This window comes from Carassius gibelio, chromosome A18 (assembly GCF_023724105.1).
Source record: "Carassius gibelio isolate Cgi1373 ecotype wild population from Czech Republic chromosome A18, carGib1.2-hapl.c, whole genome shotgun sequence".
NCBI classification, from domain to species: domain Eukaryota; kingdom Metazoa; phylum Chordata; class Actinopteri; order Cypriniformes; family Cyprinidae; genus Carassius; species Carassius gibelio.
In genome coordinates this window covers 19,241,567-19,385,745 of record NC_068388.1, presented here as the reverse complement: position 1 = coordinate 19,385,745, position 144,179 = coordinate 19,241,567, and the positions used below count along the sequence as shown (strand labels likewise).

Sequence of the window (144,179 nt, the reverse complement as noted above, 5' to 3'; positions counted from 1 at the left end):
ATGGCACACCCTACGGTCTCGTGGACTAAAGCCTGTGTTGTACTTTCCGCATGAGCAATCCGGACGTATTTATGCTACTGAAAGCATCCGCTAATTGTCCGCTCCTCAACAAACATTTGAACAAACAATTGCCTAGAATTATTGCACATCTGGCAGTCTTTATATTGTTTTATTGACGGATTGTACTGGTTCAAGTAACTGGCTTCTTCAAACAGGCTGTGCATGTGCAATGGGGCTTTTGAAGCCTACTTTTACTTTCAATAGTTTAGTACGTTTAAGATTTTAAAAATGCGATCTGTACTATACTTTTTGACTTTTACTCAAGTAATATTTCAAAATGGTGACTTCAACTTCTACCAAAGTCATTTTCTGGTAAGATATCTGTTATTTTACTTGAGTATGGCTTTCATGTACTTTATATACCACTGCCTATTAGACTTTCTTTCATTATTGAAAATCAATAGGATGTTTTGAAGAATTTTGAGTTTTAGTAAAGACAATTTTTCTTGTTTTGTTCAGTTTATCCACGGAAGAAAACATTTAGATTTCAGTCCTACAAAACACTGAGGTCTATTTATCCTCTTGTTTGTTAATGTGCCTTATTTTCCAATTTAAAGTGAGTACAAGTCATTAGCACCTGAGTTAGCATTGGCGCTAGTCCTGAATTATTGACAAGCCTTCTGTTTACACTCTGATATGAATGAGAGGGGATAAAATAAATTAAGTTAGTTTTCCTGACGCTCTTCTCTATGTGTGTGTGCTGTTTTTAATTAGCATGTATGGCAATCTAAGTCTTATCTGGCCGGCAGATACATTAGCACTGACGTCAGTCAAGTGTAGTCATTAAGTTCACTCACAGCTGTCAGCAGCAGCAGTAAAAGAAATAAACTTGGTTTATCAAAATTACTGACTAACTGCAGTGGCATTGTGACTCCCTCCACAGGTCTGCTCATCCACACATATCCTACATGAAATATACGCGTGTGGATGAGTGAGTTTTTTTTTTTTTTAACTCATTAGTTTAGTATTGTTTTGCAACAGACTGTTAAACATCAGCTGGTTCTAGTCAATACAATTATGATTTGAAATGCTTTTAATCTACTTATAATGAAAGAGTAAAGTACTCCTTATTAATGATCCATACTATATACCAGGAAGCAGATGAACATTGAACAGAAACACAACCTGCCAACCTATGCTATTTCTGGAAATATAAACTGGCGGGCAGTGGATGAAAGGTTTGTTTTGCCCACCAGATGGGCGTTTTTTTATAATGTGCATGGCATTGCGTAAAAATTATGAATATATATATATATATATATATATATAAATATATATTTCTGGCTGATGACCCTGCAGCTGACCCATGGGCACTGGAGGAGGTGAGACAGGCAGCAATGCCCAGCAGGTGGTAACATTTTATATATATATATATATATATATATATATATATATATATATATATATATATATATATATATATATATATATATATATATATATATATATATATATATATATATATATATATATATTATGAATATTTGTCCAAAATAATCATTAAATTATGAGTAAGGTGTTTTATAAAATATTTTGTTCATGCATCTACATTAAATCATCCATTGAGTGTATGTCCGAGAAATCAGTGTCAGCTGTGTTACTCCATAGAAAACCCTTTATAAATCACCAATGATTTGTTCCAAAGTCACATGTCCAACATCACCTGATGTATTTTCCTTTCTGGAGGAAAATTTGAAGAAAGAATGGAAAGTTATAACTTCTCCTCTTGAGTATTTTATCTATATTATTGTCTACACATAGAGCAGATAAATTGACCGTCAACTGCGTTATGGACATGTTCTGGTGAACTTGGGTCACATGTTATGTTTATAAATATACAGAGAAAGAATATAAAAACAGTGTCAATTTATGAGTGTTGTTGATAAAAATAAATACATTAATTACATAGGAATTGCCTAAAAACACGGAAAACAATGTATAAACTTAACTGATCTAATCACTGCCACACTTTCCATGAATTCTGTATCCATAATATTATATACACTTTACATTCACATTTGTCAAGTGTAAAAAAGCATTCAGAATTCCTCATGATTTACATAAACCTATATAATATTATAGATTTGGCATATATCTATTTCTGCTAAGTCATGGCTGATAGATTGTTATGATGTTATTGTATAAGTCCTTTAGTAGAAAAAAAGATCTGCACATTGTTATGCTCCTTTTATTCAAAAAGATAAAAATAGCAACATTTCGGTCAAAGACAGTGTATTTTCTGACTTTTTGGCTGACGTGAAATGTGACCCTAAATATAGAATGACTCATATATCAGCCACAGTTGCCTTATATGAGTTGTGTGTGTGTTCCTAAGAGAGCAAGATGTCAAAACTAGAAGGAGCAGGGGGTATCATTGCCCCTCCTCTTGGTTCTCCCACCTTCATTAGAGGGTAATTAGATCAATGATTGGTTTTTGTTCTTCTCTGCAGCGTCTGCATGTCACCTGCCAGTCTGTCTGTCTGCTCATCTCTGGGAACTGCTCTTTACCTGCCTCTGGACCGCCTTCAGATAGACACACACACACACATACATAAACTTTAGGAAGGGATTGATTGCTGGTGGTAGAGAGCTGATGAAAGATGCACATCAGGGAGACAAAAAGATTGATCGATCTATTGTGTCCTCTCTGTCCTGGTGAATTCAGTCACCTGGCGTCTCCAGATCTGATGTGGAGGAGACAAATGTCAAGACACAAAGCAAAACATCCCTTGGGAGCTTTGAAACACAAATACATCTACCCTGTTCTCCACCCTTTCTGCCATGATTCCAGTTCGAAGGGAACATATGTTCCATTCAAAGTTTATTGAAGTTTGTGATACGTGAATTTAAGTTGTATTTATTTACAGAGGTATATGATGTCACACCTGTGGGTGAAGATATTGCGCAGCACAAATCCGTGCATGAATGTTCCAAAGTGAGGTAAACTTCAACAGATTTCCCCTGCTCAGTGAGTCGAGAGCAATGAACACTGTGTAGGGACCATGTTATTGGGAACACAGTTCATCCACGGAGCTCAATTCTAACTAGCTGATTATCTTAATCATGTGTGTTAACAAAGAGAGACATACAAAATATGCAGAGCAGGGGGGCGCGAGGACTGGAATTGAGAACAGCTGCTATAAATGGATGAATGTTTAGCCAATCATTATTACACATTCGGGTCTTTAGCAACCTGGACCTATATATCCAGCGAGGCTGCTGCAATAGCAAAAAACTCTCTTGACATTTAAAGCACAATTACAGAAGAACAAAATGAAGCATATTTTGTTACCTTTTGGAACTGTCATCGTCAGGATCTCAGCCATATTCACAAAACAATCATTTTCAATGACTATATTCAATATTTTGACACTGGCAGCTTATTAACCACATCCAGCATCAAATGACAGTGACATTTATTTCTCATTGCATATAGCAATTGCTCTGCAGTAAAGTCATTCAAATCAGTTACATTTTTGCTGATGATATTTGTTTTATATGATAATTATCAGTGAAACGTCACATCATCATTGTGTATCAAACAGTGTCACTTTGAGGAAAAAAAATGCATTACACATATCGAGTCATCAGATATGTAAATATAGTTGTGCAAGAAAAAATACTTACACGTTTACATACCTCCGGTCTCTAGTGACCCTATACACTTATTTTTTTTTATTATTTTTTTTATTAATATTAATAATAATAATAATAAACCTGGCATTGTTTTAAAGTTAACTATTTTTTTCTTGTTATATTGTTTATCATTAATAGATTTAGGAATACTAAGAAAGTTGATGTCTAACTTTTAAAAAATGAAGGAGGGAGAGGGTAGAGATTGATGTCCCGGTCACTAAAGACCCGAGCTATGCATTTAAAGGCTAAAGTAGAATTGCATATTGATCTGAGAGTCATGAGGAACTACAGCTGAGATGAAGAGCTCATACTCTTCCTCATCCACAGTGACAAATGTAAAATGTACTCAAATTCCTCTGTTTCCTCTATCCAAAATTCCTCCCACCTTGATATCTCATGTGCTAACTTCTTGTTTCAACATTTTTGCATTCGCCCAAGAGGAAGCTTTGATTTGTAAAAGAAAGAGATGTTTTATTTCAGAAACAGCGAGACAAATCCTGCTTACCTCTTTAAAGAAGCAGAGGAGAGATGCTGATCTTATGTAATAGAGAGTATTTGTTCACCAAGAGGAAAAATATTTGCATAAAATAATTTCCATATTTTCTTTTGTTTACAGAGAATTAGCAGACTGGGATCGGCGTGTTGTTTTCGCGCCTCTAATCTCCCAAACTCTGCTGTGTTTGCACATTCTTTAGTGGCGGAAATAGAAATCAGGGACTTGCGTCTAAACTGAAAAAGAAAATGAAATTTGGCAGTAGTAAGCCGAACAGAGTCATATGTTCAAAAATGGACATGGTGTTTCAGAGTTTTGTGCTTGCAATACATTACTCTTGATTTTATTCTTCCTCATATTTTTTTCTAATACATAGTAATGTTATAAAATAATAGGGCATACATTTTCATCTAAATTCTTAGATATTATGTCAATAGGATAAATTCTAAATTTTAAGACTATTAAGACTGGTAGTTGAAATGTAGTTTCAAAGTTACTTAGAGTTAGAAAAATGTCTAAAGTGGACATTAATATAAAGTATTAACATATACATTAACTTATTTGACCCTGTTCTCATTATGGTGTAATACAAATGCATGACATTATTTTTCACAAATGTACCACACACTAACTTGAAACCATCTGTCACGCATTTCACGAATGAATGTAATATACTGTATAGTTCATGGTGACAGTGACAGGTGCAAAGAAACATAATGGCTTAAATTATTGCAAACACAGTGAAACACATCCAAATCATACACTATTGTTTATGTATCCAGATGCACTCACAAGTTTCTTGAATGTTTCCCTTTAAGGGCAAATAAAGGTCATTTTCTTTAATCTACAATGACATGCAGTTTATTGGCCAAAAATATCGGCCCCCTTGGTAAATATGATCAAAGAAGGCTGTGAAAATTAATCTGCATTGTTAATCCTTTTGATTTTTTATTAAAAATATATTTTAAAAAAATGTGTCCTTGCATTGGATAATAAGTATTTAAAATGGGGGGAAATAGCATTATGAAATAAATGTTTTTTCTCTAATACACATTGGTCACAATTAATGCCCCCCTTTTATTCAATACTTTTTGAAACCTCCATTTGCCAGTTTAACAGGTCAAAATGTTCTCCTATAATGCTTGATGAGGTTAGAGAACACCTCACAAGAAATCAGAGACCATTCCTTCATCCAGAATCACTCCATACCCTTTAGATTCCCATCTCCATGTTGGTGCTTCTCCTATTCAGTTCACTCCTCTCTTTTTATATAAGGTTCAGGTCAGAGGACTGGAATGGCCATAGCAGAAGCTTGGTTTTGAGCTCAATGACCCATTTGTGTATTGTGTTTGGGGTTTGTGTTTGGGTTATTGTACAGTTGGAAGATCCAAACATGGCCCATTATAAGTTTTTAACATAGTCAATCTGATTACTTATTGATTTTTTATCTGTTGGTATTTGATAGAATCCATGGTGTCATGTGTCTAAACAAGATGCCCAGGACCTCCAGCAGAAATATAGGCCCACAACATAAAAAAAAAAAAAACAGCTGTATATTTCATTGTAAACATGGGGTACTTTTTATCTCTGTGTTCACCAAACCCATCTTGAGTGTTTGTGTGTGAGTGTTGTGAGTGTTCATGTCTAACTGAATATGCTTTAGTTTGTTTTTGGATGAGTTAGGTGGGGTGGTGTTAGCGCAGTGGATAAGAAACATGCCTTTGGAGAGACCTGGGTTCGAATCCACTGTGAGAAACCAATGTGTCACTGAGCAACACACTTAACCCCTAGTTTCTCCAGAGGTGTGCGACCTCAGACATATATAGCAATTGTAAGTCGCTTTGGATAAAAGTGACAGATAAATGTAAAGTTAGGAGGAATTGTCACTGCTCTAGCTCTTTTCTTAAAGCCACTTCACCAATTTGGGAAGCTCAGTTATCTTTTGCTGCACATCAGAAATATATAATTTGGTTTTTCTCATTGTGATGGATAATTAAGGGAATTTGGGCTTTGTTTCCCTCATTTTTATATTTCTGTGAAACAGGAAGCCATGGCTGGATAATTTCATGATTAAAATCATGCTGGAGTGCTCAAAATTGTAAATATGAATGGGAATATACTTCAGAGATATTTTACTCATAAGAATTTCTGGGGGGGGGGTAATTATGTCCAACAAGTATTTGAGAAAAACCTTTATTTCATAATGGTATTCCCCCTGTTTTAAATTCTTATTATCCAGTGCAAGGATACATTTTTGTGAAATTAAAAAAAAATAAAAAGGATTAACAATGCAGATGCATTTTCACAGACTTGATCATATTTACCAACGGGGGCAATGTTTTTGGCCACGACTGTAGATACACACACACCCACACACACACACACACACACCCTTGAGGACTCAGGACCCATCTTGCACCGATCAAACACTAATAAGATGGTATCCCAATGGGCCTGTTTAATTTCATACATGTGTGCTCCTGTTGAAAATGATTGGACGTGATAATCTATGGATTCTGCACCAGTGCTCGGAATCACTATGAAAGGAAATCTAGAATATTTTCCTACATCTCACAGAGAGCAGCTGTGGTCCTGCATAGACACTGAGCAGTTCAATAAACTCAAGCAATAGTGTAATGATTATAGTGACACTTAAAGGGGTCATGAACTGAGAAATCAAAATTCCATTGATCTTTTTACATGTAAGAGGTTATTGTACTATAAAAATATCCTGTATGTTTCAGAACTCAAGACTAAGGGGCGTTTCATAGTCAACGCTAGAAACGCGAGCAAGCAACGCGAGCAACGCGACGCGCTCCCTTTCATAGTCTAAACAGTAAACGCAAGCGTAACAGGTGATGCGTGTATGCTATACACCGCTCACGCAACAGGGGGTAGTAGAGTCGGGTGATATTAGTAGAGTCGGGTCGCGTGATATTCAGATCACAATGGCAACTGAAGAGGAGTGTATTCTGTTGCTGATGAACTATCATACAAATGTGGATGAATACGTATAAGTTTGCGTAATTTTTCCTCTTCGCCCGCCATTGTATTCAAACCTTCTTCTTCTGTAAACACAATATACTTGAATGAATGTACAATACTTGCAATGTCGCCCCCACCGACAACGCATAGTATTGCGTGAATCGGCGCGTCGCATATCAAAAACTTGGACGACACATTTGGCTACGCACCGATGGATAATGGCGGCCGAAGCATAACGATGCGTAGCCTCGGGGACACGTATGCGTACAGATGCGTTGACTATGAAACGGCCCTAACTTGTTAATCTAAAAACAGCTTATATTGAAGTAATTCTGCCAAAAAGACAGGTTGTTGAATGTACCACCTCATGACATAATAGTGGCTAAACACCTCCGCAGAAGAAGATCAATGCCTTCTTTGACATCACTTTAACCCAGCCCATGGAATCACGCATTTGGTAGGTAAATGACGGGAGAGGCAAACAATAAAGATTTATCTAACTGGGTTTAAAAACCACGTGAAGCAACGCGGCTTTAAGAAATTTTTGGACACAAAAAACTTCAGAATAGAACATCACACAAACAGCTTGCAGCACTTATTCCTACCCAGCGTCCATTTTCAAATAAACAACTGCTGTTTCATGCATTTTCACATCAATTCCTGTTCCACTTCTTGTGTATTTTTGGGACAAAACGTGATTTGGGGACTGGATGGAGTCATTAGGTGACAGAGTTGTTGTCAGCCCATGTAGTGTGTGAGCCCCTGTTTCGGATCTTTTGCGTAGTCTCATGAAGTGTGAACACCACAATGACATCAAGACAAACAGCAAGTCATGTAGTCTGAACAGCACATCGATCTGCCAAAGTTTCAAGTCATGTAGTGTGAACTAATCCCAGCAGTGCCCATCTATGAAGGGTGTAGGCTGTTAAACATACACAGCTTTTAGCTAATCATCGCAGTGGGTGTTTACTTCAGAGTCTATGCAGTTCATGACCACATTAGCATGAACACAATAAATTAAAGTATAAATATTTGTGAAAGTTTGCTTTAAGTCAGCCAATATATTGACAGCTTTTTGAAATGTATTATTATTATTGTTGAATGTGGATTAGACGGAAAAAAATAATGCAATAAAACGAGATGTTGTAATTGAAATATGGTTAAAGTGTGCTTCTGAATAAACTGGCACACTGTAAAAAGTGATCAGTTGACTCAACGTAAAAAAAGTGAGGAAATCCATTGCTTTAAAATTAACTAAATAAACTTCATGCATTAAGTGAACTTGGAAATTCTGAGTTACATTGACAAAGAAAAGTTATTGAAACTAAAGAAAATGTTTTGCGGTCACTTTTTATTTTAAAGGATCAGTGTGTTGGGTAATATTCCCATATAAAACCTTAATGGCCAATTAAAAAAATATTGGTATAGTAAAATTCGCTTATTCACCAGATCAATACATCCTTTTATTAAAACGCTTTGTCGAATTTAACAAATCCTTATGGAAGTGTTGATTAATTTAATTTACTTCTAAGAGCAATTAATGGGAGCAGTGATCCAAATATAATTAAATTTATTTGGGTGGGGTGTCACCAAATTGGATTTTGCCTAGATTGTCAAAATGGATAGAATGGATGGAATCTAATGGCCCTGCAATCAAGTCCATATTATACCCAAAAATTAAGAGTCCCCAACTAAGCAAGCCAAAGGTAAAAGTAGCAAGAAACCAAAACTCCATCAGTGACAGAAATGGAAGAAGAAAAAAAAAAAACCTTGGGGGAAACCAGGCTCAGTCAGGAGACCAGTTCTCCTATAGCCAGACAAACCATCGTGGTGTGTTTCTTTTTTTTTTGTGGTCTTTGCTGAGGCTTTGTGCCAGTGGTTGTCTAGTTGACAGGGTCTTCACAGGGGATCTATGGCACATCTAGTTGTCATGGTCTCCACTGTTATTCATGGCTGTAGAGGTAGTCTCTAGATGCTGATCCACCATCTGGTCTGGATACAGACTGGATCCAGGTGACTGTAGTGACCATCTGATCTGGATACACACTGGGACCAGCTGGCTTATTGACATTACAATTATACCACCTTTTCTTTACATATTACAAGACTAAGTAAATAACTAAACACAATTCTACCACACGAAAGAAGAATGAAAAATGTCCATTAAATGCTTCTGCTTGAGCTTGCTCTTAGCATATACCTGAAATGATGAGAGAGCCATTAACACAAATTGGCAAACTAGCATGTCCCAATCCCATCATAATCACGTATATTTCATAAATATTTAGTCAGTGTGCGACATATGTAATTTACAGTTGGTCTTTATCACTAAATAACCAATGAGCAAAAGTATGTCCAAAATATGTCTTTTCAGAGTCTTTGTCAGACGTTGAAAAATGGTTTTGAAGTCTTCTAAACGTCCAATATTGATGTCCACATGACCTCTCTAGAAAGTTCAAATTTAATTCAGATGTAGACATTTTGGACGTATTTTCTATGTCTTATAGGGTCAACTAAAGTCTCATTTAGACATAATTTATGCTTCTGGACAAAATAAACAGTCTTAAGCTGGATTCAATTAAAACTCATGCAAATAAACTCACAGACACTGTGTTTGGATAAAACTCAAGAAAACAAAATAAATTTCACTCATCATACAGTGGATAACAATTAACAAATAACAAACAATTTAGTTCAGTTGGGTCCATACGGGATATTCATCTGTTGGAGCTGAATTGGGAGTTGGGATTCTAATTAATTGTAATTTATTTCACTACACTACAAGTGCACATCTAATAAAATTTAGAGTACGTCTTTTCCACAAGGGTAGCTTTTATAAACAAGATTCAGCCTCATATCAGTGAACAGGAGCTCATACGATAGTTATCAACTGCATACAAAAGCATTACAAACCAGCAAATTATCAAATAACCTATATAACTATATAATCCAGTATGTTGCTTACAGCTGTATGTGTTTGGGTTTATCTAGTTCCGTTTTGCTAGCTCCATTTGGCTTTGAAAGGTACAATCTATGGCATCAAGCATTTCCTTCCCTTTTGCTGAGGACATCAAACTTTGATGGATTCTTCTGAGATGCATTTTGTTAGGAAAAGCTGTTTATGAATTTTTAATCTTACTGCATGTGTGTGGAACTTGCAGAGTCGGACGGCAAACACAAGATTCATCTAGTAATAAAACAGCAGAGTTTGAATGCCTTTCCACACACTGCTACCATGTTATTATAAGGAAGGATGAATTTAAAGCTCGCTATGTTGGTCGCACTTTCCTGGATATTCAGCAGAATCTTACATTATTAAACACGTGGTTCCTCAGGACATCTCTTATTCATGAAATTAAATTATGTGCGCGTTCTGCAGTTACATGCATGTACATGCATAGCGTTGCCCAGTATGGATCCTGGTCCACTGGTTTATTGGGCCCTGACACGGAGGTAGAAAGCAGACACAGAGATGAAATGACTTATGCACCTATGCATAGGGTGACTGTTTACCCCTGAACTCCCATGAGACTATTTGGATGAATATTGCAGATGGACTATTTTTCCATTTTCCACCTGGCTGCCTGACCCTCAGGAATAAGTACCAAAAAGTGCATGGTTGAGATGTGTTTTTTTATTTATTTTTATCTCAAACCTTTCTTCCTCGGTCCTTGCTGTGTAGTTGTGCTGAATAGTTTGGAGTGGTTGTTGCTGTGTCCTTTTTCCATCAGTGGCTTCCCAGAATTGCTTTAAATTCTCATGAAATCATAAACAGGAAAGCATAAGTATGAAAAACACCTTGGTTCCAACCAGTGGTGGGCTGTCAGGGTCAGCAGGGTCTTCTCTGCTGGCCTTATTAAAAATAAAATGTGATAAATGTTTATTATTATCATTATTATTATTAATATTTAGGCACACATTTTCATGTGTAATGTTCACAAAATGGCCTATGATCATGCTGCGTTCAAGTCCTCCTAGGAAGTTTGTACTTACGAGTTGACAAGTCGTAATTACGACGATAGGTGGGTTCAAGTCAGTTCAGCCGGCACAAGATGACGGTGTACCTTCTTTTAATAAATTACAAGAAAATACAACAGGGTTTGTTAACTCTGCTTATTGAAAATGAAGAGCAACGAATTTGCATCAGGTGTGTTTTGTGTTTTTATTTATTTATTTATTTTAATTTATGAAGCCACTTTAATCTGTATCACATAAACATTTATTAATTGTTATATTGCAATCCTGTATATCTGTTGCGTCTGTCATCATGAAATGACGCATAACGTCATTACCAATCAAAAAGAACGTTTATTTAAATGCAGTATGTGAACTTTTTACACCAATCTCACAGTAATTTGTAGTGGTAATCTTCAGGCACTTCATGGTCCGATCAAATTCCGATTCTGGGAGTCATGATCCAATTTCAAAATGATTCTTGATCTAATTTTTTCCCCAATTAATTATTCTGCTGTGCAAATACATATTTGCAATTTTATATCTTAAACAAAAATGCAGTTATATGCTTTTTGTTTATAGTTGGAATGTCTGTATGTCAGTACTGCCATCTTAAAAACAGGAGTGTGAATCTTCACTGGTTTCACAATACAATTCAATTACGATTATCATTATCAACACAATATCACAATGTGTCACATTCTCAGTCTTCAATATTACTGCACATGGCTACATTTTCAAGGCTAAATTTTAAATCATATTTATTTTTTTAAATTAACTTTATTTTTTTATTTTTTTTTAAACAATTACTTATTTAAAACACGCTACACTTTATATTTATATACACATACACTTATTTATCTAACACACATACTTAGTGTACACTTAAATTTTGCACTTAATATACCTGTACATACATAACTGCTTTTTGTAATATACCTGCCTACAATTGTCAGTTTGTATATTGTCATTCCTTACCTACTTTTTGTATTTTTTTGTATTTTGTATTCTTTTATTCTGTGTTTTATGTTCTGTCGCTGTCATTCTGTTGTCCTGCAGAGCTTCTATCACGAAAACAAATTCCTCATATGTGTAAACATACCTGGCAATAAAACTCATTCTGATTCTGATTCTGATAAATGCACTAAACAGCATAAATGAAAGCATATCTAAAGTAAAACATAGTGGGTGGAAGCACAGACTGTCAAGCAATGTACACGTCTCACAGCGCAAATTCTGAAGCCCGACACATCTCTAGTGCGCAAACGTGCCATATGCGGGAAAAATAAACAAGATCAGAATCGAATCTGAAATGTTCAGAATTGATTCAGAATCATTTGAAGAAAGAATCGCGATGCATCGGAGAATCAATTTTTTCTCCCACCCTTAGTAGTAGATCTTTTTAATGATAATTAATATTCACAGACATACTGTGTTTGCAGCACATGCGGTTTACCCTGATCAGTGATGAATGATCAGACAGTTTTGAGCTATTCTCTTTCTCCTCTCTCTCTCTCTCGTTCTCTCTTTCTCGGTCTCTCTCTCTCTCAGGAATGTGTCCTCCATAACTGTTTCCAGCTGTTTCTGTATCCTTAAATTTCACAGTATTTATTTACTGCCACTAATTTAAATGTGTTTTAGAATTCCTCTGGGTCATATGGTTTTATTACCAGGTTTAGAAAGGATTAATGAAGTAATGTTGTGATTGAGCATATGGATACCTTTTAGTCTATGTGACTTAATGTCTTTGCACAACCTGTGTGTGTGTGTGTGTGTGTGTGTGTGTGTGTGTGTGTGTGTGTGTGTGTGTGTGTGTGTGTGAATGTGTGTGCATGTGTTTGTGACAGGCCTGGGCAAAATTCTGAATTTAAACTAAAAGTTGGTTTGTGCTTCACAGAGTGACAACATTATTTAAAAGGTGTGCAAATTGAATATAAACCAGTAATTTTCAAAATGTTTTAATGATCCACATATTTAGAGAGTGAAAACACACACACACACACACACACGTTTGTTTTTGTGAAAAGTGGGGATATCCAATAGGCGTAATTGTTTTTATACTGTACAAAATGCCTATTCTATGGCCCTTTTCCAACCCTACACCTAACCCTAACCCTCACAGGAAACTTCACCCTCTCCTTGTAAAAAATCACCCTCTCCTTGTAATACCTGTGTCATACCCATGTCATTATACAGAGTTGTGTCCTGATATGTCACAAAAACAAGAGCACACACACACACAAACACACACACACAAACATAGGTTTTAGGAGGTTTAGTCAGATTCTTTCGATTATTTTTTTTTTCTTTTCTCTAAAAAACAAAAACTTTAAGCTATATATTAGAAAAAGTGACAACCATATTTTTTTAGCTATATTGTTTTCATGGTCATTTGTTTATTACTATTATTGTTATCTGGATGGGGGAAAAAAAACTATTTATGGGCCAGTTTAAAAGCGACGGTTGGGCTAGTTTGTTTGGTGTGTTCCACTTGCCGGGCTCACATCAGCGGCAGTTTGCCCGATTCGACATGCTGAATCGGCGTCAGGGCCGTCAGGCCATCAGTGAGAGTGAGAGCTCTGGGCAGAGAATTAAAGCAAAAGTGTTGAAAACAAGCATGTTAATGAAGGTGGTACAGACAGGCTGTTTAAATGTTACGTGATCTATCCCAATCATTCTAATACATGAATGTTTTCATAACAACATGAGCCGCTTAAAATGATTAAAAGTTATTAATGTTTTATTATTTATTAATGTATCTTTGTTTTGGTTTCTCCTTTTGAATGACAAATATTTACTATTAATAACTGCTGATATGAACAGCTCCTTCCTCTCAGGCATGCACAGAACGCAAGTGTTCGTTTGCCGTTGGCTGTAGTCTGTGCGGTGAGTTCCAACGCATGTTTTTGGTCTGACTTTGTTGACACGAGGCGACAACACCGTCAGCTTTCAGCGCTGCTAGTTCTTTGACGCCGGCTTGGTGTGTCCCGGCCTATAGTCTGCAGGGGCGGAATTAATAGACCTGCAACAAATCTTTTTTCCAAAGACAGTGTTTTATTTGTAAATAGTTATAAATAAATTAATAATAGAATGTGCTTGGCCAAAGGCAGCAAGTTAATGTAAAGCAGAGAATGACCCTGACTTACCCAGCAATATGTTTTAACCCCTACCCCCAACCAACCTCCCACCTCTAAACCCCTCTAAAAATAGTCATTAGTCAAATTAGCATGAAACAAGGGTCATGAGAGAGGGCAAGGCTTGGTGGCCCAGGCATTACGCCATATGCTGAGATTCGTGGTGCTTACTAAGGTGGTAAGGATGATTCCAAGGGTCCGACAAGGGTAAGGGGGTCCAGAACAAGATTTTTACCAAAGGGAACCCCCAAACATCAATTACACAATTTTCATGTTTATATAATAAAAAAAATATTTTAATATGCAATTAAAACAGTGGTATTTTTAGTTAAGAAGTGCCGGTAGGGGTTCAGTGCCTTTCTCAAGGGTCTCACTTCAGTTGTGGTATTTAGGAGAGAATTGATGGTCATTCACTCCCCCTACCTACAATACCTACTGGTACTGAGACTCAAACCCACAACCTTGGGTTACAAGTCCAACTCTCTAACCATTATGCTACGTCTGCCCATGACTTAAATATATGTATTTTATGATTATCAATTTAAATGAATTTTAATTTCTAAATGTAAAATTATTTTAGTATACATTACTTGATGGTTACACCAAATTAGGGGGCGCCATTCTCATACCTGATCAAATGTCAGACCTCTTTCTGCTTGATGAACACAATTAACACTTGTCACGTTTAATGCTTGAGCTCTCCTGAAGAATATGAGTGATATTTTGGAGCGCTTGATTCCTGTGTGTTAATGGCTTTAGAAAAGGGATTTACCTCAAACCAAAACAGAGGCGTTGGATCGGATCTGTGTTTGAGAGAAATGTTTGATGTTCATTCTACAGTGACACCAGGGATGAGGCTGTTCTCTCATCCATATCACTGCAGTGAGGTTTAAGACTGTGTCACACGCTATCAGAAGCTCTATAATTATCTGAAGAGTTCTCTGATCCAGATGATGCCTCTCAGGGATCAATCATTTCAAATGACAAGAAACACAAGCCCCTCTTTTATTCACTCTTGCTATTTCTACATGATTTCCTCACTTTCTTTGTCTTAATATGTGGAAGTGTTTTGGCTGGTAGTTTAAGATTTTTTTTACCTCTTGATACACCATTTCACAATGAGGAAGGCGAGAAACGTAATGCAACAGACAATTTTTATTTCTTAAAATTGTGAACTAACTGAGCTGGCTTGTTTTCTGTATACAGGTGCTTCTTCAGCTTGACACTTTTTGTCCCTTGACTTTTCAGTCATGAAATTGATTCAAAATATTCAAGAAACCTTACATAAAAAAGTAATCATTCTATAATATAACACTTCAAATAATAGAAAATAGTTTCACTCTTTAATGTTTTGGGCATTTTTTAAACTTTTTGTCCTTTTCATCTGGATATAATTGTCAGAAGGTAGTGGTTTTAGGAAAGTGCATGAAGAATGAGTGGAGATACAGGAATATTTTTACAAACTCAAACACATGTAGACCATTTAAATATAACATCAATCCAAGAAAAATATGATAAAGAAACTGAGGGCTTATAAAGGGCAGGCAACTAAGAGGCAAATGAGATGATTAACAAATGCAGGTGGAAACTAAAGAATGATAATTAACTAATGAAGAGATCAGGAAATGAACCAAACAGGGGCAAAATGGAACTAAACAGAAACCAACGCATGACAGCAATATGACAATTCTCGCTATTAATTAGTTTCTTATTATCATGCATATTACTCGCATATTGGCCGTTTATTAGTATACAAAGCACATATTAATGCCATATTCTGCATGACCATATTTTAGATCCCTTAATCCACCCCATACCTAAACTTAAAAACTGAGTAGAATTGCGCTAAAACACAGTCATAACACTATGCCTTCTGGAGGTGAGTTTTTGTTCAGAAAATGTAAGTTTATAGTGTCACAGAAATTACACTCTGCACCTTTATCTTTCTTAACTCCTTTTCTTTCCTTCATTTAAGTCCACTTTATGTTATTTCATTGTGCCTTTGTTCAGTTGATCTGTCTCAGTATTGATTCTGAAGCTTATCTTTGTGAGGTTCAGTCTGTTCAGTCTTTGATATAAACTGTCTGACAGGTCCGATTCAGTGTGTCGCTGTTGAATTATACAACTCTGGAAAGAATATAAATACACTACATCAGTGGGTTATTGACGGACAGTTGCCCCACCGTGGCATGATAGGATATTTAGGTTGAAAGGAATATCACTATCAACTATTCCTCATCATGTCTATTCCATTTAACAATACTGTGATAGTCTAACTCAGGATGAGACCGACAGGTGTGAACTATGGACAGCATCATTGATTCTTGAGCTGTTTAGCCCGTGTTAAATATTTGATTTGACTCAAAGCTTGAGATCCCATGGCCCTAACTGGCTCTTAATGAGAGAGAGTTATTCAGAAGCAGCTGAGGAAAGAGCAGGTAGACAGTGAGATAGAGTGAGGGGCAGTGCTGCAAGTATTGCCAGATGTGCACGGGTCCTTGCATCATATTTTGTGTTTGTTTTGGACGGGTGTAAAATAGGTTTGATTCACTTTTCATTAGGCCTTAGCTAATTTCAAGTCAGAATTGATTTTTGAACAGTAAAAACAAAACACTGCTCAGTTCGTGTGATGCAGCTTCTGAAATGAAATGTTCCTTTTTAAGCGATATTAAACTTTGCCATGACAGACATAAACATTTTTTTAAATGAATAAATTATGGATCAGAATAAATAAATAAAAAGATTAACTATATGGCTAAAATACAGTACAGATATGATACAGATGTGGCTTCTTTCCGCAGAGATCTTCACTTATTTTAGATCTGGATTCTAGACCACTTTATTAGGTCCACCTGTTTAACTGCTCATTAATACAAAGATCTAATCAGCCAAAGACATGGCAGCAACTGAGCATTGAGGCGTGGCCATCTGCTGAAGTTCAAACTGAGCATCAGAATGGGGCAGAAAGTTATTTAATTGAACTATTTTCAGTTTTCCAGTGTCAGACATTTTGCACATTTGCCATTTTGAATTTGGTCATAAAACACCAATACTTGTGTAAAATACATTTAGCATCTTTCCCATATCTCTCACACACTTATGACTGAATTTTGTTAATAAACCGTCATATGCATACAAAAACACAAACACACAACACATGTAAGTAATATAACACATAAACCGGTTCAAAGGTACTACAGCCCAAAAGGTGTAGTTCAAAGACCAAATAGTCTAATTTCGAAAAGGGAAGTAAAAAAAAAAAAAAAAATGTAGCAGAAAGGTCTACTCTGCTGCTACTTTTTGATAAACTATTAAAGCATGAATAATTTAATAATTTATCAATATCTTTTCATCATAAAAGTGAAAGTCTATCCAAGTGAAATGAATATATTTTGTTTGAAAACATGCTCTGCCATAGTTATGTTGTTTTGATGTTAAGTTGACAGAAAATGAATATGTATCTTTAATAAATAGTTTTTGGTCTTAAGTTCTTATATATGTTCTTATGAATGTCACATATTGCTATATACAACAAAAAATATTAATAAAAAAATCTTGTATCACATGGTTTTGCTAAAGCTATATCGGTCATTTGAAATTAAGAACTCCTTAATTTCTTTATGAAAAGTGGTAAATATAGTAATAACCATTGTTATAAAAGGTAATAACATGGTGACGTGATAAATGTTACAATGCCATTAATGAGAAGCTATTCATTGGATACAATATGCCTTTATCAAAAAAACGCCATGTCATGACTGTTTAATAAACTGTTACATTAATCAGGGTCAAAACTACCCAGGGTTAGGAAAAATAATCTCATTGGCATAAATAAATTATATATATATATATATATATATATATATATATATATATATATATATATACATATATATATATATATACACACACACACACACACACACACACACACACATACTAATATAAGTATTACAAAAATATATATATTTATTAGGGGTGTAACGGTTCACAAAATTCACGGTTCGGTTCGATACGATACACTGATGTCACGGTTCGGTTCGGTTCGGTACGTTTTAGATACAGCAAAATGTAAAAACATCTCAACTTTTCAGAATGCCGCAAGCGCACCGCGGGTCATGTGACAAGAACTAACCAATCAGCTTCATCCTTTCCCGTAACAACGTTGAGAGCTCAGCCAAGATGAAGGATCAGCTGATCATAGTTGTATATGGATTGCAATTTTGAAATAAATTTAGTAGCAGAGCTACTGCAAGCGATTTTTAGAGCTGCAAATCCATTTATCCTTCGCTGAAATTTCCGCGTCTCATGGAGAGAGCACGTCATTGTTGCTTAGCAAAGACAGACGCCTCATGAGCGCTTCTGCCCAAGCGCTTTGGAAAGGAGGAGAAAGACGCGCTTAGCGTTTTCCATGCATTTTTAGGCACGATATGTGAACGGCCCCTAAGGCGCTCGCTCACTCAGCACGCGCTGAAGGCTCGTTGCAAAATGTCGAATGCCTTTAACAGACCAGAAATATAAGATCCTAAAATAACCAACAGGTCTGGTGTTTGGGTTGGATTCCCTGTAAGCTATAGTTTCTAAATGCTGCAGGGATAGTTTGCTGCGTGCATGTTTCTCCTTTTTTTCGTCTTTTCCCAGATAGTACTGACGCATATATCCCAGATATTCCCGCTGGTGTTTTTTTTTTTTTTTTTTTTTTTATTCCCGCTGGTGTACCCTGTCATGTTGCAGATGCGACATACCGTTGTTTTTTTATCCACCACTCTCTTGCCATCACCATTATAGCTTAAAGGGAATCCAAAGTGCACCCAAACACCAGACCTGTTGGTTATTGGAGGATCTTCTCATTTCTAGTCTGTTAAACGCATTGGCTATTTTGCAACGAGCCTTCAGCGCGTACTGAGTGAGCGAGCGCCTGCTGAGTAGCCTAACATAAACATATAAGATGGTGTTTTTTTCTTCTTCGGGAGTGTCAGGGGCGTTGCCTGTTACGTTGTTTGGGTTATTGGGCTACCTTGTTGAACGCATATCATTATATTTCTCTCTCTCTCTTTTTTTTTTTTTTCAAATATAATTAATTACTCCAACGAACCGTTCGGTATACATAATGCGTACCGCGTACCGAACCGAAAGCGTCGTACCGAACGGTTCAATACGAATACGCGTATCGTTACACCCCTAATATTTATATATTTTACTGATACATTAATAAAATGCTGATGTAATCCTTCCACAGAGTTAGGTTTAGCTCTCTGGTCGTCATGACATTTTCATGATGTTTGACTATGAAATGTGTTTCATCATACACAATACATCTATTACAAACCACAGCAAAGTAACACCATCTCAATTTATACTGCATTAATACAGACATATTGCATAATCTATTCAGACATTAAACATTTATTATGTATATCACATGAGCATAACAATAAAGGAAATAGTCATGATAAATTGCTGAGGCCACCTTTTGAATTCAGATTAATTAAAATCAAACAATATTTTATTTGTATTTTTTTCTGAGAGCTCTTAAAGCACTTTTGCTGACAGAAGGATTTGTCAGCATGGTTTTGTCACAGCTAATATGTCCTCTCTGACCTCGGAGCTGACTCTCATTAAAGCAGGTACAGAGGAAGTGACCCCAGGCGTTTGTGTTAATATGGAAATGAGCTCAGAGGCAGCTATCTGATGTCCTTCTCAGTGTACGGCAGCGTTTATGGACATCTATCTAATCACATCCTCAGCAAAGCAGATCAATGTGGCGGTCCAACAGAGACTAACTGCTCCATATGATACAAACCCCTATCTGCAGCCACGTGTTCATGAAAGCCGAGGTGTAAGAGAGCTGTATGAATGAGAGAGGAGGATGATATTTAAGCAGGTGTTATTGTGCTGTGAATGTGATCAGGGGAATGGTACTGATACATAACCTATGTTTGGCGTCTCCTGCTTACCAGATGTTTCCCATGAGAAAAAGACCAATGTAATATCAGACTTGTTGTCGAGAGTCAGAATAGATCTCAACAATGATACACTTGCTGACTGCTTTATGAATTAAACATCTAAAAATTAGCTGTAAAAAAAAAATTAAAATAAAAAGGATAGAAAAATGAGATTGGCACCACCCTCCACCTCCTGGATTGGTCACTTCTTGTTTATGTTCTGCAATATTGGTAAGGTTGTAAATTGATGAGCTATTCAGACCAACAAGGCAAATGTCAACAACATACTGAGAAAAACAGAAGGTTTAATTGTAGGTGAAGTGTGTAATTTCTGTGCAACGCCAAACAAAATGGCTGCCAGGGTATTGTTATGCAGTGTTCTGTTCAGTTGTTAACACATTTCTCTTTTGCTTTAATGGGCAAAGTCAAAAGAGGCCAAACCAAAGTTGTTGATATTCTGGTCTATAGATATGGCTCAAACACTTGTAAAAATGAATGACTACTTTAGCATACTTTTAAAAAGAGTACTTATTATGGAAATAAGAATAATACTTTGAAAGAATATACTCATGTGTGAACTGATATTCTTTTTTCAGACACAGACACATGTTAATTGCAATTAAATGAAAATATAATAAAGTTTACATTTGTATTAAATGTAGTTACCTGAACTTGAGTGCTTTTTTAATTTTTTTAATTTTTTTTTTTTTTTGCATATTTGTAATTTCAGATGTTCATATTTATTTATTTGAATTTGAAGTTGAGCTTTATTGTCATTCCGCTACATGTGTGGACACAATGTGAACTAAATGTCATGTCTCACAGGACCACTGTGCTACATAATTACACACATACAACAATGAAGTAAAACTGTCACGGTTCATGAATGCACCGTCTCCAGCTGTACCCTTCGAGACCCTGGTCCCACATCGCTCTAGATTTTATTACCGCCCTCCCGCCCTCCCAGGGCAACACGGTAGTTTTAACCGTGGTGGACCGGTTCTCGAAGGCAGCCCACTTTATTCCCTTGCCCAAATTACCCTCAGCCAAGGAGACAGTGTTGACCGTCGTAGACCACGTCTTTTGTTTACATGGCCTCCCGATAGACGTGGTTTCAGACAGGGGACCCCAATTTGTGTCAAAATTTTGGCGAGAATTCTGTAGACTACTGGGAGCGACTGTAAGTCTGTCCTCAGGGTTTCACCCCCAGAGCAATGGTCAAACCGAGAGAGCCAACCAAGATTTGGAAAGGGTGTTGCGATGTTTGGTCTCCAAGAATCCTTCCTCCTGGAGCCAACAATTGTCTATGGTGTAGTACGCCCACAATACCTTACCAGTATCAGCTATGGGCCTATCTCCTTTTGAGTGTAGTGTAGGTTACCAGCCACCTATTTTTCCCAGTATGGAATCTGAAGTCGCGGTCCCCTCCGTTCACGCCTTCGTCCAGAGGTGTCACTGCACTTGGACTAGAGCCCGCGAGACTCTACTCCAAGTGGGGGCGCGCACCAAGGCCAAAGCCGATCTCCACCGGTCAAGGCCTCCCGTATACGTCGTGGATCAAAAAGTGTGGCTTTCTACCAAGAATATTCCTCTCCGCTCCGTATCTAATAAATTAGCTCCCAAATTTATCGGCCCGTTTACTGTCACCAAGATCATTAGTCCGGTGGCAGTCCGCCTTAAACTCCCTCCTGCATACAGGAGAATTCATCCCGCCTTTCACGTATCTAAAATAAAGCCCGTATTTCATTCTCCCATTAATCCGCCTACCCCGGTCAGCCCCCCCCGCCGCGATTCTGGACTCTAGATGGAGGGGACGTGGATTTCAGTACTTGGTGGACTGGGAGGGTTACAGTCCGGAGGAGAGAAGTTGGGTACCTGCTAGGGACATCCTTGATCACTCCCTTATCGATGATTACAATCGACAGGTAAGAGATTCTGGGGACGCCAGGAGGCGTCCTCAGGAGGAGGGGTACTGTCACGGTTCATGAATGCACCGTCTCCAGCTGTATTCATGTTACGTCATGTTGATTGTTTCATGTGGGTGTTGGCAGGTGCATCTCATTCCAACTGCCTATTTAACACCCTGTCTTTCGTCTCTTGTTTGTCAGATCATTGTTTGAGGTCCTTTGGTTAAATGTCTGTCCTGATTCTCATGTTCCTGCCCTTGCTTGTCTCTTGTTCGGTCGTCTCTGGATTGTTCCTCTCTCACATGGATTATCTTCACCTCACACGGATCTACCACCACCGTCATCTCTACCTGCGCACTCAACCCACCTACTCACCATTCTGTGCTGCCATCGAGGTCCCTGGGTCACTCTCCAACCTTCATCCATCTCACCTCCTTACAATAAACTCTGTCAACTTGCATTTGCCTCCTGTCTTCCATACTAAACCATTACAAAAACAGTCTAAACCTATACACAACTAACCTACTGACAGATTTTGACTTTAAATACTATATATAAATGTTAACCTATGCAAAAACTAAATATAAACTATACAAATGCTACACATAAACACTGTACCTACAGTTCAGGTCTCTCACAGCCTGGGGGAAAAAGCTCTTGAGCAGTCTGGTGGAGCAGGCTGTGATGCTCCGGTTCCATCTTCCTGATGGTAGGAGCTGGAAGAGACTGTGGGAGAGATGGGTGGGGTCCTTCGTGATACTGTTGGTTTTGCTGGAGCGACAATGACCAGGATGGAGGGTAGGGGGCAACAATGATATTTGCAGCTGTATTCACTGTCCACTGGAGGGACTTGCGGTCTGCTGCACTACAGTTCCCAGACCAGACAGGGATGCAGCTGGTCAGCACACTCCCTATGGTTCCTCTGTAGAAAGTGTTGAGGATGGGTGGAGGGAGACTTACTCTATTCAGCCAGCAGAGAAAGTGTAGCCGCTGTTGTGCCTTCTTGTAGAGTGACATGGTGTTGGTGGTCCAGGGTATATCCTCAGTGATGTGCACCCCCAGGAATTTAGTGCTGCTGACTCTCTCCACAGTCGAGCTGTCGATGGTAAGTAGGGGTGATCAACAGAGTTTCTCCTGAAGTCCATCGCTACCTCCTTTGTCTTCTCCACATTCAGGGCGGGTTGTTAGTGCCACACCATTCAGCCAGCTGTGCCACTTACTCTCTGTAGTGCATTTAATCGCTGTTACCGATGAGACCCACCAAACTTGAAGATGTGGTTGGGTTGTGCAGTCGTGGGTCAGCAGCTTTGTTACGTGGCCTTGAGGTTTCCCCTGGGATTGTCTGATGCTGTGTTTTTCCCCTGCCATTTCACCGTCTATAATTGTGTGCAGGTGTCCCTGATTGTGTGCTGACAAAGCGGATTGGACCTGCTATTAAAAGACTCCCATTACGTCAGGACAACAGCTCATTATCTCTGGGACCTTGGCGCATGACATTGCTGTTTCGTTGGGCATAGATGTTTACTGTCTAAATACGGGCAACTACTTACACAGCTTTGCTGTTCTGTTTTCCTCTTTTTCCTGTTTTTTTTTTTTTTTTTTTTTTTTTTTGGCACATTTTTGAGAGCCTTGGGAAAAGAGACACTGGTCTTTGATTTCATTTGTTTTTACACCTTAGAGCAGGATATACCAGTGCAGCAGGAAGCTTGCGGAAGACTCACATATATGTTCCATTTCTTTGAGGATGTAGGGAAGTTTTGTATGTATTTATAAGTGCTAGGGCTATATTTTTTTGGGTTTTGTCATCACTGACTGAAGTCAAGCTGATCGTTGTATAAACCTGTTGTTCGAATCACAAAATAAATCTGTTTACGTTTTGTTTTTAACTCTGACTCCTGGGCTTTCTTATGTTGCGTACCCATCTTTATATTTAGTTAAATGGGTTCATAACAAGCTTGAAGAGCAGTGGGCTGAGCACACAGCCTTGTGGGGCACCTGTGCTCAGTGTGGTAGTGCTTGAGGTGCTGTGGCCAACATGGACTGACTGAGGTTTCAGTTAGAATGTCCAGGATCCAATTACAGACGGAACTGTTAAGGCCCAGCAGGTTTAGTTTCTTAATGAGCTGTTGTGGTGTAATTGTGTTGAATGCTGAGCTGAAGCTGAGCTTTATTTTGTCTTATGATCATGAGTTTATTAGAGACAAGAGATTGAGAAGCAGTGTGAGATTAAGAGAGATGAACATTGAGTTCTTTATCTCTTTGACAGAACTGTTATTGTGGCGGATCAGTGTGTGTGTGTTACTTCTGAATGCGCTTCTGAATGCGCTTTTTTTTCATTCTCCCCTCCAATAGATTGAGGTAAAGAGGATGACAGGCAGAAATGAATAATGATACTGCCAAATAAGAAAATCCACATTCAGCATCGCCAATTCAGGGACTGAATTCAGTGTTTACAAACACACAATATTCACAATCAACTGATATGAGAATAGGAGCAGAGCGATTGATTATTCAGACGTTATAGGATTTGAGAGGTTATTTTACAGAGTGTGAAGTGTTATGTGTTGTGCTGGATATAACCGAGCAGAAGGACTTTCATACGATAAAGGACTGCTTCATTCTCTTATCAAGGAAACAAATTATTTGTGCAGATAGAACAAGCTAATGTAAACAAGAGCTGTGTGTTTGTGTGTGTCTGTTTTATTACCCTCTGACAAATAGGTGTTAGATTGGTCTATAAACTTCTGATTGATTAATTAATTATCAAATAAACACATTGAATGAATAAACAAAGGAACTAACCAAGCATCTAATGAACAACAATACAAGATTATATATTGATTATAGGTAGTTCAATGTGTGTATGTTTGTGTGCAAATACAGGGCTGGTAAGTGATTACATTTCTTTCTTTCTTTTATCTAATTAATTACATGATGTGGAGATTAATTAATCGCACATCAGATTTGGAGAAATTCCTCTGAAAAGATCAATTAAAGTCATTGTTGTGCAAAGCATCAAACAGAGAATACAAAAAGTAGGTTCAGCAATAAATAATTTGTTGGATAAAATTTATTACATGTACTCTTTTGGACCATGTAAGTAAATGATGAAATAATTGTAATTTTGTTGTTGGGTGGATTACAACTTTAATAATTTATTTTCTTAACTTTATCATTATTACTATGAAAATGAAAATAATCTCTTTCATGAAATGATACTCTAAATAATAAACTAAAACTGCCAGTAGGTGGTGGTAATGTCTTAATGATTAAGTCATCGAGTCATTTATTCATTCATTTGATTCGTTCAAATGGCTGATTCATCTAGGAGTGAAGTAAAGGGTTTCTTTATGAATGATTCATTGAATCGCTAAGCTTGTTTGACTTGAAGTGGATCATCACCATCAGACTGACCGGTGAGTGACATCAAAGAACCGTCACAGGTTTAGAGAGCATATGGCTACTTGTGCTTTTGAATTGCTCTCGCTATACTTTGATGCCATACAATGATTAGCCTGTGCAGCGCCACTTCAAAGCCAACGGGACTATGGCCAATGGTTAACACACCAAATAGTTCACTCAATTAATTCAAAACGTGGATTAAGAAATGAAATGCGGCTGTTGGTTGCTCGGAGATGAACAGTGCTGATTTGTCTTTATATTTTGGTTGGCAAAATTTTGCATATCAGATAAAATTGTGTCTAAATTAACACAATATTAACTTAATGAGATTTGCACTCGTGTGATATTGCACTTAGCCTACGGCTTGTATGATATTTCTTAACTATTCTAAACCTGTTGACTTTTGTCCATTAGACTATTAAAGGAACGATCCACTTTTTTTTGGAAAATAGGCTAATTTTGGTCATTTTTGAGCGAGATGCTAATGGTTTAATCAGATTCAATGATCTATGCTAAGGTAAGCTTAAAGTGCTACCACCAGACCCCGAGATCAGCTGAATGGATTCGAAAATGGTAAAACTCAACTGTTTAAATCTAGGGGAGTTGGAAAATGAGTCTGTTTTAATAAAGATTTGGAAAGACATGAGGAAACAATTACAGAATGTATTTTTATTATTATTGTTGTTTGTTTGTTTATTTATTTATATGGTGAATTATTCCTTCATACTTAACCTTTTGTGTTGGGTTTTGCTGCCCCCTATCGGTCACCCATCCATTTTAATCTCCATATAAAACACCAGCTAAAATACATAAAAGTTGCACAGTGCTTAATGGTTGGCATGGCACTTTTTAAACTAAGGATCATTAAGATACCACCGGCTGCTTAAATGTAACTTTGGAAGGGAACCACTTACTAAATAAACCAACTCTCTCTTCTCTCTCTCTATCTCTCTCTCTGTATCTCTCTTAAATCCCTCCATCTCCACCTGAATGGCAGTGACAAGGCCTTTATTTCTTTTCAAGTCAAAACAAATTCCAGTGTCACAGCGGTGACTGTTATCACTGTAATATATTGCTGTTTAATGTTAATGTATGCGTTCCACCCCATGACTCTTATGGGGCCGTGGGGCCCCATTTATCTCTGCTGTCTCTCTATTGCTATTGTGTGAATTCTGTGGGGCAGAGATAAGCCATCTTGTGGATCTGTTGGTAAGATTTAGGGGTGCACAATGCAGCTGGAATGAGAGATCAGGAATTTAAAGACTAAAATGGCGCTGCTCACTAAAATGCCTTCATATGCATGTCTCTATAAACAACCTAATCTAACCATAAAAAACATTTCCGTGAACAAAACAATAATTGCAATAAATAAATAATTTACCAAAAATAACCTCTTGAAACATTGTTATAAAATATAATTTTAATAAACAAAATATCAGTGTCACAAATACACACTTAATTATATAGAATGTGCACTTGTAATGTGCTTCAAAGGTCTAGATCAGACTGAAAGGACACGTTAGCATAGGAGATTAAAGTGGCAGGGGCTCGACCACCCCGAATACCGCCTTACCCCATGTACGCCACTGATTTAGCTCATGAAATTATGAAATTACATTTAAAAAGATGTTCTACAGCAAAACAGCATTCTTAGGTTCAACTAACTGCACTTCATATACATTTAAACACTTTAGTTTAGGGACTAATTCTTACTATCAACTAGTTGCTTATTAATATGCATATTAATGACATATTAGCTGTTTATACTGTAAGTACTTATAAATCACATATTAAGGAATTATTCTACATTACCATATTTTAGATCCCTTAATCCTAAAACATACTAAAACTTAACAATTACCTAAAGAACTATTAATAAGCAGCAAATTAAGAGTTTATTGAGTTAAAAGTAATAGTAAATAGTGAGAACTGAGCCCCAAACTAAAGTGGGACCAAATTAAATTATAATCAATTCTAAGTTTCATGTACATAACATATTATTAAATGTCTGAAAATATATAATTAATTTCACAATTAGGTATATTGCTTAAAAGGATATCATTGGATATTATATAACATGTAGTTCCTTTTAACTTTTCCGTTCTCATCTTCCAACAGCAACAAGATGAGGATCACAAGTGTGTATGTGTGTGTGTGTGTGTGTGTGTGTGTGTGTGTGTGTGTGTGTGTGTGTGCAGAGATGGGCATAGATACATGAAAATGTATTTAAAATACAAATACAAAATACTGTGTGGAAAAAATTATTTCTATACAAATACAAAATAATGTCTGTAAATGCAAATGACATTAGATTTCATTTTTTCAATGGCTTTAAAATACATGAGAACCATAAAGGAAAGAAATGCACAGTCGCATATGGCAGGTTCATCTCCTCGTGTGTGTGTGTGTTCCTGTGGTTGTGTGTTCTGGCCAACAGATTCGATTTAAAAGCATGTATTAACCTTTGTTAATCTTAGGAAAACAACAGTTGTTCATTGTTTGTCCGTGTTAATTCATAGTGCATTAACTTGTTATCAGACACATCTTTTGATTTAAAAAATAATGTTTTAGTATATGTAGAAATTAACAATAACTAAGTTCAGTAAATTCTATAGAAAAAAATGTTAATTGTTAGTTCATTCGAACTTTTCTTGAACTACATGATATTCTCTCTCTCTCTCTCTCTCTCTCTCGCTGAGGTAGTTTATGATAAACAGTGTTATGGCGCCCTCTGGTGCCATATAGAGAATAAAGTAATCTATGAGAAAGAGGATGATCAGTTCATTGCTTTGAGATATGATAATCTGGATAATAACAGTATATATGAAGAGATTTGTTTTCATTGTTTGTATTAACAGTGTGAACTTATGAAATGTAGGCTTTGAAAGTATTTAAGACTAACCTAGTACATGCTGGTTCCTTACTCTGGTGTGTTTTTGAGGCTTCTTCAGCCACTGATTTGGATGAGCTCACTGACACTGTGACATCCTACATCAGTTTCTGTGAGAACATGTGTGTTCCAACCAGTGTTTATTTGTCATTTAACATTGACTAACCTTGGTTCAGTGCAAAACTCAAATGGCTTCACCATACCAAAGAGGATGCCTGTAAGAGTATAAACAAGCCAAATACACAGATATATGAGTAGTTGTAGCGGCTATTCTGAAAAGCTGAAAAAAAACTGTTTTTTATCAAGAAGCAACCCCAAATTAGTGTGGAAGGGCCTGAACAAGACCCCATCTCAGCCGCCCATGTGAATGAGTTGTACAGCAGGTTTGAAAAGCATTCTCTCACACCCAGCACCCTATCTGAAGGTCTCAGAACACAGCCATTGACACCCTTCCCCTCCCTCCACCTACAGCTTTTCAGTGTGCTCTTAAGATCTGTGAAGATGAGTTGTGCAAAGTCTTCAAGAAACAGAAGATAAGGAAAGCCAAAGGTGCAGACGGTGTTTCTCCAGGCCTGCCTCAAAGCTTGTGCTTTCCAGCTTTCATCCATCTTCACACTTATTTTTTTAGCAGATCAGTGCAGCTGTGTGAAGTCTTTAGACTTTAGGAGGAACCCCCTGCTCTCCCCCTCTCATCACCATTAACAGCACTGTGGCTGCAGTAGAGTCATTCAGGTTTTTGGGCACCACCATCTCACAGGACCTGAAGTGGGACAATCACATTGACATTGGCCCAGGAGAGGTTGTGCTTCATTTTTCAACTGAAAAATGTCAACCTTTCACAGGCGGTTCTGTGCACTTCTGATTTGCTGGCTGACCCAGACCAGACAAAGGAGACCGCAACTGACTGTTAGGACAGCTGGAAGGATAACTGGTGTGCACCTGCCAAACCTTCAGGACTTGTACAACCCCAGAGTGAAGAAACGGGCAGGTAACATCATCACAGACCCCTCACCCTGTGTCACCCTGGACACAACCTGTTTGCACTCCTCCCCTCAGGGAGATGCTACAGATCTCTAGATTACTAGATTATAACATAGGCAAGTAAAACAGCTAACACAGAAATTACCACCTGTCTTCTGTAATTCGTTTCTTGTTCAATGTAAATACATATACTTTCATTTATACATTAAATAAAATACAAATATTTACATAAATCGTCTGTTCCAGTTGAATACTACATATTATTATTTGTTTCCCCTTAGTCTTAAGTCTTATTTAAATGTTCTTTCTGTTCTCAGTGTCATATATGTATGAATGTGTTTGTACCAAGAGCTCCTAAAACCTTTACAATAATGTTGTGTTAACAATAGTTAATGCATTAATTAAAATGAACTAACAATGTATAAAACACATCTGTTCCGCATTAATTGGTCTTTGTTCATGTTAACTTCTTCATATACTAATGTGTTAGGTAATGCATTAGTTAACATGAACTAACAATGAACAACTCCACTGTTCAGGATTACTTAATGTTTTGTTAATGTTAACTTACACATTTACTCATGCATCTCTTCACATTAACAGATGCACTAGTTAACGTTGTGGTTAATGCATAAGTTAAAATTAACTATAAATGAACAACACATCTGTTCAGCATTACTTAATCTTTGCGCATGTTAACATTCATACATAACATAACATACTAATGCTTCTCTTTACATTAACAACTTAATTAGTTCATGTTGGTTAATATATTAGTAACCATGAACTAACAATGAACTATGCCCGTAGATATCTTTATTTGATACGTTTTATTTAATTGTACTACTTACCGTATATATGCATAAGTTTATTTAGCAGCTAATACAGTAACTCCCCATTTGGGAATGGATCTGGACTATTACTTGGAAACCATCTAAACATCAACTGATGTAATGTTTCTCATGTTTTTAGAATGTTTATTAACATGACTCACCATTCACAAAGCATTATTTAAGGGAATTTGTGAACCTTATTGTAAAGTGTGTTCAACAATAACCTTTGACTAACAAGCAGTCATTATTGATTTTACTGGACCTTAAATAATTGAAAGCCATTTATGCATCACTAACATTTTCAGAATCTTTATTACATATTATGATATTACATAACAGTGGTATACATTATATACATTTACATTATATAATCAATGCATTAAATAAATAAACAATAGTGCTGCGTTCGACACCATAGATCATGACATACTCATAGATCGGTTACAAAACTATACAGGTATTCAAGGGGAGGCTCTAACATGGTTTAGATCCTACCTATCTGATCGCTACCATTTTGTTTATTTAAATGGGGAGTCATCTCATCACCAGAAAAATATGGAGTGCCACAAGGATGCGTCCTAGGTCCCCTTTATTTTCAATATACATGTTGCCCCTTGGTAAAATTATTAGAAAATACGGGATTCGTTTCCACTGTTATGCTGATGATACTCAGCTATATATCTCCACAAGACCAGATGAAACTTCTAAATTATCTAAGCTAACAGAGTGTGTTAAAATTTTAAAAGATTGGATGACCAATAATTTTCTCTTATTAAATTCGGATAAGACAGAGATATTAATTATTGGACCAAAAAAACAGTACACAGAATCTTGTAGGTTACAATTTGCAACTAGACAGATGTACAGTTACTTCCTCTACAGTCAAATATCTGGGTGTTATATTATTACCCAAATCCCTCTGTGTTTGCACACACTTGGTGATTAACCCTTTCAGGCTCAAATTAAGTTTTAGTAACTTAGTAACTTTAGTAAAGTTTTTAGTACTCCAGATACATTACAGGTAGGCGGCCGCGTAGGCCTGGTGGGGCCACAAGAGGATGTCAATTAACCGCTGGAAGGTGGCGGGAGCCCCATGCAGGCCGAAGGGTAGGACCTGGTATTGCCAGTGGCCACTGGGGGTCGAGAACGCCATCTTCGGCTTGGCCAGCTCGGTTAAGGGGAACCTGCCAGTAGCCCTTGGTGAGGTCGAGGGTCGAAATGTAACGGGCCCTTCCCAGGTGGTCCAAGAGTTCATCGACCCGCGGCATTGGGTAGCCGTTAAACTCCGAGACCTCGTTTAGGCGGCGGAAGTCGTTGCAAAAGTGGAAGATGCCATTGGGCTTTGGAACCATGATGATGGAGATGGACCAGGGGCTGCGTGATGGTTCGATGGTCCCTAACCTCAACATCTCCTGTACCTCCTCCTCAATGGCATGTCGCCGAGCCTCCGGAACATGATAGGGCTGCTGCCAGATGATCACCCCGGGTGCTGTGTGGATATCGTGCTTGAGTACATGGGTCCGCCCTGGCTGGGGAGAGAACACATGAACTGACTGACCAGGTGTTGCAGCTCTAATTTTTGGGAGGCCGAGAGGTGGGGGTCCATGTCCACAGCCACGGGAGGTCGTTGAGCGAGGGCTGCAAGCTGGGCCCCGGTTCTGACCCAGTGCTTTAGAAGATTCATGTGGTACAGTTGGTCCTCTCTGCGGAAGACCAACTGTACCACGTAGGTGACAGGGCCAATCCTTTCCATGGCGGTATAGGGACACCTCAATGATGGGCAGCGGAATCAGTGGGCTGGGGGGAGGGGTACGTGGAGACGTCCGTTGACAGGTGGGACAGGCCTGACAGAAGCGCTTCACCTCAGCCTCCAGGCCTGGCCAGTGGAAATGGTCGCATATGCATTGGACAGCGTATGCATCCGCGCCCCCTCATCCCTTGGCCACACCTCCCAGGCGGTGATCGCCTCGAACATCTGAAGGAACGTCTCGACGTCATCATGCGCCGTCATCTTCGGGATGAGCTGGGTAGCCTGGGCTCGGGGGTCAGGTAGCGGAGTTCGCGGGGCGACCGTCATGCGGAGGGCGGCAAGCTCTCGTTCCGTTTCACCTTGTCGGGAGGCCATGTGCTCCATAATCTGTTGCTGGCAGATGCTCACCTAGGTAAGGTGCTTCAACAGATCCTCCGTCATTGGGGGAGGAGCGCCACCTGGGCAAACAGGAAGGGGATGTGAGAAAAACAACCCAGAAAAAAATGTCCGTAAACAAACCAAGTAATGGTGATAGTGATGTGGTGGTATCCTGGTTGGTGACTTCTTCACCAGTGTGACAGGGTGAAGAAGTACACGACAAGAGGATCAAGGTAAGTTCCCCAAAGGGTGGATTTTATTGTAATGGTGAAGAGGGAAATAGCCAACGTGAGGGGTTTCCGGCGCTCCACAGACATGTCCATGTCTACACTGGACATGAGCGGCATGACAAAATACTATAGAACCCATTGTAATCAGTGATGCTGTCTACACTGGATGCAGCGTAGCACAACAAGACAAGTCATACACTGGATGTGGCTAAAGTCTATCTACAATGATTGGACACATCACGGGGAAAAGTGACCATTGCTAATTATTTGAATATTGAGTCAGTAGGGTGACCCTATTTTAGTTATCCAATAAGAGAACAGTGGGTGCGGGAGGGGCAAGGTAGGGGGCTGGTGTGTGGTTGGTTGGTTAGTGCCCAAAGTAGCCCAATGAACATATCCCAAATATCAAAACTCAAAAATATGTAATTTCCATACTTAAAATACATATTTTACAGAGGCTGTTATGCATGTTGATCAACACAGCTAAAAAGCTTCCTACCAGTGGCCCTCCTTCTCAAAACTTAACAGCACAGTTTTATCATATGTAGAATGTAAAATTCATATATGCAAAATTCCCAACCTTTAAAACCATCCCAAACCAGTACTGATCAACATTCCACCCTTCCTAAGACCCATGGTTTGTCTCAGAGCCAGTTAGCAAGTGACTTTCAAATTAATAATAAAAATAATAAACTGTGTTAATATATACTCTCTAGTAGCGTGGATGACTCTTATGTGGTGTTTACTAAAGATGAAAGAATTAACCCTGCTTTGAGTACATATTAAGTCATTAAAGTTTTTATTTGGTATAAGAGTGCAGACTTCTCTGGCAGCCCATCTGTTTTCCCCCAAGCACATTTATATTGAGAAAGAGAGAGAGAGAGAGTGTGCTCATATTATTGCTCTTCTTTATCAGGCTGATGTGACCTGTAATTTGATGAGAGTTATGAGAGCAGGGTTATCCTCGTCTTTGTCCCTGGGTAACAGCCCTGATCTAATTTCACCACAGGAAGGAGGGATGATTTTGTTGTGTTCTGTTTATGACAGATGAGCTGGTGAGAGGGCAGGAAATAAAACGTCTAAATTAGAAATAGGCACAGCAAAAACAAACAGAGGGATGTGATATAGAACAGGTTTGGAATCAGGGCTCTATGGTACTGTAGGTAACGTATCATAAAAAAAAAAAACCATCCCTGAGAAAATGTTTATTGCTTGGAATTTTATTGCTTTTTTGTAGCTCAAGAGATTCAGTTCTCAGTTGTGTTTTAATTTAAGTATCAGGATGCTCTCAGAGTTTTATGCTAAAATTCATCATAAGCCCTGTTCACACAGGATTATTATTTTATTACTATGAAAATATGAAATGATTTCTCTAAATTATATGAAACTATACTCTAAATAATAAACTAAAACTGTCAGTAGGTGGTGGTAAATGTCTTAATGATTAACTCATCAAATAATGTATTCATTGGCTTGATTCATTCAAATGGCTGATTCATCTAGGAGTGAAGTAAATGGTTCTTTATGAATGATTCATTGACTCATTAGGCTTGTTCAACTTAAAGCGGATCATCACCATCAGACCGATCGGTGAGTGATATCTTAGAACTGCAAGAGGTTTAGAGCAGACGGCTCCTTGTGCTTTTGAATCGCTCTCGCGGCACTTTGATGTCACACACCGATCGGTCTGTGCAGCACCACTTCAAAGCAGGGTCATGTGTAGGGGGAGGCTGGGGATAAGCCCTGCCTCCCCTGAGAAATAATCTGTCCCTCTGATGATAAATAACAATTTTAAAGAAAAATTTTTGTGCATATTTTTCCATAGCTTGCATATGGGTCTGACCCAACAAAAATCCAGTTTGGCGCTTTTTGACAGTGCGCACACGCTTCGGGGGTAAAAGTGCATCATGTGAGAACAGAACCCCAATGAAATGTTTACCTGGGAGAGCTTTAAAGCAGTGGCGTCCACAAGGGTGGCACGCCATCTTAAAAATGAGCTTTGCTACCCCAAAGCAGTGTATGGGATCGAAGTGCATTGAGAGCTGAACAGCCTGATTTTGACTGAAACAGGTTTTTTTGAAAGTCAGAGAGCTCTTTTACTGCTCAATCAATAGCACAATTAATGCCATAACTATAACCGTTCTAAACATGTTCTGCTTACAAGGAGTGTACTGCACGCACACACGTAAAGACACATAACGGATCATTCACACATGCTGCCCTGATTTGTCAATAAAATGCTTGGAAACAGAAAAGTTATTTGCATTGTTGCATTGTGTGCTGCACACATTCTATCAGCTACAATCACCAGCGGTGCCGGGGGGGTCTTGGGGCATCAAAAAACACCTTGACCCCCCGATTTGAGAACCGAGGAGCTGATGATACTGCGCATGCGTGATTCAGTGTGAAGCAGACACAGAAACACATCATGTCTGAACCGAACTGGTTCTTTTGGTGATTGATTCTGAACTGATTCTGTGCTATTGTTATGAGCATGGGTAAACCGAAGGCTTGAATCATTACGACATTACATCGAGTGCAAAATAACTGGTGAACTGTTTTTTTTCAACTGGAAAGAACCGGTTCGCCGAAAAGAACCAACCTTCCCATCACTACTGGTGATCTGAAAACCGATGCAACCGGTTCATGACTCGAGAATGAGTCAATCTTTCATTGGTTATCTGTCTCGGCTCTGTGTTCATCTTCAGTTCTCTCAGTTCAGTCAGTGTACTGTTTGAGTAAATGAATTACTCCAGGATATTGCTTTATTTTAAATCAGAGGGAGTGTCAGCCATGTTAAAAAAGTTAACAGCCTAAGTAATCTTGATTCTCAAATATGTGCAAGTGAACACGTTTTGCCCCTTTATAGATTGTTATGTGATCAATAAATGGTGATTGGCAAAGCACTGTAATCTATTAACTACACATAAAAACATTTAATTAAAATTTGAATAACTATATTGTAAGTTACTTAATTTAACACTTTAATTTTACAGAGAGTAAAGAACATTTACATTATTTACAACATTTTTATTCAGTCTAGCCAGAGTTCAGGCAAAAACTCCCATTAAAATCACTGAAGCACTTTACATTATGAAATGAATATCTTATTTACATTCGTACGCACATCTGAATTTTTTGTTGTTTCTGATGAGAGAATTTGTTTAATAATTCAGTCAGCGAGCAAGTGAACAAAACACAGCATTTCAGTGATGACTCACTGCACTGAGGGGGCACGTGCCCCCTCACCTTGAATGGGCCATGACGCCTCTGCCATACATACATTTTCAATGGAGGGACAGAAAGCTCTCGGACTGAATCTAAAACATCTTAAACTGTGTTCCGAAGATGAACAGAGGTCTTACGCGTTTGAAATGACATGAGGGTGCGTCATTTATGACATTTTTGGGTGAACTAACCCTTTTAAGTTTGAGCATATTGTTTGCAAACTGCAATTTATTAATTAATAAAAAACAAAGTAGTTGATATGCTGTGTTGTTTTTGTTGTTTAGTAGCAGTAATATGCAGTTATTAGCCGTGCCCTATGGGATTATAATCCAGCCAAATGTATTGCAGTCACAGAGCGAAAAATAACAAGGAAAGATCAAATATTTAAAAACACGTGTAAAATAATAAAGCACCAAACCGAAAAACAAATGCAGTATTTTTTTTTATAACAAATAGCGCAGTCATGGATCGAAAAATAATAAGCGTATATCAAAAATTTTAACGCATTTAAAATTCTATTGCACAAAACTGAATCATGAATTCTACATTTTCCAAATCTCAAACAAAATCAGGTTTCCTGCTCATATGTTATTTTTTTATGTGCTTGTGGTTTTTTCCCCTTTGCTTTTGTTTCCAAGTTCTGCGCTTGCGTTTCTAAAAGTTGCAGTTTGAGTTTCATGTAAATCAGGGGAGGCTTCAGCGTCACCATTGACCCGCAATTTCTAGATTGACAGCTGCGCCTCTAGCCAATCAGTCCAAAGAGGAGTTGACGTCACTCCAATGCGACTAGTGGCAGGTGTGTGTGTGTGTGTGTGAAGTAGAGGGTGATGGTGACACGGGAGTGGATTTTCAAATCCACAGCATAAAGACACAGGACGAGTACAATTGAGTTCAAAATTAAAATATAAACCTACAGTTTATACCAGGGATCCTCAAATCTGGACCTCGAGATCCACTTTCCTGCAGAGTTTAGCTCTAACCCTAATCAAACACACCTGAGCATGCTAATCAATGCCAATTAATGTCTTTGGGATCATTAGAGAATCCCAGACAGGTGAGGTTGATCAGGGTTGGAGCTAAACACAGCAGTGCATTGGACCTCCAGGGCAAGATTTGAGGAATAGGGGTTTATACTTTATTTTTTTTAAAAGGTTGGCTATATTTGTGTAGAAAGTTGGGGATCAAATTGTTATTACGATTCCAGGGGCCTGTTCTTCGTACGTCGCTAACTCAGTTAGCTGGATTTGAATGTTGACAATTTGGCGTGATCTTGGATCGTTTGGTTCTTCAAAGCTCATCCCGGAGCTGCTGTCATAACAACAGGTCCGTAAGCTTAAACCTGCTCGGGAGCAGGCTTATTTCATGTAAACAGGATTAGATCGCTTCTTTTCAACCAGAACTGATACTCAAAATATGTCTGCTACCACCGCTACTTTATTGCAAGAGTATCGTACTGATCCAGGGACAATAATTTAAAATAATAATCATTTAAAAAATTATTTAAAATTAATATAAAAATGCTGTGTAGTCTAAAACAGCCTACTATAGACACAGCCAGTTTTACTCACTGAAATATTTATTTGTCATAAAATTATTACTTCATAATTGTATTAGAGTCTTACACACATGCTATACAGATAATAGAGTCGTGCATTATTTTGATGATGACTGCTATTATAAGAGTGGCTTGATGGAGTGCAGGAGATGCAGATAACATGATATTGACCCTTAAGAAACTTTCATTAATGTTGTCACGTAACAAATCTGCCCAAATATAAAATGAAATTAATAGATAATTTCTACATTGAAATAAAAATGTAAAGACTGCACAACGATTATAAATTGTGAATCTAAATAATTGTGAATCATGAAAAAAGTTCTAATAAAATAAAAACATGTATCTATTATCTGTTTCATGTATCTATTATAACATTTATGTAGTTTTGTTTGCTTGGCTGTTTCCTTATAAAAGTCCAGAAATTTGTCAAGTTTTTCGTCGGGTGTCATTTTAAATTATATGACATCATTACATTGCCGTCTTGCCAATCGCTGCACTGCTGATCATGGTTTCAAGTATCGATACATGTCCCCTTTTAAACCAACACATGAACGCGCAATTATCTCAGATAACTCAATCCAGCGATACTAATCATACACAACAGGTGTGTTCGAAGAACCCAATTAGCCAGATCATGATTAGCATGATGATATCATCTTGGATGTGTCATTTTTTCCCGTCCCAAACCCACCCCAATCCCGTGATAGTGATTTTGTTTACAATCAATGTCGGCCTCTAGTGTTGAGATGGATAACCAGTGTCAGCAGGGATGTCAGCAGGAAAATCCCGGACGATCTCAGGTAATTGGTCTAAAATATTTTGTTAGTGAGTGACAGAAACATTCCCTTTGTGTGATATTAAATGCGCATCTTTTCAGTAAAGCTGGTTGTGTAATCAGCGGTAAATCTCAATCACCTGCGCGCTTTCAAAAGGAGCAGCATTAGTGTTCGACTTGAATCAGCTGCACAGGATGATCACAGGCGGCAAGGAAGTCGACCGGAAGTTGAAGTCGGCTGCGTGCTGCCATCTTGTAGCAGAACTTCACTTGCGTTAGCATTCCCATTGACTCACATTAATTTTGGCGTCACTTTGAAAGCGAATAACTTTACATCTGAGGCGTTTAAAGACTCTGTTTGTCCATTATTTATTTCTAAAGATACATGACAATGTATAAAGGGCTCCATTACCTTCTATGTTACATTATGGCCCCGTAGAAACCGTTTTTGTAAAAAATAGGCTAACGATTGCGTCATAACCACTCGACTCTCTGTCGCATTACCGTACAGACAGGAGGAGAAGCTCGCAGGCAATTAACTTAATATGGCGTACGCGTACTGGCGTTACATTTTAAAATACTATACAAAATAATTAATCAGAATACTTACTCCTGCTCACTCACGCCAAAGAACTCCCCGCTCAAGCTCGCCGTCTCTGTAAGATTAACGATGGCAGTTTTCACGCACAGCTACTAGAACATTTACATCTGTCAGACAGATTGCTGACGTCGTCAAGCTTCGTTTGAGTCTGCGCGTCAGAAACGGAAGTGCTAAAAAACGCTAAAAATGGGCTTCAATTGTCTTAGTTGAGTTCCAATGGGGTCGCTGTGTCCATTTCTTTTACTGTCTATGGATGATCACTGTATCACATCAAAGTACTGCACGAGCGATTCGTATGCTCTCTTATTGCTCTCTCTCGCGGTACTTTGATATCCTACAGTGATCATTCTGAGCAGATGCTTCAAGTCGAACACTAATGCTGCTCCTTGTGAAAGCGAGCAGGTGATGGAGATTTACCACTGATTACACAACTGGCTTTACTGACAAGATAAATTAAATATCACGTGTGATTCATTGTGCAGCCCAACTGCCTAAAATATAAAGTATTGGTAAATAAACCAAACTAACAAGACACGTGTTAACAGGCTACATATCAGCCTACTCGGACTACATAGTTCTTGCAGAAAATAACATAATACACAAAGGGAATGTTTCTGTCACCTACTAACAAAATATTTATGGCTTATTACCTGAGATCATCCGGGATTTGTCTGCTGACGCTGGTTATCCTTCTTCACACACCTGCCACAGCAGCCACGAGTCACATTGGAGTGACGTCAACTCCCCTTGGACTGATTGGCTAGAGGCGCAGCTGTCAATCTAGAACTTGCGGCCAATGGTGACGCTGAAGCCTGCCCTGATTTACATGAAACTCAAACTGCAACTTTTAGAAACGCAAGCGCAGAACGTGGAAACAACATAGACAGTAAAAGAAATGGACACTTCCGTTTCTGACGCGCAGACTCAAACGAAGCTTGACGACGTCAGCAACCTGTCTGACAAATGTAAATGTTCTAGTAGCTGTGCGTGCAAACTTCCATCGTTAATCTTGCAGAGATGGCGAGCTTGAGCGGGGAGTTCTTTGGCTTGAGTGAGCAGGAGTAAGTATTCTGATTAATTATTTTGTATAGTATTTTAAAATGTAACGCCAGTACGCGTACGCCATATTAAGTTAATTGCCTGCGAGCTTCTCTTCCTGTCTGTACGGCAATGCGACAGAGAGTCGAGTGGTGATGACGCAATCGTTAGCCTATTTTTTACAAAAACTTTTTCTACGGGGCCATAATGTAACATAGAAGGTAATGGAGCCCTTTATACAGTGTCGTGTATCTTTAGAAAAAAATAATGGACAAACGGAGTCTTTAAACGCCTCAGATGTAAAGTTATTCGCTTTCAAAGTGACGTCAAAATGAATGGGAGTCAATGGGAATGCTAACGCAAGTGAAGTTCTGCTACAAGATGGTGGCACCCGACCGACTTCAACTTCCGGTCGACTTCCTTGCCGCCTGGGAAAGAAGAGAAAAGGGGAAAAGACCACAATCACACAAAAAAATAACATATGAGCAGGAAACCTGATTTTGTTTGCGATTTGGAAAATGTTGAATTCATGTTTCAGAGTTGTGTAATCCATGACTGCCCTGTTTATTATTTTAAAAAATTGCATTTGTTTTTCGGTTTTGTGCATTATTATTTTACACATGTTTTTAATATATTTTATTTATGCGCATTATTTTTCGATCTGTGACTGCAATACATTTGGAGGGAAAATAATCCCATAGTGTCCACTGTTTTTTTTTTGTTGGTTTTCATGAGACCCCCTTTGAAATGACCAGGACCCCCCCATCAAAATTGCCTGAAGCCGCCACTGCATACAGATGCATCTCATTAAATTAAAATGTCATGGAAAAGTTTATTTATTTCAGTAATTCAACTCAAAATGTGAAATTTGTTTATTAATTCAATTCAATGCACACAGACTGAAGTAGTTTAACTCGTTGGTTCTTTTAATTGTGATGATTTTGGCTCATATTTAACAAAACCCCACCAATGGCCTTCTGGAAGCTATGTTAATTTACTGTACTCAATAATTGGTAGGGGCTCCTTTTGCTTTAGCCTCAATTTGGATCATGAAATATGACTTATTCTGAAACAATATTCTTATCAGATTTTTATGAGCTGTGACATATAAATCTGCATGTATTTTATATATATATATTTAATCCAAGGGCATATTTTACCTTTATGGAGGGCATTTTCCCCCAACCTCATTAATATGTCATCTTTCATTTAAAATTCTTACATTTAATCAATAAATTCAATTATACTAATATGATTATTGTAATATCTATATTATCAAATTAAATAAGTTACACTGAAAAAAATACAAGTGCTTTGAATAATGTTATGAAATTTTTTCAAATATATATATATTTTTTTGAATGTACAAACAAGAAGTTATGTTGGAAATTATACTTTTTAACTAAATTAAACCGCCAGTAGGTGTCAGCAGTGAGCGTTTAATGAGTGAGTCACTGAGTTGTTCATTTAAGTGATTCGTTCAAACGGCTGATTCATCAGATGTTTATGTATGAGCTACTGAATCATTGACTCAACCGATTCATTCAGAACATGGAATTACTCTGGAATGAATCGGCTGTTTTCCGTGAGGTGCGCTGTGGTTCTGCCTAAAATGTAAGTGACCTAATATTATTGTAATTGCTTATTGAACTGTTTATTTTCATTTAGATTTTTTTTTTTTTTACCTCAGCATGCTTAACGTTACTTGTCTGGCCTTAATAAAGCGTTAATGTCGACCCTCAGAGTCTCTGTGCGGGTATCAAAACCTGGACGGCCCCGGCCCAATTTAAACCCAGGTTACCACTGTTTACGATAATACAAGAGGCCTTATGTTTTCTTCTGATTCTTTATGGCTTTAAGGTGTAACCAGTGCCAATCCTGACCTCCCTGGGGCCCTAAGCAAAATTCTGCCAAGGGGCCCTCTAACTGACCCGTGACGCCGTGAGCTATGTAAACCATTTGCCATTGCCACACAGTCACACCTGACACTTCAGTGATCCCAATACAATCCTCCTTCCTTTAAACAAAACAGTCGACAATATAGAACAACAATATAGAACAGAATGAGGTTCAAACAAACAATATTTATTGAATAGAGTATTTCCTATAGAATATTAAGATAACAAGTGAATATTATTAAGTAAGTGAATATTAATGTAAACATAAATAAGAAGATTAATAAATTATAACTCTGAGCTTTGGCTTTTTTGATTAATTTAGGTTCTCTCTACAGCCTGGGCATTTTTGGCATCAGTATGGGCAACACCAGTCTATTTGGACTGTCTAGAAGAAACTGAGAAGAATATCACATAGTTAGTTAAACAGTCATTTACACAAACTTACATGTTACTCGTTACATGTTACAAATGCGTAAACATTTGAATGTTTGAATTAAAATCCTACCATCAAAATATTCCTTTTTTGCATTTTCTTGAGGCAAAATCATCAATGATGTCATCATAGGACAGGTGTTTCCCCACATCTTGATTTATGCTCATGATGGCCAATCCACTCAAACGTTCCTGTGACATTGAAGACCTCAGGTAGCTTTTGATGAGCTTTAATTTTGAAAAGCTCCTCTCTGACGATGCTACTGTTACAGGCAGGGTGACTGCAATTCTTAGGGCTATCCAAAGATTAGGATAGAGTTCCTCCAGGTTTTTCTCACAGAGAAATGAAAGCAACTCAAATGCAGTCATCTTATCTGATGGCAGATCAGGTAAATTCTGAATCTCGTGTGCCAGATCCATTCCACTGATGTCATAGTCATCTCTGAAGGTTAGAGTATTTTGAACTTCCATGCAGTGAGCCTTTAAAGATTCACTAGACATCTGTGAGGCAGTGCTAAAGTTTAGCAACACTCCATATTTGGAGCATCTCCTCTACTGACAAACTTAAGCATAGCACCTGCAAATTATAGATAACTTGTTTTATAAGCTGCATCAGACCAATTCAAACTGGCTCCCAATTTTCTTTCATACATTTTCAAATATAAAATACTATTTATACTATGGCTTGGCTCTTGTAATATTTAACTAGTGAACTAGTTATGCAGATATCAATAATCCCTGTGAGTGATGACATCATTGATATCAAGAATGAACTTTTGTACAAGTTAACATGTAATTCCTGATATCAAAAATAGACATTGGTAGATAAAAATGTAACTAAGTATTACTATTAGCTATTAGTATTACTATTATTAGTATTAGCTATTATTGACTAACTATTAGTAAAAATAATCAAGAATTCACATTGCAAATAGTAAAAAAAATGTAATGCTTGATATCAAAAATGCATAAACTGTGAATGAATGAAAGCTAAAATGGCTTGCCATAGCATGTTAAAGGTTTTTTTTTTTTTTTTTTTTTAATATATATGGTGAAGCAATTCTTGATTTATGGTTATTATTAACTGAGGGATGTGCATCCACACACATTGACCAGTATGTCCAGCTAATCAACATTTTAAATTCAATATAGCCTATAAATCAAGTCAATCACTGTCAAATTATCAATACATTGCTTTCCATTTTGCATAATTAGTGCAGTGCAGTTGTAGGCCTATAGAGTTTTTAACTACACATTGACTGAGACTAGATAATCAGTGTCTTGTTTTAAAAGTATGTAGGCTATGTATAATGTGCACTTTTGATGAGGAGTGTCATCATTCACGCCCATATATTGTACAGTCTGTCTGGTCTCCACATATATTTCTGATCGAAAAATGCGCATTTCTATTCGTGCATGCGCATATGAACGCATGATAACACACGCGACGCGGTTATCTTTTCCGAGCTGCAGTAAACAAACACCGTTGCACTTTGTCGTTTATCAAAAACAAACGTAATAAATCATTGTATTTTACTCTCACTTTTGTCAGGCACAAAGTGATGCAAGAGATGCACTGCCTGCCTGCCCAGCTAGGTTAGCAAGACCGAAAAAACACAACAGAAATGCACATAAACTTTACTTTGCTGACCTCAAACTTAGAGAGGAGAGAAGACAAGTTTACCTGATTGTTGTTCCCGCAGTTCCCTTTCATGGTTTTTTTTTTTTTCCTCTTTTCGTGACCAGAAGGATAGTTTCGCTTCATTTTGTCATGGATGTTGTAAACATTAATTGACGGTGACGTGACGCGCTATGACACGAGGAGGAGGCGGGGCCTTGAGTAATTTGCGGGGCCCTACGCAGCTTGCGTAGTGAGCATATAGGGCTGATCGGCTCTGGGTGTAACGTTAATAAAATTGATAAAACTGCTTCTATTTACAACAAATTGTCGTTAGCACTGAACATTGGATATGAATGTTATCGTTTGAAAGAACTAGATGACGTATTTTTCTTTTTTCTTTTTTGTATTCCATTCCGCGTGGGAATTTATGACGTCACAATTCGCCCATGAAGGTATATAAAGGCGCAAAAATCACTTGCTCATTTTGTGCTTTGAAGTCTTGGAAGTAACATATTTGGTAGCGACTGTTAGCGACTGACAAACGGTGTTATCATGGGACTGCTTTTAAAACTAAAAGAAGCGACTGGTTCGGAGTGTGTACAAGAACCCTGTGTACACCCCAGAGACTCCCCCATCATGACGGAGAACCATCAACCGGCGCCGGTTGGTTCTCTTGAGAGCGATGGAGGGAGATCGATGAAGAGCTTCTGGAAGTGGGCCGTTCTTCACTTTCCTTCCAGCCGAAGGGGAACATATGACCTGGCCAAAGCCGAGGAGAAATACGGGACAGAGGCGGAAATTCAGTGGAGAGATAGCGATGGTACACTCACATCGAAAAACTCATCAATCACTAAATATTCAGTCACAGGAACTTCTGTTATTCCCCCTTATCATTATTATAAAATAAAATAATTATAAACAGAATAATTTAAGTATGCAATATTTCACTCTTTTTTTTTATTTTTTTTTATGATATTGTAGATCCAGCTCCTGAAGACCTCCTTGCTGCTGAGGAACAGCAGAAACACAGCGTCCTGGACAAGAGTAAAATTAATAAATATATGAAAATTAGCAAATGTTACTATAAATACTGTTGTACAGAATCAAATTTACGTGTAAAATTGAATTTCATATTTACCTCAGTTGTTTGTCTGTTAATAGACCAGAGTGAACTCTGTGTACATCCCAAAGACGGCCCCATCACATCAGAGAGCCGTCATCCTCATCTGTCTGAGATTGATGGAGGACGAGAGAAGGAAGGGAGTGAGGAGAAGAAGAAGAAGAAGAAGAAGAGCTTCTGGAAGTGGCCTGCTCTTCACTTTCCTTGCATTGGAGCTGGAACATATGATCTGGCCGAAGTGGAAGAGAAACACTGGATAGAGGCGGGAACGCACTGGAGAGATATCGATGGTACACTCACATCAAATATTGATAAACTACAAAATATTCAGTTACAGGAATTTCTGTTATTCCTCCTTTTCATTATTATAAAATAATTATAACAATGATCAGTCTCCCAAAAACACTGCTGTAATTACCACACCAAACATTTTCAAGTAACATTATTCTTTTCTTTTTTTTAAGAGTTAAAATTTTAGGATATACATTCAATTGAGAAATACTCCTAAATCAAGAACCACATTAATTTTGAGTATTTTATCCTTTTAATGAATTAAATTTTTTTATTTCATATTTAGATCCAGCTCCTGAAGACCTCCTTGCTGCTGAGGAACAGCAGAAACACAGCGTCCTGGACAAGAGTAAGATTCATAAATATATGAGAATTAGGAAATATTATTATATATACTTGTACAGAATCAAATTTACATGTAAAATTGCATTTCATATTTACCTCAGTTGTTTGTCTGTTATTAGTCCAGAGTGAACTCTGTGTACATCCCAAAGACGGCCCCATCACATCAGAGAGCCGTCATCCTCATGTGTCTGAGATTAATGGAGGAAGAGAGAAGGAAGGGAGTGAGGAGAAGAAGAAGAAGAGCTTCTGGAAGTGGCCTGCTCTTCACTTTCCTTGCATTGGAGCTGGAACATATGATCTGGCCGAAGTGGAAGAGACACAATGGACAGAGGCGGGAACGCACTGGAGAGATATCGATGGTACACTCACAAAAACATGTCATGATGCAAATATTGATAAATGACCGATACTTTAATTACAGAAACTTCTATTATTCTTCCTTTTCATTAAGGAAAAGGAACACACTGCTAACATTATCACACCAAACATTTTCGAGTGACAGTAAATTTTTTTAGGATGTTAATTCAAAACTTGTGCTAAATCTGTTATTAGACCAGAGTGTACACGAACACTGCGTACAACCCAAAGACTCCCCCACCAGGTCTGAAGAGACGCCTGTTACTACTGTTGAGAACGATGGAGGGAGAACGGAGGCAGGGACAGAGGAAGTCCTCCTCACTACTGAGCAACAGCTCGTGCAGGACATCCTGGACAAGGGTAAGAAGAAGAAATCTGTTAGAATTAGAAAATGATGTTAGAAACCATTATATAGACAGTATAATATAAAATTGCATTTCATACTCATCACAATTGTTTGTGTGATAACAGGCCACATTCACAAGCAATATAAAATCGGCCGCATGCTTGGTGAAGGAGGATGTGGCAGTGTTTATGAAGGGACTCGCTGCGAGGATGGACTTAAGGTACACAATTTGATCTGTTTAGGATTTATGACTAGAGTGATCTCAACTATCTGCTCGTGCTAATTATTAGTTCTTTGTTTTGTTGATTAGGTGGCTGTGAAATGTTCAGAGAAGACGCCAGACATGTCATATATCAGTGTGGTGAGTAGACTGCACTCTCATTGTCTCTTATTCACCGTTTTCAGTTGATCACACCCTATATTAATTTTAACCACAGTCTACAATTGAGCTTTACTAGGCATTATTTGTGAATAATTTGGGAACCACCTTCATCTAAGCATCATGTTTTCTTTCTATCAGCCTGGTCATCCCAATCGTCTGCCAATGGAGATTGGCCTGATGCTCATGGCCAACAATGGCCCCAGCGTTTCCCAGATCATTAAGCTGCTCGACTGGGAGGATGACACAGATCACTACGTGATAGTCATGGAGCGACCAGTGCCTTGCGTGGATTTGTTTACTTTCGTGGATGATGAAGAAAAGCTTGACGAGGGGATTGCAAGAAATATTATGCGGCAGATCATTGATGCTGCTCAAACTTGCTGTGATCGTGGCGTCTTCCATCGTGATATAAAACTGGAGAACATCTTGGTGAACCAGGACACCATGGAGGTCAAATTAATTGACTTTGGGTGCGGGACAGTCATGAAGAAATCTACCTTCGAATCCTTTAGTGGTATGTGTTATGAAGTGCTTTATTAATTATCTCACAGATACACATCTTATATGCACTCAACATGCTGTGATAATTGATTAAACATCAGACATCTTTCCTGCAGGCACGAAAGAGTACTGTCCACCTGAGTTCAACTTGAAGGGCAGGTACCAAGCAAAGCCAACCACAGTGTGGACACTAGGGTTCATCTTGTTTGAAATGGTGTGCGGGGAATGCCCTACATCCTACGACCATCACAAGATCAGTGTGAACCTCTGGACCAGACCTGGCTTGTCAAAAGGTGAGATCTTCATCAAACAATAAACTCCAGGTCATACAAAAAGGACCAATAGCTTCAAAGAGAGCAGGTGTAAAGTATACGTTTATAATCAAACATCTCTCTTTTTTTTCTCTTCACAGAATGCCGCCAGATGATTTGTGATTGTCTGCAGCCTGATCCAGAGAAGAGACTCAGTCTGGACGAGATGCATCTCCACGACTGGTTTAAGGTACTAAGACTAGTTAAGCTTTTTGTTGGTTTAGTTAGATCAGCAGTCATTATGAACTTAAGATATTTTTTCTGCAAAAGTGAAGTATTTAGACAAATAATGCCGATTTATCTTTTGTTTCAGGTCACAGAGTAAAACATAACCTCAGAAAACAACTCCTGTCAAGGCCACCCTGTTGTTTTCTGTCTTCAGTCAGCTTTGCGTCTGGTGGACTGACACGAGTGACCTTTCCATCAGTCCACTCTGGCCTTAGCGTATTGCAGGCCCTTACCTTGAATTAAAGCAGTCTGACTGTATTGCTTGCTTGGGGATCTGCAAATAATAATTAATTGTTTATTTGGATTTGTTTATTTATTTTAAGGAAGTTGGTAAAAACATTTCTAAGGAATTTTGTAAGAAAATGTGTAAATAATTTATTTTGTAAGAAAATTTGTCAGGAAAATTTAATAAAATTATATATTTATATCGTTTGTGAATGCTTAAATTTAATGATTTAAATGTAATGATGCTTAATGTGACCAGTGGGGTGGGGCCAAGAGCCGTGGGAACGGGTTGAGGCCGGTGGAGTGCTCTGGAAAAATGAGGAACACCTGCTCCACTCACCGACCTGGAGACCCATGGAGGCTGTATTTAAAATCCACTTGGCTCAGAAACCTGAGGGTGCACGTGCCCCCTCACCTTGAATGGGCCATGACGCCTCTGCCATACATACATTTTCAATGGAGGGACAGAAAGCTCTCGGACTGAATCTAAAACATCTTAAACTGTGTTCCGAAGATGAACGGAGGTCTTACGTGTTTGAAATGACATGAGGGAGCGTCATTAATGACATTTTTGGGTGAACTAACCCTTTAATGTTTGAGCATATTGTTTGCAAACTAATTATTAAATTAATAAATTTTTTAAGTTAAAACAAATTAATTAATAAAAAACAAATTAGTTGATATGCTGTGTTGTTTTTGTTGTTTAGCAGCAGTAATATGCAGTTATTAGCCGTGTCCACTGTATTTTTTTGTTGGTTTTCATGAAACCCCCTTTGAAATGACCAGGAACCCCCAATTGCCCCCCCCCCCCCCAATCAGAATTGTCTGGAGCCGCCACTGGCTAAAGTTCTGGCGCAGCTTAATTAATCTACTGTGACATACATTAACATCAGAGTTAACTCAGCGGGACACTACACTTATTCACAATTCTTTTTTTTTCCATCTGTTTTAAAGCTGCGGTAGGTAACTTTTGACGCTCTAGCGGTTAATAAACAGAACTGCTTGCGTTTTGCTAAGAACATTGTAGCCGGAACTACTTCTCTCTGTTTATGTCTATGAAGAATCACAAAGGTACTGGGTTACTCCGCCGCGGTACCCCCGAAGCAATCTAAAATAGTCTGAATATAAACACTTATTATAGGTGCACCCTAGTGATTCAGGACAAGCTAAAAACACAGTTTGGAAAATGGATTCATTGTGTACTCGCTTATTATATACATTTTTCTACATTTTGAACACACAAAGTTACGGACCGCAGCTCTGATTGGTTGTTTCTTACCGGGAGCGGATGCATTCCTGCAAATGGCAATAGGACCACTGGGAGGAGCCAAAGGAGCTTGATTTTTTCACAGATTATCTGTCTCATATTCTACTGTCAGGACATAATGACAGGTTTAACAAATATGTAAAAAATATATTTTTACAAAAGTTACCTACTGCAGCTTTAAATCTTTACTGGTTATTTAAAAATGTGTGTGCTTTTCTAACGTGCATTTTTTCTGAGCACAATCAAAGCGCAGCACAAAAACGAAAAAAAAAAACCTTCAAACTGTGCCTGATTACTAAGTTATGTTTTGTGATAATACTGTCAAAACACACAAGGTTTATGTATGGATATGTCTAAAATGAAAGTAAACAACTGAAATAAACAAATGCATGTCTGTATATCAGATGTGTGTAGGTCTTAGGGACTACATGCTGCCATGTGAATTAAAGGGATAGGTCACCCTAAAATTTTATTTCTGTCATTGTTTATACACTCACATGTTGTCCAAAACCTATATTAACTTTTTTCTTGTGCTGAACACAAAAGAAGATATTTTGAAGAAGCTGATAACCAAACAGGTGCTGGTCCACATTAACTTTGATAGTAGGGGGGGAAATACTCTGGAAGTTAATGTGAACCAGAAACTCTTTGGTTTTCCTCCTTGTTCAAAACAGAGTTTATGTTTAGCAGAAGGAGGAAACTCATTCAGTTTTTTTTTTCTTCACTATTTAAATTTTTGGGTGAATTATTCCTTTAATATTAATAAAACACCAAACACAGAGAAAAATCACTTAGTACTCTTGACTGAAAAACTTTATTTCGATTGCTTTAACCCTTTAACTGTCACCCCATCCCATATACGGGACGCCTACATTTACTTCACCACACTCAAAAAAAATGTACTTTCACTTTTAATTACTTAAAAAATGTAATTTAACGATGTGAACTTAATTTAGTCTAGTTAATTCAACAAAAGTGTGTATTGTCAGCTTTACTTAAAAATTATTTGTTCAGCGAACATAACATTGTTGCATAAAATTAACAGATTAATAAAACCAATACAGACTTGAATTTCATTGGCTGAGGATTTTGCAGTGCATTATTGGTAATTGTTGTTCTGTCACCCTCTTGCAGAAGTGTAGCACCATAAGATAGGTATGTGAGTAATTAATTATCAAGTTTGAATCAAGGAAGTTGTTCTATTATATTTTAGAATAAAACATTAAAACAAATAAATAAATGGTTGGAAATGCAACATTGTGTTTCAAACATGTTTGTGATCTGTTTGATGAACTGTAATTAAGAGCAGATATATATTATGTTGTTGTATTTAGCAGCTGCACTCTGATTGATTCAGTGTTATGGATTTATTAAATCCTAATTAAAGGGTGTGGTGTTTCTGAAGTGGCATTCAGTTTTCTTGTCATCATTACTTAAAATTTTCACGTACAATAAACTCAATTGTTGTTTGTTGACTCTACTAAGGTTTGTTAAGTACTTAAACTTCTTTTGTAAAATGAACTAAATTATTGTTTGTTGAGATTACTTAAATTGCGTGGAACCTGTTGACATAATATTTTTAAATAAATCATTTTTTTTTGAGTGTATATTATAATTAAATCTAATCTAATCTTGACAAGATTTTTTTTTGATGTTTTTTTTTTTTTTTGTTAAAAATTATGTAGGAAAAGTAATAGATTAATTTATGAAAAGAATGCACCCTCAAAAATCTAAGTTTTGACCTTTGTTAAAAAATTTTAAAAAAAGACTTCTTCATTGCCTTTTTCTCTATTAAATTTTAGAAATCATCAGAAATTATATACAGTGAAAACTTAAAATCTCAAAATTGATCCTTTAAGACCCATTTTAAAATCAGACATTGCATTACCATGTAAACTGTACATCAATATCATGTTATAAAATGATTTAATTCATGAATTATGCAAATTTAAGTTCGGATCTTGCACTATAAAGTCTATGTTAAAAAATGTGAGTGACAGTTGAGGGGTTAATAGGAATCAGTGTATATAGTGTTTTATTTTAGTGTTGTATCTTTGTTCTAATTTTTTAATAACAAAGATAAAATAATGACAAAGATTTGTATCTTTACCCATGCACTTTGGCCTAAATATATGCCACAATTTTTCATATTTTGTTTAAGGCTTTATAATAGGGAAATTAGTTTGGCTGTGATGCTCAAATAGCTTGTAAAACAGAAAAACCAATATGACAAATAATCAGGATAAAATCACAATATATATATATAAAGATTTATTAGATTTTTATTATATCACCCACCCCTAAAGGAGAACAAACCCATACAGACTCCAAATCCTGTAAAATAATAATAATATTTGCCTATGGCAAGCACCACTGATAATAAAAAAGTTATGTTGCCTCTGCTAATCATATCATAATTTCAATTCTTATAGTTTCACAAAAATAGCTTTTATTTCAACTCTCCAAGTCTCCTGACCCCCTGTAGCCTGATATGTTTCCTTTTATTTAGGCCTACATGTTTACAATTACATTTATTCATTTAGCAGAAACTTTTATTCAAAGCCACTTACAACCAGAAAATAACATTCAAATACTGTTCTCATACTGTTCAAATTCGCATATCAATTTTTTTTTTACCTGTGGCAGCATTCACAAAGAATCTTATACAAGGCTACAAGTAGATCCTAACTGGCGAATTTAAGAGAGACTCCTAAAAATAATGTCCGTGTCACTCATAACTTTAGACTCCTAATGTGTTTTACTAAGAGTAACTCATTTTAGCCCTAAAAGTAGCAGCTACGTCTGGAACAGCTTAGAAGAAGAAACAAATTGACCTTTTGTCTATACAAATGTGACTTCAGATTCATTTAAAAAAGCCTACTCGTGTAGCACGTCTTCTCACAAGCAAACACCTGTCACTCATCATAAAGCAATCACTGTGATCTGTTATATATATGAATCTGTCAATAATAATAATAATATCACCACCATATCATTAATGTTGACCTGGTTTAACTAACTTTTATGTGATAGCCCTAGAGTCTAATAGGGGCCCTGTCCCTATCTCTGGGTTCCTGGCTTAGAAAAGTATATGCAGTAAAACTAATTGTGTATAGCTTAATTTTGCGCTGATTTTTTTAATTGTTTAAAAAAACATGACATGACATCCTGGTAACCCTCTGAAAAATAATAAATGAATTAAAAAAAATTATAATAATTCTAAACACTGTTTTTTTTTTCAACATAACACATGTCCTTCTTGCACAGATAACACATAACTATGAAAGTTCCATAGTAATCCGATTTTCTGCATCTCAGCAGCTCTCTGAAGACTCTTCAAAAGAAGAAAACCGTGCTATGCACACAAACACAGCCTGAAGTGCAACACAGCATTAACCAGCAATGGATACTCGATAAAGAATATGATTCAAAATAACAGGAGAGAGGGAGAGGCAACTTGAATACTGATGTACCTGGGGCCAAGTGTGTGTGTGTGTGTGTGTGTGTGTGTGTGTAGAGAGAGGAATCCCCTGTGTCAAAAGACCAAGGGTGATCTGTGCTGCAGGCTGTGTCACACGACTGTCACTTCCTCTCAGTCATATTCTGATGATCATATACTGTATAGCAGTAGAGCAGCAGAGCTATTTTGACACATTTATAAATACTCTGCTGCAAAAAAATAAAAATAAAAAAATACTCGGCTGCGGTGGTATTTATAATGATGCCTGTGTTATGCACAATTCAGAAAAGATAGCTGCATACGATATCTTTTAATTAAGCCACATTCCTGAAACTACAAAAAAATATTTTTTTTAAACTTCCACATCCCAAGTCAATGTTTAACCTGGATAAAGGTTTTAAAAATAGCTGTTTGTAAAGTGAAATTCACGAGAGAGGATGTTTTATCCATGAGTGACCTCTGCACACACAATCTGGGACACATAGATCACATGATCATGAGTCCTGGTCACTGAATCAGTACAGACTGATCAAATGTGTGTGTGTGTGTGTGTGTGTGTGTGTGTGTGTGCTCTTGTTTTTGTGACATATCAGGACACAACTCTTTATAATGACATGGGTATGACACAGGTATTACAAGGAGAGGGTGACTTATGAGGACATAACCCATGTCCCCATTTTTCAAAACACTTATAAATCATATAGATCATATAGAATGAATTTTTTTTTTTTTTGAGAAAGTAAAAGTGCACAAAGTTCCCTGTTAGGGTTAGGGTTAGGTGTATGGTTGGTGTAGGGCCATAGCATAAACAGTTTCTAAACAGTTATAGGATGTCCCCACTTTTCACAAAAACAAACATACTGGATAAAGAATATACGATTCAAAATAAGAGGACAGAGGGAGAGGCAACTTGAATACTGATGTACCTGGGGCCAAGTGTGTGTGTGTGTGTGTGTGTGTGTGTGTGTGTGTGCGTGTGTGAAAATCTAAAAACACAGAAAGGGTAGAGGATAGAACATACATATTGCACATTAAAAAATAAATAAATAAGAAAAAGAAAAAACCAGTGGAAAACAGTGTGTGTGATTTGGTACCCACAATGAAAACATCTAATAAATTATACATAATGATGTTTTTGAAAATCTAAAAATAAAGAAAGTTTGAGACGTAGGGGTAGACAATACATGGAGACCAGTGTGTGTGTGTGTGTGTGTGTGTGTGTGTGTGTGTGTGTGTGTGTGTGTGTGTGTGTGACGAGCTCTACCCTTTACTGTCGGTGCATATGGACATTTACACAAGCCACAGAGGGCTGCTGTTAAAACTTGCTTCGTCACTATGTTGCATTAAAGTGTAACAAAGCATACATTTTTACTTCTTTAACATTTAAAATGACACAATAATTGCTGTATTTTCCAAGCACGTATTCTACAATCTTAGAGAAATTATTCTAACATTTTAATTATTAATTCAATTAATTTAATTTAATTATTAGGATAAAGGATGCAGTATTATGCAGAGTATTATTTTGAATGTCGTGAATATTATGTTGAGTGTCATAAGATATTAGGAATGTTGTATACTGAGTCATGTAATGGTTTATGTTTCATGTGTTATGAATATCATGTATTATTGTAAATGTCATGTAATGTTATGACATGATTTACTGAATGGGTAATTTAATGTTACAATGTCATGTGATATTATGTTTGCTACATTAATCTTTGAGTCACGTGGTGTTATGAGTGCTATGATGTAATATATTATGATGAATTTAATGTTAAAATATTATACCACGAATTTCAATGTGATGAATGTTATATAATGTATGTATGCCAAATAACTTTATTTACGCTACATGATAGTTTCAGTCCGATGACACTGACTGTTATGCTATGTTGTAAATTTCACAAATGTTTGTGAATGTTACTTAATATTATTGATTTAGCATATTTGAATGTCATGTGTGAAAGGCATGTATTATTATGAATGTCATTTATAATTAACATTATTTTATTTAATATTATGAGCATTAAAACAGTTAAAGTTCTGAATTTGGTTGCATTTTACAAATGTCATGCACTGTTATGAATGTAATGTTATATTTAATATAATTTGAGTCATTGGATGTTATGATTGTTATGCAGTAGGCTATTATCAATGTCAAATAGTAGCCTGTCATGCTTTGAATGTTATGCAATATTACAAATTGTAGGCTATAATATTTTGAATGGTATGCATTTTGTCATTTCATGTCAAGAATGTCATGTCATAAATTATGAAATTGCATATCATGTTATAAATACCAAGCAATGTTATTATGAATGCTATGTCGTGTAATTATGAATGCTATGAAAGTGAATATGTAATATTACATTCGCTATTTAATTTGTGCATGGCATTTATTGTTACACTTTTTAATGTTATTGTTGTACCATGTTATGAAAGTCGTACCATGACTGTCAATGATGTAAATGTCATGTAACATTATGAACGTCGTGTTAGTGTTTTCAGAACACACCAAACTGACGCGTGCAGGGGTGCTGGGATTCCCTGATAGGGATCAGCTGTAGCGTTTAGTGTGAATATGGCGTTAATTCTTTCAGGACTGTGTGAAATCATACCCGATAAACCAATGTCTTTATTATTCACCTAAGCTCTGCGTGATCTACATTAAACTTGACACACATAACACCCCCGCACTGCTCTTCCCTCACCCTCGATCACCGATCAATGACCGCGTGCAGCAGACGCGTCACCGTCACGCTCGTGCGCGCGCTACGAAAACATGGAAGCGCTTTAAAGGCCCTAGATGTAGACGGACCAGAATGCGCTGACCTAACCAAGTTTGTAATAATGAACATCTCATAAAATCAGAGCGTTTGTGTTTCGTCTGCAGTTATTTTAATAAAATGAGTCTAAACTTTAAATTTTACACGGAAATGATTCATAGACACTAAATGAGAGCGTCATACAAGCGAATAGTCTTCCTCAGTGGTATCATGGAAAATATAATAACGCCCATAAACGTAACATTTCTTTTTCTGTCTACTGCCTTTCCATACTCTGTAGCCTAATTTAGGAAAGATTATAATACGATCCATTAAATAAAATGTAATTACCCATTTTAATATAATCTATAATCTTCCCACAACAGTGAATGTTCTGTGAAGAAAAAAAAGGGAGTCTGGAAAAAATCAAAAAATAAATTATATAATATATACTTTATTTATTTTTTACAGACTCCCTTATATATAAATATATATATATATATATATATATATATATATATATATATATATATATATATATATATATATATAGCCTAATTAATTCATTACATTTTAGTTTAAATGTAGTTTAAATTATTTCTTGCTAACATTTATTTATTTATTTTTTTTACTTAATCACTATATTTTATACTGGAGGTCCTTTGCTTGGCTAAGAGTGTGCATCAGGGAAACTTTGTAGTATCTAGTTCATGTACATCTGCACTGTCGCTGTCATTAGGTCGCGCGCACGAAGAGCACGAGCGCCTCTGCGGTGATCGTGCCGCGCGCTCCAGTCTCAGCAGCAGCAGGAGCAGGATGAGTAACGTATAATCCGCTCGTTGATGTTGACAGCGTCGCGACAACATTAACCATTCTGTGCAGGAAATCGGACACTGGGACGCATATTTCAGCAGAGCCCCTGTGTGTTTCAACGCACGGGGTTTCTAGAGACGGATGAGCGGCTGCCAGGCCGGACACCGTCGGATGGGATTCCCGGTCTAACGGTAGATGGAGAGTAACAGAGCGGGTGGAGAAGCGTCGCTGCTGTAAATAATTCAACATCGGCGTGATCAACAAAAATGCATCTGCACCAGGTGCTGACGGGGGCCGTTAACCCGGGGGACTGCTGCTACTCCGTGGGAAGCGTCCACGACATCCCGTTCACGGTGGGTGAGAAATAAACCTGCGAGGCGCGTTATTTTTTTCGCCTGTGCTTGATCAATGATCAAGCGTGACGCGTGTGCAAATAGCCTGTGTGCATCATCATCATCATCACCACCTCCACAATCATCATCCTCTTGATGTGTGTATGGGTTCAGTGTGCCATCTGTCATCCTCAAGGTTATCTGCGGTGTTTGTGTCCCTACAGATCAGTAGCAGGCGCGCACACACACCCCTGCTGTGTCTCTAATGCAAACTCTAACATGCATGATTGTATGACATGCTATGCATGCCTCCAGCCGATTGCATCGCTCACTCACGACAATAATGATGATATGGAGCTTAAAGGTTGGTGTTGATTGTATCTCACAACCTAGTTAGTACCTAGACCGCACCAGACGTGCAATGTGATGCCCAAAAAATGCAGTCTAAGGAGGTTGTCTTAGTAGTTTGTGAGACATTGCCAATTTTACTTGGATGTTGAGCCCATCAGCTGTGCACACAATGACGTCACAGAGTACAGTTGACAAGCCACAGTCTGTAATGTAAAGATCTAATCACTGCATGTTGTGCACTAACAGTGAATTGAAAATGTTTGTTTAATTTAGAGCTTCTATTTGCACAGCCACATCAGAAAGTGTTGCTTAAAGGTCTAGTGAACTCAAAACAACAAATATGTAACTAATATGCACCAGGGAATGATTGTATTATGCATTATGTTTATATCTACAGTTTGATGCTAAAAATCCCAATAAGGCAACCAGTACCAAATGCATTACAGGTTTTTTTCTTTTCTTTTGCCGTTGTAACCATAAAACATACAGAATGTCTAGCAGTAATGTGATTCAGCAAGCTGTTTGGCTGCATTTCTCCTTGGCCATTTCAGTCTTATTGAGCCCATCATGGGGCTCAGTGCTGGAATATTACTGGCTGCTCATAAATTTCTGCTGTTAAAATGATGTAGGGAAGACAAGTTTTTGAAACATTCAATGTCTTCTTAAGAAAAGGTGCTCTTGCTGTGCGCTTTGATTAGTCTGACAGTCATAACAGCGGCTTTCACACAGCAGAAACAAGAACTGAAACCTGTAATAAAATCTGTTTATTTCTCTGGCTTAACGCAGGTTCTCCATCAGAAAGTCCACACACAAGCTTTCATGTGATTAGTTCAGTGGCTGATCTTTCAGGAGATCAGCTTCTCTTTGGACATGACTGTTGCTGGCTTGCAAAAGAGCTGTGTTTGGGCATGTGTGAGCAGGTGCTCGTGAATTTGTTGTTTTCATGATTGTTGTTTTTTGATTTTAAATGCCGCTTGTTTTCTAACACAATATTCAGAGCCCCACGCCATATTACATATACGATATTTTGTTCCCACTTTATAGTAGCTGTCTTTTAATACTATTTATTTTAAGCACCCATGAAATCAAAAAAAGAAAAGTTTTCTTGGGTGTTAGTATCAATATGTTAGTCTTAAGGTTATCTATAAGGCATTGTTAAAACAGTGATACAGTTCACATTTAGAAAATATAAGCATTCAAAGCTTGCAGACTTTTCATCATTTCGCCAAAGCGAATGTCAAAAACAGATATTTTTAATTGTAATAGTACTTTAAAATATTATTGTTTTTACTGTATTGCTTATCAAATACATGCAGTCGTGTGAGAAAAAGAAACTTCTTTCAGAAACATTAATCTTAAATATTTCAAACTTTTGATCGGTGATGTATATGCATTCAATTGGGATTCATTAATAAGGATGTCAGTTTTGTTAAAAAAAGTTCACAAATTAAAATATTTGAAAGACATTATCATAGTGGATAAGTAAGGCATTGGAGAGATAAATAGCTTCAGAAGAGTTTGGGTTTGTGAGAGCGGTCAGTCTCAATTTCTGGGTGTCAAGCTTACCGCATCAGCATGACAGTTGCTCACAACACAGCAAACCCACAGACTGCCAAAGAGGAACCTATTTAGTTTATCTTTTCATTTATCTCTTGCTGTCATACAGGTAGGCATGGTGTTTTTGGGCCTGTGGAGTGGTGGGTTGTAGTGTGTGTTTGTTAAGAAATACTAGCTGTCACTGGACATGGCATAAAAATACACCCCAGCACTGCATGTCTGAATATGTTACGTACACGCCATACTCAAGGCTGACACACACAGTTTCACTGCTGCGGACGCATCATCCCTGGACCTGCTGGGATTAGCCAGCGGGAGTCTTTTGGGTTTTATTTGGTTGGTGTTAACTCACTGGAATATGATTTCATTAATAATTGCAACATTTATAGATGCTTGAAATATTTTATATGCATAAATATGACTTATGCATGCCAGTAAACATGAGCTGATGTTTATCGCTGAACTAAAGAAACAGCAGTGCTTCCGGGTTCTTTAGACAAATAGCTTGTAGTGATGAAAATGAGCAGCATTATGATTGTCTATGGTCTGCTGAAGTGAAAATTCTGTTAGAAATTACTCACTCTCATGTCATTCCAATCGTACAAGAAGTTTGCTTGGCATCGGAACACAAATAAAGATATTTTTAATGAAACCCTGAAAGATTTATGTCCTTAATAAAAAAAAAGTCCATTCCACCATCAAATTTGTTAAAGTAATCTAGACTCAAGTGGTTTAATTCAAGTCTTCTGAAGAGACACAATGGCTTAATATAATAAACAGATTTAACCCTGTAAAGCCTGACATATGAAATTATAGTCTTTTTTTATGTAACAGTTTACTGAACCTTTAGACAAACTATTATAAACAGTCTAAAACAAAGGCGGTTGCTGATATTTATATGACCAAAAAGTAAGAAAAGCTTGTAATGTAAATTGTACATTATTTTACAAGTTTTATTCATGTTGATAATTTAGAGCTTAGAAATTTTTGTATCAAATATTTATACAGTAGGCTATATTATCGCACATCAAATATGCAAAAAGAAAACTCAAATATGCTTATTTGACACACAAGAATCGATGAGGTTTGTTCTTCCTTTGAGCCACAAGATAATAGTAGAAATCTGTTTTACACAACTACTGTCTAAAGGTGACCTATTATGCCCCTTTTTACAAGATTTAATATAAGTCTATGCTGTCCCCTGAGTGTGTATGTGAAGTTATAGCTCAAAATACCCCAGAGATAATTTCTATAGATTGTCGAAATCACGTTTAGGGTATGAGCCAAAAACATGGACGTAGTGTCCGTGATGTCACCCATAGGTTTCCGCACAAATTCAAGTGGTCGACTTCACATTGCTTCCATATGCAGTTTTTAACTACCACAATCTTATTTACTATCATTCTAGTAGCACGTGAAGGCAGCAACAGTGAAAACTGACAGACAATGGTAGCTTTAGCAACATTAGCCTAACAGAGAGCCAAGAAGCAGTTTTGGAAAACAGAATATGACACATGATGCTTCAAAACTGCGTTTTTGAAGCCAAAAGTGGGCGGAGCGGACCATCGCCATCTTGGCAGCGTCACTCCAGGGTAAATGAAAATGGGCAAAAAAAATAAAAACATTTAAACAAATGAATTATAAAATAAATTCACCCCCCTCACAGTTTTCATGAAGGGTAAAATTAGCTATATAGACTGAAATGATTTTTTGAAACAGGCTGTAAACATGTTTTTTTTTTGCTGTAAAGTTGGGCATTTTAACATGGGAAATCTATGGGACTGACTCCCTTTTGCAGCCAGCCTCAAACAGCCAGTCAATGAATTGCAGTTTTAGTCACTTCCGCCGTTTTTGTGTTTGTCCCTTTAAATGCAGATGAGCTGGTGCTCTTACCTCCCTTTCAGAGGAGGGCAGAGCTTCAAGAGCTTATGCTCTGGCATATTGCCAAAAAACAAAACAGGAAAACATCACACAATCTGAGAGTACTTTGCATAGTAAATGCACATAAATTATACAGACGGGTGCATGACACGATAAAAATAACAACATAGCTGGTCTCATGGTACCTTCGAATGCTATTATATTATGTGCTCTACAAATTCAAGTGGTCGACTTCACATTGCTTCCATATGCAGTTTTTAACTACCACAATCTTATTTACTATCATTCTAGTGGCACGTGAAGGCAGCAGCAGTGAAAACTGACAGACAATGGTAGCTTTAGCAACATTAGCCTAACAGAGAGCCAAGAAGCAGTTTTGGAAAACAGAATATGACACATGATGCTTACTTTGTCTGGAGCTGACGTTCGCGCACAAAGGGTTGGTATCGATCCCTCTTTCAGAAGCAATCTTTGCACATCTCCAGCACTGAATTGACCCTCATTTGTGAGGCAGTCTGGCGTAAAAATTATTTGCACAAACATATAGGATTTGAAAATTATAGGGCTGGGCGATAAAATCATGTAACAGTTTGGTTGCGCCATATCGTTATCTCGTGTTGGATTCTTCAGTAACAGAACCGGCGTGGAGTGATGTGGAAAGCCTTATTTGATTGGTGGGTGATGTAGATAAGATGACTGCTGCGCTAATTCTGACAGGCGCCCTTAGACAGGCACGTTACTGAGATAGAGAGAAATATTAAACAAAATTGATTTTACCATAATTTTACCTGTGTGAATTGTACTAAAATAACGTTGCCTTATCTTCTCTGAAAAGCGCACATTCAGCTGACATAAACCAAAATTTAAATAAACTAACAAATCTAATCCAGTGATTAAATGTTTTCTGTGTTGACACAAATCTTGTGCGATGTCCTAACTCCGGGATAAACACACGAGCTGTCACTTCTTCAGTGGAAAATAAATGAAGTTTTTTGAGGAAAACATTTCCTCTTTTTTCTTTGTATAATGGACTCGGTTGCTATTGTTTCCTCAGAAAGCTTAATTTCTTTTCCACTGAAGAAAGAAAGACATGGACATTTTGGAAGGCATTGGGGTGAGTAAATTATAAGGAAATTTTCATTTTGAGGTGAACAAATTCTTTTAAGTTTAAAATAAAAATATTTAAATGTAATATATTTTTCTCCTGGTCCTTATTTTAAATAGGTCATAAAAATATCAATAATTATCGATATCGACCGATATGAAACACTTATATCGTGATACAGCTGACATTGTATCTCTTGCAGCTACAGCAAGAAAACCGTAATGGCGGACTGCTTCTTTTCACTGGTCTCTATGCTAATAGGGTTAGAGATTGTCACGAATGGGCAGGACTTTCCCTAGTATGATATATATATATATATATATATATATATATATATATATATATATATATACAGTCTTGTTCAAAATAATAGCAGTACAATGTGACTAACCAGAATAATCAAGGTTTTTCGTATATTTTTTTTATTGCTACGTGGCAAACAAGTTACCAGTAGGTTCAGTAGATTGTCAGAAAACAAACAAGACCCAGCATTCATGATATGCACGCTCTTAAGGCTGTGCAATTGGGCAATTAGTTGAATTAGTTGAAAGGGGTGTGTTCAAAAAAATAGCAGTGTGGCATTCAATCACTGAGGTCATCAATTTTGTGAAGAAACAGGTGTGAATCAGGTGGCCCCTATTTAAGGATGAAGCCAACACTTGTTGAACATGCATTTGAAAGCTGAGGAAAATGGGTCGTTCAAGACATTGTTCAGAAGAACAGCGTACTTTGATTAAAAAGTTGATTAGAGAGGGGAAAACCTATAAAGAGGTGCAAAAAATGATAGGCTGTTCAGCTAAAATGATCTCCAATGCCTTAAAATGGAGAGCAAAACCAGAGAGACGTGGAAGAAAACGGAAGACAACCATCAAAATGGATAGAAGAATAACCGGAATGGCAAAGGCTCAGCCAATGATCACCTCCAGGATGATCAAAGACAGTCTGGAGTTACCTGTAAGTACTGTGACAGTTAGAAGACGTCTGTGTGAAGCTAATCTATTTTCAAGAATCCCCCGCAAAGTCCCTCTGTTAAAAAAAAGGCATGTGCAGAAGAGGTTACAATTTGCCAAAGAACACATCAACTGGCCTAAAGAGAAATGGAGGAACATTTTGTGGACTGATGAGAGTAAAATTGTTCTTTTTGGGTCCAAGGGCCACAGGCAGTTTGTGAGACGACCCCCAAACTCTGAATTCAAGCCACAGTACACAGTGAAGACAGTGAAGCATGGAGGTGCAAGCATCATGATATGGGCATGTTTCTCCTACTATGGTGTTGGGCCTATTTATCGCATACCAGGGATCATGGATCAGTTTGCATATGTTAAAATACTTGAAGAGGTCATGTTGCCCTATGCTGAAGAGGACATGCCCTTGAAATGGTTGTTACAACAAGACAATGACCCAAAACACACTAGTAAACGGGCAAAGTCTTGGTTCCAAACCAACAAAATTAATGTTATGGAGTGGCCAGCCCAATCTCCAGACCTTAATCCAATTGAGAACTTGTGGGGTGATATCAAAAATGCTGTTTCTGAAGCAAAACCAAGAAATGTGAATGAATTGTGGAATGTTGTTAAAGAATCATGGAGTGGAATAACAGCTGAGAGGTGCCACAAGTTGGTTGACTCCATGCCACACAGATGTCAAGCAGTTTTAAAAAACTGTGGTCATACAACTAAATATTAGTTTAGTGATTCACAGGATTGCTAAATCCCAGAAAAAAAAATGTTTGTACAAAATAGTTTTGAGTTTGAACAGTCAAAGGTAGACACTGCTATTTTTTTGAACACACCCCTTTCAACTAATTGCCCAATTGCACAGCCTTAAGAGCGTGCATATCATGAATGCTGGGTCTTGTTTGTTTTCTGACAATCTACTGAACCTACTGGTAACTTGTTTGCCACGTAGCAATAAAAAATATACTAAAAACCTTGATTATTCTGGTTAGTCACATTGTACTGCTATTATTTTGAACAAGACTGTATATATATATATATATATATATATATATATATTAGGGGTGTAACGGTTCACAAAATTCACGGTTCGGTTCGATACGATTCACTGGTGTCACGGTTCGGTTCGGTAGGTTTTAGATACAGCAAAAAGAAAAAATTGGCAGAAATTTTTTTTTATTTTCACAATATAATTAATTAGTCCAACGAACCGTTCGGTACATAATGCGTACCGCGTACCGAACTGAAAGCCTCGTACCGAATGGTTCAATACGAATTCGCGTATCGTTACACCCCTAATATATATATATATATATATATGGAGATTTATGGAACTGCTCCTTTGGAGAGACTGTTTATGATTTATTGGGATAATAAAAAAACGAGTGGTTGGATATTTACCGTTATAGACTGGTTGTTTTCACACACTGCGGCCACTTAATTGTGTTAAAACACTTTATAAAAGTGATTTTTGCATAATAGGTCACCTTTAAAGGTACATACCAGAATATTTTCAATGCAATGTTAATGTACGGCATCTATGGCTTGCTATTGATTTACTTAAGATAAAGTTGCAGGTAATTTAGATTTGTGTCTCAGTTCTATATAAACAAATTAGAAATGTTTTTACACGAATACATATGCAATGGAAGGCATGTACTGTATATCAGATGAAGGTTTCTGCTGTCATACTGTATTGAAAGTGTAGAAAAAGTATGCCCGGTTAGTTAGATATTTTGTTTGGAGTGCATAACCAGAAAGCAGTCCCATCACAAAATGAGTTAGTGCTAGTTTATCTGCTCTTGTTTGTAGACTGATGAGCTATCTGAGCTCAGTATAGGGTGTACTAAAGCTGATACTTTACAAATGAAGGTCATTTAGTATTTAAACAGTGCTGGTAATGTTTGTCAGTAGCTGCTTAACGGACTGTAGAACAGCCCTTTATGAGCTTAAACCATTCGGTGGGACTAGTCTTGATCTCTGAAGGGTATTACAATCACTGCACACATGTCGGATCATGAATGCTGACAGCAACGCAGAGCAGATTTGGGCAGGATGAGTTGAGTTGTCTTCTCCCAGAGGATCATGTTCTCTGAAATTGTTGAATGATGTCTTGTTTTAGTCGTGTTCTGTCTCACAGTGCAGAGGGACATGAATGATAGTCTACTGCACTCAACACACTAGGGCTGTGTATCACCAGCTTGTTTTCCACCGCCATATTTATCAAGGTGCGATCATTTGTATGATGAGATTGGGACATATGAATGTTTCATGAATCACACGTGAACTTTGCCGTACATTGATTTGTGCCTATGGATCTGCAGTCATTTCTACTTTAGTTTGATGATTGAAGCCAATTGTCTGGAATAATACAGGTACACATATTTGTTACTAGTGGTTGACCGATATTGTTTTTTTTTTTGACAGCTGATGCCGCTATCTTGGAAACCAGGGAAGCCGATAGCCGATATAATTTGTTCAAATAATTATAAAAAAATAAAATGAAAGAAGAAATAAATCATTTGACAATGTATTAAGAGTGGTCGTGAACACTACAAGGACTCCGTGGCACATACTAAGACAGACAGGGTATAAATACACAGGGAATTGACAAACGCTAATGGGGAATGGGCTGAGTGCAATGATTAATGATTAGTGACAGCTGAGTGCAATGAGAAGACAGAGATCGTGGGGAATGTGATTCAGGACGTGACAGACACCGTGGGGAAGGAGGACATCTAGTGGTTACCCAGGGAACACAAACCAGACACTGACAAATATAGTGAGCATGTTTTGGGAACATTTTGAATAAAACAGGAAAAAACAAATAAAAGCGATCCATGTGTCATAAAGATCTATTTTGACTGTGTTGTGTCACATGACAAGCATGACGCGGCGCCGTGGAAACAATAAGCGATACATTCTAAAATAAAGGTCGTCTATAAAAACTCATGCCAGGGGCTCAGCTAGAATATTTTAAACTCAAGTGTGAAATTAATAGCTTTAATTTATATTTTATTCAGGAAAAGAAAACTCAAGTGTTTTTAAAATTTTAATAACAGTATCTGTACCTGAAATTTGGTTCAGTTGTATTTATTTATGCTATTAATTTATTTGTTTGTTCCTATTTTATTACTGACTCTTTACTTGTCTTTAACACTTTAATAAGTTACATTTATATTAATCTAGTTGCTTTTGCTGTGTTTTTTTTTTTTCTTATTGGAATCTAAACTAGGAATCGATAAGAATCGGAATCGATAAGCAGAATCAGAATCAGTAAAATTCAAATGATGCCCAACCCTACAACCTATTGTGTATTGGACGTGAATATATTTCGAACTACAAACATGAATAAGAAGTTTTTAAAAACTTCAAACACTGAGGATATAAAAGACTGAAAGTTCAGCAGAGATGTTTAGACAAAGGGGTTTGCATGATTAATGATTAGTATTTAAAGCTGCAGTAGGTAACTTTTGTAAAAATATATTTTTTACATATGAATTAAACCTGTCATTATGTCCTGACAGTAGAATATGAGACAGATAATCTGTGAAAAAAATCAAGCTCCTCTGGCTCCTCCCAGTGGTCCTATTGCCATTTGCAGAAATACATCACTTCCGTTAAGAAACAACCAATCAGAGCTGCGGTCTGTAACTTTGTTTGTGTTCAAAATGTAGAAAAATTTATATAATAAGCGAGTACACCATGAATCCATTTTTCAAAACCGTGTTTTTAACTTGTCCTGAATCACTAGGGTGCACCGATAATAAGTGTTTATATTCTGACTATTTTAGATTGCTTCGGGGATACCGCGGCGGAGTAACCCAGTACCTTTGTGATTCTTCATAGACATAAACAGAGAGAAGTAGTTCCGGCTACGATGTTCTTCCGCAAGATGCAAGCAGTTCTGTTTATTAACTGCTAGAGCGTCAAATGTTACCGACTGCAGCTTTAACATGCTGAAAAAAATATTTCTTTATTCTTATCCGCATTATATTTCATCTGCAGCAATTTCTATGAAGATGCGTTTCGTTATTAACTTTTAAACATCATTATGCAAACATCAGGTGAGTTATTGGCATATAAAACTCAAGTGGTAGATCAACATTCCTCTTCGTTTCTCTCTAATACGATGGGAAAATAAATAAAACAAAATGCAAAGGATGTTAACTGTGACATGTTGATTGGTATATAGGGCAATTTAAACCGTGTTGGGATGCTTGTAACTAAGCAACAGAGTGCAATTAAAGACTGTTATGAAGAAGTAGTATGTCCCAAATGTTGCCCACTTTTCTGTTACTGTACACACACACACGTAAATAGATTTGAGGGAATAGTATAAGCAGACAAAATTGGATGCAGAAGTTGTCACATTAGACGTAGAATGACTGCATTGCCTTATGGGTCACACACTAATCAGGGTAGTGTGCACTGTACATTTTGACATTTGTAGCAGATCATAGAGATATTTTATGTATAGAACAATTCCTACATTTTTGCAATAACATTATGAGAGTAGTGTTGTGCTAATCCAAACATGATAAAAAATGCTAAACTGAGCATGTGCAGTAGATCAGTGCCATGAGAAAATGTAACCCAGAAAAAAAAGGATGCATCAGTAAGTATATTTAGCTCAGCAAATGTGCACATCTGTTTAGAGTCGAACACTGTGTGTGAATGTTTACTTCCCTACTCTATGCAGAGCATTACAATCTTGTTGCTGTTGCATAACTCTCTAATTTTGTATTTTTACCACAACAAGGTAAATTGTCTTTTTTTTTTCTTTTTTTGAATGATTCCCAGTAGGGCATTCAGAAGTTTAGGGTTGGTATGTTTTTTTTTTTAAGAAGTATTTTATGGTCATCAAGATTGTTTTAATTTAATCTAGTAATAGTAAAATTAGTACTAGTAATATTGTAAAGTTTTCTATTTTAATATATGTATAATTTTTAATGTAATTTATTCCTGTGATTCATGTTTGTTTTTTCTGAAGAAAGAAACATAAATTTTCACTGTCATTATTTTTTCTTCAGAATTCTTTGATGAACAGAAAAATAATTTGTGTGTGTGTGAAATTATCCAAAAACTCATTTTACATTTACAAACTCATCATACATTTAATACATCCTTACTGAATAAAATGGTAAAGAAAACTAAAAAACAGATCTCGGTCGAAAAATATGTCTGTTCTCCCATTATGAAAGATAATCAGTACTGTTCATGCAAAAGTCTGCATACAATTATATACTCATTTATAGTCATGTCAATCTTAAATTGTTGGTACAATCTTATAGTAATTCACAGAATAAATAATGTGTACATTTAAGTAAATCATATTGAGTAAATTTAATTGCATACATGTAGAAGCATAATCTGAATGATTGATAAATGTTGAATTTCTTGTTGAAGAATTTTAACTGAGACTTTAATAAAGTGATTTCTTTTTCTTTAGGCCTATGGCTCAGGCTGTGATATCGTGATCCTTGCAAGTGATTTTGAGTGTGTTCAAATTATTCCTGGAGCTCAGAATGGAAACATCCAGGTGGGCTGTGTGGAGTGCTCTCAGCAGCTCGGCCGGGTAAGACTATACTACACTTTGTACATTTACATGAATGCTTATAGCAGACCTTTAATACAAAGCACTGAACAAATGAGGAATACTATGAAAAAATGTGCACAAACTACTAGCTACTACTAAATATTGTAGAAACATAATTTTCTGTAAAGTTGCTTTGTAACGATTTATTTTGTAAAAAGCGCTATACAAATAAACTTGAATTGAATTGAATTGAATTGAACTATAAAAAAACAATCCATACTAGTGAAACGGCAACATGAGCTATGTTGCAATATAATGTTTATATATATAGTTTACTATTCTGACATAGACTGACTTATGGGCATTTATTGAAGGGCAAAGAACTACCAAAATGTCAATAGCTGCTTTTACATGGACTCTACTAATCCGATCGTAATAGGACTAGAAACACAAACAGAATAAAAAATGTAAACATGTCAATCGGATTGAATTGGCCAGATCCGACAATTTTTTTTTATCGGATTGTAAGGGGGGGTTTATCCCTTTATTTAATCCGAGCGAGAGAACATGTAAACACTTGATCGGATTGAATTGATTGATCAACAAATGACTAGTTTTGAGTGCGGGAAGGTGCACTTTTAATATATATATATATATACATATATAAATTCAATCGGTTCACTCCGAGCAGAATCAATATTTTAACCTCTCTCATTCGGCAGAAAATCCAAAAGTTTCCATGTTCCCGAGTGAACCGATTGAATTTATATAAGTATATATATATTTATATATATATATATATATATATACGCGTAGTGTATTTAAACCATGCAGCAAACTGATAATTTACTGAAAATAAATAAATGACTTTTTAAACAATTTAATTGATAATTAATCGGTCAAAATTAGCTGATACAGTTTGATGCATTTGTGCGCACTCAGAAACCGGTGACTGTTAACTAATCAGCAGAGCTTGTACGAGCTTTTGAAATTGTTTGTCCATTGAATTGGGTTGTGTATCTATCTGTGCATGATGGTGTCCAGTGCCTCTGGCGAGGGGAGCTTCTCAAAGTTGGGAATAATCAAAAGAGAGCCGCGGTCCTCAGTTGGGCAGGAAAGGCTAAGCATGCTGGCGCTTGAGTGTCGAAAATGCACATGCACCAACCCCCGAGAAAAAATAGGCCCTTTTTGCGCTGCAGCATCAGGCCCAATTTGGTCTTAATCCGGCCCTAAAGGCGGTGCATTGCCATTGAAACTTGCCCATGATGAGTTCACAGCCGAGCGGTCATTTCACTCAATGGCTTCAGCGTTACATTTGCATAGTACTGCTGGAATTCGTGATTGGTTGACAGCTCATTTCAAATATTAAATGGAATGATAAAATAAAGTTATTAACCGGCTAATGGCCATTTCAAATGTTCGATTCTGTTCGGAACTATAACATTTTATTTTATTTCGTTTCTGGTTCTGTTCCTGTCAAAATTTTGTTCGTTTACGGTTTTTGTTTCCGTTCCTTGAACCGGTTCAGAGCCCTGAAATGTAGCAAAACATATAAAATATATTTCTGTTGCAGCCACATTCTAGACACTGGCATCAGTCACTGATTAGACATCATGTGCTTGTGGATCTGATAAGCTACAACTCCTGACAAACATGGATAGATATGAGCATGTATATCCAGTTATCTTATTTCTCTTTGCTAATGGTGGAACTGCAATTTTATAGTTGTTCATTTTAAATATTTTGTAAATAATTATTTCTTTTTTAGATTGCTGCGTCTTATGGAAATACCGTTTGCATTTTTGAACCAATTGCTTCCAACCCAAACAAACGTCACAAGGTGAGTTTTGCACTGGAGGACAGTGGATCTTCGATCTGAAAGACAATAATAATAATGATTACTATGGTCGTTTTGACATCTTTAGTAATTTACCCATATATATATATATATAGTCGCCGTGATTTTGCCAAGTAAGACATGTTCCTGGATCAGCATCTTTTGATGATCCTGGATCAACATTGTTGTCCAAAAATATAGACTTAACCCAATCCCTACCCCTAAACCTAACCCTACTCATAATTTATTCCTAAAATCAGTGGGAAATGATAGCTAATTAACAAGAGTATAGAAGCACCTAGCTTCTAATTTTCTGAAACATTATATCGCACTTCTGATTGGTTGATTGGAATGTTGTTCCAGGATTAACAAGGATGATGATCCAGGAACATGTTGTACTTGGTGAAATCACATTCACCATATATATATATATATATATATATATATATATATATATATATATATTAGGGGTGTAACGGTTCACAAAATTCACGGTTCGGTTCGATACGATACACTGATGTCACGGTTCGGTTCGGTTCGGTTCGATACGTTTTAGATACAGCAAAATGTAAAAACATCTCAACTTTTCAGAATGCCGCAAGCGCACCGCGGGTCATGTGACAAGAACCAACCAATCAGCTTCATCCTTTCCCGTAACAACGTTGAGAGCTCAGCCAAGATGAAGGATCAGCTGATCATAGTTGTATATGGATTGCAATTTTGAAATAAATTTACTGCAACCGATTTTTAGAGCTGCAAATCCATTTATCCTTCGCTGAAATTTCCGCGTCTCATGGAGAGAGCACGTCATTGTTGCTTAGCAAAGACAGACGCCTCAGGAGAAAGACGCGCTTAGCGTTTTCCATGCGTTTTTAGGCACGATATGTGAACGGCCCCTAAGGCGCTCGCTCACTCAGCACGCGCTGAAGGCTCGTTGCAAAATGTCGAATGCCTTTAACAGACCAGAAATATAAGATCCTAAAATAACCAACAGGTCTGGTGTTTGGGTTGGATTCCCTGTAAGCAGTGTCTAAATGCTGCAGGGATAGTTTGCTGCGTGCATGTTTCTCCTTTTTTTCGTCTTTTCCCAGATAGTACTGACGCATATATCCCAGATAATTTTTTTTTTTTTTTATTCCCGCTGGTGTACCCTGTCATGTTGCAGATGCGACATACCGTTGTTTTTTTATCCACCACTCTCTTGCCATCACCATTATAGCTTAAAGGGAATCCAAAGTGCACCCAAACACCAGACCTGTTGGTTATTGGGGGATCTTCTCATTTCTAGTCTGTTAAACGCATTGGCTATTTTGCAACGAGCCTTCAGCGTGTACTGAGTGAGCGAGCGCCTGCTGAGTAGCCTAACATAAACATATAAGATGGTGTTTTTTTCTTCTTCGGGAGTGTCAGGGGCGTTGCCTGTTACGTTGTTTGGGTTATTGGGCTACCTTGTTGAACGCATATCATTATATTTCTCTCTCTCTCTTTTTTTTTTTTTCAAATATAATTAATTACTCCAACGAACCGTTCGGTATACATAATGCGTACCGCGTACCGAACCGAAAGCGTCGTACCGAACGGTTCAATACGAATACGCGTATCGTTACACCCCTAATATATATATATATATATGCAGTAGGCCTGTATTTTCGTGAAAACACTTATCTGAATCTGAATAGTCACGTTTTTATCAAAAACTCTTTATTAATTATACTTTTCTCTCCGGCATGCAGTATTTGGCTGCAAAAAAAAAGAAAAAAAACTGCTGATTATCACTTTCGAGTCCATGAGTTCAGCTACCAATGGTATGAGAGGAGCAGCTTTCACTCTCAACCAAACTAACATTACTAGCCAATCAGAATGTTTTGCTCTTATAAACATGAGATGCTGTGTTCACACCAAACGCGAATAGAGCGTCTGGCGCGAATTATTTCAATGTAAAAAGTCAATGAAAAGGCACGTTTACGCGTGGCTGGAGGTCTCACGGAAGACGAGAATTCGCACAGTTTCACACAGAACGCGCGAATGAAGCGCGAATCGAGCGTTCTGTGCGAAACGCGCGTTAAGAAACATTCCGTTATACCCCAAACAAATTATATTTTATCTTGAACCACTTAAGAGACATCAGAGCCAGTGGCAAATGTCAGAAGGTCTAGCTGAGGTGAGGCTGCTCTCGGCGGATACATGATGACGGAGCTCCTGCTGATCGCATGGAGCTCATCTCCGAAATTGGTGAAACACATTTTTTAAATAGATGCTGTCTTTATAAATAAACCGCATATTTGAGTTTAAAACAACTACATTCTTGCCTGAAATTCTTTTAAAACTACATTTCATGACACGATAACAGTAAAATTTTGAAAATTAAAATAATTTAGAATTTTCAGTTGAAAATGCTGCGTGAACTCAGCTGGCAGAAGTTCCTCATGACACGAATTTGCGTCTGTTGTGAAGTTAATTTCACGCGCAAATGAAGCAAATTATCTCAAAATGTTCAAGCGGCAAACTAGACGGGGTAGACGTGAATTTGACGCTCTATTCACATTTGGTGTGAACACAGCATAATAGTATCCAGTGGCAGAGTCGCAGCCCTGATGCGCAATGGTCAAAAATGTCCATCTAGCACATATTTACATAGAGAAACTAATTACAAAGCAGAGGAGCTTTGTAAAGAGCTCAGATTAATCATGTCATCTCCATAAAAACGGGATTTTATTCATGAAAAAGAAAATCAGTTTGAATAAAGAAAGCAATAACTTTGCCATAGTATCCTTTCAAATGTTAAAGTTGCCACAGTCATTGCTGCCCCGCCCCTGGAAAAAGTTCAGGCTCAGGATTTTTTTTTGTTTTAACCCCTGTCTTAAGAATTAGTTATCACTGATGTAATTTAATTATTTAGTGTAAAAATATTTATTTGAATTATTTTCTTTTCTTTCTTTTTTTTTATGAAGCAACTGAATTACCAATGGCAGAAGACTGGTCAGTTCTTCCTCAGTGCTATAACCTACAATCTGGCCTGGGACCCTCAAGGTTTGTTTGAACTATACACTTTGTCAGTGAATGAACTAACTATTATCACGAGACAGTGGAGCCAAATTTTGTTATGAATTAATTACATCTGATTGTCATGTAGGCAATCGTATCTTGGCAGCGACTGAGTGTTTGCAGCTGTGGGCTCCTCCGAGCAGTGACACTCTGATAGAGGAAGAGGACAGTCAGCTGAATGATGACAGAGCTAATGAGCTCATTCTCAACGACTGGAAATGTATCTGGCAGTGCAAGTGAGTGCAGCTCAAGATCTTAACCAAACTTCTGTCTGCGTACTAAATATTTTATGTCGCTTGTCTGATTTCCTGAATGGTAAACACATTTGATGAATGTTATTATTTTAAAGGGTCATATAATAGAAAAATTATTCTTTTACCCTGCTTAAATAAGAACTTTATGTGGTACCTAGGCATATTTTAGCCCAGGATTTTCTCAGGATAGAGTTCAGAAGTATTGTTACTTATTTCTTATTTCGGAGAGGTTAGCCATTCATAGCAGCTTATTTGTGTGTGTGTGTGCTTAATTTTAGATTATTAATATGCATTGCTAAGAATTCATTTGGACAACTTCAAAGCTGTTTTCTCACTATTTAGATTTTTTTGCACCCTCAGATTCCAGATTTTCTAGTAGTTGTATCCCGGCCAAACATTGTCCGATCATAATATACCATACATCAATGGAAATCCTATTTATTCAGCTTTCACTCATGACATCTTTTTCATCATGATATATTAAATACAGCTTAATTGTGCACCATCTGTGGGAACCTAGCTTAGTTAAATATACCCTTCATTACGCAACAAATAAATGAAGGTGCCGGTGTGCTGGTTTCCTTTGCACTGAAATAATAACGAAGACCTGAAAAATTACCGAAGACTCAGACACTCTGTAATTTTCTTACAGTCTAGTTGAACTGTCCTGATATCATTAATTTTGATGTCTTAAATGTATTTATAACAAACTGATCAAAATTTCAACTAATTCTTAATTATGATTTCAAGAGGTCTTAAATTTGGTGACGGAAAAACAAGAATTACATTATAGCCGAATGTGACGATTAGATTTCAAAGTCATACAGCTGCTGCATTTTACAGTCGTTACCATGGAAACTACTATATTTTGCCGCTCCTAAAGCACAGGGGAATAATTCAGTTTTTCATTAAGCCCATCTGCTGTTTTTGTGCAGACTAGGGCTGAAACGATTCCTTGAGTAACTCGAGTAACTGTATTAGGATTAGGCCTGTGCAAAAAAAATCGAATGCGATTTTCATATACATCTCATCAGTAAAGACGCTCCTGTAATTAGTAGTATATTTCCAGCACGTGCGTTCAGGTCAGGGTTGCCAGGTTTTCACAACAAATCCTGCCCAGTTGCTTCTCAAAACTAGTCCAAAACTAGCCCAAGCGCGTTACTAGGAAGTTCCCCCCAAAATTGCTTCCCGGGGTTAAAATATAAGTTTTTTTGGCAGGGTTGCCTTGGTAAAATGTGCATTTTAGGGGCTAAATATCACGTTATTGGTATCGTCGCTTAAACCCACGGACATTGGGAACCACAGACTTGGGAACACTGGTTGGCATTCACTACACAGAGCCGTAATTCACTGACAATCTACACAAAACCATTTTTAAAATCGCAGCCGATTCTTTGTGGACTTTAAAAGCGATTTTGTGTTAGTTGTCGGTAGACTACGCCTCTGTGTAGTAAGTGCCGCTCCACATGAACCAGTGTTGCCAAGTCCGCGGTTGTTTTTCATGTCCACGGTTTGAAGCAACCCCAATACCAATAACGTGATATTTATCCCCTCAAATGTGAATTTTCCCAAGGCAACCCTGCCAAAAAAACGTATAAATAAAGCCATTTTTCTCGGGGACCCTCCTGGAAACGCTAGTTTTGAACTAGTTTTGAGAAGCAACTGGGCAGGATTTGTTGTGAAAACCTGGCAACCCTGATCTGAATGCACATGCTGGAAATATACTACTAATTACAGGAGCGTCTTTACTGATGAGCTGTGCATGAAAATCGCATTCGTTTTTTTTTCACAGCCCTAATGAGGATCCACACTAACTCAGCTTAACTGCAGTGTGCCTTTTAAAGTGGGATGGATTTTAGTGTTCATTATGTGGCTACTGTTATCTAAGAGTTTGAGCAAATATTATTTTTTTATGTGTGGTCATAGTTGGTGATCTTTGAGTGAATAGATATTACTGTAAGAGAGAGTTTAGTAAATGGTCAGGTAACATAAAATTCAGAATGTTGGTGCCTAGACGGCTTGACTGAAATTATAAAAGTTATTAATAATTATTTTTATATATATATATTTTTTAAGACTAGTACAATTAGAGTAGATCTTTAAAAGTGAAAACCTGAACATTTTATGAAGGTGTAATGTGGGTCTTTAAAACATGCACCCTTTATAAAACATACTTCACTACGTGCACAGAAATTTACCTGCTTGTGTGTTTAAATTTCTCTGCTTTGTGTTTTTTGTGTCAGAACTGCTGCTGCTGTTCACATCACTCAGTGGTCTCCAGACGGGGAATACTTTGCCACAGCTGGAAAGGTACCACACAAAACATGTTTTATATTATGTAGGATCCTTGGTGGACATAAGTTGTTCTTAAATTATGCTAATTATAAAGACTACATACTAGACCTATTCCTTTAAGAAACCTTTATCACTGTGAGGTGTAAAGTAAGACATTGTTTGGTTCCTATTTGAACGTTGATGCTGTATTTGGGAACCTAATGGATATGAGTAACAAGGTAAGCTATGGCTTCAAAGTAGTTAAATCATATCCTTTTAAACTAGTAGTTAGCTACTGTACAGTCTATTAGCCTAGCTAAATATATTTAAGCATTTTAAGGGGGTAATGTCTTTATCCTATAAAATGTTTTTTAGACTGAAGACAATATAAAACTATGAAACACCATTAAAGGGGTCATGAACTGGCTTTTTTATTACTTTATAATGTTGTCTGAGGTATACTTATGATGTTTGCATGATTTTTATATTCAAAAGCATCGAAAGGAATAAGTAATATGCTATTTTCTACCCGGGTTTCGAGGCCGGCTCTAGAAATGCTAGTTTTATATGGACATGCTGCATTGAAGACTTGGAAGTAAATGCCCACTGTCATGATTGGATAACAGTTGTAACTGACTTTCTGTGTGTCTGTTTAACAATCTTCGTCTTTCATAGGAGCCTTCTGTGACTTTGGTTAGACGCGTACACATAATCAGGACATATCAAGCAATCTCTATCAAAGCTATAGTTGTGTCAGGGTTTCTGCAGGGTCTTAAAGCCATAAAAAAAATTATTTAGTTGTATCAAAAATAAGGCCTTAAAAAGTCTTAAATTGTACAAAAAAGTTTTAATTATGATTTCATAAGAGATATAAATTTGGGGATGGAAAGATAATAAATTGTGATATGGCTGAATGTGATTATTACAATTCAAAAGGCTAACATTATGATTTCATTAAATAAACACGAGCGCTGCATGTTCAAAGTCCACTGCTGCGCAGCTTTGTGTTCTGCTGTTACTGGGGAAAGTTAGTTTTCTACTAAACGCTCCACAAGCTGGTGAAGAATGAATAAGCATTTTTAATGCTTTTAAAACTGTTGTTTTGCAAAAAATCCACCCATGTTTTTACCCTGCAAACACTTAGAGCTTTAAATAGAGCTTCAAATGTGAACTGGTGGATCAATAAGAAGACAATGCCATATACAAATCTAAACATAGGGGTGTGCGATATGCATGGTCTGCGATAATATCTTAATTGTTGTTTTAATGATGTGCGATTTGATATGAGTATTTCGTGAAAAACTCAAAACACACCTACAGAGTGCACCCAAACATTGGGTGATGACATCTAGTAGGTTTGAGTAGTGCGCATGCACATTTAGAATGCGTTCACTACATGAATCAGTCCATTAAAATTTATTTAGAATTATCCCAATTTAAGATATGGGTCAGAAAATGTATATATTTATATCATTTCATATAGTTAATAACACACAAAGAATGAGTGTTTTTTTTTTTTTTTTAAGCATGATTACAAATGTGATATTGATTTCATACAAAATTCAATGAACAATTAGTTAATAATAAGAAACGTTTTAGACATATTTCCTGTTTTTGCTCTATTTCTCCAACGACAAACAGCCACTGCACAGTTTTGCGTCTCTGAGCAACAGTACGCTGTTTTGATCCTGAATGAATCAACAGTTGAAATGAAATCGGTCCAATCGCAATAACTCACTTATTAACAGTGACTGCCATTGCTGGTTTTAATTCCACAGTGGCACAACCATTTCTCTCCCTCTCTGTCTCTCTCAGGATGACTGCCTGTTGAAGGTGTGGTATCCCACCACAGGATGGAAGTCTGCAGTGGTGATGCCAGACGTGACTGATAAAAAGATCCCAGCGGTTCATTTCTCATTTGTGTATCTGGCACATCCGCGTATGGTCACAGGCTTCTCCTGGAGGAAGACCAGTAAATATATGCCCAAGTATGTCAAACACATCCACAGACTCTTTCACTCATACTAGGGTGAGTGGTATGACAGAATGTACCATGCGGTAGTAGCAGTATGTCAAATAGTGGATACACTGCTAAACCTTTTGTACCATTTGGTACATATATGTGCATGGGGCTAGAATTCAACAGATGTGCAGTCACAGCTGTGCATGTATTGACTATTTTGCATTGACTTCAAAGGTGGTTCATTCAGTCAGTATTTAAATATTAATTTTGTTTATTAACTCACCTGCCACATAATGTTAATCTGTTTTTGTACTGATGCCAGACTGATAATTTGTAAAAAAAAAAAAAAAAAAAATTAATCCATCAAAAAGAGAAGAAAAAAATATAAATTATGTTTGAAATATTTAATTAATAAAAATAATTATGAATTTTAATTATATATAAAAAAAATTCTAAGAAATGCAGCCTTGCTGAGCATAGGATAAAATCTTACTTATTCTAAACTTTTGAACAGAAGTGCATATATCAATTAAAATTGAAAAAATGTGTTGCTTCGTTTCAAAAGATTTGAGTCGAGACTTCAGTGAGTCAGCTATTATCTTCATCTCATTCCATTGTCTTTTGTTGAAGCTCTGTAGATTTAGCAGTGGAGGAAACACAGTCTGACCGCCCACTCTTAACTCACACTGTGAATTCCACCCATGTCTGTGTGTGTTTCTCATTGTCATAGGGGCTCTGTATGTAACGTGTTGCTGACGTCTTGCGCGGATGGCATCTGTCGTCTGTGGAGTGAGACCCTCTTACCTGAGGACAGTCTGTTGGGGGGACAGATCTCGGAGAACAGCACCAGCTTCAGCTCCTCTCTGCCAAACTTTGCTCAGAAAGACAAGATACAGCACGCTCTGGAGGTCAGCATGCAGAAAAACACATGTTCATAAAAAACAGTCTGAAATCGACCATTGTAGCCCTAAATTATTGTAATGTACTTTGCGTATTAGCTGGGTTACTTTTTAAAATGAATTACTCCCTGCAAATGTTGTCTCTGGCGTATGTCTTCCTTTCATATCAGATCATATCTACTTCGATATCGAGGCTAAAATCCTGCTTAAATGCAAATAAATGTCTGTGTTATTAAATTATATTGAAATTGTTGCCAAATGGCAAAGTATTGAATGATTTCTGCACCCGATTTTTTCCTTCTCAGCAGTTGTCATCTTCAGTAGGATGTGTGAAAACTTCATATTAGCAAGCTGTTGCCTAACTTTTGTCTCCATGTAAACCAAAAACTAACAAGCAATGCATTTTGTATAATAACTAAATCATATTTGGTTGAAAATACAAATCATCATGCTTCAAACATGGCACACACACACACACACACACATATATATATATATATACATTTAAACTAGAAGCAGCAAAAAGGTACTACACAAGACATGTATAGAAAAAAAATGTCTGAATATAACCCTTATTTTCAATTTTTTTCTGACACAAATGGAGACAGAATACCGAACCTTAATCAACTTGATTGGAAACTTGACGATAAAAAACACAAGATGCTTCATTAGAGTTGATAGTTAGTGGAGCTTTGTGATTTAGTGATGTTTTCAACTTTAAATTAAAAATTCAATAAATCATAAAAAAAAAAGAAGATGGATAAAACGTATGTTTTGATAATTTTCATTATCAGTATCTCAATTAAAGCAATCACATAGATTTGTACATGGCAGTGTGTTTCAAAATCAGGAAAAACAAACAAAAACAAAACCAGCAGGCTTTGGTTATTTTCCTTAGTTAATCTCAGTAGATCTTAATTTAGAGCAGACATATATAATGCGCATGGGCTTCATTTATTGTAATAGTGCATCTGTTGATTTTTATCCTTGTGTGGATTATTTGGTTATAATGGAAAAACAGAAGCATGCTGAATGGAATCCAATGTGAATTTGAACAGCTCTGTTAAGTAATAAATAATTTATTATAATATTATTTACCCCGTTTGCATCTGCAAGGTGCCTGTTACACATTTTTCCCTGTGTTAACGTCAGTATTTAATGGTTGTTGAGGATGGGCACCGGGCACCCACCGGCAGAAACACAAATCAGTATAAATTGATAACATTTTCATTTTTAGGTCACACATATATATTTTTTTATAAAATCACAGGCTTTAGTTTTTTCAGTTTAGCAATAATGCATGATTGTGTCAAACCTTAAGTGGATTTTTATTAATATTGCATCTTGAACACACACACTCACTCTCACTTGACTCCATGTGCCATCTGTAGACCCATATGGAATCTGCAGTTTCTGCACTGATTTTAAGGGAGGAACTTTAATGCCATATGACAGTGTGTTTTTGGAGCTCCGAGTATAACACTCCATTTCATGTTGGCCTGCTGTATATGTATTGCATTTGTGATGGTAAAAATGGTCTGTCTCCATTTAGTCTATACACCACCTCAAGCACCTGCGAAGGGGCCGCAGAAGATCGTCCGCCCTGGTAGCCCACACAGAGCTGCTGCCCAGCCAGCTGGGGTCCCACGAAACTCACCGTCACATTTCACACCACGCCAATGCCCTCTGCCATTTCCACATCTCTGCCAGCATCAATCCCAACACAGGTGCGCTCACACACACACACACACACACACACACACACTAACTTTTGTTTGTAAACATGGTATACGAGAACTAAGGCTGTGAATCTTGGTCTAGACAGCAAATTCACGATTCATAGTTTTTCGTTTCGACTCGGGAACAATTTTTGCAAATTCAGAACAATTCAGTTCTATTCGATTCACAATTAAATGTGATTCGATTCAATTAACAATTTGTTTCTGCATTCTTTAAGTGCATTCACAGGCTTATTTAAATGCTTTACCTAAATTCTTTAAATGCTTAGTCAGGGGGACAAATTACACAGCAGCCTTTCTGGTTAGAGAACCATAGGTTACAGAAAAAAAGAAAAACTCTTTTGTTCATTGTTAGATGCTAGTTTAATGATGTTATGGCATGACATATGTAGAAATTTATGCAAGCCAAGATTTTTAAAAGACTTAAAAAGTACCATGTATAGACATTTTTTCACACCAGGGGCATAGCCATCATTTCAGAAGTGACAGAAATATCAAATAGCCTACAATAATTTTATGTATGTTTTTTTTTGTTCTCTTATTATTTTCTTATCTTTTATTTTGAATTATTTGAATTATTTGAATTATTATTATTATTATTATTATTATTATCTAATGGCATCAATAAAGCTTACCCGCAATGAAGTGTTGGGACTTCTGTTTGCGGACCCTGATTCTGAAGCGGAATATTTGCATTCAGAAGATGACAGTGATTCTGAAAGTGAAAGTAGAGCCTTACGGCGCACGCGAGGCAGATCTGGCCATGCTGCTCGTAGCAGGAGCAAAGGCAATGTGACACGGGGCATAGCTTTTGAACTAAACAGGTTTTGTCTACTTGTGTTTGGTTGTCATATGAATAATATATATCTGCCTCATACATGGAATCAGAGTGCCTGCTGAATGTAGTAAATTGAAAATCTCTACAGCAAAATCCCAACCGCTACATTCATTCAGTTTGTTTCTACCATTTATTAGTAATGCTTTACACAGTTTATTTACTACTTACTATTTACCTGAGCATTCAGTATTGTGCAATATAGCACACAGAAGGTGAGGGACATTTTGGTGGGAAAGAAGTGCTGCATTTTATCATTTAAACGTGACTTTTTATGAAAATTCTATAATTCAAGATGGCCGCCACCATAAGACGTCATAATATGCAAATTATACAGGAAAATGTAATCCCTACATAAACATCGGGTTATCCTTAATATTTCTATAATTTACAGAAAGTCTTTATCTTTTATCACTTTTAAGATATAGCCTTTTAAAATTAAGATGTCAAAATCGAACGTTTTAGGAAAAAACCTCTGGCTTTAAAGGGTTAAACTTTATAATGATATATGGCACTTCATGCTGACTGCTAAAATAGGTCTGAAAAACAAAGAAAAGTGCAGGTGTGTCAGGCACCCCGAAAATGTTCTAGGTCTTTAAGGGTTAATGGGTTAATATAACTAATGGCAAAATATGTTAGAACTAGGCCTAGCTTCTAACATGCAACATGGTGAGTCAGAGTAAATTGAGGTCAGGATTTTTCGTTCAAAAACCTTCATTAGCCTGTAAATTGAAATGAAAGACCCTTAATAAAACATATTGGAAATTTTATAGTTTAAATGGTTTTCATAATGACGGTTTAATAACCATAACATGCAGTAAGAGCCTTTGTGTAATTTTTTTATTTATTTTTTGATGCATTAGGCTGCAGCCTGTACAGCTGTATCATGTTTTGAAATTAAATTAAATAAAATACATTTTAGATAAATGTTCTAATGATTTTTAAGGATGTTATAATGTTATATTATAAAGTTTTTTTTTGTTTGTTTTTTTTTTTTCGTTTTTTTTTGTTATTTGATCTCCGTTTACAAAACAAAATATAATTCCGGTCAGTTTGCAAAGTGTAGCTTTGTGCCACCTGGCAGTAGTTTCCTGAACAACTTTAACACACGACTGCCTTGCAGTTAACACCGTGGCCCTGAGGCGGTGGTACATGCTGCGGTATTAGGCATTTTGGTTGACCACCTACTGTGTATATATTTTGAAAGCATTGAATTGCTATAGAAATTGTGATTTATTAGATTCATAGCATTTGAAATCGTTTAATGTCCAAAATCGGTGATTCATGATTCAAAAATCCATGTTTCAAGATCGGTGCATATACATCACTACACCCCTAACGTGAACATTATTTAATATAATTACATAGAGATTACAGTTACAGCATGGTTTATGAGGATGTTTTCTTTGTTCTCATAAACGGATTAACGGGTTAAGCCTGGCATCTAAAATGTGTCTTTGTCTTTTTTTTTTTTTTTTATGGACCAGTTTGATGAAGCTAAAGCCCAAAGCTCATAGTTCTCTAAAGAGTGGTGTGCTCTGATTGGCCGGCTATCTAGTGCGTTGTGATTGGCCAAAATCCTCAAGCGTGTGACGGAAATGTTACGCCCCTTACCGGGTTAAGGAAACTTTTCTCCGTAAAAATGCACTTCATTCACTTGAATATTCCACACAGTGTGGATATGTGGGGGCATGTTTGAACAAGGTGTTTTAGGAAGGTGTGGATGAGCGTTCACTTTAGTAAAGAATATCACTTTAGTTATGAGCCTTAAATCTTTGCAACTTTACATACGTATCTTCTGTATGCACGAGCAGCTTTTAACACTCCAAGGACAAAGAAACACATGAAATCGCATCATATGACCCCTTTAAAAAAGTTTGCGTATGTATTTATTTATTTATTTTGAGTATTGCAGCAAGCTTTTATGGCTCTAGTAAACTATATAGTATAATATAGTAAACTCTTAAACTAATTTGACATAGGACAATGCAGTCAGGCTCAGATTGGTTAGCTCAGTGTGTTGATTCACTAATGGCTTGGTGTACATTGTCCAGAAATTCCATGACCCCTTACCATTACAGGTAGTTGCATGTTCCCAGGGAAGGTTTTATGTAAACTTAGCACTGAATTTTTGGCCATTGTATCTTTGCAGACGTTGTCTATGCTCTTAACAGCAACATTACACACTTAACTAAAGTTAAAAAAGTAAAATCATAATCATTTAAAAGCTTCCAAAAGTTTATTACTGTATAAAAATCATTAAAGATTTCACAAGAAAAGACGTACTACGACATGAAGGTGGACATTTTTAGAATTATACTAAAATAACCCCTTTTTTTCTGTAAAGCAGATTGTATAGAACTGTTTTTGTTTTTTTTTTAGTAAAGTTGATCATGTTTATAATTTAGAGGCCTTAGAAGTTTGTGTATCAAATATGATACAGTAAGCTTTATTAAAAGAGCATACTAAAAATTTTTGCCAAAATTTGCCAAAAGTTTTATGTTCCAGTTTGTGGGTGGGTTAAGAGGATAGAAGTATGATCATCTGATACTGTACATGTATGCATTCACACAAACACGCACGGACAGCAGTGTAAACTTTCTTTCTGTCATCAGATATCCCCGCAGCACTGGCTGGATCGGGCCTGTTTTCTGAGGATGTCAGTGGAGGGTTTATGGTTCACTGGCTGAATAATAAAGATCTGAGCTTCACCACCTCCATGGACCTGTTTATGCAGCTGCTGCGCAAACTTTCTGAACAACACCTGGAACAAACCACTGAAGACTTTGAACAGGAAGGGACAACCAAGTTTGACTTCGGTACTGCCTTATGAATAAACCTGTTTGTGTACTTAATGCTAACAGACACATGGGCTAAAAGCTGTAAAGAACATTTCATGGATTATTTTAATTGTGGCATTATTGTATCTGTTAGACTCTTTGCTGCAGATTTACAGTATAATGTACAATGTACTCTTTTGTGTTTTTGTTAGATCTGGATGAGATGTCTGATAAGGGCTCTTCAGAGCATGAGGAGGGCGATCAGGAGGGGAGCACCAAGGCCTCTTCTCCAGGTTCGAGCAGCAGTGTTCCTCTGCCCTCTGTTATGCTGGATCGAAAGCTGGATGCTCTCATCCTGGAGTGGAACAAGAATCCAGACATGCTTTTCACTATTCATCCGCTTGATGGATCTTTCCTTGTCTGGCATGTCAAGTATCTGGATGAGTTCATACCTGGCATCTTCAGACAGGTTCAGGTAATACACTCATTCAGAAACCATGGTAATGACAAGTAAGCAATGGAGGTTGAAATGTAAAAGTGAACGTAAGAGTCTTCATTTTCTTCCGACACCAGAGCCACTGAGGACACAGTGGATTATTTTGTTTTTGATTTTAACGCAACACTGAATGTACAAAAATAAAAAGAGAAGAGAAGGGTGAATAAGCAGTAGCTCATTATCATTTAAAGAGAAATGCACCTAAATTAGTCTCTGTGAAAGGAGCTGTTTTTACAAGGTACAAAAAGGGTGCTGTTTTACTCGACCACTGGGGAATTTTAACCAAAGTATGATGCATACATTTCATGAAGACCCTAAAGAATCACACCAACTTGTGGAAAATGGGCATTCGATGTTCCCTTTATTACACTAATATGCTTATACTACTGATTACCATGATACACTAAATAAACTCTATTTGTTTTCTCTTTCAGGTGTCGTTCTCCTCTCGTATCCCAGTGGCATTCCCCACAGGCGATGCTAATTCCCTCAGTAAGAACATCATGATGTACGCATGTACTTTTATGGACAAAGAGAACTGCAACGCTCTGGAGGATAAGAGAAGTGAGCGGCGGGTTCCTCAGAGTGCATCTGCGTCTGCGGGGCTCAGTGCTTTTGGACACTCTCTTGCTGCTGTCATCGGCCCTGCCGTCATGATGGTGTCCAAACACGTTGATGGATCGCTCAACCAATGGGCTGTGACCTTTGCTGAGAAGTCCGCCTTTTCGAATGTCCTCACAGTTTCACACAAGTTCCGTTACTGTGGACACCGTTTCCATCTCAATGATTTGGCTTGTCACACCGTCCTTCCCTTGCTGCTGACATCATCTCATCACAATGCATTGTTGACTCCGCCCTCTGGATCTGGAAGCATTGATGGAGATCAGATTGGGGGTGTGGCTCTACAACCTACCAGGCCAATGAGAGGCATTCCTGGGAAACAGCTGCGAAATGCAGCCACACGTACATTCCATGACCCGAACGCCATCTACAGTGAGCTGATCCTCTGGAGAGTCGATCATATTGGCCCACTCTCCTGCACAGGGGGCGTGTCAGAGCTAGCACGAATCAACTCGCTTCATACATCTGCGTTCTCCAACGTGGCCTGGCTGCCAACACTCGTCCCTAGCTCAGTGCTTGGTGAGTTTAACCCCAAAGCTGTATCCATACTACCTTCAGAAATTCATAATCAAAAGTTTAGTTTGACATATAATACATTATTTTTGGATATAGGGAGAGCAATTTAAACAAAATCCTAAACTTTGAAACATACCTGCACTATTACTTCATGCTAAGCGATGAGAGCTGTCACTTTTTGACTAACGAGTGAAAAAGCAGAACAATCTAATAACGGACTTGCAGCCATCAAGAACAATCATCTAACTGCTTAGTAGCCCCCTAACAACCACACAGAATTACCAAAGCAATTCCTTTACAACTATCCAGTATCTTATGAACATCCTGAACATCAACCACCCAGAAACTACCTTACAATGCATTATCGGCCACCCAGAAACTTCCTATCATTCATACAGAACACCCTAGTAACATCCTAGAAATTGCTTCCCAATGCACTAGAAACCACCCAGAACATTATAGCATTGACCTAGCAATCACGATATTTATACGTAGATGCCTCATTAGCTACTGTTTCTGTGGGCCACTATACATAAGCTATCCACCATATTTGAAGGGTCAACTTGACATCATTCACCATTACAGTAACATAAGTTACCAATGTTTCAAAACATGGGAAATATGGAGTTAATACATTTAAAAACACAAACCAACACATTCTCATCTATGAAAGATTATACCGTTTCTTCTGGAATTTAAATCCCGGCGATTTTTATAACCATCGGCTGTGCAGGATTGTGACGTCTTCGAATATTCACTGATTATTATGGTGAATGATGTAAAGTTGACCGTTAAAGATGGCGGACACGTCTTCATGCTTGGTGCTGTTGAATGGGGCATCTGCCTATATATATATTTATATATATATATATATATATATGCTAGCAACCACCTGGAACACCGTACAACCTGCCTAGCAATACAGTAGTACCAAGAAACTGGCAAGCATAGCTTAAGCAATGTCCTAGAAATGCCTAGTAATGCCCTGTCGAATACCCAGAAACTACTTAGCAGTGCCCTATCAACCACTCAGAAGACCATAGCAACATCCTAGGAAGTGCCTAGCAATGCCCTAGCAACCACCCAGAACACCCTAGAAACTGCCTAGCAGTATCCTTTCAACCTCTCAGTCTACACAATCTATCTGCTCTGTCAATCTACAGTCCCCCAGAGAATTTCACACAAAATGACAGAAGCTACACAGCAAGATGCAAACCTCTGGTCAGGATACGTTAATGGACCGATGAGACAAAGATTAACCTTAATCTAAGTGATTGGAAAGCAAAAGTGTGGAGAAAAAAGGGAACTGACCCTAAGCATACAACCTCATCTGTAAAGCTTGATGATGTCATTGCATGGACATGCATGGTTGTGTCTAGAACAGGACCTCTTAATTTTAATGGTAACTTAATGTATGATGCCACCAAACTCATTGGATCAGCACAATGACCAAAAACACCCTGCAAGTTCAGTCAAGGACTTTATCAAGGCAAAGAAAAGTAAAGTCTTAGATTGCCCATATCAATCTACAGATTTAACTCACAAAAAAACAAGCAACAGTTGGAATTGGCTGCATTAAAGGCTGGGGACAAGCATTTCAAAGAGTCTGGTGATGTCTATGGGTTCCAGACTCACTGCTCTGATTGCATGCAAGGGATCTGCAACTAAATATTAGCTTTTAATATTTTACATCTGCCTTAAATTCAACTGTTCCAATACTTATGCTCACACCAAATAGTGGGATGAACTCTAAAAGTGCTGTCCTTTTTATTTGGTAAAACTTGGTAAAATGTGTGTCGAAAGACCTAATTATAAAATGTGACATTCTTTAGTTTTGTTGCACATTCATCTTTTAATCATATTTTCAAATGTCTTGACTCCAGTCTTTACTGTTCCAATACTTATGGAGGGCACTGCAAATCTTTTTTTTTTTTTTTTGTATAGGGTCCTTTTTAAACAATAATAGGGGCCTTTAAAATGTTCTTTTTTTCTGGTAATCAGAAATTAATTTATCATAATCAAATGAAAATTAAACCCTTTTATTTTTGGCAAAACAAAGTGCTGCACAACAGACTGCTAAATAGTAATATATATATATATATATATAGTAATGTTAAACTAAACTTTTATTTTAACGGGTTGCCGTGAGGAATTTGCAGCTGCTGTGTATGTGTTCTGACAGTAGTTTTCTCAAACGAAAACGTAAAATGCTAATGAAGTGACTCTCAGAGCAGCTGGAGATGATATTTGTGTATTCATATCATCATGGTTAGACAGCAGAAGCTGAAAACACTGCAAGGGTCATCCGCGCTTTAGTATGTGTGTACGTTAGTAAACAAAACGGTGCGCTGCACCATCCGCCATTCATTCATTGATTGCGGAAATCATGGCGCCTTTTGATTGGTATAAAATACTTCTGCAGATTTATAGTATTCCTATAGCCTTTCACCTCGATTTGCGGCTTTTGAGAATCGATATCGCATCAATGTCATTTAAAAAATATATAATATACTATAAATGATTAATCCTCGACTGTGAATAAATCAACATTGGAATGCATAAGTTCTGTCACAGAGGTGCCATGCAAATGTACTTTTATTATCGTAAATTATTACTTCAATGAAAAAAGAATGGTAAAGGAGTGCTTCCTGGACTCCAAAATTGGTTAAAATAGAGGTGCTCTTTGGATGGAAAACTAGATGCCAAAAATGAAAAAGGAACTCCAAGGCACTCTCTTGGTCACATTAACCTTCTAAAAAACTCCAACGCGTTTCGGCTTCATGTCTTCTTTTGGGAGTTAACTCCCAGAAGAAGGTATGTAGCCGAAACGCGTTGGAGTTTTTTAGAAGGTTAATGTGACCAAGCCATAATAATAAAGGCTTTTTAACTATTGCAATTGAGAGTGCCTTGGAGTTCCTTTTTCATTTTTGATTTTTCGTAAATTATTACTATTGTCCACATTAGAAATAATTACCATACAAATAAGGCTATAGACTACAGAATACCCAAGACGTGTCACTTGTATAGTTTTGAATGTGGGAAAAATGCTCAATAAGTAAACACTTAATATGTCGCTCTATTGAGCAAAGCCTCGCCTTCTGAGTAAAACAGCTACTTGGTAAAGTCCTCGCATCCCTGCAGCTGCTGTTAGAAGTCCCTGTTGCTATAGAAACAGCCAGCATTCTGAGACATGCGCTTAGGACTTCTCATGCGCACTAGCTGCTTTAGTCTGAATAATACGTTTTGTTTGTTTTTTTGATGCCATTTGAGCTATTGGAAACCTGTCAGATTTCATTGGTGATTTCAGATATTAAATTTAATTGTATGCTTGGGGAACAATTTTGGGAAATTTGATGTTTCTCCATTAAAGGAGATGGAAATTGCACTTCCATGCCCAAGAGGCCTTTCAAATATGGCGGCAAAGTGAAATGATTTTCCTTAAAGGGACTTTGTTATTAGTAACAAAATATTTGTGTTTTTGTCAGGATCATACTGTAACTCTGCAAGTGCGTGCTTTGTGGCGTCTGATGGTAAAAACCTGCGTCTGTATCAGGCTGTGGTGGATGCCCGCAAACTACTGGATGAACTCTCCGACCCAGAGACCTCTGTAAGAGCCTCTACGAGTAGATTTGATCAAAATAATGTCCTTGTCTGCCGATAAATGTAGGGTAAACATAATTGATATAGCTGATCTCTGATGGTTGCTTTTATAATTTAGAAACTGGTGGGTGAAGTATTCAACATTGTGAGTCAGCAGTCCACTGCCCGACCTGGCTGCATCATAGAGCTGGATGTCATTACAAACCAGGTGGGTTCTACATCTGTTTATGTGCAGATGCAGATAACATAGTCTGTTAATCAAATATGTTGCGATTTGAAAATAATATGTTGTGTGTAATACTGCATGCATTTTTGTGTCTCTCAGTGTGGCTCAAACACACAGCTGCTCCACGTATTTCAGGAGGATTTTATTTTAGGCTACAAACCGCATGATGACATACCAGATTTCAGCAGTATTAATGTTCCCGCTGCAGAAGGTACAAAAACCTTTTCTTTCTAATTATGGTTTAAACAGTGTTTGCAGAACATTACTTTTGGGTTATCTTTGTCTCTAGAGTACCAGCCCCCTCCTTTCTCAGAAAAGTTCTACCTGGTGGTGATCGAGAAGGATGCAAATCAGAACTCAGTATTACAGATGTGGCATCTTCATCTGCGCTCGGTTCAGGCATGTGTGGGTGCGTATGATGTGGGTTATTTATGAAATGATGACACAGCTGTCTGCAGACAGCTTATGAGAGGAAATTGTCTCACGAGGGGAGTCTCATGAATGGAAAGCAGATACTTCCTCTAATGACTCATTTATTTTTCAGAGATGGAAATAATTTAGAAGGAAATGATGCCCTAATTTACCCGTTGTGCATCAATAATGTACATCTGCACTGTGTATTGTACTGTCTGTCTATATTTTTTGATGATCTCTGTTTCTATCTCCCTCTATCTTTGTCTGAAATGCATTCAAGATAATTAATGTCATGATTGATTACGGTTACATTTTACTGTCTTTCTCATCTTTGCAGAAGAGCCAGTAAATGACCATGTGTTCCAGAACCAGCTGACGGTTCCTTTGAGTCAGAACTATGGTGACTCATCTCCTGACACCACTCCAGCTCATAGTCAGCTGCCTCGTTCCTCCTCTTCTGCCAACCTGCAGTCAGCCAGCAAACTCATCCTGAGCTCTAAACTGGTCTACAGTCAGCGGCTAGACCTTCCACCAGGGGTGGAGCTAATCAGAGCTACGCCCTCTGCCGGTATGATCATATATTTGTGTGTGTGTACGTATATATGTGTATACACTGAACAAAATTATAAACGCAACACTTTTGTTTTTGCCCCCATTTTTTATGAGATGAACTCAAAGATCTAAGAATTTTCTATGTACACAAAAGGCCTGTTTCTCTCAAATATTGTTCAGAAATCTGTCTAAATCTGTTTTAGTGAGCACTTCCCCTTTGCCGAAATAATCCATCCACCTCACAGGTGTGGCATTATCAAGATGCTGATTAGGCAGCATGATTATTGCACCGGTTTGTTTGCCTTAGGCTGGCCACAATAAAAGGCCACTCTTAAATGTGCAGTTTTACTGTATTGGGGGGTCCAGTGGGTCCGAAAACCAGTCAGTATCTGGTGTTACCACCATTTACCTCACGCAGTGCAATAGAGTTGATCAGGTTGATCAGGTCATATACACCGATCCAGAGCATCCCAAACATGCTCAATGGGTGACCTGTCTGGTGAGTATGCTGGCCGTGCAAGGACTGGGTTGTTTTCAGCTTCCAGGAATTGTGTACAGATCCTTGCAACATGGGGCCGTGCATTATCATGCTGCAACATGAGGTGATGGTCGTGGATGAATGGCACAACAATGGGCCTCAGGATCTCATATCTCTGTGCATTCAAAATGCCATCAATAAAATGTACCTGTGTTCGTTGTCCATAACATACACCTGCCCATACCATAACCCCACCACCACCATGGGCCACTCAATCCACAACGTTGACATCAGCAAACCGCTCACCCACATGAGGCCATACACACTGTCTGCCATCTGCCCTGTATAGTGAAAACCCCCCAAAGTGCCAGACACCATCGAATGTGAGCATTTGCCCACTCAAGTCGGTAACAACGATGATCTGCAGTCAAGTCGAGACCCCAATGAGGAAACATGCATGCAGATGAGCTTCCCTGACATGGTTTCTGACAGTTTGTGCAGAAATTATTTGGTTATGCAAACCGATTGTTGCCGCAGCTGTCCGGGTATCTGGTCTCAGATGATCTTGGAGGTGGATGCTGGATGTGGAGGTCCTGGGCTGGTGTGGTTACACAAGGTCTGCGGTTGTGAGGCCGGTTGGATGTACTGCCATATTCTCTGAAACGCTTTTGAAGATGGCTTATGGTAGAGAAATTAACATTCAGTACATGGGCAAAAGCTCTGGTGGACACTCCTGCAGTCAGCATGCCAATTGCACGCTCCCTCAAAACTTGCGACATCTGTGGCATTGTGCTGTGTGATAAAACTGCACATTTTAGTGTGGCCTTTTATTGTGGCTAGCTTAAGGCACACCTGTGCAAAAATCATGCTGTCCAACCAGCGTCTTGATAATGCCACACCTGTGAGGTGGATTGATTATCTCTGCAAAGGAGAAGTGCTCACTAACACAGATTTAAACAGATTTATGAACAATATTTGAGAAAACAGGCCTTTTGTGTACATAGAAAAAGTCTTAGATCTTTGAGTTAAGCTCATGAAAAATGGGAGCAAAAACAGTGTTGCATTTAATACTTTTGTTCAGTGTCTGTATATATATATATATATATATATATATATATATATATATATATATATATATATATATATATATATATATATCTGTATGTGTGTGTGCATTTAAGTACTGAGTAATATAAATTAACTACATATTCTTACTATATGGTTAGGGTTATGATTAGGGTTTGGCTTATGGTTACAAGATGTAATAATGTGCACCAAGATTTCAGTTTACTGATGCCATTGTATAAATACTCTACTCACATTTTATGATAATAAAATAAAAATAATAAAAATATTGAAATAAAGTGAAAAGTAATAAAGTTAGCCGATAGACGATCGTATCATATATCGGTGATAGACAGAGAAATCACCTATGGCTGATGCCTTTGACGATATCAGGCTAGTATTATTATATAATTAATATTAGGGCTTATTTTTTTCTTACTTTTTACAAGTTTTTACAGTGTTGCGAGTTATAACCAATCACATAATTTTGTTGAGTTTATGAAATCAATGGCCAATCAGAGGCGTTCAGACAAGTCATCGCATACAAATAAACACCAGAGTTTTGTTGTTCGGTGCATGAGCTTGCTGACTGAATTCTGCCCTCTCGTGAAATTTTCTCATCATAAACTCAACTTAAACTTGACTAAAAACATATAATGCGTAGTTAATAGATTATAGTAAAATTAGGCTGCTTTTAGCTGTATACTGGAGTTTGTTCACTCTCCGGCTATGAAACTAAGTAAATAATTCAGTGAATTACCATGATAATGTCATGTATCTGCAATCTTACAGGCTGAAGATAGGACGATAGGACTATAAACTATATCGTCCAAAATGAAAAAGTACCCTATCTATAATTAAAGCATTTGTAACTATAGCTGTATTCACATGGACCCTAATAATTTGTTTGTAATTTGACTAGCATCCTAGTCATAGTCTCTGTCTTAATGGTCATATAAAAATGTCATAATAAGCCATTTGTGGGTGTGTAAGGGGATGGTTTGTGTTTGTCAATTGTGTTCTGCTGTTATAGCATCATGTAGGTGATAAAAATATTGGGTGTTCTTTTCAAAGGTCACTTGAGCTCCTCGTCTATCTACCCTGTGTGTTTGGCTCCGTACCTGATTGTGACCACCTGTTCTGATGGACGTGTCAGGTTCTGGCACTGTAGGGTGGACATGGAATCATCAGTGCCACACCCCGAAGAGACACGTTCATATCAGTGGGAGCAATGGAGTCTCTTGAAAGAGGAAGAAGACATCGACAGCTCTTTGTGTGTTGCGGGCCGACCCGTTGCAGTCAGCTGCTCCTACACGGGAAGACTTGCGGTGTCATTCAAACAGATGTTGCCTGAGAACGAGGGTAGCATGCCTCAGGACTTCTCCATGCTTGTATCCATCTACGAGTGCGAGTCGACGGGTGGCTCAGAGTGGGTCCTGGAACAGACGATTCACCTTGATGATTTTAGCAAACCTGTGAAAACGCTAGATCCACGTGTTAGTGTTGATAGCAATTTGGTTGTCTATAGCAAGTCAGATCTGTTTGTAACCAAAGACAGCCCTAATATCAAACACTTTGTGCACCTGGACTGGCTGTCAAAAGAAGATGGGTCGCACATCCTGACTGTTGGGGTTGGATCCAATATCCTTATGTATGGACGTATCTCAGGGGTTGTCACAGAGCAGACAGGAGTGAAGGATGGCATGGCAGTCACCTTGCCTCTAGGGGGCAGTATAAAGCAGGGAATTCGCTCTCGTTGGGTGCTTCTGAGGTCTGTGAACCTTGTCTCTTCTGTGGATGGTACCCCATCCCTGCCGGTGTCCCTATCCTGGGTGCGCGATGGCATCCTGGTGGTAGGCATGGATTGCGAGATGCAGGTTTATGCGCAGTGGAGGCAGGATGAAAAACCGGGCAACTCAGACAACAACAGCATCTCATCTCCAGAGGGCATTGGAGGTCGCACTATATCGGTTTCAAATGAGGGCAGAGCGCGATCTAAGAGCGTTTTCGAGGGTAGTGCAGGAATTGATGATGCATTCCGCCCCCCAGCAGTGATTCAAGATGGCGGCTTGTTTGAGGCTGCCCATTCATTGTCACCCACTCTTCCGCAATACCATCCAACCCAGTTGCTAGAGCTTATGGACCTCGGAAGGGTACGTCGTGCTAAGGCCATTTTGGCACACCTGGTCAAGTGCATTGCTGGAGAAGTTGCAGTGGTGAGGGATGTGGAAGCAGGTGAGGGTGGTGCCAGGAGGCATCTATCCCGAACCATCAGCGTGACTGGTAGCACGGCAAAAGACATTATTGTTGCTGGCCGTGATGGTGGGCGAGATTACACCGAAATCAGCTCCATTCCCCCACTTCCACTATACGCACTGCTTTCTGCAGACCAGGACACCTCTTACAAGATGGGAGAGGAAGTGGGAAAAGGGGCAGAGCGTGAGACACAAAAACAGTCAGAGGATCAGTACTCTGATCTGTTTCAGGTGCAGACTGTTACCACTGATGATTTTGTGAACTTTGCTGCAGAGAAACCAGAGAAGAAGACTCGTGTGATTAACCTATCACAGTACGGCCCCACGTACTTTGGCCCTGAACACGCACAAGTGCTGTCTTCACATCTTATGCACTCCAGCCTGCCAGGTCTCACACGCCTTGAGCAGATGTTCCTCGTGGCTCTTGCTGATACCGTGGCGACTACTAGTGCAGAAGTAGCAGGACCCACAGATAAACAGTACACTGGTGAGTTTACTTTTTGTACCAACTTTAATACTGATGTAATTTTGCACCACAAGGGTTACCAAATTTTCAAAAATAATGAAAATAATAATTGTACAGGTTTTTCAAACACCCCCCCCCCCCCCATTTCTCATTGGTCAAACAAATAGATCAAAGTCATAGGTTGAGCCAGTGTTGCAGTATTGGGGCTAATCTGGATGCTCAAACGAAGCATTGTTTTTCTGGTTTTACAAAACCATAGTCTTTACACTTTTCAAGAAAACAACAAGCGATTGAGTTTCTTATAGTTGTCTCTTTAAATAAATGCAAATATTTTCAAGAAAAAGAAAGAGACCGAAGTAGCATTTGTTAGTGGGATGGACAATCCTAGCTCTTGTTGTGTGGATTCTTAAACACCTCTGATTGGCCATTGTGTTTGCCCACTCAACAGATATATCGGTAGCACTTTATTTTGCAGTCCTGTTCCTCGTGTACATACTATGTACTTATTATAGTAATTACAATAACTGTAATAAGTAGGTACTAACCCTGAACCCAACCCTAAACCTAACCCTACCCCATGTGTTACCAGAACTTTCTTAGATAAATACACTGTAAGTACACTATAAGTACATGTTAGTACACGTACTGTGAAATAAAGTGCAACCGATATATCTGTGATTGGCTACACTGATCATCGTTTCAGGCTCTTCACTGAGCACTTACACAGATGGCCTGCTCAGCGACGCTCAAAATGATAGCGGAATATAATGGTATCATCATATTTTTTTACATTTCAAGACCGACTGGCACTGACATCGATACTTTTGACAATACTGAGTTGAAGTAAAATGATTTGTCTCTGATAATATTAACGAGTATCTTTTGAATGTGATATACTTGTTGTGTTGGCTAAATGTCAAGTATGTCAGTAGGGTTAACCAAGTACACAAAGAGAGAACCATAATAAATATTTTTTTTGGAATAACCTTGGTATAAATATTTAGCTTGCTAGAGCCAGGATGCAAGGAGAAAGGTTCAGGGACAGTAGGATAAATCATACGGCATGCAAGAGTTTATACTGTAGCTCTAATTCACCTAACATTAGATTGCTGATGAATTTCAAAGTTCAATCCGCAATTTCACAGTAGAGGAAGTTTTTAATTAGTCTCTTGAGTTTTGATGTGGTGGATTTTTTGGTACTGTTAAAATGTTTATTTTAGTCTCTTGATGCAGTGGTGATGCAGATTGTGGTTTGGATTATGTTCAGGATTGTGTGCTCTGAGCATTAAAACTCTTTGATGACAGATCCATATATCTTAAGAGTGATGATCTCATATCATGCTTTGCGAAACTGATGCAGTGTAATTGCTTTGTAGATAAAGAATCAGAAGTAAAAAATGCTATATTTTTTAAGGATTATGGTGTGGTAAATGTGTGTTTCTGCAGGTGGAGATGCTCTAGATGAGTGTGGTCTACGTTACCTGCTGGCCATGAGGTTACATACCTGTCTGCTGACATCCCTACCCCCACTCTACAGGATGCAGCTACTGCATCAGGGTAACACACTCACTTACATACACACATACACGTCACACTCCCATCTGCACACAAAGTGGTATATGGTTCCCTCATACAAGAGGGGGCTAAAGCTTTTCCAACACCAGTAAAGGGCCCAGCATTAAAAATTAATGTGGAGAAAAAAAAAAGAAAAAGTGTGTGTGTATTAAATCTAGATTGGTTTTATTTTTTTGCTTAGTTGCCGTAAGTTCTGCATTCACTTGTTATTAAGGATTGAAAGCCTCATGTATATCTCTGGTCTTGGTGTGAATCTGCCTTTATACTGTGTTTGTGTGTCCAGGTGTGTCCACATGTCACTTTGCGTGGGCGTTCCACTCAGAAGCTGAGGAGGAGATGCTGAACATGATTCCTGCCATGCAGAGAGGAGATCCACAGTGGTCTGAGCTCAGGGCAGTGGGCGCCGGTTGGTGGGTCAGAAACATTAACACACTGAGGCGAATGGTGGAGAAGGTGAGACCACTAAAACATACTTGCGCACACATAGTGTTGTTAACAAATAAGAAACCATTAATTTCCAATCCTGTTCTTCAAGGTCGCCCACCCATACACATTTTGAATATCTCTCAAATCAAGCACATCTGATTCTCACTCTTTTTTTCTTTTTCTTTTTTTTATGGGACAGCCATAATATTTTAGGTTAGGAACCACTGCTATTAACCAGTAGTGTACCATAAAGATAATAAAGGAAAATTATTGGCTGATAGTAATATCAGAAGGAGAATTTCAGTAACCATTGTTTAATTATTTTGATTCCTTCCTTCAAAATATTTAAAGTCTGTTGATCTTTTTCATTTTCTGTTTCACTTTGACTAAATTAAATTCATTTCTAATTCACTACGATTTTACTTGTGTGCAGTTTAGTTTGTTTAAATTTAATTCAGTTTGTACTCGGTTCAGTTTCTGCTCCATTTCAAGTTCACTTTCAGTTCGGTTTAATTCATTTAATTTGAGTTAACTTCAGTTGACTTTAATTTAGTTCAATGAATTTCTATACAGTTTCACTTCATTTGAAATGTAGTGTAATATTAGTTCATCTTATTTATTTATTTTGATTTGTTTGTTTTTTAATTCAGTTAATATTAGACCCGTTCACACCAAGGACGTATCAATATAGTCTTAAAAATCATTCTAAGTTTAAAAGAATGCACCTGAACTATAACAATAACAGCTCAGAATGAATGTTGGAATCACTGTCAGAACGATTTTATCCAGCTGATAAATGATAAAAACAATGACAGCCAATCAGAGTTCATCCTGATTTAAAGAGCTTGGACATTAAGTGGCATTTAGAATAAACCAAAACTGGTCTTCCATTAATGTAGATGCTAAAGAAAATTATAATTATAGTGATCTTTATAATTATCTTCTTTGGTGTAAACAGGTCTTTGAGTACATACTGTATGGCAATGGTGATATTACAGTTCATAAATAAAAATACATCTCTGCCTCTGCCTTTGCATTAGGTAGCCAAAGCAGCATTTCAGAGGCATAATGATCCGCTGGATGCAGCTCTGTTCTATCTGGCCATGAAGAAGAAGGCTGTTCTCTGGGGTCTCTTTAGGTACTTCAAAACTCTCTGACTCTTATTCATAGAGACAGTGTTACCTTCTTAAAGCTGCATCTCTCATGCAGTGTGCTATTCTTTTGATGCTGTGTTGCTGTTGGCTTTCCGCTTGTTTAATAATGTATTGATTTCTGTGTAGGTCTCAGCATGATGAGAAGATGACCCAGTTTTTCAGCCATAACTTCAGTGAGGACCGCTGGAGGAAGGCGGCTTTAAAGAACGCCTTCTCTCTCCTGGGCAAACAGCGCTTTGAACAGTCAGCTGCATTTTTCCTGCTCGCTGGCTCCCTGAAAGACGCCATTGAGGTCTGCACTATCCTATTTTAACTATGCTGAAATTAATTCCCAGGAGAATATAGAAAGTGTCTGTTGTTGATTTCCTGGAGTGGAGTGTGGAGTGTGATATAACAGCCCTGAGCGGTTCATTTTAGTCTAAACATAACAGCTGTAATTTACCTTGGGCTGGATGTCTGACAGCACACAGTCAAAGCACAGTGATAACAGCACTCATGAGAGATTACGTCAGTATATAGGTTGTCAAAATTAGATGTGTTGAGCTATATTAGGAATATAAATGAGCTTTGCTTCTGCTTTTAGTTAATTTTTTTTTTAATCGATAGAAAAGTCAAATATAGTTGTTCACAAAAATAAATAAATAAAATGAATAAATAAATAAAAAGCCTGATATCGTTTAAAAAGGTAAAATGTATATTTATTTTTATGATGTTCCATGTTTTCGGTAGTATAGCATTACGTTTTTAAAGAATTGTCATTATTTATATTATAATTTTATGGTGATTCTCGTTAGATTTCCGCTATACAGTGATGTTTCAGAGTTGAAAAATACAGTAATTCTGTTTAAATCCGTATAAAGGCAGTATATCATATACAATAATGTATAAATGGTTTACAATTTTAAATAATATTAGATTTTTTCTTTCTTTTTTTTTTGTAATGACAATGTCACAATGTAATAAAATTAAAATATAATTAGGCTTTATTGTTTTTCAGCTATCTTTATTTTCGAGTGAAATTAGGGCTGTCAGTGTTGATGTATTAGCACGTGCAATTAATTTTACAATCCTTAACAACTTAAAATACTGCGGCACAAAAATGTAAACAAGCTCTTTGTTGTTGAATCACCCTTCAATCTTTGCTGGATATAGTAAATTAATTGTGTGATTAAATGTGATTTAATCTGATTAAAATGTTTAATCTATTGACAGCCCTGTGACCGATGTATGTTCTTGACAAGCTGGTCTGTCTCTCTGGTAGGTTTGTCTGGAGAAAATGGAGGACATCCAGCTTGCGATGATTGTCGCTCGTCTTTACGAGGCTGATTATGAGAGTTCCTCCACCTGTCAGGGTATCCTGTACCAGAAGGTACTTGGCTGCAACAGAGATGGAAGTGGCTTCTCCTGTACCAAACTGCACCCTGACCCATTCCTGAGGAGCATTGCATACTGGATCATGAAGGACTACACCAGAGCCCTGGACACACTGCTGGAGCAGATTTACAAAGAGGATGATAAGAACCCTGGTAAAGAGTCACTGCATTACAACAACTGATTTTATTGCTTTAATAAACCAGCAATATGATAGCTACTGATGAATGCTTAAAATACTACAATCAACTAGTGAGGAAATTTGTAACAAATAATTTTAGTAACAGTGTTTGAGACGGAACGTTTCTCTCTTTTTTTACAGATGTTCTGGTGAAATCTTGCAATCCTGTTGTCTTTAGTTTCTATAACTACTTGCGTGCACACCCTCTGATTATTAGACGACATTTTGCCAAGCCCGAAGCATCTGGGGTTGCAGTTGGTATAACATCAGAACGTAACTGCGCAGATGAAATAAACTTGATAGAGCGGAAACTCTTCTTCACCACCGCTAACGCTCACTTTAAGGTGGGCTGCCCTCTCCTGGCCCTTGAGGTCTTATCCAAAATCCCTAAAGTCACTAAGAAAGCATCTTCTCTGAGTAAGGGCTCATCTGTGGCCAATGTCAGTGCCCCCCAGCCAAAGGAGAATGGTGGAAAGGCTTCAGATCTCGCCTGGGGAGCAGAGTCCTCTGCCGGGTTGGACTGGAGTCAACCAATGGTTAAAATGGAGGATGAGGGTCTACAGTTGGATTGGGGTTATGATAAGGAAGAAGATGAAGATGAAGAGGGTGGGCTGACCATGAAGAAACCAGAGGTGGAGGATGAGGAGGCCAAAAAGCCATCTAAATCAGCAGCCATGCAGCATGAAGGCTCAAAGGGTGAGTCAGAGGTGGATGTGATCGCCGAACAGCTGAAGTTCCGAGCCTGTTTGAAGATCCTCATGACTGAGCTGCGGACGCTGGCAACAGGATATGAAGTGGATGGTGGCAAACTGCGATTTCAGCTCTACAACTGGCTGGAGAAGGAAATCGAGGCCATGCACTACATCTGCAACTATAAGGTATATGCTCACCATCTCATTGCAAGATTTCAATCTCAGAATGAACCTTTGATTAGGATTTTGATAAACCACTATACTATGTGCTGTACTGTATAAGAACTACTTACTGCCATGAGATGGTCAATCTCTGTAGTGTTCCACATTTTGACTAGGGGTATGCAAAAAATCTAATGAGATTTTTCATGCGCATCTCATCAGTAAAGACGCTCCTGTAATTAGAAGTATATCTCCAGCACGTGCGTTCAGATCAGGGTTGCCAGGTTTTCACAACAAATCCTGCCCAGTTGTTTCTCAAAACTAGTCCAAAACTACCCAATCATGTTTCCAGGAGGTTCCTCGATAAAAATTTCTTCCTGGAGTTAAAATATAAGTTTTTTGGCAGGGTTGCTTTTGTAAAATTCCATTTTGGGGGCTAAATATCATGATGTAATGTTTCAATGTTTATTGAAAATATAGTAACTGCACTTTCCAGTGATAACAAGTCTACTTCAATTTCATCACAACATTGAAAGAACTTTTTTTTTTTTCAGAGGAACAGCAGTTGAAGACAATGTTAAATGTAAAATCTAAAACACAGTAGAAAGATAATTTAAAATCACTAAATGAACAAAACAAAAGCAATTCTATTTATTTAATTTATATGCAAGGTAACAATATGTAGTAGTAAACAGTGTGCACTAATCATTTCAATAATGCAAAATACCACACAAAGAAGTCTGTGAGTGATGAATCGTGTTGTGAGCGATTCACTGTAATGGACAGTTCAAAAGAACTGAATTATGAAAATGAATTAAATGGTTCATATTTGAACTCCAAGACACAATTAAAATATGCAAGGAAGAGAAAAACTAGTGTCCCAAGAGTCATATTAAAATGATTGCAAAATCCATGGTGTTGATTAGTTGTACATTTCCAGCAAAATATTATCCAACACTTAAAAAACATGTTATATATTGGCCATTCCTGATCTGTTCTAGATATTCTGTTTGTGTGTGTGTGTGTATTTCAGTTTGAGGGGAAAGCGGCTGCAGGTCAGCTGGAGAAATGGGGAGATGATGGATCTCTGGATCTGGAAGACTCACAGATCCGTGGTGAAGCAGGTGCATACGAACGTCATCAGATGGAGCGACGGCGTCTGCAGGCCAAGCAGCTGCATGCAGAGCGGAGGAAATCCTGGCTGAGAGAGAATCAGGCTCTGCTCAGAGTCTTCCTCAGTTACTGCAGTCTGCATGGAGCCAAGGGTGGAGGAGTGACTTCTGTCAGGATGGAGTTACTCTTTCTGCTGCAGGAATCACAGCAAGTATGTCCTCACATGATGGTTCAACGCGTTGATTGATTTATATTGTGCTCTCATGTAGGGGTGTGCCGGTTTCAGAATTGGTGATGACGGTTATGACGTGAGTCAAATGTGACGGTTCATAACATAACCGTCGGGGGGGGGGGGGGGGGTCCAATTCAATTGGTTGTTCTTGGAGATAGCGGGTTAACTCCATGTCAGCGCGCGCTCTGATCGGTAAAGGGGCAGAGATTAGAGGTGTGCGATACCGCTAGATTTGGTATCGATCCGATACCAAGTAAATACAGGGCCAGTATCGCCGATACCGATACCAATACCAATACTTTTTAATAATTAAGGTGGATGCGTCTTCAACCTAAATCTAAATGAATTTTCATGACTTTTAATTGTTTTTGTGATTTGCATTTTGGGTTATTAATCAGTACTACAAAAGCTTTTGTTCAGAAACAACTTTTGGTTACTTCTGTTTTATTTAAAAAAACTAAGTTACAAAATTATTACTTCACAAATATAAAAAAAAAATGTAAAAACAAATTCTCTTTTCAAGTAGCATGTTAATAAAAAAAAATTCTCCTCTTTAGTGCACTTCTTTTCAGGATTTTTTTTTTCTAAAACAAAGTCACAAAGTTTTACTTCACAATGTAAAACAAATTCTCCTTGTACAAAATTCCTGAAGCCGACATCTTCCACTATGGAAAGAGGCTGCAGGTCCTTCACAATCATTTCTGATAGGCGCCTTGTAATATCCACTGCTCTTGGAGAATCAGCTATTGATAAAATAATAAATACTAAAAATAATTAAGTCTGGTGCACATCTATGTGTAGTTTAAATATAGAAACTAGTATCACTTTCACAGCTAACACAAAAAGGGTAGATCGGCCTGAAAATACAGCCATACAACGCTCCTCTTTCTCTCCGCCTCTGACTGACTGCTGTTAGAAATGCGCGGCTGAGCGGTGCGCGCGTCTGACTGCTGGTGGTTGCGCTAGTGGTGAGTCACGTGACGGTACAACACAGGAGAGGGGGCGGAGAGCAGTGTCGAGCACGAGCAGCACTCTTGAGAGCTTGCTCTGCTCTGTGACAGTAGCAGCATTTTGACAAACACGGCCAGGTCGGAAAACGAGAGAAACTGAAACTTAAGTATCGATATTTTCCCGTTGGTATCGATCAATACCGATACCAACGTTGGTATCGATATTATCGATATTAGTATCGATCTGCCCACCTCTAGCAGAGATTTCAGACCTACGTTTATTAAGGAGATCTGTCACAAAACTCATCATCCGCGCCAACGTTTTTTGATCAAATTTCAAAGCCGCACCCGCCCGCCATCCGCTGATTGTTTTGGGGTCTATGGCGATGCAATGCTTTGCTGATGCGAGCCGCAAAAAAAAGCCATTGCCATTTGCCCATTAGCTCCGCCCACTACCGGAGAAACTGGTATGTCTTCTGATTGTTCGAAAATGAATAAGAATAATTCTAAATTAAATCCATTATTTTGATAGGAGAAGGCAACAAAGAATAGTTTACATATAAGGTGTTGTTTAAGCGTGGTAAGACTCTCGCTCTCTCTCTCTCTTTGCATGTGTGAGAAACAGCGCTATCAGTAAAGTGACGGTGAGTCATGCGCCTTCACAAAGAGTTAACAGAGCATCAAATACAGGTGTGCTGTGTGTCCATTGAGATGAGCTGAAAAGTTCAGATCGCTTGAAGGGGAGAGAACTCTGAAGCTCAGATGCTGAAATTAATGCAAGCGTCATGCGCTTCAGTCTATGTAGTAAACAAACCCGCACATCTCTGCCATTCATTAATTCACACAGAGACGCGCAGAACACGGATTCATATTTCAAACAACTTTTGCGGCTTAACATTTACAGATACTGGCCCATATGGAGATTTGATTTGATTATTTTATGCTAACTTTGGCAAATTCCATGACTGTCCATATTAAAATGCAAGTTTCATTTTCATGACTGGATTTCGAGATTCCGTCCTCGTTTTTTGCTTCATGGAAATCATAGAGCAAATTTCTAGAAAGGATGCAGCAAAGATATAATGCTAAAGTATGAGGCATAGGCCTGCGCTGAGTTTCATTTACGATGAGATGTGCTCTAGGTCACAGTGCAGTGCAAGTGAACGCGGCGTGCTGGTGCTTCCATGTCACGGTTATCATTGTCTGCTTTACTTGCTTTTTATTTATTAAAATACATGCAATTGGTTGATGAAACATTTATTAAAATTAAGATAAAATTTGTACAAAACGAAATTCGTTTTTAAGAAAGGTTTTCTACAAAGCAAAATTTAATGAAGTGGTAAATATCATGTCTGACGATTTACAAAACTTCATTAAGTGGTAAAAACCATGTCTCCCGATATATTGCGCATCTTATGATCCTATCTAAAAAATGAAAATAATTTTTGATAAAAAATGTTTGTAAAAAATATTTTAATGACACGGTTTTGGCGGTTATAGAGTTCTGATGACGGTGTTCAACTGTAACCGTCGGTCTCACGGTTATATACTAACCGTCACACCCCTACTCTCATGCAAACAGTTGGTTGGTTGAGTGTGTTCTCATGTTATTTGTTGATTGTGTGTCCTCAGGAAATGACAGTGAAGCAGCTTCAATCACCACTCCCCCTCCCCACCACTCTGCCCCTGCTGTCGGCCAGCATCGCCCCCACCAAGACTGTCATCGCCAATCCAGTCCTGCATCTCAGAAACCACATACATGATGTCCTCTACACCACTGTCCAGATGGAGGCTCCACCACACCCCGACATACTGGATGACCGGGTGAGAAATGCCGGGTGACCTCGCACGTGAGTGTTTTTGTGTGTGTGCGCTTCTGCGTGCTTCTGCTAATATGTGCATGTGTATTTCAGGTGAATGCTTTACACACACTCGCTGCTTCTCTATCAGCTTGTATCTACCAATCTCTGTGTGACAGCCACAGCTACAGGTACAAACATGCCACTACTGATAATTGTTCTAACTACTGTCAGACAATCTAAGCAGCATACCATTCTGTTAATTCTAACATATACACACAGTCACTGACTCATGCCCACCTTTTCTTGTGTGTGTGATTAGTAGTCAGTCGGAGACCAGTCAGTTCACAGGGATGGTCTATCAGGGGCTGTTACTGAGCGACAGGCGTAGACTTCGCACCGAGAGCATCGAGGAACATGCAACGCCCACCACTGCCCCTGCACAGTGGCCAGGTAACACATATCAGATCAGACTCCATGGAATAGGATAATGATGGATGGATGGATGGATGGATGGAAGATCAGTCAGAAAGATCACAAAAGATTGAAACATGCACGTATCTTCTGTTGCTTCCCAAGGGCATTACTAAATGGGGGAAAAATGCTATTTCTACAAAATAAGAAAAATTTGGGAGACATCATCCTGTTTTCACCCCCTGGCTCTTAATGCATCGTGTTTCCTTCTGGAGCAACAGTGAATGTTTAAAGGAGATGATGGATGGATTAATAGATGAATGGACTGAAGGATAGAAAGATGATTGAGATTGGATGGGTGGATGGGTGGATGGATGGATGGACAGGTAAACGGAGGAGAAATTGGATGGATTGAAAATAAGATAGGTGGACGTAGTTACAGATGGACTGATGAATAGATGTAGAGGATATGATGGATGGGTTGACGGATGGATGGATGGATGGATGAATAGACTGATGTACGACAGAATGAATGAATAAAAGATATGTTGTATAGATGACTTGATGGATAGACTGATAGTAGAGAGAATTCATTTATAGAAGAAATGATTGGATGGAGGCTCATTGTGTATGTTTTCTCTGTCTCAGGTGTGTCGTCTCTGATCAGTCTGCTGGCGTGTGCTCAGGGTGATGATCAGATTCGTCTGAACGTCATGTTGTGTGAGGCAGTGGTGGCTGTTTATCTCAGTCTGCTGATTCATGGTCTTGGCACACATTCTGGAAACGAGCTTTTCCGGCTGGCTGCTCATCCCCTCAACAACCGCATGTGGGCAGCCGTGTTTGGGGGTGGAGCCAAACTTATCGTCAGACCCAAGCGGCCACCTGAAATCACTCCAGGTGAGTCTTCTGCCTTGCCAGAGGAGTTTGTTGATGTTGTGACCCGAAAAAAAAGTCCACAATATATACGTAACAGCCTTTGTCAAAAGTTTAGTAGCATTTATTTTATATTTTACAGTTTCTATGTTCATTCAAGTGCTGTTTTTGCTTCCATTGATTTTTTTGTTTAAACGTCTTGAAAACGGTCTCTGGGGTCTCAGTTCATAATCAGATTTCATCTCCTGTCAGCTGCTCTCAAGGCAACAGGGTCAGAGGATGTAAAGGTCACAGATTCTGACCCACCGACCTTGACTGACAATCAAGCACCACCTCAGACTGAGGCTTGTAAACATAGTAACATTATCATGGAAACAGCACAGCCTGAGAGCTGTGAGTAAGAGCTCAGAAGCACTTCCTCCACACAGGAACAGGAAATGAGATAGGAATGATGGACTTCTAGTGTTTTATCAGGAAGCACATAAAAGTCCAGTGATTAGATTACAAAAGACTACCATATATATTACAATAGGGTTCAGTTTGTTAACTACATTAGTTAACATTAACTAACAGATTACTTTTTAGCATTTATCTTAATGTTAATGTTAATTGCAACATTTACTAGTATATTATAAAAACAAAAACAATATGTATATTGGGGTGTACAATATTACGATTTTTAATTGTGAATGAACTTATCTTTTTTATATAAAAAGATAAAATTCATTTATTGTGATTTTCCTGAAAGAAATCTTGATAAGGTATTTTTGCAATATCAGCCACCCCTAATCTGCATCATTAGCCGTGTTTCCACTATCGAGCTAAGACCGGCGTGCTAGTGCATGCCAGGGCCAGTCGCGTTTCCACTGTCACTTCCGGGGCTTGATCGTGCCTCACCGGGGCTTCCTAAGGGCCAACGGCCAGGTTTTTTTGGCCTGACGAAAACCTTGGGCCAAAGCGGGCCAGCTGGGGCTAGAGGAGGAGTTATGAACAAAGGCGGAGTTTCTCCATGTCTAGAGAGCGTCAGCGTGGATCATTTCAGAAAGATAACAGCTTAAACACCAGCATTAAAGACGTTTTAAAATAAGTTGAGCTCAAAACTCACTCTTAGTTAGCAGCAAGTTTTTGAAATAACTTGATCCGATGTGGATTATAATCACTAAACAAGGCAGAAATATTTATAAGTGATGTAAAAGACTATGCACGCTAAACATTAACGTTACCATAGTAAACATGGTAAATATGACCGCTTGGATAAATCAGACGTCAGCTTCTTATTCTCTATTACAATTGTGTATTTATTAAGTAACATTTTATCTGTCGTCTCGTTGCTTGAGTTTAGCTCCACGTTGCATATCATCAAAATATAATAGGCCTAATGATTTTTGTTTGGAAGCTTTTATAAAAATAGAGAGTCTGCGCTGAGGATCATTTCAGAAAGATAACAGCTTTAACACCAGCATTAAACACTTTTTTTTTAAATAAGTCGAGCTCAAAACTCACTTTCAGTCAGCAGCGAGTGTTTGAAATAACTTGATCCAATGTGTATTATAATCACCATACAAGGCAGAAATATTTATAAGCGATGAAAAAGATATGCACGCTAAACATGTTACCATAGTAAATATGGTAAAATATGACCGCTTGAAGAAATCAGACGTCAGCTCCTTATTCTCTATCACAATCGTGTATTTATTAAGTAACTTATATTATCTGTCACAAGCCTCGTCTCGAGAGTTTTTCTCACGTTGCCTATCATAAAAGAATATAGCCTAATAATGTTTTTTGTTCGAGAGCTTTTATAAAAATAGAGATATTATCATTCATTCTAAATATGACAGCTACTGTGGCTAATTAACAGAAACAGACTCGACTGAATAAGCAGGCTATTTTCATTAGCGTTAAAAATAAATAAATAAAATAGAAATAAGTGTATTTATGTGTGATTAATTTTGAGTCCTAATAAATTAAATCAATATGATCAATGCATCACTTATTCTATAGTTAAAACATAGATGCTTTTGAATTTGAATATATAACAAAGCATTCAAACAAACGGCCGCTTTTATCATGTTCGTTTTGTGATCGCACATGTTCCAGTGACTTAGATCTTAGTTTTCTGATAACTTCTCTTTGATGGTGAAATTTTGAGGTTGCATGACGTTGTTCATGAGAGGCGTGTAAAGGGCGTGTTTTAGTTACGTGCAGCAGTGCTTCAAGCTCCACTGTGGAAACCCTGCGCTATTCTGGCCTCGGTGCTACTGGCCCGGGGCTTTGAGCCCCGCCCGGCCCGCTTTAAGCCCTGGCTCGCACTGGCCCGACAGTGGAAATGCGGCTATTGTGTTGAGGGACATGAGCTAACATGACCTAACAATGAACAGTTGTACTTTTATTAGCTAAAATTAAAAAAGAACTGACAACAAACAATAAATGTATTATAGTAGCTTATATATTAATGTTAGTTAGTTAATCTATAAACTAATGTTAACTAATGGGAACTTAATAGTGTTACCCATATATTCTAGTTGGGGGGACGTGTGTGTAATTCCCTGTTTGTGTGTAGAGTGGTGCTGCGTGTGTTTGCAGTGATGTTTGTTCTTTATGTATTACATTTCATTATTTATTACATTGCCTCATTTTGTGTGTGTGTGTGTGTGTTCGTGCGTGCGTGTGTGTGTTTTCATCCAACATTTTTTTTGTGTTTGTGTGCATATTATGCTTTTTTGTCTCATTTTTATCTCATCATCTCATGCGTGTTTATGTTTCTGTTTGTGTGTGTGTGTGTGTGTGTGAGACCATCACAGCTAGTCTGGAGTCAAACAGGCAGACAGAGTTCCACTCTGAGAACAAACCAGGTACACACACACTCCCTCTGCTTGTCTCTCTGTTCAGCCTTTTAAATCTGTTCACCTGTTTTTAAAGGAGTAGTTCACTTCCAGAATGGAATTTGTCATCATTTACTCACCCTCAACTTGTTCCAAACCTGCATGAGTTTCTTTCTTTTGTTGAACAAAAAAAAAACGCTATGGGTGCACCATTTTCATTCTGTCATTGAACTAGTCCTTTAACTGTAGTCTTGATATAGGTGCATGTGTGTGTGTTTGTGTGTGTGTTAAAGAGAGAGAGAGAGAGAGAGAGAGACAGCTGACCTTCCCTCTGCGTGTAGATGCGGTGAGTGCCTCAGGCTCAGGTGCTCACCAGCTGTCTGAGGTCAACATTCAGAGTTTGTTCTGTTCTCTTTCTGTCTGATGCACTGATGAGACCTTTATAGTGGAAACAATTTGATTGTGCTTGCTTTATTGAAGGGCATATACTCTTTCAAAATAAAAGGTGCTGTTTCAAGCCCTACTAAATAGTGGTCGACCAATGTATAGCCAAAGCCGATATATCGGCCGATATTAGGCATTTTTCAAATATCGACATTGATAAGTTTTTCTGCTTGGCCGGTGTTTGAGGCAGGACTTTTATTTTTGCAAACTTAGTTGAATCCAGCTGTGAGACCTTGAAGTGTGCATTTTTATACAGCACAATCGCGTGTTCTCTGTGTGATGGTCGGTCCATTTGAATTTAATACTTTAAACTTGTGATTTCAAATTATGCTGCGCTTTATGTATTTACCCACTGTCATATTTATGCCATTTTCTCTGTTTGCTGTAAATGAGTGTTACCCTGGCTTTATTTGAAAAATATAATGATTCCCAATGCACACAAACTTTGCAGAATACTGAGTGCCCTGTTGGTTACAATGTTTACTTCCTTTTTAATTATGTTTTGGTTAAATATGAATTTATTTTTGAAAAATACTTGGTCATCTAAAGAATAAGTATGTTTATTTTACAATTATTATTTTTTTATCCAGTGGCAAATGATTTAAAATTTCATAAATATGAATAAAAAATAATAATAATTATATCGGCTCCCTGCTTTCCAAAATATCGGCATCAGCATCTGCTGTCAAAACAAACAAAAAAAGATGCACAGATGCACTTGATTTTTTAACTGAAACACTGAAACCAAAATTAACCATAAGTGAAAATAGTTTATTCAATATACTAACTTGCTGACTAACAAGCTATGAATATTGAATGGCTTTCCTGAGGTAAATGTAACATTACATGAAATTGCTTAAGTTGTTTGATGATTAAGTGATTACATGAAATTATATTTAACTATCAGTAAGTTGTACTATTTACTTCAGTATACCTTCTGATGTTAATTCATGTTTATTTACTGCCATATGTATTGGTAAAAAGGAGGAGATGTTGTGTTAATGTGCGCTTTGTGCTACTGCTTGAAGCTGCCGCCACAGCGATCTGCCTTGTCACAAAAAAATAATAATAATAGTCAAACTGACATATAGCCTTTTTAGGGTAACACTTTCAGTGAGATACCAACATTAATTTTTTAATTAGATATTTTCATCTAATATTTTATATTTTAGCTTTATTTCAGTTATCCAAGTCCTTTTTAAGGGATTAATGTTGTAAAGTATATAAAAAAACAGGCCTTTAATTGTCTGTGAATCTAAAATCTAGTGTTTTTAAACATAGTTAAATTGGAAGGTGCTTCTTGTCACATAAAAGTACCACATTCATAAAACAATGTAAAATAACCTAGTAATTAAGATTTTGTTTTCATGCTTGTCGGCTCTTGGCATTTTGTCAAGGTGTTCTCTGTCAGCGCTCAAAGAGGAGATTATATGATCATCAACAAAGTAAATTAATCTGTCTGTGTTTCCCTATCAGCTCTTTGTTACAAAATACCCCCCCGAACACACACACACAGACACACATACTGTACTCACACTCAGATTCTTACTGCAGGAGTTTCACTTTGAACATGACTCCTGAAGGATGATGTTTGATGTTGTTCTTCTCTTCAGATGTGTCCTCCCTTACATTGGAGATAAACATTACACACTTTCAAAATCAAAAACATGCTTCAAATGCTATTGAGACAAACTTCAGCTCAAAAGAAAACACATCATCACAGAGATAGAAAGAAGAGATGAGATGTTGATGTGTTATGTGTACTAAATGCTTGAGACATTTAAATAGCAATTCGATTTAAAACTAAACATATTTCATTATTTTGGTTATTAAACATAAGCTATTATAGTCGTACCTGATAAGGAGAAACAGGATAACAGGGAAGGTTTGATTTCTTGACAGTGTGCTGTGTTGTGTGTCAGAGCAGTTTGGTATCATGCCACACTCTCTGTAAGGTCACGGGGACCCTCTCAGCTTTATTACCTATCAACCAGCTGCACGACCTACTGTGAAGCTCTATCAAAGAATGAACCGCCTGCTTGCAGTACAGTGGGGAAAATATTTATTTGATCCCCTGCTGATTTTGTAAGTTTGCCAACTTAAAAAAGAAATGAAGGGTCTATAATTTTAATGGTAGGTTTAATTTAACAGAAAGAGACAGAATATCAACCAAAAAAATCCAGAAAAAAAAGACATTATTTAAAGGTTAGAAAATTTATTTGCATTTCACTGAGTGAATAAAGGTCTGGAGCTCCGTGCTCCGTCTTGCCTCTTGGGGTAAAGACGATCATGAGAAAGGTAAGGGATCAGCCTAGAACTACACAGAAGGAGCTTGTTAATGATCTTAAGGTACAAACCCGATTCCACAAAAGTTGGGACACTGTACAGATTGTGAATAAAAATAGAATGCAATGATGTGGAAGTTTCAAATTTCAATGTTTTATTCAGAACAAAACATAGATGACATATCAAATGTTTAAACTAAGAAAAATGATTATTTTAAGGGAAAAATAAGTTGATTTAAAATTTCATGGCATCAAAACATCTAAAAATAAGTTGGGACAAGGCCATGTTTACCACTGTGTGGCATCCCCTCTTCTTCTTATAACAGTCTGCAAACATCTGAGGACTAAGGGGGAAAGTTGATCAAGTTTAGGAATAGGAATGTTGTCCCATTCTTGTCTAATACAGGCTTCTAGTTGCTCAACTGTCTTAGGTCTTCTTTGTCGCATCTTCCTCTTTATGATGCGCCAAATGTTTTCTATGAATGAAAGATCTGGACTGCAGGCTGGTCATTTCAGTACCCGGATCCTTCTTCTACACAGCCATGATATTGTAATTGATGCAGTATGTGGTCTGGCATTGTCATGTTGGAAAATGTAATGTCTTCCGTGAAAGAGACAACGTCTGAATGGGAGCATATGTTGTTCTAGAACTTGGATATACCTTTCAGCATTGACAGTGCCTTTTCAGATGTGTAAGCTGCCCATGCCACACGCACTCATGCAACCCCATACCATCAGAGATGCAGGCTTTTGAACGGGGCGCTGATAACAGCTTGGGTTGTCCTTGTCCTCTTTAGTCCGGATGACATGGTGTCCCAGTTTTCCAAAAAGAACTTCAAATTTTGATTTGTCTGACCACAGAACAGTTTTTCCACTTTGCCACAGTCCATTTTAAATGAGCCTTGGCGCAGAGAAAACACCTGCGCTTCTGGATCATGTTTAGATATGGCTTCTTTTTTGACCTATAGAGTTTTAGCCGGCAACAACGAATGGCACGGTGGATTGTGTTCACTGACAATGTTTTCTGGAAATATTCCTGAGCCCTTGTTGTGATTTCCATTACAGTAGCTTTCCTGTATGTGATGCAGTGCTGTCTAAGGGCCCAAAAATCACGGGCATCCAGTATGGTTTTCCGGCCTTGACCGTTACGCACAGAGATTGTTCCAGATTATCTGAATCTTTGAATGATATTATGCACTGTAGATGATGATAACTTCAAACTCTATGCAATTTTTCTCTGAGAAACTCCTTTCTGATATTGCTCCACTATTTTTTGTCGCAGCATTGGGGGAAATTGGTGATCCTCTGTCCATCTTGACTTCTGAGAGACACTGCCACATTGAAAGGCTCTTTTTATACCTAATCATGTTGCCAATTGACCTAATAAGTTGCAAATTGGTCCTCCAGCTGTTCCTTATATGTACATTTTACTTTTCCAGCCTCTAATTGCTACCTGTCCCAACTTTTTTGGAATGTGTAGCTCTCATGAAATCCAAAATGAGCCAATATTTGGCATGACATTTCAAAATGTCTCACTTTCAACATTTGATATGTTATCTATATTCTATTGTGAAACATTTATGAGATTTGTAAATTATTCCATTCCTTTTTTACTCGCAATTTATACAGTGTCACAACTTTTTTGGAATCTGGTTTGTACCTGAGACCACAGTCACCAAGCAAGCCATCGGAAACAAAATGGACTGAAATCCTGCAGCACCCACAAGGTCCCTCTGCTCAAGAAGGCACATGTACAGGCCCATTTAAAGTTTCCCAAAGATGATTCAGAGAAGGCTCGGGAGAAAGTGCTGTGGTCAGATAAGACTACAATTGCGCTCTTTGGCATTAACTTGACTCTGCGTGTACGGAGGGAAAGGAATGCTGACTATGACCCCAAGAACACCATCCCTACGTTCAAGCACGGAGGTGGAAATATGCTTTGGGGCAGTTTTTTCTGCTAATAGTACAAGGACGACTATTTTGTCTGTCGATTTATTGGCAGTGCACATACTACGTACTACTTTATTTTCCCGAAGTAGTAGATAGAATGAAATTCCAAACATTCTTATTTTCTTGATATTTATGTATTGTACGTATCTCTCACTCCCTGTTTCTCTCTCTCTTCTCCAGCAGTACCTCCTCCAACCCCTCCTGCTGAGGACGTAGACCGACAGCGACGCAGGTTTAACATGCGCATGCTTGTTCCTGGACGTCCCGTTAAAGAGACTCCAGCCACACCACCGCCCATCCCTGTAGAGCGGCCCACCTATAAAGAGAAATTCATTCCACCTGAGCTCAGCATGTGGGATTACTTTGTGGCCAAAGTATGAATGCGTCTACTGCTGATTTATAAACAAATGTGTATATATATATATATATATATATATATATATAATGTTTTTTTTTGTTCTAAGTGCTTCATAGAGATGTGTTTGGAACATTTTTCATCAATTTATAAATCAGAAAAGCGGTTATCAGAGTGTCTGTCTCATTTCTTTCTGTCTGTGTGAATGTGTGTGTGTTTCCTCCAGCCTTTCCTTCCTCTCTCTGACAGCGGGGCACTGTATGATTCAGATGAAAGCGGTGGTAGTGACAATGAGGATGACGATGATGATGATGATGCCTTCCTCTCAGACACACAGATGACAGAACACTCCGATCCAAACTCCTACAGGTGAAATATAACACATTAACACAATTAAGAAGGATTGTTACAGGTAATTCAAGAAGTAAAACTAAGATGTGATTCATTGTGTGTAAATTGCTGTATTTGCTCAGAAATGCATTCTGCTTGTATTTCTTGAATAAAGTTATTTTGTTTTAAACTCACTCTTTTCATGGATGACGTAAAGAAATCTTGCTTCTGAAACGACTTTTTAAATTAAATTAAATTAAATATATTAATTTAGTTTTTTAGATAAAAAACTCCTGTGTGGACCAGAATACTTGTTTCTTGTATCCTATCAGTGTGTAGACTGAAGAATGTTTATGTGTGTTTGTGTCTTTGTAGTTGGTCTCTGATCCGCCTTGTGATGGTCAAACTTGCCCTGCACAATGTCAAAACGTTCCTGCCCCTGACAGGACTGGACTTCACAGGTGCATGAGTAGTAGAAATGTACTCTGACATGTTCAAACTGTCCGAAAGTACATTCAATAATCCACTTCCATTTCCTGTGCCTCTCTGTAATATCTCAGAGTTGCCAGTGACATCTCCCCTGGCCAATGCTGTGCTCAAGACACTGGAAAACTGGGAACAGATTCTCCAGGAAAAAATGAACAAATTTGACAGCCCTCCACCAAACTACATCAACACCTACCCCACGGACCTGAGTGCTGGTGGGGGACCGGCTATACTAAGACACAAAGCCATGCTAGAACCAGATAACACACCGTTCAAGTGAGTACTTCTTCTGGATGTCTCATTTAATCCCAAGAATAACAATTAAACCAAAGAGTAACTGACTTTTTTTTAAGAATTATGATCATGTGTAAACAACTGTTCATGTGTTTTGTTTTGTTTTCACGCGTCAGGTCAAAGCAACGCCACTCCTTCCCTGCTCGCCGTCTGTGGCATTTTCTAGTCAAGCAGGAGGTTCTCCAGGAGACTTTGATTCGATACATCTTTACAAAGAAAAGGAAGCAGAGTGAGGTAACTATGGACGCTCAATTAACTGCCATTCAAAAATCCTGTCCCAAGGCCTCATGAGGTCCATCAGATGTGAACTTCGGAGACTTTGCCGGAAGTGTCGCCCACTGTTTTATGGTTCCAGCATAAAATAATTAAAAAGTTTTTTCGAAGTTTTAGTTGGAATTAGAGGATTTGAGAAACTTCAAGAGAAACAGCTTGTTTTTTTAATCAAGATTTTTATCAAATAAATACAGAACTGTGGTAAGTTGCCATCTTTATATGTTGAGGGTAAGTAGTGAAACAGACTGGAGGGAATATGTAATCTGTTCCCAAATAATGCTCCAAATTAGATTCTTTTTTTGTCTTAATTATTTAATTTGTTTTTCTCCATCTGTTTGTCACTTGTGCATGTGTTTTGTGCTGTGCCATGTGTGTGTTGTGGTGTGTATTGTGTAGTCTTTAGATGATCATGTGGACCACCTCATAAAAAACTACGTTACTGGGGCTCAAAAAACCAACAAGGTACTGAGTCACAGAATGGTACTCATGTCTCTGTGAAACCCTCTTAAAGCTTTGGGCTTCTAATCCTCTGTCAACCTGCTGTGACCTCACATACACACACACAAGTCTGTTTCTTTCCTCACATCCACTAACTTGTCTGGCTCGGCACTGCTCTTCCTCACTCACCGCCAACGGGCACTGAAAGTGGTTAACCAATCAGACTGGATTCTGCTTCTGACACCTTGTTTAGAAGATCAAGTAATAACTCATTCAGGTTTTGCCCTCTGAGGAGGTGTGTACATGGTCTCAACTGCATGTTAGCAAACTTCCTGCTATTGCTGCTGTGTGTGTGTGGATGTGATTGGGGGCTTATTTTAAAAACAGCAGCGGAACAGATTAATACGAGTGTGTATTTGTGTACCTGTTGTGTTACAGATGGAGGCTGATATGGGCTACCCGGGAGGCAAAGCCAAAATCATCCATAAAGAATCTGACATCATCATGGCATTCGCCATTAACAAGGTAAGTTCTATTTTCTATTCTATTCTGTGTCTCTAGCTCTATTATAGAACTATTATTATAGTTTTGTTCTATATCTCTAGTTCTAGTATAGAGAGAGTGGCTCTGTAAATGGCCTCACGGTTTGAAGTCAGTATTTGATATGAAATGATACATTTGAAATATACAATATATACCTAATATATATTTAATGCACAGCACTCTGGAATACTTGATTCTGATTGGTCAGTCGCAACAATTTGAGGTGTGTTATTACCTGGTAACAATCATCATCAGTGGCATTAATATAAATAAATACATTTAAGGTCAAAAAAACATTTTCAATATGCATTTCTGCATTTTTCTTTTTTTGCGCAACAACTCCCAAATGATTAGTTTAACTTTTTATTTTCAAAAAAACAAAAAAAAAAAAAACACTTTTTAACCCTAAATGCTCGTCTAGTACAATGGTTCAAGACAGGGTACGTCTAAAAACTATTCTCTCCTCCAACTTTAGAATCTTAATTAATAAAATTAATGTTTAGCTAGCTGTGCGCCTCGGCAAGTAGGAAATATACAGAAATGTAATAAAGTCATCAAACACTAAATTTTAAATTTAATATACGTGAATCCTTAAAGCTATACAAATATTGATTTCTTATTATTTTTTTCTTTAATTCTTTAATTAACAGACTTCACAGCAGCTGGGTTATTAGGTATTTTGGCTGCTCTTACTTTAAGAGCTGCTTCTGAACATGACGTGGATCTTCATCTATTCTGACACACCTCAGGTCTTAAAGTCTCTACTAATGAGCTGACGGGTTGAATCGGGTGTGTTAGACGAGTTAGATGGGCTGCTCAAGGACAGTTTTGAAAACCACTGCATTTCAGGGACATGTTCTTAAATGTGACTCATATATAACAAATACATGCATGAACATTTTTAAGGCAACTTTATTTGCTTATTTAGTGACTTGCCGACATAACGAGTGAAAGAAGCGACATTGTATTTGATATGAAATGATACAGCGGACGTCAGCGCATTGGTGCATGCAATTAAACAAGCACGTGCTATGAGCACAATTGCTTTTCCACGCACATTTTACTCGTGCCTGGTGCAGGGAGAAGTTTAAACACTTGTCTGGAAAGTCCCCCATTAGATGCAGTTGTAAAGACTTTTGCATCCAAATAAATGCAGTTCTTCTCAAGAAAAAAGAGACCACAGCGGCAGTTGTGAATTGTGTGGTCAACCATAGCTCTGTCCCTAATGTTAATTGCATATAAATATTTTAACACGTTAAACTGAAAAAAAATGTATCACCTATGTTAACATGCTTATTTTAATAGCGCTAATTTTAGATAGCAACTTATACACAGGTGATTTTATTTATTTTTTTGTCAATAATGTTCTTTTCTGTTCTTTTAAATTCTACATACTGCGGTAAACTCTCTATTAAAAATAATTATGTTTTAATGTCCATTTAATTTGTGTTTGTGTTCTTTCTAAGGCTAACACTAATGAGTTAGTGCTGGCATCTACTCATGATGTCCAGGAAGTGGACGTGTCCTCACTGCTCGCAGCTCAGCCTTACACCTGGATTGGAGAGGACTGTGACAAGGAGTCTCGCAGGTCCGTCACCTGTCTGTGTGTGTTTGAATCATTCAGCTCATAGATATGATAGCTATGGACATCTTGTTTTCTCTGTGTAGCTCTGACGATGTGGACTATCGCTCGTCTCACACCAATATCGCCCAGGCCAGTGCCGGTCCCTTTGCCCCCCAACAAATGGCAGCATCATCCTCTATGCCATGGCTGGGCAGCGGACAGACCAGCATGGGTGCCAGTGTGGTATGTTTCTCCGTTTTCTGTAATGGGAATAAAGGTAGCAAATAAACTTGTAAAATGAAATCACAAGTATAAAAAATAGTGGCTGAATTTTATTTATTTAATATATATATATATATATATATATATATATATATATATATATATATATATATATATATATATATATATATATATATATATACATATAGTTACATAAAGTGAGATTGATAAACTGCAGCATATAACAATTTTTTTTTTTCTACAAGTTGTTTCATTCAACTGAAATCTATTATTTTTTTATCTAAGATAAATATATATTTTTATGGAAATAACTTTTTTTTTTATAAAATAATGTCGTATTATAATATTAATAATATAATGGCAATTTATTTATTTTTTCGCTAATGAAATAAACTCAAAATAGCTCAAAATATCTATATTGTAACATGTGTACATCTGCGGCCATCTTTTGTACAGTTGGTCAGATCTTCTTGCTTACACTGGGGCAATATATACTCGTAAGATGATTCTCAAATCATTCTGGAAAACATGATCATCAAGTTTTGTTCACGCAGCTTCAGTATCACTGTCATAACAGGAAGAAGAAACAAACCAAATACTCAAAGAAACTTTGCATTTTTTAAAATCAACTTTATAAAACTACACAACTGTACTGAAATAGTTGTAATGCACAGGGTTGTACTAAATTCAGGGAAAACGTTTTTACTAGTGGTCTTCGGATTTTGGACCCCACTGTACATATGCACGCATTGAATCCAGTTCATGATGGTCACGTTCCCACAGAGCTGCACCCACAGATGAAGAGCGGCGTCTGAGTGTTTTCTTTTGGCTGCTATCAGCAGAACACAAACAGTGAGTCGTGGTCTCAACAGAGCTCTTGATGAGTCTGTATTGAGCTGATAAGAGCGTTTGGAGGTAGTGGAGTAAACCGCAGACAGTCGGAGCGGCCCAAGGTACAGACCTGCGTCATGACATCAACCTCCACTCTTGTTCTCTTTCACGGCTGATAAAGATGTCACTGTGGAGTTAGGAAGCTACTTTAAAATTAGTTTTCCATGCTCTACATGCTGCTAATTAATTCAAGTAATTAAACGTCAGACACATTGTCGTTTTGATTGTGTAGTTAGCTATGCTACAACAAGTTACCATGGTACAATGGATCAAGGATCGTAAAGATACTGCCATTGATTTACATATTTTATGGTTCATTTGAAATGAACAGTCCAAGCAGAGCTTTCACTAAATCATACTATAGAGTACTGTAAATCAGGGGTGCGCGATAAATATCGTGCGATAATTAATACGCATCTCGCCAGGTGCGTGATTTCACATAGAGCAGCTGTTACTACAAAGAGCCATTGTTAACTGACTAGCTGCGCAAATTCGTTTTCAGGGTTTATTTGCGCAGCTAGTCAGTTGACAACGGCTCTGTGTAGTTACAGCTGCTCTATGTGAAATCCCACACCTGATGGAATTTACCGCTAATTAGAGAACCGGCTTTACTGACGAGATGCGCGTTAATTATCGGACAATATTTATCGCGCACCTCTACTGTAAATTGTAGAAACTGTAGAAACTGTAATAATCTCAGTGTTGCATGTGTGTGAGTTTAAGAAAACAGTCATGAGTTTTACTATGTTTTTGTGTTTCTGTCAGATCATGAAGAGGAACCTGAATAACGTGAAGAGAATGACGTCTCATCCCATCTATCAGTACTGTGAGTGTCTCTTATTTCACGCAAACACTGTCGGGTTTTGAGGAAACTCCTGTTTGACGACTTTGACGTGTTTTCAGATATGACGGGTGCTCAGGATGGTAGTGTGAGGATGTTTGAGTGGAATCGTCCACAGCAGCTCATCTGTTTCAGACAGGCCGGAAACGCTCGAGTCACACGCCTCTATTTCAACTCACAGGGCAACAAGGTACTGAAACAGTCATTACCTAGATGGTTAAACCTCATAACCATTTGAATTTTTTTATTCACTTGTATTATTAGCCATTTGGGGTCAGTAAGTTTTGAATTAAATGCTTTCAATTCAGCAAGGATGCATTAAATTGATCAAAATTGACAGTTGGAACACTTTTCTTAAAAATATTTCTATAAAAAAAAAAAATCTGTTTGTTTTGAACTTTTTATTAACAAAAGAATCCTGAAAAAAATGATCACACATTCTACAAAACACAAAAAAAAAAAAAAAAAAAAAAAAAAAATATATATATATATATATATATATATATATATATATATATTTATATATAAATATATAAATGTTTAATTGTCCATTGAAAAGGCATTTGACCTTTAGTAACTGTTACTTATGTAGTGTATAATAATTTCAATCATCATTTTTGTGTCTGCTCCTATGCTGTCGACTTCATAGAACAGAGCGAGTAGTGCTGTTAATTGTTGTCTGTGGTGTTATGTAATAAGTCCAGTACAGCAGCACATCTGTTCAGGAAAGGTCATCCTGTTGTGTCTTCTGTCCTTTCTATGAATCATTGTGCAATATACAGCTGGAAATATGATCTGTGGCTTTAAATATCTCCATTCTTTCCGTCTGTCTTCAGTGTGGTGTTGCAGATGGCGAGGGCTTTTTGAGCCTCTGGCAAGTCAATCAGACGTCCTCAAACCCCAAACCTTATTTGGTAAGAGCTTTATCTCTGTACCGCACAAACCTTCCATTTCTGACAGTCACAAACTCTCCTCATAATGTGATTGAACAGTAGGATGGATGTAGATGTAATATCAAAGCATGTGGCATCTGCAAACAACTGATTATAGAACTTATGGAAACTAACTTTACTATTAAACACATGTTTGATAACGCAGAGTCCCTGTATAATATGAAATAATAAGCAATCACTCTGTGTTTGTTTCAGAGCTGGCAGTGTCACAGTAAAAGCTGCAGTGATTTCGCCTTCATCACGTCCTCTAGTCTGATCGGCACAGCAGGGCAGTCCAATGATGGCAGGTCAGTTAAATGATTTATTCTACTGACATATAGAAACAGGTTTTATGTAATGTTTTGAAGCAAATGTTTCCCTTTCTTCCACAGGAATGTTTGTTTATGGGACACTCTGATCTCTCCAAGTAACTCTATGATACACGGTGAGCCCACAGACTCTTAAGGGAAGAGTTTCTTTGTTATTTTTTTTTATTCTTTTATATGGTGAATGGGTGATTTATTATTTTCTTAGTTTTTTTTTATTTAATTTGTGTCTACCACAGACATTTACAAGAGCAAGAATGCAACCATTTTCCATTAAAGATTACTTAAATTCTTTAAATACCATCAATTGTATAACAATAGTCTTAATTATTTCAGATGGAAGTAGTAAAGCATAGATTTTCAAAATAGGTCTCTCATTATACAATATTTTTATTTATTTATTAATTTTTCTCTTTAAAACTATGTTTCTATATTTAGATTTTACTGATTCAGCACAATAATCTTTTTATTGCTTTTGTGTGTGTGTTTTTTTTATTAACTTGTTACTTTGTTTTGCAGTTGAATATGAAAAGAATTTGAGATACATTATTTATTTTGAGATGGGTGTGTTCTGTATAGATGTGATATTCATTTTTTTTATTCTGCTATCTCTCTATATACAGCATTCCAGTGCCATGAGAACGGTGCAACGGTTATTCAGTATGCTCCTAAACAGCAGCTAATCATCACGGGCGGCCGGAAGGGATTCGTCTGTATTTTTGACATCCGTCAGAGACAGCTGCTCCACACATTCCAGGCACATGATTCGGCCATCAAAGCACTGGCCATGGACTCCACTGAAGACTTCTTCGTCACCGGCTCAGCCGAAGGGAATATGAAGGTATGTTCCCCTAAAATGACATCATCTGTTACTGTTATGTGGTTATTTATGCAAGCAAAGTGACTTAAATAAAAAGATTTCTTTAAATTCAGTATTATTATTTTTTGGAGTTATCACAGTTTTTTTTTTTTTTTTTTTTAAGTTATTTATCAGCTTTTAAATGGGAGGAGAAATGCTTCTGATATCTTTGTTGTTGAAGTCCAGTTTGTGTGGGTGTAAACAAGCCTGGTAACACACATCTGTTGATTATGCATTTACAAACTGAATTGTCCTATGCCATGTAAAGAATTTAGCGTATTGTTTTTAATTCGAATAGTGTTCATACCTAAACTAAAACAATTCAGTGTTTGATTTTAAGGAAATTTCTTTTTACTTATATACGATGAACAATTTTGTGTTGGATCACCTCTTGCTCCAGTATAAAATGCAATTTATTTAAAAAAATGCATTCAATATTTTACTGTATTAGGAAATAATGGAAGTCTGCTAGCTTTTGGAACTGACACAAGCCAGTTCACTACTTCTAACCTGTCACTAACCTAACAGCATTCAATAATCTCAAATGGGTAAAAATTTGTCAGTCAATCAACCTGGCTAATATATTTATCTATAACAAATTTATAGTGATGCACCGAAATTTCGACAATCAAAAATATTTTGCCAAAAATATTTAGAATGTGCTTAAGGTTTAACAGTGGTGATATTTAATTAGCGCTTCTCCAATGGCATGTTTTTACTGTGTTAGTGTCTGTTCTGAGTTATACACAAGGTGAATAAGCTATTAGATGTTTGATATTTCAGTAACACATTATTATTTCATTAGAAACTTTGTATAAAAACTATGTTGAATGTATGTTGCAATATACAATGTATAATCAATTCAGTGTGTTTAATAAAATACATTATATTGATTAAAGCTGCAGTCTGTAACTTTTGACGCTCTAGCGGTTAATAAACAGAACTGCTTGTGTCCTGCGGAAGAACATTGTAGCCGGAACTACTTCTCTCTGTTTATGTCTATGAAGAATCACAAAGGTACTGGGTTACTCCACCGCGGTATCCCCGAAGCAATCTAAAATAGTCCGAATATAAACACTTATTATCTGTGCACCCTAGTGATTCAGGACAAGTTAAAAACACGGTTTGGAAAATGGATTCATGGTGTACTCGCTTATTATGTTAATTTTTCTACATTTTGAACACAAACAAAGTTACGGACCGCAGCTCTGATTGGTTGTTTTTTACCGGGAGCGATGGATTTCTGCAAATGGCAATAGGACCACTGGGAGGACCCAGAGGAGCTTAATTTTTTTCACAGATTATCTGTCTCATATTCTACTGTCAGGACATAATGACAGGTTTAATAAATATGTAAAAAATATATTTTTACAAAAGTTATCTACTGCAGCTTTAATTGATTTCTATAACTTTATTTTCTGGATTCGTTTTTAAATTACATTCCTGTTCTGGTTCAGGTCTGGAAGTTGGCAGGACACGGTCTCATGCACTCCTTCAGCACCGAGCACGCTAAACAGTCCATATTCCGAAACATCGGTGCCGGCGTGATGAAAATCGAAACCTGCCCAGGCAACCGGATCTTCACCTGCGGAGCCGACGGGACCCTGAAAATGAGGGTCCTTCCCGACCGCTACAACATTCCGCCCAGTATATTCCAGATCCTCTAACACCGGAGCGCCCATAGAACACGAACGCTTTCATCGGCACCTCCACATTTCCTTAGCTGTGAATTGTAAACAGGTAACAAATATCTCGCGCTGCAGAATATCTTTACCACTCCGCCCCACAAAAGGCGTTGGAAAACACGCATGAGTTCCCTCAATTCTAACGATCGACTACTGTCATTTCTGGACACGAATCCAGATAACATGTTGGTAGGAAAGCGGTGTGCATGAGCTGTTCGAGTCATCACACTCCATTCCCAGATTATTGGTCATGCTCTGTAAAAGTGCTCAAAGCTCCATTTTTAAGTGTGTGTGGGTGTGTGTGTCTTCATTTTGTGCCCATTTTAGCATCTTAATACCAGCACTGTGCTTCTGATATCAGTGTAAGTCCAGTTGTTGGATTATGTTTTGACTGTATGTTTTCTCCTTGGCTGCTAATGTATGTGCAGAGTGTAAAAATGGCAGAGTACCCTGGCGGCCCGGCGGTTGCGCCGTGGCCCCAGAGACACACCCCCCCCACCCCAACACGCACACGCTGCTGACATGCTTGTTTCCGTAGCAGCCAAACAGCTAAACATTACTTGCAAGCCGATGATGCTTGCTCCTGGAAATGACGTTTTTGACCTTTTCATCTCTCAAGCCCAGAAATTCTCACTTTGAAAAGAAAACGGTTTGTTTTTGCACAAAATATTTGTTCGTTTGCTCGTTTTAGTTTAGTTGGTTCTTTTACAAATTATTGTATTTATATTTAATTTTAGGAACGCAATGTACATTGTAGATTTCTGGGACAAAGTGCAACACTAAATAGGTTTGTGTTTTATTTAATTATATATTTATTTTTCCATGTTTTCATGTTTGATCCATTCTAAATATTTGCACTCAGATCTGGGGAAACAATAACACGTGACTACATTACAAGTGATGAAAGCTCTAATAGAAGAAACTGTTATTTACTAATGAATGTCTGGCTGTGTGTGGCCAATTAGTAAAAAGTGGAAATAGTTTTAAATGAATAAATATATATATATAAAAATATAAATATAAAAATTATTTATGACAATAGCTTGTACAAACACAGTAGCGCTTTTAGTTTATTTTTTGATGTTATCATAACTGCTGGAATAGTTGTATATTTGGTTTGATGTATGTGGTATTTATTAAAATCATATTTGTGTTTCTGTCTGATTTGCTGGGCGCCATGTCAACTGTACGTATTTTAAATGTTCAACCGATGGTCTGATGTGTATTTACTGAACAGCCTGATCTGTCTGCGTGTGTGAAAATGTAAACCCCAAAAACACTGGATGATATATCTGAAGGAACAGGTAGTTCTGTCATTTGTAAGTTGAATAAATTCTTTTTATTTGAATTAAGTCATTTCACTCCACATCTTTATATTAAAATGTTTCAGGGTTTATTTCAGGATTTCCAAGCATTTGTAGCTACATAAACATGCGTGCAATATAAATTAAACAACACTTGGCCAATATATTTTGTGTCTTTTACATACTAGCAGTCTAACACAATATCTATAACATAAAGTCAACAAAATTTAAAGGGATAGTTCTCCCAAAAATGAAAATTTCGGTTTGTGCAGTATTTATATTGTTTTTTACCTCTGATTCACCGCAATGTCCGAACTGTCCTGATCACATTCTCAACAGCCAGCCTGTGACACTTTGTTGTCGTCTTCTTGCTTTACGGCGGATCACACACTTGATTAGTGCATTACTACCACCTATCTCTCAAGTGGACCATTGACACTCTAGCTACAATCTCAAATAGGAGGATCAATGGTCTATTTGAGAGATAGGTGGCGGTAATGCAACTATGCAATCTGCTGTAAAGCAAGAAGAAGAAAAAGAAAAAGCCATCTGAAGAAGAAGACGCAAGCGTGCTCAGGACAGTTCGAAATTCGATCAATCGGTCAATCAGAGGTAGAAAATAAACCACAATATAAATACTGTTCAGTTTCTTGCACAGACCGATCTTTTTGTGTCTTTACACATCATTGTATCATCACGAGCCGCAGGATTTAATTTGGTTTTGTTTGTGTATATTTTTTGACTCTCAAAGCCGTGATTCCCATTCACTTCCATTATATGACTGACAGACTGCAACGGTTTGGGTTAAAAATCTTTCTTTGTGTTCAATTAAAGAAACAAAGTCACCTACATCTCGGATGCCCTGTGGGTAAGCAGATAAACATCAAAAATTAACATTTTTGGGTGAACTATCCCTTTAAGGGTGGCACAAGTGTCCAAATATTGTATGCAAATATCACTTGATATACAATTTAGTTCTTGATCTATGGTCCACTCAAAAAAAATATATAATATATGGGTGGCAACTTAAGCACAGGTTATTTGCTTATAAATATGCATGAACATGACAAAACACAACACAAAATATTGCACTTATTTCACTGATATTTGATTATTCATCTGAGTGGAACTGTACTTGGTATGACTTGACATAGCTGCTGTCCCATATGTAGAGGTGTTTGTCTCTGGGATTGTATGAGATCATGGACAGAACCCCTCCAGGTGCCCTCAGATCTAAACTGACACTAACAGGCTTCTCTTTCAGGAGGTCAAAGGCGTACGTCACTTTTGTGTCTTTAGTATCCGTGACATAGAGGATCCCGCAGGCGATAAATGCATTACCTACCTTGGTCCTGGGATAGGTGGCATTTATGTATGTGTTGACGGAGAAAGTTTTCTCATCCAATCGTGCCACCATTATGTTGTCGTCAGTGTTGGAGGCAAATATGATCCACATACCGTTCTCATCCACTGCCAATTTGAAATAGGTCTTTGAGTTCTCAAGGAGGTAGGACTTATTATGATAGAAAGCATTTTCAATGGTAAGCATGTGTAAGATCTTCGTCTGGAGGTCAAACCTGGGAATATTGGAGAATTGACAACATGTTTTACAAGAACATTAAGTATTCTTACAGATAAACTTATGAAAGAACTTTCATTCTTCCTCTGCAACACAAATGGAGAGGTTTTGTTCAAAGTGTTAATTTTTAATGGGGATTGGAGCATCTTGACGTGCCATGTGTGAATTGAATTGTTAATTAGATTTGAGAACTAGGGCAGAGGGGAAGATTCCTTATGAATGACTGTAAGCCATTGTGTGTCAAAGTATTAAATAGTTTAAATTCTATTAATTCTATTTTAATACTAAGTAAATTTTATTTATTTATTAAAATGAAAATTAGTTCCTTCACTTTATTAACTGGCACTCCTAGTCCTCCATATGTTTGGAGTGATGTGATGACAGAATTTTCAATTCAATAAAATGTTCAATTACATTTCTTTTAATCTTGATATTATCAAGGAGATCTGCCCATGCTATCATCAGACGTACTTGGCAATATGGGAAGTTCCAGCGATGTGGTAGAATATGGAGCCGTTATGTACAGCGTGACCGCAACCTTGGAAAAATTTTCGGACATCAATGGATTCATTGCTGCTGTTCTGGAATGCCGCAATACTGTTGTACTCCTTTATGATACGTCCTGATAAATTAATGAACATGAGATAATCTTAAAATCTTAAAAGCTATGTTCCAGATTCAATACAAGGTGCTCTATGTTAGCATTTAGTGCACGGTGTCAAATACTAAAGATAAGACATTTTGATTACAGTTCATACTTTCAAATGAAAGGAGAGTTTAAATGCAGGGTTTATATGCTGTATTGATGAGTATTTGTTCTCTCTTCAGTACCTGAGAAATGTTCTGCTACCCAGATCTTCTCATTATCATGAGCAGCGGTGTCCATCATCCACGCTCCAAATGTGCTGCTCATTTTCATCAGATGTCTTGGGTTCTGCACTGATTTTATGACACAGTCTGCCAAACACAATCACTCTGTCAGAGGTAAAGTTTAATAAAGGCTGTAGTTCAGTGTAATATTTTGCTCTAGTTTGTACCATTTATCTTCCATGATACCATTTTCTGGGTGATGGTGTCATCATTTGGGACTGATTTAGGGTGACCTAAACATAAACAATGAGATTACATATATGTTATGATGTGTCTTATGGGGACATTTTCACTATACCCAATTTAGTTTTGCCCCGAAATCAAAAGAGAGAGAAAGAAAAACGTATAGAGTATAAAGAACATTAGAAATGTAATTACTGAAAATTATGTTAAAATTTAAACATTTTGTAAATTGTGACAAAAAATATGTAAGTTAATGTTACTAATGCAACGTGTCTGCCCATTAAATGTTTTATAATTCTTATTATTATAAATTGTAATTATCATTCCAGTAATACACACACACACACACACACACACACACACACACACACACACATATATATATATATATATATATATATATATATATATATATATATATATATATATATATATATATATGAATAAATTGGTAAAAAAAAAATAATAATAAAAAATAAAACCAAACTGTAATACAATAATTATCCATTTTCATAATTTCTTAAATTATTTGAAGAAACAAATAATTTTGTTTTATGATTATGGGGTAATTTTGAAACATATTTATATATATATATATATATATATATATATATATATATATATATATATATGTGTGTGTGTGTGTGTGTGTGTGTGTGTGTGTGTGTGTGTGTGTGTGTGTGTGTGTGTGTGTGTGTGTGTGTGTGTGTGTGTGTATATATATATATATATATATATATATATATATATATATATATATATATTTATATATAATTGTTTTAAGAATGTATAATTTTAGCCATTACCCACAGACTCCTTCCCCCTTTGGAGATGTGCTCTGTGGCTCCTGTGTCTTGGTGGCCCCTGAGGTCCGGCGGGCCCTGGAAGGCCAGGTGGACCAGGGAGGCCAGGGGGTCCAACTGGACCAGGTGGACCTGCGAATTAAAGCAGAAGAAATATGACCCTTTAACTTTTGACTATATTCCAACATCCACATATACCTTATTGCTTAAAAATGGCCTATTCACTTTTTTTTTCCTTCTTTCCCCAATAGAAACAGAACTCGTTTTTACCCTCTACTATGACATCATTTGAAGGTTCACCCTGTTCTCCAGGGGGTCCAGGATACCCTTGCTCTCCTCTCTCACCAGGCTCACCCTTCTCACCCGGAGGACCTGCACACAGGAACAAAGAAGCAAAAAATCATTCCTTCACAGCTCAATGCAGCACAGTTCTCAAATCATTCAGAGCCAGTTATTGTAGTCTTGTAATAAATGTTACAATTATATTTTATTTTAGTAACATTACAGAGTAATTACCCAAATAAGCACTGATTAATAATAATTAACTACATGCACATCTATAGGCATAAGATTAGGGTTTGGTTTAGGGCTTGTAATTGTCCACTGTCTTTTATTGCTAATAATAATTTACTATTATTACTACAGTAGGTACATCTAATCTTTAACTAAAGTGTTACCAACATGACATAAATATATAGATGCGTTTTCTGAAATAGAGTGAGTGTGGTTGGTTGCTAGGCGATGTTCTTAGTGGTTGCCAGGGTGTTCTGGGTGTTTGTTGGTTCTAAACGCTTCTAACATTGTAACCTAGCCAGGTAAACACTGTTTATTTAAAGTTCATGCATCAGAATGTAGTCATCTGCTTATGGAGCAAAAAGTATGGAATCATCATGAAACTTATTCTAATGTTGTCTGGTAATTTCTCCACCAGAGTACAAAGAATTTCATTCAGTTTCTTAATAAATGATTTGCTGAATGACACTTCTAGAATGTCTGTGGGCTCTTGTGCTTTCAGAACAGAGCGGTCAGTCAGCTGTAATCATGAGTTCTGCTTTATTCAGTGGGAGATCTCTGAGTCTCTCTCAATCCTGCTGTGTGACCCAATCAGGATAAAATTCCCCTCTCCTCTTCCTTAGAGGATGATAAAAGCCATAGACAGCAGCCAAATATTTGAGAAGAGGTTTGAAAGGAGGATATTTTCTTTCAGAAGATGTTTTTGACTATATTCATTCATGTGCATGATGGATAGATTTTCCAAGTCTTTTTTTTTTTTTTTTGCATATACAGTAGCTGACCTCTTTTTCCCCGTTTTCCTTGTGCTCCAGGCTCTCCTGGCAACCCTGGAATTCCGTCTGTTCCATTATACCCCGGCATTCCGTCCACACCCGGCAAGCCTGGAATTCCATAAAGTAAGATTATTTGAGTAACACGTTATTTGGAATTCTACACTGAAAATTGGTGTATTAATTAATTTAAATCAGAAATTGCTAGCAAATTTCACAATTAAGTAAAAAGAAATGTAACATTCTGATACTAGTATTTGAAACAAATAATGCCTATAATAAAAGACACTTTTTATTACATTATGACACTCTTCCAATTTTCATTACCACAATGCAAAGAATATATATATTTATATAGCCATTTGTGGCATCCAGTGTGGACATAATTACTGATTATAATGACTTATACTGTGTTTTTATGTGTTGTGTTGCATTGTGACGCGTAAACACAAAAGCATGTTTGGATTTGTGGTCAGAGAAATGACAAGCGCTACTCTACACTGCTCAAAACTTGTGTTTGAATCATCAGTGGGAAATCTTTTACATATGTAAACGTACTTAAAGACTGTGAGTCAGAACAGCCGGCATTGTAATCTACTCTCCCAGGATCAGGAAATAGTCCTCCATAAAATATGTTGCACGCATCTAAATATTTGGTTTGAACTGCTCTGGAACAGTGTTGTAAAATACAACTTAACCACTGATTTCTAGTTGTGTCCTCTTTTGGAAGGCCAAAGTAGTTTACTTCCAAAACGAAACAGTGTCTCCACGACATGGTACTGGCAGCAAAAGGTTACAATAATGAGCCTTTTTTTGCGTGAACATCTTCCAAAATCGTGACGTAGAAATCTGGGGTGTGTTTAAACGAGGAGTGGACGAGGTTTAACTTGTGTAAAGAATATCTCTTTGGGTTTGAGACTTTAGTCTTTGCAACTTTACAGTTCTTTTTAATGCACCAAAAGCTTGTATCACTCCGAAGAGAAAGAAAAACTTGAAATCGCATCATATGACCCCTTTAAAGTTGAAAGATTTATACATCATGATCATTTTTTTTTTTTTTTTTTACTGCTTTTCATTTATGCAAAATGCTTTTGTAATCCTTCCATCCATCCATCTTTTTCCTTGTGGTAGAATATGAACAACATTAGAATAATTCATTTCCTACCTGGAATTCCTGACGGTCCTGGTGGCCCTGTGAAAGTCAAAATCAAATAAAACTGTGAACTTGGAGATAATCGATTCTGGAGATAAAAAGAAATGTTAATAAAAATGAGCCAGTAGATCCTAATACTCACCAGTCAGACAGACTCCTTTAGTACTGTTGCAAATATCCAGAAGAATTTTAACCTGAAACACATATTTGTAACTGTAAGTTGAAAAACGTTCTATTCTAGTCTTCAATTATGTAACAATGGAGCAACAAACTGGGGGAAAAAAGGAGCTAAAAGCATTTACTTTGCATTTATGAATAGAAGAATTATCTACAAATAACAGCATTTACTTTTTTTTTCTCATTACACTCTTCAAAAGAAGGGCATTAAGATGTTGATCTGAAGGAATTTTCCATATTCATCTTTTCACTGATGTTTTACTCATATTTTGAATTTGTATTAGAGTTAGACATTTCTGTAAACTTCTAATATAATATTGAGTTTACAGACATTTCTATGGACATCTATAACAGACTTTTCAAAGGATTTTCTTTTTTAAATGTAAAACATTGTATATGCTATGTAAGAAAAAAATCTAGCTATTAGAAAATTCAGACCAAAAAACAATTCAACTAGTTAAAGTTGTGAAAGAAAGAACCTTACAGAAAAAGAAAGCTTAATATTGGGTATATATAGGATTATACAGCTATCAGGTTATCTATTTTATCTTTTTTTTTCTTCTCAAAAATAGAGAAAGCAGTAAACTACATTGGATACTTTTCACTTTTATCCCCAGTTTGCACTGGAAAATTTACATTAATTATGTAATCTGCACAAATCAATCATGTCATTATGAGTTCCTTACTGGCACCATGGAGTATGTCATCATTGTCATCATTCCATCCTGCTCTTCTGTTTTGTGCTGGTAAACCGGGCCATGCGTCTGTAGATTCTGATACTGGAAATCTCCCAAGACTTCCTCTCCCACACTCCCCTCTTGCTCCTCAAAGGGTCGTGTCCCTCGATGCTGCCGGCTGCGTTTCTTTCTGGAGTACTGGTACTCAGCCTCATCTTCGTTCACCTGTGTCATGAACTCCACCACGGAGCTCTTAGAAATCTCCACCATCTGCCTCTCCACCTCAGTCAGATGAGCCCACAGCTCTCTCTGCTGAACCAGGAGCAGAACCAGGCCGGCACAGTTTATTACTGTCAGTACGCACACGCTGTACAAGATCCAACGCACCTGCCAGGACAACCGGCCACCACACTGCCTAAAGCCTCCGGTTCTTCTCAACTCAGCAAGTGGATCCAGCATTCTGACTTCAATTCAGATTTTCAAAAAACCATGAAACACAACTCAACACTTTCAAAAGTAAAGCTGAATAATAAAAGTCTGGAATATTCCCCCCAAAAAGGACAGTCTCTGGATGCAAGAAAACAATCGAAGTCCTTGTTTCGAGTTGAGACTGTGTGTGACTGAGGGCTGCTCGGCTTTGTGCCGTCCTGATGCGCTGGAGAAGAACCCCCCACTTGTGCAGTCACCTGATTTATATGCAGTAGAGTCCATTCTTCAGCGTGACCGTGGGCTGACCAGCATAATCCACATCGACACCAACAGCCAATGATGTGGTAGAAAACTAGACACGCTGAGAGCCACTGCGAGATTTCAGTAAACACTTTCATAAAACAGTTCTATTAAGACTGTCTCCAAACATCTCCAGATAGATAGTGTTTTTATGTATTTTTAAATTAGACAATTAAAAACTGTATGTCTTGGCAAAGGTAGTGTAACTTTTAACACCAAAAATGTATACTAAACATTGCAATGGAAAAAATCTGAAAGTATAACCATATCTGAGAATAATACAGACAAAACAAAACTGAAAAAAAAAGAAAGTTATTCAGCTCCAAGGTGATTTCACCAACATGTCAGAGTGAGTAAATGTCAGCAGCTAAAGGAGCCTAGACCCTTGAGGGAACTCAGGATGCTTGTGAAGTTTAAGGCCTGACATACAATTCTTACAGTGCCCATATCACGCAACATGACCCAATTCTGTAGTTTTAATTTGGTTTTGATCTGATACCAGTTAGCACCTCGCTTTCATTGAGATAGTCTTCACTTTCTGTGCTTATATAATGAATGTGGAATACATCTGCACTTGCTATAATTGGAAATGGCAGGCACTGCCAGTACCGGTTATGCAATAATAATGTAAATATAAAAGTAATAATAATATAGTCTTGTTTATTGTTTGTGTATTAAAATTAATATGAATTCCCTCTGATAAATGCTGGTACAGTGCTGAATGAAACCATGAGGTCTGTTGTATTTTGTGGTCCTTTGCCCTGCAGCTGTAGGTCATTGCCAAATAAAACATGCAAGCTGAGCTACAAGCTCCTTGGTTGGGTTTGTGTGATCACGCAAGCGAGGAACAAGGTATTAGGATAGAGTGTATACCGAGTATGTGCTTATGCTGGGAGTTCAGTTCAGTCAGTTTTTTTTCTTTCTTTCTTTTTTTCTGTCATTTCTTTAAATAATTAGTTGGGTACAACTTCACTGACAAACAAGGCACTATTTGTCAGAAGTCTTATTTGACTGATAACTGTCCATTAAATTAAATCAAATATTTAGTATAAGCATTGGAAGTAATACATATGTTACATAAAAAGACCCAATTAAATCCAATCAGCTGTTCAGTTTAAATGAAAGCCGCATCAGGATACTCTATGTGCAAATACAAAATAACATTTTAGCTTGCATAAAAATCAACAAAGCAACATAATCAGTTAATTTTATTGGGAGAAACAGTATTATAACCTCAATGCTTTTAAAGGATGTGCAAACATACAAAGATTAAAATGTATTTATATTTTGATAGAATGTAATATATAGATTACACTGCATGTTAGCTTGCTTACTGTGCCCAAGAGCATATTTATTTAAGACTATATCTCTTGCTAACAAGAAACTATGCTTCTAACCACAGGTTGAGAGCTGTAGTTCTTACCACGTAACTATGGTTTCGGGAAACACAGAATCGTTGAACTATTGAACTACATATTGCAAAAAAAAATAAAAATAAATAAAAAGTACAATATTTCTGAAAATGAAAACCTTTTTTTTCACTGGCTGGTGCATACAGGGTTATAAAAATCTGACAGGGAATTAAATTCTGATTACCAGACTGCTACAGTGTGCATTTCTGAGGAGTAACTCAAGTTTATGTGGTTCGTGTAATTTAATCTTTAAAAAGGACTTTTAAGACATCTAGAAATACAGTGGATTGCATATTCTTGAGCACAGCTGTATATTACTGAGTAATATATATATATGTGTGTGTGTGATGTCTGTGAAATTATTAATACTTATTACTTCTGAAATTCTGATTAGAAAGTCTACATGTGAGAGTCAGAGAGTCTTCCTGTCTGAGTGGGTGGTTCTTGGCCATAATAAGCTACAAAATGCAACATGCCAGCAGTAGAGATGTCTGGCTTGAAAAACAAATTGACTTTAACCATAAAACTCAAAATTCACTCAAGGTCAACCAAGTTCACTGACTCTCCTGACAGATAATGGGGATCTAGATCATGAAAAGGTTATAAAGAAGTACACTATAACTGTAGGCTATAACATATTCAACATGACATGCAAATCTAGATTTCTGCCCTTAATGCAATCCATTGTGTTAGAAAAAGGAGATAAAATGCTGTATATCATCTATATAGCAATGAAATGCAGTTTCCTAATAAATCTCCTAAAGAGTGCATGTGCAAGATAAATTTCAAAGGGCCTGAAACAGAGCCCTGTGGTACACCGTATTTTAATGTATTTAGGATGGCTCTTTTGTGTTTTAATTATCTTTATTTATTTATTTTATGAGAAGCAAGAGTATACAAAACCACAACCAAATGTGTGATCATGTGAAATGATTTTTATTCAAAAATTTTATGTTTATGCCCTCAGACCTCAAAGAGGTCAGTTGAGTAGACATTGGACTGTGTTCAGTAAAGAGAAGTGGTTTGGCTTCACTCCCTGTGCGTTGTCTCAAACATTGCTGTTATTATCTGTCACTTGGCACTCCTCATGAGAAACCGAACAAACGTCCACCCACAACAGCTGTATGGCTTACATTGCTTACATTGAGCTATACACACAACCATCACAGAGATCAACACAAACCCTCCCCAAGATGCAAAGTGTTAGTGATGGGCTACCAAAGTAATTAAGTGGATGGACAACAAAAAAAGTCATAATCATGAAAAATGTAAATGTACTTATGGAATTTTGTAGCTAATATTTATCACAAAATGCAGTTTCCGAAAACACGATATAGGCACTATATTGGATGCTTTGTAAGAAAGCACCAGCAAGCAAGATAAATGTCAATTATCTATAAATTTATGTTTGACAGTGCCCACAATTCCCTTCCTTGTGGCTTCCTGCCCACAGTTTTGCTACAGGGGACAAACAACTTATTTGAAGAACTGCGAAATTCAAGGACCACAAAGACCTTATTGAAGTGACAACATATTTAAGTGATGTGGCTTTCAATGTGCAGAGGGACACTTTGTTCTCCAATGAATTAAAGATGACTTGTTTCATTCCGAGAAAGACATTCCAGCCCCGAATACGTAATGTGTGTTGTAGCTGCATGTTCAAAAGGTCGACTCCTTTATTACAGGCTCAAGTCTTTATTAAGACCACCCTGAGATTCTGACATACAAGAAATTTCTATGGAATTACATTTGGTTCTATAAAAATGAATGTAACTTTATAAAACTGAACGTAACTTTTTCAGAAACGATCAAAAATATGCCATTACAAAACAAGAAAAACACAATGAAAATGATTTTTTTTTTTTACTTTGAATCCGTTAAATGAATGATTCAGTGTACTCACAGTGGCTTGCTATTACCTACTGGCAATTTTAACTTAACATTAAAGTAATGCTTAATTTTCAAACATTTCATATTTCTATATTCAGATATTTAAAACATGAATGCTATTTTAATTGCAGTGTAAATGCATTCATGTCACCTCTGAGCTGCATGAAACAGTCTGTGTAAATATCTCCAAATGCCTCCTAAGATACAGATTCTATCCCATGTCTATAATTAGTTAATTTGATAGCCCTATAGTGTCTACTTATTCTAAGTTATTGTTCTTAATTTAAGAATTGAAAATATGTCACAAATGCATGGAGAAGAAGATGAATGTGAATGTTCCAAAAGTTTTTAATCCAACACAGTGTAGCTTCAGCACAAACGTATCACGGGACCAGATGAATTAAACTGAAACAGAGAGAACTTCAGTACACAATGCAAATTAGATGATTAGTGCCAATGAAATGACAAATCAAATCAGTAACCATGACAACAAACACAGGCAGGGAAATATTGCAAACCTAAAACAAAGTCCAGACTGAATGACATTGACAACATAAAATATGACACATATTTTAATTTTCTGTACACTTGTTTTATAAGTGTGTTAGTTTGTTTGCAAAATGATGATAATAATACAAAAAAAAATAGTAATGCTTCCCAACAAGCTGCATTGGTTATGGGTTTATGTCAATAACCCCTAGTATGCCTAAGTCTGAAAACCCTTTTTTTTTTTTAACAGGAGGGGATGTGGAATGACTCAAGGTCATGCCGCAGATGTCTCATATCTCCTAAAGTCTTTGATGTCTTGATGAAAAGATGATGCAGAGATGAGTTTGGCACAGCTGAAGGTTTGCGTGTCTTGACAATGTTTTGGAAACTGATGCTGAAGGACACGAGGACACACGCAAGGTTACGCTGAGTTTTTATTTTGACTTTTGATTTATCCTGATCCAATCCCATGTAACCACTCACATATAAAAGAGTATGTCCGCAGCTCTGGTGCTTCAGACTTGAAGAAGCTGTAATACTCAATCCATTCTCATGGCAGGTGAACTTCTCCAGCCCTGCGGAATGAAGCAGGTGCATCTTGGTGAGGCTGTTCTGGAGCTTCTGATGCAAGGAGCCCATAACAGCAGTTACGGTGCTCAAGACAATGTGTGCGGAGCCATGGCCACACTACTGCTGCTGTTACTCTGCCTGCTGCTGGCCATCAGACACCATTGGACAGAGAAAGACCATGTGCCGGGTTGGTAGGGTTCATTTGAAAAATTGTCCTTTATTATTTAGCACAGCATTTACTTTATTAAATCCATTACAATTATTTTTTTTTCTTTTTTGAAGTGATGGTTATGGGAAAGAAGAGTTTTCAGTTGGTTACATCTCCTATCATGCAGTGTTTTGCCTTTTAAGCATGTTTTCATGACTATGCTATCTATATTTTGGGTAGACAGTATAGTCACCCATTCTAATTAGATAATGAAATGTTCAGAGTAAAAGTGGAAGGCCCACACAACACATTAATTATTAATTCTTATGATGTCCTAACAACTCCAAGAAAATGTTGTTTAAAAAGCATTTCACATCCTTATTGCATTAATGCTTGTTTGCTGCAATATGTTTCATTCAGGTCCTTGTTTCTTGCTGGGTCTGGGTCCTCTTCTCTCTTACTGTCGGTTCATCTGGTCTGGGATCGGTACGGCAAGCAACTACTACAACAGCAAATACGGAGACATTGTGCGGGTTTGGATCAATGGTGAGGAAACTCTCATCTTGAGCAGGTAACTTCTCTCACACACAAACGCCACCCCCCAAGACATTACACTTTAGCATACGTTTAAAAGGAGTACCTAATACAGAAATGATATGCTTTAAAATAATTTACTTAGTGCAAACTCAATGTAATGTGTACAGGGCACGTAATTGCATGGTATTTACATTTTTTATATTCAATGCAATTGAGAGTGCATATTTATATGTAATTTCATAATTATTTACTTTATCTATGTGAAATATGATTAAAATGTACTGCCAAATACACTGCAGAGCATATGGTAAACTAAAATCAATTTCTATGTCAGTTCTGTTGGAGCTTGAATGTCATATTCATTATTACACATTTATGATGATGTTTAAATTCAAGTTATTAAAAAAAAAAAAAAAAAAAAAAAATATATATATATATATATATATATATATATATATATATATATATATATATATATACATACATTAATATGGTAGTCAAGCCATCTAAAATAAGTGTACTTTCAAGTATGACAATGACAACAGATTTACAATGTTGTTTGAAGTATTTTTTTAATAGCATTTTTACAAAGTACACTTTTAAAAATATATATTAGAAAAAAGTTATTGCTTAAAAGTGCTGTAGGGAACTTTTGTAAAAAAAAATATATATATATTTTTTACATATTTATTAAACCTGTCATTATGTCCTGACAGTAGAATACGAGACAGATAATCTGTGAAAAAATCAAGCTCTTCTGGCTCCTCCCAGTGGTCCTATTGCCATTTGCAGAAACTCCATCGCTCCCGGTAAAAAATAACCAATCAGAGCTGTGGTCCGTAACTTTGTTTGTGTTCAAAATTTAGAAAAATTTATATAATAGGCAAGTACACCATGAATCCATTTTCCAAACTGTGTTTTTAGCTTGTCCTGAATCACTAGGGTGCACCGATAATAAGTGTTTATATTCGGACTATTTTAGATTGCTTCGGGGATACCGTGGCGGAGTAACCCAGTACCTTTGTGATTCTTCATAGACATAAACAGAGAGAAGTAGTTCCGGCTACGATGTTCTTCCGCAAGACGCAAGCAGTTCTGTTTATTAACCGCTAGAGCGTCAAAAGTTCCCTACCGCAGCTTTAAGTTACAATTTGGTGTATGTGTATTTCATTATTATTATCATTATTGTTTTTATTATTATTATTATAATACTCTTTTAAGATTTGAAGTGTGCTACAATTGCACATTCAAAATAATTAAGCTATTTTTTAATGCAATTAAGTGACAGAATTTGCCAGCACCATATCACAGAATGTTCCAGGATAAATGAACTCAAATGTGGCATTCTAATGCTGTGTGTATCGAAGGTCAACTGCTGTGTATCATGTGTTGAGGAAATCTCTGTACACCTCACGCTTTGGGAGCAAACTGGGTCTGCAGTGTATCGGAATGCATGAACAGGGCATTATATTCAACTCAAATGTGGCACTCTGGAAGAAAGTCCGCTCCTTTTACGCTAAAGGTATGCAACCTTTTAATAATATGCGAGTTATGCTGTACTGAAGGAGAACAAGCTGATTCAGACTGCATGGCCATGTGTGTGTGTGTGTGTGTGTGTGACAGCTTTAACAGGTCCAGGACTTCAGAGAACATTGGAGATTTGCATCACTTCCACAAACACACACCTGGATAATTTGTCACACCTGATGGATGCCCGGGGACAGGTGGACATCCTCAACTTACTGCGGTGCATTGTAGTGGACATTTCCAACAGACTGTTTCTAGGAGTCCCTCTCAATGGTCAGTCTTGAGAAACACTTAGACTATCATAAACTAAAAGTATACAGGCACTTAAATCACATTTAATAATCAGTTATGGAATACAAATGATCTAATAAATGTTATGCAATAAATCTTACCAACTATAAACAACTGAACAGTATCATATTTTTAATATGCTGCTGTATGTTTATTGGCCTAATGTAATCTTAAATAATGTGCTGCTGTGTTGTAGAGCATGATCTGCTTCAGAAGATTCATAAATATTTTGACACCTGGCAGACGGTACTAATCAAACCTGATGTGTACTTCAGACTGGCCTGGTGGTTGCACAGGAAGCACAAGAGAGACGCGTGAGTTCACGAGATGTCATTTTGGAGATACCGTGAGGAAATACCATGGTATATGAATGTGATAACATCTGACATACACAAATGCAGAATCCAGAGAGCTTTAAAAACCTCTTTTAGGGCTGAATTGGAAAGTGTTTTTCTGTTGTGAACATTTGTAAAAGGCTTTGAAAATGTTTTCATGGTCTACTGTATATGTGTGTGTGTGTGTGTGTTTCAGTCAGGAGTTGCAGGATGCTATTGCAGCTCTGATCGAACAGAAGAGAGTTCAGCTGACACGTGCAGAAAAATTCGACCAGCTCGACTTCACAGCAGAGCTGATATTTGCTCAGGTGAATGTGGCATGCCAGAATGTTACACACACTTCTGAAACATGTATGAGAATGACTCGCCTTATGTGTTTGTGTGTTTAGAGCCACGGGGAGCTGAGCACTGAGAACGTCAGGCAGTGTGTGTTGGAGATGATAATCGCAGCTCCAGACACTCTCTCTATCAGTCTGTTCTTCATGTTGCTGTTGCTCAAACAGAATCCAGACGTCGAATTAAAGATCCTGCAGGAAATGAACGCTGTCCTAGGTACGAGCAGACACAAAATTCAGTTATCTTGTTTTAAAGGGAATTATTTCCTCATCCTTATATAATTTCAAACCCGTATTCTGGAAATATTCTGTAGGATACAAGAAAAATGTAGAAGATTCTATTAATAACTCTTTTCCATTCATTGAAAGACTCCAAAAGAAAACTGTTCATGATGTTCTATAACAGGCTGTAATGACACGAAAGTCATTAAATACTGACAGAATTTTTAGTTTTGGATGAATGATTCCGTTTTGATTGTGTTGTCAGTGTATGTTTCATTCAAGTGATTGTCTGGTTCTATGAATATCCTGTAGCGGGTCGGAGCCTGCAGCACTCACATCTGTCCGGGTTCCACATTCTGGAGAGTTTTATCAACGAGTCGCTCCGGTTCCATCCGGTCGTGGACTTCACCATGCGCCGGGCGCTGGATGATGATGTCATCGAAGGCTACAAAGTGAAAAGAGGGACAAACATCATCCTGAACGTGGGTCGGATGCACAGATCGGAATTCTTCCCCAAGCCGAATGAGTTCAGTCTAGACAACTTCCAGAAAAACGTGAGTCCTCATTATGAAATTTGTTTCTTGTCTTGTATTTCTGTCATTGTAAGTGCCATTACAAACATTTACCATAGTGTATATATATGTATATATATATATATATATGAATCACAGAGCGTTTCTGAGGATGTATATATATATATATATATATATATATATATATATATATATATATATATATATATATATTCACACACACATACACTCACATAAATTAATAAGAAAGATTCTGGGATTGTTTTAGAATGATTGTTTTAGAATGATCCCATTTATTAATTTTTTTTATAAATAAGTTTTTTAAAGATTTTTTTTTATATATAATTGATCTAATCATCTAATGTTTAGTATTCAGTGCCCTTACAAACATTTACAAACAAACATCAATTTCCCCCCCAAAAAAAGATTCAGAATTATTATATATTTTTTTATAATAATAATAGTAATAAAGTAAATATTTATTTAATCAACATAGTATGTTTTAACCTTTCTCTGTCTCTCTTTCAAGGTGCCGAGTCGTTTCTTCCAGCCGTTCGGATCCGGCCCGCGGTCGTGTGTGGGGAAGCACATGGCTATGGTGATGATGAAGTCCATTCTTGTGACGCTGCTGTCCCGTTTCTCTGTGTGTCCTGTGAAGGGCTGTACTGTAGACAGCATCCCCCAAACGAACGACCTGTCCCAGCAGCCGGTGGAGGAGCCCTCGAGTCTCAGCGTGCAGCTCATCCTCAGAAACGCTCTCTGATTCACCTCCAAAATACCTGCTGCTCTGTTACTGTTAACGTATTTATCTACTGCTTTTAGTAGTCAGAGATATTTGTGTTTATATTTCGGTTTGAAATTACATTTATGTGTTTAGCAGATGCTAAAGCGACTTACAGTGCATTCAGGCTATCAATTTTTACCTATCATGTGTTCCCGGGGAATCGAACCCCCAACCTAGCGCTTGATATCGCAATGCTCTACCAATTGAGCTACAGGAACACTATGCAATGGCTGATATATGATGAATGTGGCTTTCTATGAATTACTGGTGTCTTCTACTGTTAATAAATGTCAATAAACGTATTCTCAAATGGTGTAACTAACTGATTCTTTTCTCTTTTTTTATGTGTAGTTTTACAGTAACAAATATACACATAAACACATACCCAGACACACACATAAACATGAATATACCGTATAAGTGTAAAACACACACACACACACACACACAAATTATAAAGTAGAGAAAAAGAAAATGCATGTTAACATTTTTTTTTTCTTTTTTTAGTAATTTGTAATAAGAAAATATCATATAGGCCTAGGCTAGGTGGCCTAAACGATATTAGAATAATATTGTATGTGATTTACTCATTAATTGTTTAATGGTTCATACTGTAATTGTTTTACTGTTTTAATCGTTTTTGTCTTTCTAATAACAACAATAATAAACAACCACAATAATAATAATCAGGGGTGTAAGGTGTAGTAGCTATTTCATGTAATACAATATAAGTACCATTTATGTGTGTATAGATACATTGTAAAATTGTAAACAATAAATACAAATAATAACAGACACAGGTCACACTGAAGCAGACATACTGCACTGCTAGAACACAACAGTCCTTGTGTTGCCTTAATAGGAAAGGGGGTTGATCAGTTGTCAAATGTGTAGTGCATGTGTTTGATTATGATAAAGCACTTGCAGTATGTCTGCATTACGTGTGTGCCGTCATACAGTAAGTTTCACCAGCAGAGGGCGCTGTTACTCCATGTTAGGACTGTGTGAACACTGTATGTGAATAAATCATCTGAACTAAACGACGGTTTTAATTTAAATGATTGAGAATTCCGAGCTGTCAAGTTTTAAATGAGTTCAGTGAATTCAAAACTAGTTGGACTCAACAGATGTTCAGCAGACCCCATTTGTACAGCTCCGTTATAGCTGGCAGGCAGCATAAGGGTCTCAGGGTCCATTAGTTTTCAAGGGCCATTTCTTCCACATGGGGACCGTAAAGCTGTCAGCCAACATGTAGAGACCATGAACACACACACACACACACACACACACACACCACTTAATAGGTCATGAGCAGATGAAAACAGTCAAGATTAACTTACTTGGCATGCATATTAAATGATTTCTAAATTACATTTGCATTGGTTGTTTTGATGTATTATTATCATATTCAGGCCGTCTAAAGCAGAGCTTTCAGACAGACCGGATCCATGTTGCTTATTGTTTTCTGTGAGAATCAGTGGCCAACCCTTAGATGAAGACGGAAAGGAATATGACGCATGTCTCGTTATTGCCGTGGTAACCTGCACAGCTGTGTTAGTGGCGACCAGATGACACTGTAGACAAATACACATTGTTACACTAAAACAAAACACACACCTGCCTGATCCAGAGATCTCCATGTCAATGCTCTCTAAACAGGAAACAGGAAAACATTTATCAGCAAATACAAGGAGATATTCATGCCTTCAGAGCACAACAGAAGAAGAGCTATGGATGGAGGTAATAGAGAAAGTTCTGTCTAACCTATTCTTGCTCATTTGTGATGTACTGTGGCCACTTCCATAACAATTATCTAATTATTAACAGGAATAAATAAGTGCAGCATCTGTTAAATGAACAGTCCTCCCAAAAATGTAAATACATCAGACCATAACATTCTTTCTTCAGTGGAACAGTAAAGGAAAGACCGTGCAAAATGTTCACGCTGCTCTTTTCCATACAATGAAAGTGAACGTGGCCATGATTTTAATTTCACATTTTGAAAATGTAATGGTTTATTTATTTGAAAATAATCATTAGTGTGTACACACGTTCTCAGTATGCGAGGCTTACTTTACTTTGCATTCTGAGTCATTACATTCGACCTTGAAAATGATCTAGGAAATAAATCTAGCACGAATCCAAGGTACATTTCTAAGAAACCCTTCATTTAAAGCTTTCATTATCTTGAACACTCTAGCTTGTCATTGACCCACATGTCAAATATCTATAACCAACGTTTCCTTCGCTAATTCAAGGCAAACTCTATGATAAGAGAGTATGCCCTAAGCAGAAAACCTCAAAACACAAGGAGAGAGAGCTGCCATGATCAACAAAAAATGACTGGTTATAGTGATGACTACATTTTACACTTTATTATATAAATATTTTTGTGTGCCCTTAGTGATGGCTTAGCGATAGCAACAGATATTACTAACCCCCCAAAAATACCCCGTTAAATTATAACATCCATGTCTGTCAATGGAGATATATATAACCGTATACAGTAACAACCATTTTAAACAGCTGATAGAAATATTGTCAGCTGTTCGGAATACCAGATTAGCGTACAAATCACTCATTTGTTTTGATGTAATGATTTAAACGGTAGAGTTGGGGTACTCGAACTTGGACTCGGACTCGAGTCCGGACTCGAGTCCAATTTTGAATGAACTCGGACTTGTCACTCACTCGGGTGAATTTGTACTCGGACTTGACACGGACTTGAACATTTTGGACTCAGAAAATATTCCGAGTACAGTCGAGTCCACGTCATGTGTAACAATAAAACCAGCATAAAATTGAAATGATAAATTAATGAATGTCTCCCCTTCTGTCATTTTACTGCACCACACCGGCAGGCAGAAGTCTCACGCTTGCAGACGAAACACACGCACCACTCACTGGATATCAGTGTGGATTAGTGATGGGAAGTTCGATTCTTTTCCGCGAACCGGTTCTTTCGGACGGTTTGATTCAATAAACCGGTTGAAAAAAAAAAACAGTTCACCGGATACATAATCCATTGCGATGTATTTGTTATTAAATGAACTTACGTTTCGTCAGATTGCCCTTCATTCAAGCCCTCGGTTTACCCGCACTCATTACATTAGCACAAAATCAGTTCAGAATCAATCACCAAAAGAATCAGTTCGGTTCAGATGTGCTGTGAGTCAGTCGGCTTCACCCTGAATCACGCATGCGCAGTATCATCAGCTCCTCGGTTCTCGAATCGGACGCGTCCGAAAGAAACGGTTTTCGGTTCAGTGTACTGATGATCTTGTAACCCTTTATTTTTGTCTGCACCTACTCCAGTCTCTTCAACGTAGATCCATAAATAAAACACGGGTTACAACGATGATAATTCACGTTTCTTCTTTTAATCAGAAGCATCGGCATAACAGCATGAACAGCCGAACACACAACACTCTCGCTACACTCGCTTGTGTTTTTTTTTTCCCCAAGCGCGCTCCTGCCTTAAAGGAGCCGGCGCACCAAATATCTTTCTAACAAAACATGTATAAAACTTTGCATAAGACATTTGAAAATACACCAAAATCTTACTAAACAAATTTACCAAAATGTCTTATTCTTCCTTTTTCTTTTTTTATATATATAACCTATGAATTGACAAAATTAAAAATAAAATAATGAAATAAACAT

At 37.5% G+C, this 144,179-nt stretch overlaps 4 protein-coding genes across 9 annotated transcripts; 3 read left to right on the top strand and 1 right to left on the bottom strand.

Annotated features, from left to right (window-relative positions):
• Positions 1-46,321: 46,321 nt before the first annotated feature.
• On the top strand, positions 46,322-47,905 carry LOC127934739 (serine/threonine-protein kinase pim-2-like). The gene is made up of 6 exons (XM_052532311.1): positions 46,322-46,408; positions 46,499-46,549; positions 46,709-47,084; positions 47,188-47,364; positions 47,484-47,572; positions 47,696-47,905. Exons 1-6 carry the CDS (start codon positions 46,346-46,348, stop codon positions 47,705-47,707), a joined length of 768 nt encoding a protein of 255 aa, XP_052388271.1. The 5' UTR covers positions 46,322-46,345; the 3' UTR covers positions 47,708-47,905.
• Positions 47,906-56,089: 8,184 nt separating this feature from the next.
• LOC127934320 (dmX-like protein 2) lies at positions 56,090-124,151 on the top strand. 5 transcript variants are annotated; one of them, XM_052531619.1, is made up of 46 exons: positions 56,090-56,496; positions 67,778-67,903; positions 69,633-69,704; positions 72,653-72,731; positions 72,835-72,982; positions 75,244-75,310; positions 77,090-77,262; positions 77,968-78,145; positions 79,689-79,863; positions 83,326-83,529; positions 83,703-83,965; positions 84,421-85,126; positions 88,609-88,730; positions 88,842-88,931; positions 89,049-89,160; positions 89,239-89,358; positions 89,701-89,931; positions 92,533-94,200; positions 95,626-95,736; positions 96,038-96,207; positions 97,221-97,318; positions 97,461-97,626; positions 98,596-98,860; positions 99,028-99,764; positions 100,774-101,064; positions 103,668-103,859; positions 103,949-104,025; positions 104,157-104,287; positions 104,897-105,145; positions 107,926-107,976; positions 112,806-112,999; positions 113,207-113,349; positions 113,686-113,771; positions 113,871-114,072; positions 114,207-114,324; positions 114,760-114,825; positions 115,240-115,326; positions 116,811-116,932; positions 117,013-117,151; positions 118,808-118,868; positions 118,946-119,073; positions 119,720-119,797; positions 120,032-120,123; positions 120,208-120,260; positions 120,765-120,982; positions 122,458-124,151. In XM_052531619.1, exons 1-46 carry the CDS (start codon positions 56,410-56,412, stop codon positions 122,665-122,667), a joined length of 9,156 nt encoding a protein of 3,051 aa, XP_052387579.1. In that variant the 5' UTR covers positions 56,090-56,409; the 3' UTR covers positions 122,668-124,151. The 5 variants fall into 5 exon arrangements, with proteins under 5 accessions (XP_052387579.1, XP_052387581.1, XP_052387580.1 ...); XM_052531621.1 differs by lacking the exon at positions 107,926-107,976 and having other exon boundaries at positions 56,091-56,496; positions 112,809-112,999; XM_052531620.1 differs by lacking the exon at positions 107,926-107,976 and having other exon boundaries at positions 56,091-56,496.
• LOC127934322 (gliomedin) lies at positions 124,056-131,378 on the bottom strand. Its single transcript, XM_052531624.1, has 10 exons — positions 130,724-131,378; positions 130,003-130,054; positions 129,873-129,899; positions 128,720-128,818; positions 127,695-127,796; positions 127,428-127,556; positions 126,606-126,671; positions 126,400-126,525; positions 126,040-126,190; positions 124,056-125,566 (listed from the first exon to the last, which is right to left on the bottom strand). The coding sequence occupies exons 1-10, from the start codon at positions 131,171-131,173 to the stop codon at positions 125,101-125,103; spliced, it is 1,668 nt and encodes a 555-aa protein (XP_052387584.1). The 5' UTR covers positions 131,174-131,378; the 3' UTR covers positions 124,056-125,100.
• LOC127934323 (ovarian aromatase) lies at positions 128,481-140,834 on the top strand. Of its 2 annotated transcripts, XM_052531626.1 has the most exons (11): positions 128,481-128,833; positions 135,485-135,654; positions 135,794-135,991; positions 136,373-136,523; positions 137,857-138,011; positions 138,113-138,289; positions 138,504-138,621; positions 138,839-138,950; positions 139,032-139,194; positions 139,512-139,753; positions 140,262-140,834. In XM_052531626.1, the coding sequence occupies exons 3-11, from the start codon at positions 135,817-135,819 to the stop codon at positions 140,493-140,495; spliced, it is 1,527 nt and encodes a 508-aa protein (XP_052387586.1). In that variant the 5' UTR covers positions 128,481-128,833; positions 135,485-135,654; positions 135,794-135,816; the 3' UTR covers positions 140,496-140,834. The 2 variants fall into 2 exon arrangements, with proteins under 2 accessions (XP_052387586.1, XP_052387585.1); XM_052531625.1 differs by lacking the exons at positions 128,481-128,833; positions 135,485-135,654 and having other exon boundaries at positions 135,707-135,991.
• The last annotated feature ends 3,345 nt before the right edge of the window (positions 140,835-144,179 follow it).

Excerpts from the sequence above, each read along its gene's own strand:
- LOC127934739 (XM_052532311.1), top strand. The coding sequence starts at position 46,346 with ATGCTTGGTGAAGGAGGATGTGGCAGTGTTTATGAAGGGACTCGCTGC. Across the intron at positions 46,550-46,708 it reads ACATGTCATATATCAGTGTG|CCTGGTCATCCCAATCGTCT; the intron begins GTGAGTAGACTG and ends TCTTTCTATCAG. Across the intron at positions 47,365-47,483 it reads CAGACCTGGCTTGTCAAAAG|AATGCCGCCAGATGATTTGT; the intron begins GTGAGATCTTCA and ends TTCTCTTCACAG.
- LOC127934320 (XM_052531619.1), top strand. The coding sequence starts at position 56,410 with ATGCATCTGCACCAGGTGCTGACGGGGGCCGTTAACCCGGGGGACTGC. Across the intron at positions 72,732-72,834 it reads TCTGGCCTGGGACCCTCAAG|GCAATCGTATCTTGGCAGCG; the intron begins GTTTGTTTGAAC and ends ATTGTCATGTAG. Across the intron at positions 120,261-120,764 it reads AAGTAACTCTATGATACACG|CATTCCAGTGCCATGAGAAC; the intron begins GTGAGCCCACAG and ends CTCTATATACAG.
- LOC127934322 (XM_052531624.1), bottom strand. The coding sequence starts at position 131,173 with ATGCTGGATCCACTTGCTGAGTTGAGAAGAACCGGAGGCTTTAGGCAG. Across the intron at positions 128,819-129,872 it reads AGGACCGTCAGGAATTCCAG|GCTTGCCGGGTGTGGACGGA; the intron begins GTAGGAAATGAA and ends ATGGAATTCCAG. Across the intron at positions 126,191-126,399 it reads GGTAGCAGAACATTTCTCAG|GACGTATCATAAAGGAGTAC; the intron begins GTACTGAAGAGA and ends TTAATTTATCAG.
- LOC127934323 (XM_052531625.1), top strand. The coding sequence starts at position 135,787 with ATGGCAGGTGAACTTCTCCAGCCCTGCGGAATGAAGCAGGTGCATCTT. Across the intron at positions 139,195-139,511 it reads GGAAATGAACGCTGTCCTAG|CGGGTCGGAGCCTGCAGCAC; the intron begins GTACGAGCAGAC and ends AATATCCTGTAG. Across the intron at positions 139,754-140,261 it reads TAGACAACTTCCAGAAAAAC|GTGCCGAGTCGTTTCTTCCA; the intron begins GTGAGTCCTCAT and ends CTCTCTTTCAAG.